The sequence below is a fragment of the Chiloscyllium punctatum genome, chromosome X (genome assembly GCF_047496795.1).
Source record: "Chiloscyllium punctatum isolate Juve2018m chromosome X, sChiPun1.3, whole genome shotgun sequence".
Classification (NCBI taxonomy): domain Eukaryota; kingdom Metazoa; phylum Chordata; class Chondrichthyes; order Orectolobiformes; family Hemiscylliidae; genus Chiloscyllium; species Chiloscyllium punctatum.
Window position 1 is genome coordinate 25,600,237 of NC_092791.1, and position 144,179 is coordinate 25,744,415.

The 144,179-nt window shown below is 43.6% G+C and overlaps 4 protein-coding genes and 2 long non-coding RNA genes across 6 annotated transcripts; 2 read left to right on the plus strand and 4 right to left on the minus strand.

Annotated features, from left to right (window-relative positions):
- Positions 1-363: 363 nt before the first annotated feature.
- Positions 364-3,710, minus strand: LOC140471292 (tubulin alpha chain). Its single transcript, XM_072567282.1, has 4 exons — positions 3,541-3,710; positions 2,056-2,278; positions 1,790-1,938; positions 364-1,549 (listed from the first exon to the last, which is right to left on the minus strand). The coding sequence occupies exons 1-4, from the start codon at positions 3,541-3,543 to the stop codon at positions 569-571; spliced, it is 1,356 nt and encodes a 451-aa protein (XP_072423383.1). The 5' UTR covers positions 3,544-3,710; the 3' UTR covers positions 364-568.
- Positions 3,711-18,310: 14,600 nt separating this feature from the next.
- LOC140471211 (tubulin alpha chain) lies at positions 18,311-22,028 on the minus strand. Its single transcript, XM_072567134.1, has 4 exons — positions 21,859-22,028; positions 20,375-20,597; positions 20,109-20,257; positions 18,311-19,868 (listed from the first exon to the last, which is right to left on the minus strand). The coding sequence occupies exons 1-4, from the start codon at positions 21,859-21,861 to the stop codon at positions 18,888-18,890; spliced, it is 1,356 nt and encodes a 451-aa protein (XP_072423235.1). The 5' UTR covers positions 21,862-22,028; the 3' UTR covers positions 18,311-18,887.
- On the plus strand, positions 20,934-62,143 carry LOC140471213 (uncharacterized). The gene is made up of 3 exons (XR_011956893.1): positions 20,934-21,106; positions 38,222-38,428; positions 61,870-62,143. It is a non-coding gene; the product is annotated as an uncharacterized lncRNA (long non-coding RNA).
- On the minus strand, positions 32,500-37,152 carry LOC140471212 (tubulin alpha-1A chain). Its single transcript, XM_072567135.1, has 4 exons — positions 36,977-37,152; positions 34,358-34,580; positions 34,090-34,238; positions 32,500-33,985 (listed from the first exon to the last, which is right to left on the minus strand). Exons 1-4 carry the CDS (start codon positions 36,977-36,979, stop codon positions 33,005-33,007), a joined length of 1,356 nt encoding a protein of 451 aa, XP_072423236.1. The 5' UTR covers positions 36,980-37,152; the 3' UTR covers positions 32,500-33,004.
- Positions 62,144-93,628: 31,485 nt separating the features above from the next.
- Positions 93,629-141,063, minus strand: LOC140471317 (uncharacterized). Its single transcript, XR_011956965.1, has 2 exons — positions 140,848-141,063; positions 93,629-93,870 (listed from the first exon to the last, which is right to left on the minus strand). It is a non-coding gene; the product is annotated as an uncharacterized lncRNA (long non-coding RNA).
- On the plus strand, positions 112,385-115,620 carry LOC140471116 (tubulin alpha-1C chain). Its single transcript, XM_072567003.1, has 4 exons — positions 112,385-112,546; positions 113,817-114,039; positions 114,159-114,307; positions 114,545-115,620. The coding sequence occupies exons 1-4, from the start codon at positions 112,544-112,546 to the stop codon at positions 115,517-115,519; spliced, it is 1,350 nt and encodes a 449-aa protein (XP_072423104.1). The 5' UTR covers positions 112,385-112,543; the 3' UTR covers positions 115,520-115,620.
- Positions 141,064-144,179: the final 3,116 nt, after the last annotated feature.

Sequence of the window (144,179 nt, forward strand, 5' to 3'; positions counted from 1 at the left end):
ATTGCTTGCTGCACCTGCATTTTTGCATTATATTTCAAAAAGCATAATATAGCCTGCACAGCAATTCAACTTCAGGTTTAATTAAGCCATGCATTAGCATTTTGGTGACAACTGCATAGCCAAGCTTGCTGCCAATACCAAGTTACACATCATAGCAAAATGCTGCAGGTGACAGCACTGAAATTAGATTAATGCAGAGATATCAACCACAGGTTTTAAAAAAAAGTCCTCAAATAAGGATGCTCGTAAGAGTACAACTTGTGCCCAACCGCTCAATTGAATGTTCCAAGTGAGACTTTTAAGGCAAGGGTAACAGGAATCAAGAAAGTGATTTAAATGAATGCAACTATTGACAAAAAGGAACAAAGTGAGACCAATAAGCTCCTTTATTGCATCAGACAAAGATTATGCATAGACATAAACAGACATGATCAGACCAGAATTCACTGTAAAGACAGCTACATATGCTACAATGTACTAAAAAAGGTACCCTTTAAAAACACCAATATTAACAGAGGCTGGAGCTCACAACACAATATGCATTTGTAAATGGGATAGCAATTCAAGCTTAATATTCTTCCCCTTCCTCCTCTCCTTCCCCTTCGATAGAGTCAACACCAACTTCCTCGTAATCCTTCTCTAAGGCAGCCATATCCTCACGGGCTTCCGAGAACTCTCCTTCCTCCATACCCTCACCAACATACCAGTGAACAAAGGCACGTTTGGCATACATCAGGTCAAACTTGTGGTCCAGGCGAGCCCAAGCTTCAGCAATGGCTGTGGTGTTGCTCAACATACATACAGCCCGCTGAACCTTGGCCAAGTCACCTCCAGGAACCACAGTAGGAGGCTGGTAGTTAATACCAACCTTAAAACCAGTGGGACACCAATCCACAAACTGGATGCTACGCTTGGTTTTAATAGTAGCAATAGCAGCATTGACATCTTTTGGCACTACGTCACCACGGTAAAGGAGACAGCAGGCCATGTACTTGCCATGGCGAGGGTCACATTTGACCATCTGGTTGGCTGGCTCAAAACATGCATTGGTTATCTCAGACACTGAAAGCTGCTCATGGTATGCCTTCTCAGCAGAGATAACTGGTGCATAAGTGGCCAAGGGGAAATGGATACGGGGATATGGCACCAAGTTGGTCTGGAACTCGGTCAGATCAACATTCAGGGCACCATCAAAGCGAAGGGAGGCAGTGATAGAGGATACTATCTGACTGATGAGGCGGTTCAGGTTGGTGTAAGTTGGCCTTTCAATATCTAAGTTTCTTCGGCAGATGTCATAGATGGCTTCATTGTCAACCATGAAAGCACAATCAGAGTGCTCCAGGGTAGTGTGGGTTGTCAGGATGGAATTGTAAGGCTCCACCACTGCAGTGGACACTTGGGGAGCTGGGTAGATGGAGAATTCAAGCTTGGATTTCTTGCCATAGTCAACGGAGAGACGTTCCATCAGAAGAGATGTAAACCCAGAGCCAGTGCCACCACCAAAACTGTGGAAGACCAGGAAACCTTGCAGACCTGTGCATTGGTCAGCCTGTTTTAAAATAAGCAGATACCACAAGCATATTAAGTACACAGTGTATTTGTTACTCAGTAACTATTATTTTTTATTGAATGTGGTTAATTATAAGCCTAGAACAAAAGATTTATTTGAAGACTACAAGAAGAAATTTTCTATATACAGAGTGGGCAAACAGCTCCTACACAGATTGAACAGTGAGTTTTAGCAAGGTTTAAATCAAAACCTAAAAATGGGATTTAACAGCCAGCTCACCAGTTTACGGATGCGGTCCAGAACCAAGTCAATGATCTCCTTGCCAATTGTGTAGTGACCACGGGCATAGTTATTGGCTGCATCTTCCTTCCCAGTGATCAGCTGCTCAGGGTGGAATAGCTGGCGGTATGTACCAGTACGAACCTCATCTAGGATGGGGAGACAAAATTCAGCAATTTATTAACGTGCAATCGTGGGATGAAATTAGGCTCAAGCATAACCAGAGAAGAGATCTGAAGGCAACTGTCACCCATGCTATCACCTACCTATTACAGTTGGCTCCAAGTCCACAAACACAGCTCGTGGAACATGTTTGCCTGCTCCAGTCTCACTGAAGAACGTGTTGAAGGAATCATCTCCACCTCCGATGGTCTTGTCACTGGGCATCTGCCCATCAGGCTGGATGCCATGTTCCAAGCAGTAAAGCTCCCAACAGGCATTTCCAATCTGGACTCCAGCCTGGCCAACATGGATACTGATGCACTCACGCTGTAGAAAAGAGAACGAGAAAAAAAAACACAATACAATCAGTTCAGGATATTTGTCCTGCAGCTTAGCTCAAGCATCGCTCGCTAAGATCACGTCAACCACTAAACTGTAGTCAAGAACAGCGATGTTAAAAACATCCTCGGCTGATGCACTAGCGATAATGGTCAAGGTCTATGATCTTGACTTCAGTTTGCTTTGAACTCTTCGGCTCCTCGAGATGATACTTGGCGCCTGAGCTTGGAAATCAGCACATGCGCATTGAGCGGGTCCAGGCTCCGACAAATAATATGGGGGGGGGGGGGGTAGTTTTCCGCTGCGTCTCTGTGCGCGCGGGAACCAGTGACAGAACTACAATATCCAGGATGTAGTGCGCACTGCGGCACCTACAGGCCACAGCGGCTCCGCCATGTTAGTACCCGAACTGCGCGATAAAGCCTTTCCATCCATCGCCAGGTTTTCCCTGTGGGATCTATAGAGTGCTGAACGGGACATAGGAGTAGATGTAAAAAGGTACGTGTCAAGCGTAGAACTTTATTTACTAAATAACCACATTTACACACGGCTCGACAGCCATTGTTAGGGTCAGACTTTTAGTCTTTTATAAACTCGAGCAATTTAAGTTGCAAAATGAGAATTATTGCTTTGTCTAACCGTCTCCACCCTCAAATCTCCCTCTAGATTTTAAACTGCGCACCGAGAGCGTTCCCCAACTCCCGCGCTTTTCATTCAGGCTGTTCAGAAGAGCTGGCGCGCTTTAAAGCCAGGCGGATGAAAGAGAAACCTCTTGATTCCCGCGGGTAAACTTCACGTTCAAAAAGAGCAGAGCGACGCCTTTTCTCTCTCCCACCTCCCCTCCCCAAACCAATGCAGCGCATTACACACATGGATGCTACACCAGGATCACTTTCTGCCTCACTCAAGCGAAATAATCGATTAATGACTTCTCCCAGACAAAGAATATTTTACACACTGGGAAATTATGTTTTGGGGGAGGGGTAGAAGAAATGCTACTGCCATCGAGCTTTAGCATTGATGTATTAAAAGACAAATGAGCTTCAATTTTAAACAACGTTGCCAAGCTTGTTACTTCAAAGCAACATTATAGTCGACTACAAACGCTACTGCACTTCAAAAGGAAAGTACACCACGACGGCGATAAAATAAAGGTTGCTGATTAATTTCGGCGCAATTGTGCACCATCGATATGACAGGCGGCACGAATATAAATTAGTTTTGGATGGAAAATAATATTGTATACTTACCATTTTTATTCAAGTCAGAGAATGATATGGATGAACTTACAAAGAATGGGACTGTTACTTCGCTCGACAATAACGAGTCGGTGTAAGTAACCGAATGGGAAATATTAGCGGATGGCGCCTTTTTATATGAATGGAGGCCGTCCTTAGTCCTATCTTTCATCGCCATTGGCTCAGAGGAAGAAAGGAGGTGGCGGGAGAAGATGTCAATTAGAGTGGATTGGGCAAATGTTGGCATTTTAAAACACGTCAGCTTTAACGTTACAAGTTCTGTTTCAGGGACTGCGCAAAATAAATCACCGCAGAATGTACTAGAAAAGGGGCGAGTACCTTTCGCTTGAGCAAGTGTTGAGATTTGAAATTGGAATATCTTTGCTATGCAGCCCTAGTCTTCAAACCACGCCCTTCATCTTTCACAGATCAAATCTTGGAAAAGGGTGACTTTAAAATAAAATGAGTTCCCTCTGTTTAGCATCTTTTAATATTTGTACAAGGATGACTAAACAAGAAAGCACAAGGGCCACTGAAAGCTTCAACAGATTAAGAGTATTGCAGTAATGAAATGTGTGTTATGTAGACATCTGCAGTGAGGGCGGGGATGATCCGAGATTGCAGAATGCGGACTATGAGGAAAGCAATTTGACCGACTCCGCAGTTGCTGCAGAATTTATATCACAATTCCATCATGTACCCTTGACTTTGGAATGTTGAAAAGTCTGGGGCTACACATGATATTGTGCTAATATTACTGCCTGATGTGACCTTTGTGTAGAAAACGTTCAAATTAGGTATATATCTGTCATTGAGGATATTGTGTACTTGTTTAAATGTGTGATTTAAGGATGGATATCATTAAAGGGGGAATGGAACGCAAAGCCGATGTCCTTTTTTTTTAACGAAAAAATAATCTTTTGTGGATAGATAGTGGCAAAAAAAATCAAGTATCACCTTTCTCTGTCAGTAATAACATTTTCACTTCTGTATTAGAGATTGTGGATCAAAGCCCCAGTCCAGCAAATTCAGTACGTCACCTCAGGTGCCCGAAGATCAATAAAATAACATAGATATGATGCCAAGAAACTGAACTCCAGAGAAAGAATATTTATGTACACATTACACAAAACATTGCTTGTATATGTATGCGTTTGATAAACCTGCAGGTCACATTCCTCAAGTATACAATAAATTACTATTTTTCTGGGAGTTTTATGTGTAATAGACACCTATTCCTAATACTACTTCTTTGATTACCAGGAAAGGTTTCATTTGAAATTCACAACATGGCTTCTGTAAAAATAGACTCTTATACATATTGGTAAAAACAATAACTGCAGATGCTGGAAACCAAATTCTGGATTAGTGGTGCTGGAAGAGCACAGCAGTTCAGGCAGCATCCGACGAGGAGCGAAATCGACGTTTCGGCCAAAAGCCCTTCATCAGCAATAAAGGCAGTGAGCCTGAAGCGTGGAGAGATAAGCTAGAGGAGGGTGGGGGTGGGGAGAGAGTAGCATATTGGACAACTGTTCTTTGAAGGAGTTACTAGCATAGTGGGTGGAGGAATTCTAGTAAGTATTCCAAAATCTTTGGTTAGGTACCTCATACTAGGTTATTTAGTAGGATTGTACCAGCAGGAATTTCAAACACTGGATTAGGAATTGGCTCCACTTCCACAGCAAAAATGTAGTGTCTCATGGATGTACCTCAACCTAAACCCACATTACTTATGACATTCTTCAGGAACTGATCATCAGTTCCCTACTCTTTATTGCACTTACGAATGTTCCGGACAGTGATGTTGGCAGTGTCGTTGGTAAATTTGCAGATTATACCTGAATCTGTGCACTGGTTAAGACAGTTGAGGGATGTAGTCTATAAAGAAATATAGATATGCTTGGGCAGTAGTTCTCAAACTTTATTTCTTAAAGGAAATAGGTTAATAATTATCGATCCCTCCACAATCAAAATTAGAACACTGTACAATATTCATAATGTGATAGTATTGCATATAAGGAGTGTTTTCATAATACTTTTAAGTATACAAGAGTATGCTATCCTTAGAACAATGTTTATTGCATTCTACTTCCACCTCCTCTCCTCCAGCCCTCACTCATTCTTTTTCACTTAATCACAGTGCCCAGGGTAGTTGGCCACATCACCTATCCTGCTTGGTAAGCCCTTTCACATCATTTTGCAGATCCCCAGGAATATCTCAGCAGACAACAGCTGGAGAATCCCTGTGCTGGGTATTACAATGTAAATTGCTTGAACATAGATAAATGTAAGTTCTTACATATTAGATTAGATTACTTACAGTGTGGAAACAGGCCCTTCGGCCCAACAAGCCCACACCGACCCTCCGAAGAGCAACCCACCCAGACCCATTCCCCTACATTTACCCCTTCACCGAACACTACGGGCAATTTAGCATGGCCAATTCACCTAACCTGCACATTTTTGGACTGTGGGAGGAAACCAGAGCACCCGGAGGAAACTCACGCAGTCACGGGGAGAATGTGCAAACTCCACACAGACAGTTGCCTGATGCGGGAATTGAACCCGGCGCTGTGAGGCAGCAGTGTTAACCACTGTGCCGCCGTGCCACTCACTAGTCAGGCATGCAAAATAGATATATCACTTACAGGGAGTGTTACTGAAGACTCAGTGTTATTTGCATTGATGAGCTTGATCAATGTACAAAAAGGTGTAAATAAAGCTCTCAGCATATTGGGTTATTTTGATAGAGCCGTTTGGTATAAATGAAAGTTCATACTTCAGCCCCTCTCAAATAGATTAGCAAGCCACTTGGTTACCAAGATAGCTGCAAACAAAACTGTAATAAGCATAAAATTGAACAGACCACCTGGCATGGGCCAAGGTACCTAATTAATCTATTGGTGCTTGTGTCAAAATTAAGAGAGCTGTCCAATGGACTAGTTAAGCAATAGCCTTGCATAGTTATGCTCACAAAATTATCCCTTTCGGGTCACATCTCCATCACCATCCTGCACAGGTTCGATCCCACCTGTGGGACTCATTCACCATAAGTAGTGGCACAATGGTATATATCTAGGAGGGAGCGGATTTGAGACCTCAAGTTGACTCCAAGCTCTATGAAATCTCATGGCACCAGGTTAAGTATGCGCAAGGATGTATACTAATTACCACTTACCACCTACCTTCACCAGATCAATCAGTACTTAGTGTTGAACACTACCTGGAGAAAACACTGAGGATGACAAAAGCATGGAATGTGCTCTTAGAGTCAAAGAGTCAGAGATGTACAGCACGGAAACAGACCCTTCGGTCCAACTTGTCCATGCCAACCAGACTGCTCCTCGGATGCTTCCTGAACTGGTGTGCTCTTCCAGCATCACTAATCCAGAATCTGGTTTCCAGCATCTGCAGTCATTGTTTTTACCAACGAGATATCCCAACCCAATCTAGTCCCACCTGCCAGCACCTGGCCCATATCCCTCCAAACCCTTCCTATTCATATACCCATCCGATTGCCTTTTAAATGTTGCAATTGTACCAGGCGCCACCACTTCCTCTGGCAGCTCATTCCATACACGTACTAGCCTCTGTGTGAAAAAGTTGCCCCTGAGGTTTCTTTTATATCTTTCCCCTCTCACCCTAAACCTACAGCCTCTAGTTCTGGACTCCCCCCAACCCAGGGAAAATACTTTGTCTATTTATCCTATCCATGCCCCACATTATAAACCTCTATAAGGTTTATGTTTACCCCTCCACCTCTGATGCTCCAGGGAAAACAGCCCTAACCTACTCAACCTCTCCCTATAGCTCAAATCCTCCAATCCTGGCAACATCCTTGTAAACCTTTTCTGAACCCTTTCAAGTTTTTGATAGAATGGAGACCAGAATTGCATGCCATATTCCAACAGCGGTCTAACCAATGTCCTGCACAGCCGCAACATGACCTCCCAACTCCTGTACTCAATACTCTGACCAATAAAGGAAAGCATACCAAACACCTTCTTCACTATCCTATCTACCTGCGACTCCACTTTCAAGGAGCTATGAACCTGCACTCCAATGCCTCTTTGTTCAGCAACACTCCCCAAGACCTTACCATTAAGTGTAAAAGTGCTGCTAAGATTTGCTTTCCCAAAATGCAGCACCTTGCATATATCTGAATTAAACTCCATCTGCCACTTCTCAGCCCATTGGCCATCTGATCAAGATCCCATTGTAATCTGAGGTAACCCTCTTCGCTGTCCACTACACCTCCAATTTTGATGTCATCTGCAAACTTACTAACTGTACCTCTTTTGCGTGCATCCAAATCATTTATGTAAATGATGAAAAGTAGTGGACCCAACGCCGATCCTTGTGGCACTTCACTGGCCACAGGCCTCCAGTCTGAAAAACAACCCTTCACCACCACCCTCAGTCTTCTACCTTTGAGCCAGTTCTGTATCCAAATGGCTAGTTCTCCCTGTATTCCATGCGATCCAACCTTGCTAACCAGTCTCCCATGGGGAACCTTGTCGCACACCTTACTCAAGTCCATATAGATCACATCTACTACTCTGCCCTCATCAATCCTCTTTGTTACTTCTTCAAAATACTCAATCAAGTTCATGAGACATGATTTCCCATGCACAAAACCATGTTGACTATCAATAATCAGTCCTTGCCTTTCCAAATACGTGTACATCCTGTCCCTCAGGATTCCCTCCAACAACTTGCCCACCACTGACGTCAGGCTCACTGGTCTATAGTTCCCTGGCTTGTCCTTACCACCTTTCTGAAACAGTAGCACCACGTTAGCCAACTTCCAGTCTTCGGCACCTCACCTGTGACTATCAATGATATAAATATCTTAGCAAGAGGCCCAGCAATCACTTCCCTAGCTTCCCACAGAGTTCTAGGATACACCTGATCAGGTCCTGGGGATTTATCCACTTTCATGCGTTTCAAAACATCCAGTACTTCCTCCTCTGTAATATGGACATTTTGCAAGATGTCACCATCTATTTCCCTACATTCTATAGCTTCACCAGAGTTCCTGGTGTGAGGCAGCAGTGCTAACCACTGAGCCACCGTGCTGCCCTAAACGTTTACACTCAGCCCAGATAGGGGTTCAACCTATAATCCTCTCTTTCAGAATCAAACGCGTTATGCATTGTGCCACTGGACCCATTTTGGATGTTATACAAAATGTCAATCATTTGTGTGTTCTTAGGCACAAATTTCAGATAAAGGAGGAATCAAAATGCTAGATGCTGGCTTCTCAACACTTGAGGCTCACACAAGGGCAGTGTTGGGACAAGATTATCAAGCTATGACCTAAATCCCCACTTGAGATAAAAGAATCTCCTTTAACCTTGCATTGAAACATTAAAATATATTCAACAAAGACAGAGAACCCTGAAGAAACTCAGCGGATCTGGCAGCATCTCTGGAGAGAAAACAGAGTTAAAAATTGGTTTAATTGCTGAAATCACTTTAAAACAGTCAAATGTGGAATGTTTTATATGCCTGTTTTGTTTTCCTTGCCATTTTGTTTCCTGGACCGTGGTTGTTCTCATGTACTTTGACAAAGTGAATCAGAAAAGCTGTGCTTTTCTATGAGGTCACACTTTATTTGTTGTCAGTTAGTTGATCAACTGTGCATGACAGCTCCCTAAGTGCTAAGTTGCTTGGTATGGAAAATTTAGGAAAAAGAACTGGGGATCATTGGGACTTTGGAAATCACTGCCCAAATGTTCTGCTCTCATGATAAAGTGAAACGGGTCCATGTGTATCAGTGAATAACTCCGTAAAGTCATTCAAGGGCTGGTTCTCTCCACGTGTCATATTTTTCTCAAGGGCCAACTCATAAAATATTGCTTAACCCATTCAGAAACCCAGGGGAGCTGTTAACTTTTCATATTTAAGCCAAGTGGCCACTTTTCATGTGCCAGATGGATTATTTGATTGTCAGTGAAATGGGGGTATGTTTGTCCTCAGGAAGCTAAATCCTGCCTTCCACCTGAGAACACTTTCCAGTAAACAAGAGCAGTCAGATTTCTCTCCTCTATAACCACATTTTTTTCTTTCTTCATGGGCTGTGGGCCTCACTGGCTAGGCCAGTATTTGTTGCCAGTCCCTAACTGCTTGGAGAAGTTGCTGGTGAATTGCTTTCTTAAACTTATGCAATTCTTGGGTTCTGGGGACATCCATGGTGCTGTTACAGAGGGAGTTCGAGGATTTTGGCCCAGCAATAATTAAGTAATGGCCAATTAGTTTCAAATCAGACTGTGTGGCTTGGAGGGGAACTTGCATGTGATGCTGTTCTTATTCATCTGCTGCCCTTGTTCTTCTAGGTTCTAGAGTTTGTAAGTTTGGAAGATATCCTCGGAGGAGTGGTGAGATGTTGCAGTGCTTTTTTTTAAAAATCAATTCATGGAATGTGGGCTTCACTGGCTGAGTGAATCCTAATGGGCTCAATGCCCATCTCCAGGTGTCCTTAAGAAAGTGGTGTTGAGCTGCCTTCTTGAACTGCTGCAATTTATTTGGTTTAGGTACACCCATAATGCTGTTAGGGAAGTAATTCCAGGATTTTGATCCAGCGATGATGAAGGAACAGCAATGTATTTCCAAATCAGGATGATGATTGGGTTGGAGGAGAACTTGCAGATGGTGGTGTTTCTGTGTACCTATCTTCAAATGGTAGTGGCCGTGGGTTTGGAATGTACTGTCTATGAAGTTTTGGTGAATTTCTGATGTCCATCTTGTAGATCATACACACTGCTGTACTCTGTATCAGTAGTAGAGAGAGTGGATGATTGTGGATGTAGTGCCAAACAACTGTGCAGCTTTGACCTGAATGGTGTCAAGCTTCTTAAGTGTTGTTGGAGCTGCACCCATCCAGGCAAGTGGGGATTATTCCATCATACTCCTGACTTCTGCCTTGTAAACAGTGGACAACTTTTAGGGAGTCATGCGGTGAGTTACTTGCTGCAGTATTCCTAGCCTCTGACCTGCTGTTGGAGCCACTATATTTACAGAGGAACCTCTATTATCCGGCATTCGATAATCCGAATATCAGATTATCCAGCAAGATCATAAGGTCCTGATGCTTGGCTAAACTATGTTATCCGGCATTTGATTATCCTGAATTCAATTAACTGAACAAAATACTCCCCACCTGTGTCCTTCATATAATCAAGGTTCCTTTGTATTTAGTTAGTCCAGATTAGTTTCTGGCCAATGGTAACTCCCAGAATGTTGATATTGGGGACTGAGTGTTGGTAATACTATTGCATGTCAAATGGGTGATCGTTAGATTCTTTTTTGTTGGAAATGGACATTGCCTGGTGCCTATAGAATCATACAGCACAGAAACACACCTTTCGATCCAACCCATCCATTCCGAACATAATCCCAAACTAAACTAGTCCCACCTGCCTGCTCCTGACCCATATTCCTCCAAACATTTGTTATTCATGTAGATATCTAAGTGTCTTTTAAATGTTGTAATTGTACTACATCCACCACTTCCTCAGAAAGTTTATTCCACTGTAATGGACCAGACCAGACCCCTTCAAAATATTGTAAGAAATTACCCAGACCCTGATTTTGCTAGTTGTTTTAAGCAGGTGTAACGTGGATATTCCAGGAGTGATGCAGCTGGCCAAACCATTTACTTTTAAACAAAACAGAATTTATTTGCAAGATTACCAAATGAAACACAAACGAAAGAGAACAGAATATAGAAGAACTTAACCTTTCTTAAAAACCAACAAATTATCCCAGCTTAATGATGCTGTTCCAAATTCCTTGAATAATCCCCATAAACACCCCGGCAAAAAAAAGGTAAAATCAAACACAACGTCTTACACGAAAGATGTCAGAGAGAGTGAGGATCAGCATGGACCTGCTTCTTTGCAGCAAACAATTGACTGACTGCTTTCAGTGAACAGCCAGACCAAACCAAACCAGAGGAAAGCTGAGCTGGGAGAAATGGCCAATTCACTTTCATTGTACAAGTGTTTTTTTTAACTTGAAAGCATTCTCAAGTAGTTAAACTCAGAGTTTTTGGAATCACTGCTTTAATGACCTCACTAAAAAAAGCCAAGGATAGCATGACCTTGTTAAAGGAGCAGCATTGTCACACCACACGTGAATCTTGCCACTTTCCAACACAAGTCTGAAACATTATACAGATCTTGCTGCATTTATAATGGACTGTGTTGGTATCTAAAAAAATGCGAATGGTTCTGAACATTGCAAACATCAGTGAACATCCCCATTTCTGACCTTATGATGATGGCAAGGTCATTGATGAAGTAGGTGAAGATGGTTGGGCGTAGGACATTACCCTGAGGAACTTCTATAGTGAGGCCCTGGACCTGAGATGACTGATCTCCAACAACCTTGTAGATGCTGAACAGGCATTGTGGAGACAAGAGTTACTCACTGCAGAATTCCAGGAATGAAAGGCTTAACATATGAGGAACTGTTGAGGACTCGGCCTACACTTGATTAAGTTTAGAAGGATGTTGGGGGGGGGGGAGGGGTTGTTGGTGGTGGAGGGATCTGATTCAAACATACAGAATACTGAATGGCCTGGACAGAGTGGAGGATGTTGGGAAGATGTTTCCATTGGCAAGAGAGACCAGGACCTGAGGGCACAGCCTTAGAACAGAGATAAGGAAAAGCTTGTTCAGCCAGAGAGTGGTGAATCTGTGAAATTCATTGCCACAGAAGGCTGTGGAGGTCAGGCCATTGAGTATATTTAAAACAGAGATAGATAAGTACTTGATTGCCAAGGGGATCAAAGATTACTGGGAGAAAGCGGGAAAGTGGGGTTAAAAAACCTGATCGGATGGCGGAGCAGACTCGATTGGCCGAATGGCCTAGTTTCTGCTTCTCGTGGTCTAATTCCTGACCTCTGACCATTTATATGGAGTCAAGAAGTGTGGTGCCCGAAAAGCAGTCAGTCAAGCAGCATCGGAAGAGCAGGAGAGTCGACCTTTCCAGCATATAAGCCCTTCATCAGGAATGTGGAGATCATTTATTGGGAGGTCCAGTTCAATTTTATATTGCTACTCTGCTGAGATTAGCTAACCCCAGTCCTGTACTGACATTCGTGGACTGGATTTACTTAATGATCACTTTAGACTTCGATTTATTTAATATTATCACTTGTACCTCGGTCCAGTGAAAGTGTATAATGCCGCCGCCACGTTTCAGCACCGTCTTGGATTCCAGAATAAATTACTGAATAAATTGTACAAACGGTAAAATATTGAATAAATTAATATTCAATTGATATGACAAAAACTGAAATAGCTTAAAAAGTTCATCTTCACCCCCTCCCCGCCCTCCATAGAGTTCACACTCTCTGCCCATCCAGTTTGACATCGTCCCTGGAGTCCTGGCAGTGTGCTCCTTTCCCATCACCACCAGTGCCGTCGCTTCTGCATCAGCCGCTTCCGAGCTGGAGACCGTCACACTGCGGGGATCCCGCACCTCCTCCAATGCGGACTGATGGGTCCTTGCTCTGAGTCAACTGACAGATTCCATCTCGTTTTCTGATGCCGCCACCCATGATTGAGCGGGGATGAAGATACACAGGGCTCCGGCCTCCCACAGGAGGACGCCCCAGAGCAACCAAACCAAAGTGAAATGACCGAGTTGGAAAGACGACAATGAAGCTGGTGTGGATGTGGCCGGACCTGCTACTTGAACCCATGAGTGGCCGAACCCCACACTCAGGAACCGAGTACTATTGCCGCCGAGGTCATAGAGTCATAGAGATGTACAGCATGGAAACAGACCCTTCGGTCCAACCCGTCCATAGTGCACAGAAACATCTGCTTAACTCTCCCAAATGTTGCATTCATTTATACTGTATTTATATCTGACCCACCATCCCCCTTAAACCTGAGGTAATCCAAAACACAACTGCCCCGTCTTAATTTGCAGTAAATTGCATTAATCTATCACCCCTGTTCTCGCTGATAACTGCTCCTAGCGAAGCAGTGTCTTGGCTTTAAAATTCTCAACCTTGTTTTCAAATCCATGCATAGCCTCACCCCTTCCCATCCCTGTAATTTACAAATGTACAACACTTTGGGATATCTGTACTGCTCTAAACATGGCCTGTTGAGTATTCCCAATATTTATAGACCTACCATTCGTGTTTGTGACATCAGTTGCCTGGACCACAAGCTCTGGAATTCCGCGTTCTCTCTTTCCCTTAAGAGATATCTTAAAACCTACCATTTAAACCAGGCTTTCAGTCATCTGTCCTAATACCACTTTCTGAAGCATGTGTCATACTTTGTTCTATAATGTTCCTATGAACTCTACACTAAAGGAGCTATATAAATTGCTATTGTTTAGATGTCTTGTGTGCTGTCAATGCAGATCAATCAGTGTATGCTTTTATCATTTTGAGTCCAGTCCTGAAGAAGTTATACCCGAACCCAACTTCTCCACCTCCTGATGCTGCCTGGCTTGCTGTGTTCTTCCAGCCTCCTGCTTGTCTACATTGGATTCCAGCATCTGCAATTTTTTAGTCTCTTTATTATTTTCAAAGCAAAGTTGGAGCCACCACAAAGGAGGATTTTGTCAGAAAGAAAATTCATACTGATTTGTATATTTTGATTACATAAGAATATTTAAAGTCAGATTCAAATAATCAAATGGATTATGATGGCGAATAATGTCACAAACATTTCACAAACATTAATTTTTTCCTCATTAATTATGCATCCTCAGATGTTTTTAGTCACTAATTCTAAGTTCAGTCATTATGGATTCAGAGATGTTTTAACTAGCTGTTAGTATGCTTTGATATAGTACGGATAGAAAATGGTCATGTTAATAAGCTACCTCACCATCTCTACTCCCTCCGCTCCAACCTCAACCTTCACCATCAAACCAGCACACAAGGGGGCGCAGTGGCAGTTTGGTGCACTGACCTCTACACCGCTGAAGCCAGGCGCCAACTTGAAGACACCTCCTCCTACTGCCCTCTCGACCACGACCTCATCTCATATCACCAAAACATCATTTTCCAGACCATTCACAACCTCATCACCTAAGGGGATTTCCCACCCACAGCTTCCAACTTGTGAATCTTGGGGAGGAGGTAGAACCCCACACCGTCCGGTTCTACCTCCTCCCCAAGATTCACAAGTCTGACTACCCCGGCCTACCCATTGTCTCGGCCTGCTCCTGCCCCACCGAATTCATCTCCACATACCTTGATACTGTCCTATTCCCCCGGTCCAGGAGCTCCCCACATATTTGGGGCACCACCTATGCCCTCCACATCTTCCAAGACTTTTGTTCCCCAGGCCCCCAATACCTCATCTTCACCATGGACATCCAGTCCCTATACACCTCCATCTGCCATGACGAGGGCTTCCATTTCTTCCTCTCCCGACGTCCCCATAAGTACTCTTCCACTGATAATCTCATTCATTTGGCTGAACTGGTCCTCACCCTCAAAAATTTCTCCTTTGAATCCTTCCATTTCCTCCAGACAAAAGGGATAGCCATGGGCACCCACATGGGCCCAACTATGCCTGTCAATTAGTTGGGTACATGGAACAGTCATCTTCCGCAGTTACACCGGCACCATTCTCCACCCTTTCTTCCATGACATTGATGACTGTATCGGCGCCACCTTGTGCTCCCACGAGGAGGTTGAACAGTTCATCAATTCACCAACACATTCCACCATGACCTTAAGTTCACCTGGACCATCTCAAACACCTCCCTCCCCTTCCTGGATCTCTCCATCTCCATCAATGATGACCGACTCAACACTGACATCTTCTACAAACCCACCGACATCCATGGCTACCTGGACTACACCTCCTCCTACCCTGCCTCCTATAAAAATGCTATCTCTTATTCCCAATTTCTGTCTCTACTGCATCTGCTCTCAGGAGGATCAGGTCAAATACAGAACACACCAGATTATGTCTTTCATTAAAGACAATTTTTCCTCCCACGTGTTTGATGATGCCCTCCAGTGCATCTCATCCACATCCCGCACCTCCGCCCTTGAACCCCACCCCTCCAACTGCAACAAGGACAGAACCCCCCTGGTCCTCACCTTCCACCCCACCAAACTCTGTATACATCGCGCCATTACCACCATCTATAAATGGACCCCACCACCAGAGATATATTTCCCTCCCCACCCCTATCTGCCTTCCATAAAGACCATTCCCTCCACGACTCCCTTGTCAGTTCCACGCCCCCTACCAACTCACCCTCCTCTCCCGGCACCTTCCCCTGCCATGGCAGGAATTGCAAAACCTGCACCCATACCTCCCCCATCATCTCTGTCCAAGGTCCCAAAGGAGCATTCCACATCCATCAGTTTTACCTGCACTTCCACACGTCATTTACTGTATCCATTGCTCCCGATGCGGTCTCCTCTACACTGGGAAGACAGGACACCTGCTTGCAGATTGCTTCCGAGAACATCGCTGGGACACCCGCACCAAGCAACTAACCCCACTGCCCTGTGGCCTAACACTTCAACACCCCCTCCCACTCTGCCGAGGACATGCAGAGCCTGGTGCTCCTCCATCACCACTCCCTAACCACCCGATGCCTGGAAGAAGAATGCCTCATCTTCTGCCTTGGGACCCTCCAACCCCACAGCATCAATGTGAGTTTCACCAGTTTCCTCATTTCCCCTCCCCCCACCTTACCCCGTTCCAACTCAGCACCACCCTCCTTTTCGACCTATCACCATTACCCTCACCTCCATCCACCTAATGCATTCTCAGCTAATCTCCCCCAGCCCTACCCCCCCCCCTCCCATTTATCTCACCATTCCTTGGCTCACAGCCTCATTCTTGATGAAGGGGTTTGCCCAAAATATCGACTCTCCTGCTCCTCAGATGCTGCCTGACCAGCTGTGCTTTTCCAGCACCACACTCTTGACTCTAATCTCCAGTCCTCTCTTTTGCCTAGTAGTCTAGACAACCAGGCTGATGCTCTGGGGGAAGAAGTTTATTCCAATCCCACTACAGAAGCTAATAGATTTGTGTTTTATTGATTTAAAATCTGGAATTGAAATTTAGTAATAGTGACCATGGAACTACTATTGATTGTTGAAAATGCCCAGCCAATTAACTATTGTCCTTTGGGGACGGATACATTTGTCTCCAGACCAATAAACTACCCTGATTCAAATGTTCTCTGAATTGATGGAGCAAGCCACTTAGTTCAAGGGCAACAAATGCTACACTCACATCCTGTTTTTGTTTTAAATTAAAAACCCAAGGTTCGTCTCAAGGAACTTCTCTTTGCTGTCTAAAGTTCAGCACTTGCCATAGAATAGCTATTCAAGGTATTTAAAATTTAAAGGTGATTGGATCAATGGGAGCATTTTTACAACCACAAGTTAAGGTAACCCTTAGTAAAAGTTCCTTCCTGAAAATACTTTCTGCTAAGGTTGGTTTGTGATGGTATTCCAAGTTATACCAATCTTCCTACTTTAACTCCATGTTGTCTCTTTTTTCCAAAAAAAACGGTATACAATTCCAGAGATTCTTAAAACATTTGACAGAAATGGCCAACCTCTTAATTCAAGGACTGTGACCCTCAATGTTGAAAATTTACGTTTCCTCAATAACTAGCAAGTCAGGCTCCTTAAGATTTTTCCATATTGCAATTTTAACCACCTTACTCTTCATAGAACCAGGAGCCTGGTCCACTTAACCTTTTTGAATAGGGGTCAGAAAGTGTGGTGCTGGAAAAGCACAACCAATCAGGCTGCATCCAAGGAGAACTGATGTTTTGAGCATAAGCTCTTTGTTAGGAATTGGGGTGGGGTGAGGGTATCTTAGAACACAATAAGTAGATGAAGGTGGGTGTGATGGACAGTTCAAGAGGGCAGTGCTGATTTGGAAGGTTGAATCTGAGATAAGATCAGGGGAGGAGAGATGAAGAAACTGGTGAAATTGGCATTGAACCATGTGGTTGGAGGGTCCAAAGGCGGAAAACGAGACATTCTTCCACCAGACATCAGGTGATTAGAACTTGACAGTGGAGGCAACCTAGGACTTGCATGTCTGTGAAGGGGGAATGTTGAAATGCTCAGCCATGGAGTGGTGGGGCTGTGTAGTGCGCATCCAAAGATGCTCTCTGGGACGTTCCACATGTTGGCATCCTATCTCTCCCATGTAGCAGACCACAGAGTGTGACACAGATGTATGTGGAGGTGCACAGAAAAAAAAACATCACATCCCCATCCTTCTTCTCGCCCATTTATCTCTCAGCCCCGCCCCCACATTGCTGATGAGGAACTTGTTCCTAATGTCAACGCTCCTGCTCCTAAGATGCTGCCTGACCAGCAGTGCTTTTCCACAACCACACATTTTTACTGACCGCCAATCTTCACTCTCTCCTTGTTGCATAGTACATCACCCCAGGAAGCACTTTGATAAAACTATTGTATAATCTGTAAAGTAACTTTTTCCATCCTATATAGAGTGGAAATCAAAACTGTTTTCCTCATTCATCCCTCTTTGGCCCTGTCTCCCTGGTGATAATTAGGCCAACTTGATCCATTGCCTAAATAGCCCAGTCCTGGAGTGTCAGGTATTACAGCATCTACTAGAAAAAAAAATGAATTTATCACTAATTATTTTGTTCCCAGCATGCTGAACATCAATTATTGAGACTTAACCTCCTGTCCAACTCAACTGTTGGCAAGGTTAAGGTTAAAAATATAATATATATATTAGGTAATTTCAAGTGCCCAGGACCAATGCATCAAGACAAGACATGACAGGGATCATTTATTGATAATGCCATAAAGACAGAACAAGAGTTACATCTGTGACAAATTTACTTTGTGCTGCATAGCAATCTCAATTCAGATGTATATTGCTACAGATATTACAAGAGTTATGTCTCATTACATTTAGCACACATTGCAACTTAAACATTAGCTGTTCACTGAACTGAAGCCATGATATTACTTCCAAGAGTTACAAGTAGAGTATGGTGGAGGCTCAACATTGGACAGACTGTGCCCCTCATTCCAGATGAAGGGCTTATGCCTAAAACATTGATTCTCCTGCTCAGATGCTGTCTGACCAGCTGTACTTTTCCAGCACCACACAACTGATCTCAAGCATCTGCAGTCCTCACTTTCTCCCAGACAAAGCACAGCAGAACATTTGCTTAAAATGATGGAATGCAAACACATTGACATAACCATGCAGCAATGCCCAATAGGAAAAGGGAGATCCAATTCAATTTGGTCAATCTTCAATCGACAGTTGTTTAACACTCAATGTTTTGCATTTTAATCTTAGCTCCCTGTTACAGCAGCACCATATTGTGATGTCAAAATCATGTTAATATTCTTCCCCTTCCTCCTCTCCTTCCCCTTCGATAGAGTCAACACCAACTTCCTCGTAATCCTTCTCTAAGGCAGCCATATCCTCACGGGCTTCCGAGAACTCTCCTTCCTCCATACCCTCACCAACATACCAGTGAACAAAGGCACGTTTGGCATACATCAGGTCAAACTTGTGGTCCAGGCGAGCCCAAGCTTCAGCAATGGCTGTGGTGTTGCTCAACATACATACAGCCCGCTGAACCTTGGCCAAGTCACCTCCAGGAACCACAGTAGGAGGCTGGTAGTTAATACCAACCTTAAAACCAGTGGGACACCAATCCACAAACTGGATGCTACGCTTGGTTTTAATAGTAGCAATAGCAGCATTGACATCTTTTGGCACTACGTCACCACGGTAAAGGAGACAGCAGGCCATGTACTTGCCATGGCGAGGGTCACATTTGACCATCTGGTTGGCTGGCTCAAAACATGCATTGGTTATCTCAGACACTGAAAGCTGCTCATGGTATGCCTTCTCAGCAGAGATAACTGGTGCATAAGTGGCCAAGGGGAAATGGATACGGGGATATGGCACCAAGTTGGTCTGGAACTCGGTCAGATCAACATTCAGGGCACCATCAAAGCGAAGGGAGGCAGTGATAGAGGATACTATCTGACTGATGAGGCGGTTCAGGTTGGTGTAAGTTGGCCTTTCAATATCTAAGTTTCTTCGGCAGATGTCATAGATGGCTTCATTGTCAACCATGAAAGCACAATCAGAGTGCTCCAGGGTAGTGTGGGTTGTCAGGATGGAATTGTAAGGCTCCACCACTGCAGTGGACACTTGGGGAGCTGGGTAGATGGAGAATTCAAGCTTGGATTTCTTGCCATAGTCAACGGAGAGACGTTCCATCAGAAGAGATGTAAACCCAGAGCCAGTGCCACCACCAAAACTGTGGAAGACCAGGAAACCTTGCAGACCTGTGCATTGGTCAGCCTGTTTTAAAATAAGCAGATACCACAAGCATATTAAGTACACAGTGTATTTGTTACTCAGTAACTATTATTTTTTATTGAATGTGGTTAATTATAAGCCTAGAACAAAAGATTTATTTGAAGACTACAAGAAGAAATTTTCTATATACAGAGTGGGCAAACAGCTCCTACACAGATTGAACAGTGAGTTTTAGCAAGGTTTAAATCAAAACCTAAAAATGGGATTTAACAGCCAGCTCACCAGTTTACGGATGCGGTCCAGAACCAAGTCAATGATCTCCTTGCCAATTGTGTAGTGACCACGGGCATAGTTATTGGCTGCATCTTCCTTCCCAGTGATCAGCTGCTCAGGGTGGAATAGCTGGCGGTATGTACCAGTACGAACCTCATCTAGGATGGGGAGACAAAATTCAGCAATTTATTAACGTGCAATCGTGGGATGAAATTAGGCTCAAGCATAACCAGAGAAGAGATCTGAAGGCAACTGTCACCCATGCTATCACCTACCTATTACAGTTGGCTCCAAGTCCACAAACACAGCTCGTGGAACATGTTTGCCTGCTCCAGTCTCACTGAAGAACGTGTTGAAGGAATCATCTCCACCTCCGATGGTCTTGTCACTGGGCATCTGCCCATCAGGCTGGATGCCATGTTCCAAGCAGTAAAGCTCCCAACAGGCATTTCCAATCTGGACTCCAGCCTGGCCAACATGGATACTGATGCACTCACGCTGTAGAAAAGAGAACGAGAAAAAAAAACACAATACAATCAGTTCAGGATATTTGTCCTGCAGCTTAGCTCAAGCATCGCTCGCTAAGATCACGTCAACCACTAAACTGTAGTCAAGAACAGCGATGTTAAAAACATCCTCGGCTGATGCACTAGCGATAATGGTCAAGGTCTATGATCTTGACTTCAGTTTGCTTTGAACTCTTCGGCTCCTCGAGATGATACTTGGCGCCTGAGCTTGGAAATCAGCACATGCGCATTGAGCGGGTCCAGGCTCCGACAAATAATATGGGGGGGGGGGGGTAGTTTTCCGCTGCGTCTCTGTGCGCGCGGGAACCAGTGACAGAACTACAATATCCAGGATGTAGTGCGCACTGCGGCACCTACAGGCCACAGCGGCTCCGCCATGTTAGTACCCGAACTGCGCGATAAAGCCTTTCCATCCATCGCCAGGTTTTCCCTGTGGGATCTATAGAGTGCTGAACGGGACATAGGAGTAGATGTAAAAAGGTACGTGTCAAGCGTAGAACTTTATTTACTAAATAACCACATTTACACACGGCTCGACAGCCATTGTTAGGGTCAGACTTTTAGTCTTTTATAAACTCGAGCAATTTAAGTTGCAAAATGAGAATTATTGCTTTGTCTAACCGTCTCCACCCTCAAATCTCCCTCTAGATTTTAAACTGCGCACCGAGAGCGTTCCCCAACTCCCGCGCTTTTCATTCAGGCTGTTCAGAAGAGCTGGCGCGCTTTAAAGCCAGGCGGATGAAAGAGAAACCTCTTGATTCCCGCGGGTAAACTTCACGTTCAAAAAGAGCAGAGCGACGCCTTTTCTCTCTCCCACCTCCCCTCCCCAAACCAATGCAGCGCATTACACACATGGATGCTACACCAGGATCACTTTCTGCCTCACTCAAGCGAAATAATCGATTAATGACTTCTCCCAGACAAAGAATATTTTACACACTGGGAAATTATGTTTTGGGGGAGGGGTAGAAGAAATGCTACTGCCATCGAGCTTTAGCATTGATGTATTAAAAGACAAATGAGCTTCAATTTTAAACAACGTTGCCAAGCTTGTTACTTCAAAGCAACATTATAGTCGACTACAAACGCTACTGCACTTCAAAAGGAAAGTACACCACGACGGCGATAAAATAAAGGTTGCTGATTAATTTCGGCGCAATTGTGCACCATCGATATGACAGGCGGCACGAATATAAATTAGTTTTGGATGGAAAATAATATTGTATACTTACCATTTTTATTCAAGTCAGAGAATGATATGGATGAACTTACAAAGAATGGGACTGTTACTTCGCTCGACAATAACGAGTCGGTGTAAGTAACCGAATGGGAAATATTAGCGGATGGCGCCTTTTTATATGAATGGAGGCCGTCCTTAGTCCTATCTTTCATCGCCATTGGCTCAGAGGAAGAAAGGAGGTGGCGGGAGAAGATGTCAATTAGAGTGGATTGGGCAAATGTTGGCATTTTAAAACACGTCAGCTTTAACGTTACAAGTTCTGTTTCAGGGACTGCGCAAAATAAATCACCGCAGAATGTACTAGAAAAGGGGCGAGTACCTTTCGCTTGAGCAAGTGTTGAGATTTGAAATTGGAATATCTTTGCTATGCAGCCCTAGTCTTCAAACCACGCCCTTCATCTTTCACAGATCAAATCTTGGAAAAGGGTGACTTTAAAATAAAATGAGTTCCCTCTGTTTAGCATCTTTTAATATTTGTACAAGGATGACTAAACAAGAAAGCACAAGGGCCACTGAAAGCTTCAACAGATTAAGAGTATTGCAGTAATGAAATGTGTGTTATGTAGACATCTGCAGTGAGGGCGGGGATGATCCGAGATTGCAGAATGCGGACTATGAGGAAAGCAATTTGACCGACTCCGCAGTTGCTGCAGAATTTATATCACAATTCCATCATGTACCCTTGACTTTGGAATGTTGAAAAGTCTGGGGCTACACATGATATTGTGCTAATATTACTGCCTGATGTGACCTTTGTGTAGAAAACGTTCAAATTAGGTATATATCTGTCATTGAGGATATTGTGTACTTGTTTAAATGTGTGATTTAAGGATGGATATCATTAAAGGGGGAATGGAACGCAAAGCCGATGTCCTTTTTTTTTAACGAAAAAATAATCTTTTGTGGATAGATAGTGGCAAAAAAAATCAAGTATCACCTTTCTCTGTCAGTAATAACATTTTCACTTCTGTATTAGAGATTGTGGATCAAAGCCCCAGTCCAGCAAATTCAGTACGTCACCTCAGGTGCCCGAAGATCAATAAAATAACATAGATATGATGCCAAGAAACTGAACTCCAGAGAAAGAATATTTATGTACACATTACACAAAACATTGCTTGTATATGTATGCGTTTGATAAACCTGCAGGTCACATTCCTCAAGTATACAATAAATTACTATTTTTCTGGGAGTTTTATGTGTAATAGACACCTATTCCTAATACTACTTCTTTGATTACCAGGAAAGGTTTCATTTGAAATTCACAACATGGCTTCTGTAAAAATAGACTCTTATACATATTGGTAAAAACAATAACTGCAGATGCTGGAAACCAAATTCTGGATTAGTGGTGCTGGAAGAGCACAGCAGTTCAGGCAGCATCCGACGAGGAGCGAAATCGACGTTTCGGCCAAAAGCCCTTCATCAGCAATAAAGGCAGTGAGCCTGAAGCGTGGAGAGATAAGCTAGAGGAGGGTGGGGGTGGGGAGAGAGTAGCATATTGGACAACTGTTCTTTGAAGGAGTTACTAGCATAGTGGGTGGAGGAATTCTAGTAAGTATTCCAAAATCTTTGGTTAGGTACCTCATACTAGGTTATTTAGTAGGATTGTACCAGCAGGAATTTCAAACACTGGATTAGGAATTGGCTCCACTTCCACAGCAAAAATGTAGTGTCTCATGGATGTACCTCAACCTAAACCCACATTACTTATGACATTCTTCAGGAACTGATCATCAGTTCCCTACTCTTTATTGCACTTACGAATGTTCCGGACAGTGATGTTGGCAGTGTCGTTGGTAAATTTGCAGATTATACCTGAATCTGTGCACTGGTTAAGACAGTTGAGGGATGTAGTCTATAAAGAAATATAGATATGCTTGGGCAGTAGTTCTCAAACTTTATTTCTTAAAGGAAATAGGTTAATAATTATCGATCCCTCCACAATCAAAATTAGAACACTGTACAATATTCATAATGTGATAGTATTGCATATAAGGAGTGTTTTCATAATACTTTTAAGTATACAAGAGTATGCTATCCTTAGAACAATGTTTATTGCATTCTACTTCCACCTCCTCTCCTCCAGCCCTCACTCATTCTTTTTCACTTAATCACAGTGCCCAGGGTAGTTGGCCACATCACCTATCCTGCTTGGTAAGCCCTTTCACATCATTTTGCAGATCCCCAGGAATATCTCAGCAGACAACAGCTGGAGAATCCCTGTGCTGGGTATTACAATGTAAATTGCTTGAACATAGATAAATGTAAGTTCTTACATATTAGATTAGATTACTTACAGTGTGGAAACAGGCCCTTCGGCCCAACAAGCCCACACCGACCCTCCGAAGAGCAACCCACCCAGACCCATTCCCCTACATTTACCCCTTCACCGAACACTACGGGCAATTTAGCATGGCCAATTCACCTAACCTGCACATTTTTGGACTGTGGGAGGAAACCAGAGCACCCGGAGGAAACTCACGCAGTCACGGGGAGAATGTGCAAACTCCACACAGACAGTTGCCTGATGCGGGAATTGAACCCGGCGCTGTGAGGCAGCAGTGCTAACCACTGTGCCGCCGTGCCACTCACTAGTCAGGCATGCAAAATAGATATATCACTTACAGGGAGTGTTACTGAAGACTCAGTGTTATTTGCATTGATGAGCTTGATCAATGTACAAAAAGGTGTAAATAAAGCTCTCAGCATATTGGGTTATTTTGATAGAGCCGTTTGGTATAAATGAAAGTTCATACTTCAGCCCCTCTCAAATAGATTAGCAAGCCACTTAGTTACCAAGATAGCTGCAAACAAAACTGTAATAAGCATAAAATTGAATAGACCACCTGGCATGGGCCAAGGTACCTAATTAATCTATTGGTGCTTGTGTCAAAATTAAGAGAGCTGTCCAATGGACTAGTTAAGCAATAGCCTTGCATAGTTATGCTCACAAAATTATCCCTTTCGGGTCACATCTCCATCACCATCCTGCACAGGTTCGATCCCACCTGTGGGACTCATTCACCATAAGTAGTGGCACAATGGTATATATCTAGGAGGGAGCGGATTTGAGACCTCAAGTTGACTCCAAGCTCTATGAAATCTCATGGCACCAGGTTAAGTATGCGCAAGGATGTATACTAATTACCACTTACCACCTACCTTCACCAGATCAATCAGTACTTAGTGTTGAACACTACCTGGAGAAAACACTGAGGATGACAAAAGCATGGAATGTGCTCTTAGAGTCAAAGAGTCAGAGATGTACAGCACGGAAACAGACCCTTCGGTCCAACTTGTCCATGCCAACCAGACTGCTCCTCGGATGCTTCCTGAACTGGTGTGCTCTTCCAGCATCACTAATCCAGAATCTGGTTTCCAGCATCTGCAGTCATTGTTTTTACCAACGAGATATCCCAACCCAATCTAGTCCCACCTGCCAGCACCTGGCCCATATCCCTCCAAACCCTTCCTATTCATATACCCATCCGATTGCCTTTTAAATGTTGTAATTGTACCAGGCGCCACCACTTCCTCTGGCAGCTCATTCCATACACGTACTAGCCTCTGTGTGAAAAAGTTGCCCCTGAGGTTTCTTTTATATCTTTCCCCTCTCACCCTAAACCTACAGCCTCTAGTTCTGGACTCCCCCCAACCCAGGGAAAATACTTTGTCTATTTATCCTATCCATGCCCCACATTATAAACCTCTATAAGGTTTATGTTTACCCCTCCACCTCTGATGCTCCAGGGAAAACAGCCCTAACCTACTCAACCTCTCCCTATAGCTCAAATCCTCCAATCCTGGCAACATCCTTGTAAACCTTTTCTGAACCCTTTCAAGTTTTTGATAGAATGGAGACCAGAATTGCATGCCATATTCCAACAGCGGTCTAACCAATGTCCTGCACAGCCGCAACATGACCTCCCAACTCCTGTACTCAATACTCTGACCAATAAAGGAAAGCATACCAAATGCCTTCTTCACTATCCTATCTACCTGCGACTCCACTTTCAAGGAGCTATGAACCTGCACTCCAATGCCTCTTTGTTCAGCAACACTCCCCAAGACCTTACCATTAAGTGTAAAAGTGCTGCTAAGATTTGCTTTCCCAAAATGCAGCACCTTGCATATATCTGAATTAAACTCCATCTGCCACTTCTCAGCCCATTGGCCATCTGATCAAGATCCCATTGTAATCTGAGGTAACCCTCTTCGCTGTCCACTACACCTCCAATTTTGATGTCATCTGCAAACTTACTAACTGTACCTCTTTTGCGTGCATCCAAATCATTTATGTAAATGATGAAAAGTAGTGGACCCAACGCCGATCCTTGTGGCACTTCACTGGCCACAGGCCTCCAGTCTGAAAAACAACCCTTCACCACCACCCTCAGTCTTCTACCTTTGAGCCAGTTCTGTATCCAAATGGCTAGTTCTCCCTGTATTCCATGCGATCCAACCTTGCTAACCAGTCTCCCATGGGGAACCTTGTCGCACACCTTACTCAAGTCCATATAGATCACATCTACTACTCTGCCCTCATCAATCCTCTTTGTTACTTCTTCAAAATACTCAATCAAGTTCATGAGACATGATTTCCCATGCACAAAACCATGTTGACTATCAATAATCAGTCCTTGCCTTTCCAAATACGTGTACATCCTGTCCCTCAGGATTCCCTCCAACAACTTGCCCACCACTGACGTCAGGCTCACTGGTCTATAGTTCCCTGGCTTGTCCTTACCACCTTTCTGAAACAGTAGCACCACGTTAGCCAACTTCCAGTCTTCGGCACCTCACCTGTGACTATCAATGATATAAATATCTTAGCAAGAGGCCCAGCAATCACTTCCCTAGCTTCCCACAGAGTTCTAGGATACACCTGATCAGGTCCTGGGGATTTATCCACTTTCATGCGTTTCAAAACATCCAGTACTTCCTCCTCTGTAATATGGACATTTTGCAAGATGTCACCATCTATTTCCCTACATTCTATAGCTTCTATGTCCTTTTCCACAATAACTACTGATGCAAAATAATCATTTAGTATCTGCCCCTTCGCCTGCAGCTCCACACAAAGGCCATTTTGCTGTTCTTTGAGGGGCCCTATTGTCTCCCTAGTTACTATTTTGTCCTTAATATATTTGTAAAAACCCATTGGATTCTCCTTACTTCTAATTGCCAAAGTTCTCTCATGTCCCCTTTTTACCCTCCTGATTTCTCTCTTAAGTATTCTCCTACTGCCTTTATACTCTTCTAAGGATTCACTCGATCTATCTTGTCTATACCTGACATACGCTTCCTTCTTTTTCTTAACCAAACCCTCAATTTCTTTAGTCATCCAGCATTCCCTATATCTACCAACCTTCCCTTTCACCCTGACAGGAATATACTTTCTCTGGTTTCTTGTTATCTCATTTCTGAAGACTTCCCATTTTCTAGCTGTCCCTTTACCTGCGAACATCTGCCCCCAATCAGCTTTTGAAAGTTCTGCCTAATACCGTCAAAATTGGCCTTTCTCCAATTTAGAACTTCAACTTTTAGATCTGGCCTATCCTTTTCCATCACTATTTTAAATCTAATAGAATTATGGCCGCTGGCCCCAAAGTGCTCCCCCACTGACACCTCAGTCACCTGCCCTGCCTTATTTCCCAAGAGTAGGTCAAGTTTTGCATCTTCTCTCATAGGTACATCCACATACTGAATCAGAAAATTGTCTTGTACTCCCTTAACAAATTCCTCTCCATCTAAACCCTTAACACTATGGCAGTCCCAGTCTATGTTTGGAAAGTTAAAATCCCCTACAATAACCACCCTATTATTCTTACAAATAACTGAGATCTCCTTACAAATTTGTTTCTCAATTTCCCTCTGACTATTAGGGGGTCTATAAAACAATCTCAATAAGGTGATCATCCCTTTCTTATTTCTCAGTTCCACCCAAATAACTTCCCTGGATGTATTTCCAGGAATATCTTCCCTCAGTACAGCTGTAATGCTATCTCTTATCAAAAACACTTCTCCCCCTCCTCTCTTGCCTCCCTTTCTATCCTTCCTGTAGCATTTATATCCTCAAACATTAAGCTGCCAGTCCTGTCCATCCCTAAGCCACATTTCTGTAATTACTATGATACCCCTCAGTCCCATGTTCCTAACCATGCCCAGAGTTCATCTGCCTTCCCTGTTAGGCCCCTTGCATTGAAATAATCCGTCCTTCTTGTACAGGTCACTTATACCCCAAAAGAGCTTCCAATGATCCAAAAATGTGAATCCCCCAGCTCCTCAGCCATGCATTCATCTGCTCTATCTTCCTATTCCTGCCCTCACTAACTTGTAACACCAGGAGAAATCCAGATATTACTACTCTTGAGGACCTCCTTTTTAAATTCCTGCCTAACCCTCTGTAATCTCCCTTCAGAGTCTCAACCTTTTCCCTTCCTATGTTGTTGGTTCTAATGTGTACAATGACATCCTGCTGGGCACTCTCCCCCTTGAGAACATTCTACACCCTCTCTGAGACATCCTTGATCCTGGCACCAAGGAAGCAACACACCATTCTGATTTTTCGCTGCTGGTCACAGAAACGTCTGTCTGTGCTTCGGACTAGAGAGTCCCCTAACACAATTGATCTCTTGGAAGCCGACGTACCCCTCATTGCATTAGAGCCAGTCTCAATACCAGAAACTTGGCTGTTTGTGCTACATGCCCCTGAGAATCCATCACTCCCTAGGTTTTCAAAACTAGCATACTTGTTTGAAATGGGGATAGCCACAGAAGACTCCTGCATGAACTGCTTATCTCTCTTACCTTACCTGGAGCTAACCAATCTATGTGACTATATCTGAGACTCCCCCACCCCCCCCCTTCCTATAACTGCCATCCAGCAAATCCCCTTGCTCTTGTAAATTCCTCATTGCCTCTAAGTGTCTCTCCAACCGTTCCATTCGATCTGATAGGATTCGCAACTGACATTTATTGCAGATGTAATCCTCTGTAACCCATAAATTCTCCCTAAACTCCCACAAGAAGAGCATATCACTCTAATAAAGGCCATTTTTGCTTCTTTCAATCTATAGACCCAGAAAATAGCACTGTCTTATTCCTCTACAAACACTGTTCCAGGTTAAATGAATACTTATGGCTTATATTTTAAGTTTAATCAAGAGACATATCTCAATAAAACATATAATCAAGAAATAACCCACTCTGCAGATGTACTGTAAGGCCATGCTTAAAATATTCACTTACTTGTTCCTGTGCTCTGACCTCTCCCAAACAGGCTCCTCCAAGATTAGTTATGAATTTCACTGTTTGTTAATTTTCCCAGATGCACTCTGATGTCCAGCGATACATGAATTCAAACAGCAAAGGCAGTAACTGTGCAGGTTCACTGCTGTGTCAGTTAGCAATGTGGGTTTCTTTCTCTCTCTCTCTCTCCTGACCTCAGCATGTGCTTCCTTTGTCTGATCCTCTCCCTTTTGAAAGTGCTGTTGTTTTGACTTTTTTTTTCTCCAAAGTTCCAAAACAATGCAACAGCATATAAAACAGTAATTGCTGTTCCTGGAATTTGAGGAAATCACCTCCAACAGCTAAAATACCTCAAAAAAGGAGCAGCTATTACAGCCAGAAATTTTTCCCATTCTCCATCTTGGATTACCCAGAATCCTTTTATTGTTGGGGATGTCAATGTCCATCACCATGATTGGATTGGTAGCATCACTACTGACCGAGTTGGCCAAGTCCTGAAGGATGCAGTTGCCAAATTGGGCTTGTGACAAGTGATGAGAGAACCAACAAGAGGGAAAAACCTACTTTACCTCTCCAACCTATCTGTTGAAGATAAATCTGTCCATTACAGTGTTGGTAGGAGGCCTTGTTTCATCTTTGAGGAAAACTGGCAAAGCATTTGTTGCCCATCCTTAATTGCTCGAAGACTGAGTGGATTACTAGACTATTTCGGAGGCAGTTGAGAATCAAGCACGTTGCTCTGGGTCTGGAGTCAAATGTATGCCAAATCATATAAGATGCCATAAAGATATAGAAAGGCTGTTTCCTCATGTGGGACAATTAGAGTGAGAGCCCATAGTCTTAGGATAAAGAGGACCAGATTTGAAAAGTGACGTGGAGAAATTACTTTTCTCAAAAGGTAGTGAATCTGTGGTATTCTCTACCTCAGAGTATGATGGAAGCTGGGAAATTAAGTAAATTTACAGAGGAGAGATTTTTTTAACTAGTTATGGGTTGAAGGGTTTTGGAGAGCAGGCAGGAAAGTGGATTTGAAGCTAATATTAGATCAGCCATCATCTTATCAGACTTGAGGGGCTGAATTGCCTACTCATGCTCCTAGTTCTTCTGTTCCTTTCCCAAAAGGATGTCAGTGAACCAAATGGTTTCTTTGATAACCAATGGTAGTTTCATGCTACTTTTGCTGAGACTACCTTTTAATTCCAGCTGTTTTTTAATTCACTGATTTTACGTTCCACCAGCTGCCATGGTGGATTTGAGATCACAACCCCAAAGTATTAGCCTGGCTATTTGGATTATTGGTGAAAGTGAGGGCTGCAGATGCTGGATTAGAGTCGAGAGTGTGGTGCTGGAAAAGCACAGCAGGTCAGGTAGCATCTGAGGAGCAGGATAGTCGATGTTTTGGGCAAAAGCCCTTCAACAGGAATGAGGCTAAGAGCCTCAGGGTGAAGAAATGTAGGAGTGGGACTGGGGGGGGGGGGGGGGGGAAGGTAGCTGAGAGTACAATAAGTGGATGGAAGTGGGGGTAAAGGTGATAGGTCAGAGGGGAGGGTAGAGCTGATAGGTGGAAAGGAAGATGGAAAGATAGGACAGGTCATGAGGGCAGTGTTGAGCTGGAAAGTTGGAACTAGGAGGGGGGGGGGGGGGGAGGAAAGAGAAGAAGAGGGAGGGAAAGAGAAAGGGGGAAAATGAGGAAACTGGTGAAATCCACATTGAGGCCATGGGGTTGTTGGGTCCAGAGGCAGAATATGAGGTATTCTTTCTCTGGGTGTCAGGTGGTTAGGGAGTGGCGATAGGAGGCCTAGGACCTGCATGTCCTCAGCAAAGTGGGAGGGGGAGTTGAAGTGTTCAGTCACAGGGCGGTGGGGTTGGTTAGTGCAGATGTCCCAGAGATGTTCTCTGAAGTGCTCCGAGTAGGCATCCTGTCTCCCCAGTGTAGAGGAGACCACATTGGGAACAACAGATACAGTGAATGACATGTGGACGTGCAGGTAAAATTTTGATGGCTGTGTAAGGCTCCTTTGGGGCCTTGGACAGAGGTGATGGAGGGAGGGGGAAAAGGAAAAAAAAAAAAGAAAGAAGGTGTGAGCTCAGATTTTACAATTCCTGCTGTGGGGGTGGAAGGTGAGTAATGGGAGTGGGGGCTGGGTTCTGTCCTTATTGCAGTTGGAGGAGTGGGGTTTTTGGGGGGGGGGGGGGGCACAGAGGTGCAGGAAATGCATTGGAGAGCATCAACTATATGGGGGGGGGGGGGGAAAGAAAAAAAAAGGGGAAATCTCAGCTACCTCCCTCCCCTTCCCAGACTTCTGTCTCCATCAAGTGACTGCCTCAGCACTAACATTTTCTACAAACCCACTGACTCCCACAGCTACCTGAATTACCCCTCCTGTGAAAATGCTATCCCTTATTCCCAATTCCTCCACATCAGCTCCCAGGCAGACCAGTTTCACCACAGAACACACCAGATGACCGCCCTCTTTTTTTAAAAAAAGGACAATTTTCCCTCCCAGCTTATTGGCTGAAGTTCTTGAATTCTGTTCCTAATCATTTCTCTCCCTTTCCTTCAAGTTTATGGCTAAATTGTTAAAAATCTACTTTAACCAAGGTTTTGGTCACCTATCCTTTTATCCCCTTAGGTGGTTTGATGTTAAAATTTGATAATTGCTCTGTAGTGCCATGGTTATACCATGTTAAAGATTATTATAAATGCAAGTCTTGGTTGTTGAAATATGCAACAGAGAATTATCCAGTCAAAAAAAAACAATCATATGTTCCTAGGGAGTGCAGTACAGATAAAAAGGGAAGATAAAAACATAACCAGGAGCTACAAGTTTGTGAAAAAAGGTTATTAGGGCTCCCATGGAATAGATGGTGAAGATAAGAACAAAGTCCTAGCCCGGGGAGGGGGGGGGGAAGAAGAGGAGGAAGAGAAATAAGGGGAAAAACAAAACAAAAAAAAAAGGGTCAAAGTATTTCTTTTCGTTGTATGCCTTATTCAAAAACACTAACATAAGCATCCTTTTCCAAGGGCTGCAATCTAGTCTGGTGTTGGGAATATGGCAATATTTACATAAATTGTAACAATCTTGTTTTAATTCCATTGGGATATTTTAATCTAAAACAGATAGAAGTATTCTGCATTCAAATACAATTCTCCCTCTCTAGAATAGAAGGACTGCATTTGAGTCACTTTTTAAAACCTCAAAACAGAAGAATTTGGGAACTTTTACATATTTAAAGTAAAAATCTTGACAGCTTCACTGAAGTCCTATTTAGTACTGAAAATTCCAGTGTTTGCTATCCATATTACCAATGAGCGTCAATGGAAAAAGGAAAGCAGCATGTTTAATTCATTTAACAGTATTAAAATACAGTGAGGCAGTTGACAACAGGGATTTTTATTGATAAATCAAGAGACAGAACACTAGTTACATTTGTAAAGGGATTCGCTGCACTGCAATCTTGATTTAAAGTGTACATGGTGATAGAATATAATCAAGAGAAGAGTTGAAACACAAGTCACACTTAAAAAAAACAAGAGCCAAATTATCCACTGACCTAAAACCAGTTGAGGTCAATTGCAAAGGCTTGGCATTATGATGTGGAATACAATACAACAAGATGGAACATTGTGTAGAAGAAGCGTTCTTAAAAAACAATAGAATATAGGATTTAAAATAAATATGGAATGCAAAGATCATTAAAACGGTGATTAAACATTAATGGTCATGACTTATGCAAGTGTGTAACCGAATTACCAAATTGAAGGACTACACCCCCTCAAATTGGTTAACCTACAGTTACAATTCACCATGTTTAATGCAATGTTTTATACTGAAATCTGGAATCCCTGTACAGCAGCACCATATTGTGATGTCAAAATCATGTTAATATTCTTCCCCTTCCTCCTCTCCTTCCCCTTCGACAGAGTCAACACCAACTTCCTCGTAATCCTTCTCTAAGGCAGCCATATCCTCACGGGCTTCCGAGAACTCTCCTTCCTCCATACCCTCACCAACATACCAGTGAACAAAGGCACGTTTGGCATACATCAGGTCAAACTTGTGGTCCAGGCGAGCCCAAGCTTCAGCAATGGCTGTGGTGTTGCTCAACATACATACAGCCCGCTGAACCTTGGCCAAGTCACCTCCAGGAACCACAGTAGGAGGCTGGTAGTTAATACCAACCTTAAAACCAGTGGGACACCAATCCACAAACTGGATGGTACGTTTAGTTTTAATAGTAGCAATAGCAGCATTGACATCTTTTGGCACTACGTCACCACGGTAAAGGAGACAGCAGGCCATGTACTTGCCATGGCGAGGGTCACATTTGACCATCTGGTTGGCTGGCTCAAAACATGCATTGGTTATCTCAGACACTGAAAGCTGCTCATGGTATGCCTTCTCAGCAGAGATAACTGGTGCATAAGTGGCCAAGGGGAAATGGATACGGGGATATGGCACCAAGTTGGTCTGGAACTCGGTCAGATCAACATTCAGGGCACCATCAAAGCGAAGGGAGGCAGTGATAGAGGACACTATCTGGCCTATTAATCGGTTCAGGTTGGTGTAAGTTGGCCGGTCAATATCTAAGTTTCTTCGGCAGATGTCATAGATGGCCTCATTGTCAACCATGAAAGCACAATCAGAGTGCTCCAGGGTAGTGTGGGTTGTCAGGATGGAATTGTAAGGCTCCACCACTGCAGTGGACACTTGGGGAGCTGGGTAGATGGAGAATTCAAGCTTGGATTTCTTGCCATAGTCAACGGAGAGACGTTCCATCAGAAGAGATGTAAACCCAGAGCCAGTGCCACCGCCAAAACTGTGGAAGACCAGGAAACCTTGCAGACCTGTGCATTGGTCAGCCTGCAGAAAACAAATGCAAATTTCTGTTACCTGGTATTTAAATGACTAGTTGCAACATCTACATTCCACATTGGGAATCTGTCTGGGACAGAGACCAAACTCACCAGTTTACGGACTCTGTCTAGAACCAAGTCAATGATCTCCTTGCCAATTGTGTAGTGACCACGGGCATAGTTATTGGCTGCATCTTCCTTCCCAGTGATCAGCTGCTCAGGGTGGAACAGCTGGCGGTATGTACCAGTACGAACCTCATCTAGGATGGGGAGACAAAATTCAGCAATTTATTAACATGTGCAATCGTGGGATGAAATTAGGCTCAAGCATAACCAGAGAAGAGATCTGAAGGCAACTGTCACCCATGCTATCACCTACCTATTACAGTTGGCTCCAAGTCCACAAACACAGCTCGTGGAACATGTTTGCCTGCTCCAGTCTCACTGAAGAACGTGTTGAAGGAATCATCTCCACCTCCAATGGTCTTGTCACTGGGCATCTGCCCATCAGGCTGGATGCCATGTTCCAAGCAGTAAAGCTCCCAACAGGCATTTCCAATCTGGACTCCAGCCTGGCCAACATGGATACTGATGCACTCACGCTGCAAACAAACAAAGTTGTGATCAACTACTTGGACATCTCATCTGAAAACTTATTCCATCCAAGTTTATTCCTACATTAGTGCTTATCCTAAGCATTAGCTTTAGGGGAAGTCAACTGCTGTCTGATGTGCAGGCAAACATGCTCCCTCTGATGACTGCCTCAGACCTCTTACTGAAAAAAGTGACAGTCATGAATCATGTAGAGGGGCAACTACATAGCAATTTGGAGTAGCTGTAAGGTGTATGTACAGTTACTTCACAAACAACATGACTGGATTCACTGTAGGCCACTGTATTGGAAAGTGATTGGAGGCAGTATTACCACCATTGTAGTCATGTTCAGATGTGTTGGAATTGCCATCAGTACATCTGGTCAATCTGTGCACGTGGTGAAAGGTATCATTTATCTGACAGGAGTGCAACTCATGCTTGAGGGGCATGAAAAAAGGCAGGCAGACAACTCAAGAGAAGTCAAGCACGGACAAAAATAGGGCTGAATTTAGTAATTCAGGTTTGCAGGTGATATGCAAACTAAACACCACCCAGCCTTTCAGCAAGTTGTATATCTTCAAAATTGCATCAAGTGTTTACATCAGTATGAATGGTGACAAAATTAGATTACTTTCCAAATACATTGTATTTTACAATCTTAACATACATTAATTTCTTTCAGCAATGGTTGACATTTCACAACACAATTCAATATTATTTTAAAATCCAGTGACTCTGCCTGATATATTAAAGGGGATAATTGATTAACATTTTCCTTAAAAAGTAGAGCACAATTCATGTTTTTACAACACGTTTGGGAGGTGCTAGTTGAAAAAGCTTTCAGTCCCATCTGTGAAGTGTAGTTAGAATGGGATCGCTGTATAAATCAAAAGGCTGTTGTTTTTTTTTAAAGAGACAACAGCATGTATTAAGGAGAATCAGAATCCCTACAATAGAGGGGTCATTTAGCCCATCGAGTCTGCACCAACTCTCCGAAAATCATCCCATTCAGATCCTTCCCCCTCTGTCGCCATGGGAAATGCAGAGCTAATCTACCTAGCCTACACATCCCGGAATATTATGGGATATTTAGTATGGCTATTCCACCTAAATTGTACATTTTTAGACTGGAGGAGGAAAAGAATCGAAACTAGGTCTGGCATGGGGGAAAAAAGCACATCCGTGCAATTCTTGTGTTTAAGCATTGTAATATTCATAAGCTAGTCAGTCACTGGTTCGGATGCTGAATTTGGGTGGGGTTAAACTGCATTGCAGATCGTCTCCAACTACTGCCAACTCTCTCCCCCCCAACCAGACGCTAAACAGATATTGCGATCTGTTCTCCCCCGCCGCCATTTTTAAAAATTTTAACCCAGGAATTTATACTGATTCCATTGTCTGTATTTTGAATCTTAACGCTACAGATTTTGCAAAGCTGTCCATTTCACGATGACCTCGTGTTGACGTTGGCTTTGTGTCCCACGCATTACCGTCACTGACGTATGCTGTTACTATAGACAGGCAGGAGGCTGGAAGAATACAGCAAGACAGGCAGCACCAGGAGGTAAAAAGTCGACATTTCGGGTGTAACCCTTCTTCATGCTACTACTGGGCAGCCCCTTCCCTCATTTCATCAGGGAATGGCTATGAAAGCCTTCAATTTACAGCTATGGTCGACAAGCCATTGAATAAGAAAATGTGGAAACGTCAGTGTCCCGACAAAACAAAGCAATTTGAAGGGAGAAGACTTGTCAAATTCAGCTCACGCCCTCTGCACATTGCTTACAGTCGCTGCCCATTATGTTCCAACATTAATTTCACGTTTCAACTAATTGTTCCCCCACCCATTGTATTAGGTATGCAACGATTAGTTGCGAAAAGCTCAAAACGTTCTTATTAAGTTATATTAATTCGAGTGATTCTTCCCTAGAAAGGGTTACTTGCAGAAGTCAATCGAAGAGTGGTTTTATACCATGCCTTTAAGGTTTTAAATATGAAATTGACTGTTATTGACGGAAGATTTCGCGTGAATAGCGTACATATATACTCTTTGATAGTAATACATATTCCCCATTGTATCTAAATTATTCAGACAACGTAAGTTTTTTTGCGTTATATTTGCAATACAGACAGATCATTTGGCTCGGTGTTTATGCTCCACACAAGCCACCTCCCTCCCTAGCAGGATATTGTTCATTTCTCGCCTCGTACGTATTTAGCTATCCCGTGATATTTATTTATGTTCGACAGATAATTGCGTAGTGGAATTCAGAAATTAAGTCAAACAAGTGTACTTAAAAACCAAGATGCCTAAAAACGAAGACACAAGTCTTACAATAAAAAAAACTTCAATGTGTAGCTTGCTGGGGAGAAAAGACTCTTTTTGTATTAAACAGCATCTTACCATGATGCCTGGTCCTTGGTAGTAGACAAAACAAATGGAATAAAGAGAAGGCTTGAGCGACTTCTTCCTACAGCGCGACTTTTACGGGTCGTCGTAAGAAAAAACCTACAATTCAGATGGGAGAGACATGTTCTTATAGTTGGGCCAGACTGTGGAGCCTGGGCAGTGGTGCCATTCTCATTGGAGGAGGTCAGTTTGAGTGACGAGGAACCATCACAATGCCGACGCTCTGATAGGAGGAGACATGCGCCGTTAACTGCTTCGGGCGTTCTGATTGGACAGACGCTCCTGGCCAAACTAATTGACTTGACCATGGGTGGTTTGGAACAAAGGCTGACATTTGATAAAACAGCATAGAACAGGCAGACGAAATAATAAGATTCCGGTTTTTGGAGCAGAAAATACCTCAGCAATTATTCAAACCACTTCTTCTGAAATAACAAAATAGCCTTGCCTTATAAAGAGAAGTTCAATGGAAATATTCTTTCACTGATAACATCATACTGGAGTACATTGTTCATTTGATGAAGGAAATTATTAAATATCTTATAAATGCCAATTTACAAATAAACAATTTGCTGATTATTCTGTTTAAAAAGTTTCTCAGAATTAACGAAGCCACGTTTTCATCTATTTCACAAAAGTAATTTTCCGCTCCCAATGAATTCTTTTACACAACATAACCCACGTTCAATCACAGCCAAATTACACGACTCGATCCTGAATGTAAAAAGTGGTATTTTATTTACCGGTAACATTAATATAATAATTTGTGAGGTTTGCTACATTGGCTGTTTGTAACGATGTGAGACTGAATTGCTGTTTCTCTCAATGTAACAGAAAATGTTCTACATGTTGCAATTCGTCCAGCGCGCTCTTATGTTAACGGAGGCTTCTCAATTCCAAATTGTCACACCCGACAATCTTCGCAGCAAATATTGCCATCCATTGGGTTGGGTGGGGAGAGGAGACAAAATAAAACGGATTCCTTAGTATAGCAACTTTGTCTCTTATTGCTATTGTTTCATGGAACGAAACAGGCTGTGGAATGGGACAGGGTGGGGCGGGGATTTTTCAGTCTTTTGTGCTGGACGCACGTCAATACAGAGTAACTATTTTCAATGGAAGCGACTTCAGAGAAACAGTCCAATTTTGATTTTGTCGAATTATATATTAAAAAACAAACTTTTGTGCCGGGGTAATGGGAAATTGTACTATTATTATTTTTATTCTATTCTATTTCAGGCGATATTGACTGTCCGAAGTAAGATATTTCAGCGAAGAGACAAAAAAACTCATCGACACCGGATATGCGGACGTAGTTTTAGGGCATAAAGCTGATTACAAGCTTCAATCATGTCCATCAGCTGATGGAAGGAGTGTATGAATCGAGATGGAGGGGTCCAGACTCGACGGTATTGTATTGTAAACGTCTCCAGAGAAGGAAGATAGGTTTGTTAATTCTATCTGAATATAGAAATGTGCCATATATAGATATGGCAGTGTAACTTCCCCGAGTTATATTGTACGGGCAAACAGCCATATCTGGATATTTTCTAAAAGTGGGAACAATTATTCTTCGCCCCCATTAGCAATTATGCATCACCCGTGTACAATGTGACTCACACTGCAGCTATAGTGTTCTATGTGATTCATACTGCGGTGACTGCTTTCTCCCTTTATTCCCCCCTCTTCTCAGATGAGAGCTCCAGGCAGTCACAATGAGCGCTTGGCTACCTCACTCAAGAACCATTCTTCACACGGTTCATCCAGAAGGTCATTTTTCGCTTGTCATAGTTAGGACAGTAAAGGTACAACTGTGCTGTCTCGCCATTCACATCTTAACCTACAGGAAGAGTTGCTACAAAGCATTATGTAGAGCCACACAGAATAAGAGAGCACAGAAACAAGTCATTCTCCCTAACCAGTCTGTGCTGACTTACTTGGAATACTGCGTGCATTTCTGGTTCAGAAAAGATTTACAGGGATGTCGCCAGGGTTGGAGGATTTGAGCTACAGGAATAGGCTGGGGCTGTTTACCCTGGAGCATCAGAGGCTGAGGGGTGACCTTATCAAGGTTTATAAAACCAAGAGGGGCATGGATAGGATAAATAGACAAAGTCTCCTCCCAGGGGTGGAGGAGTCCAGAACTAGAGGGCATAGGTTTAGGGTGAGAGGGGAAATATTTAAAGGGACCTAAGGGGCAACATTTTCACGCAGAGGGTGGTACGTGTATGGAATGAGCTGCCAGAGGAAGTGGTGAAGGCTGATACAATTGCAACATATAAAAGGCATCTGGATGGGTAAACAAATAGGAAGGGTTTAGAGGGCTATGGGCCGGGTGCTGGCAAATGGGACTAGATTAGGTTTAGATATCTGGTCGGCATGGACAAGTGTACCAAAAGGTCTGTTTCTGTGCTGTATGTCTCTATGACTCAATGACACTATGACATGTGACACGGGAGCCTTTTCCCATCCTTCCCAAATTAATTCCATTAAAAAATCCTCTATTCCCTCTGCCTCAGATTCCCATCCAGGTTCAACCTGAATTAATCTATACTATTTCCCTACAGCCGCTTCCTGATCCTAAATTCCACGTTTTCACCATTCTTTCGGAAGTTTATTCTGAATTCCCCATTGGATTTAGAACATAGAACATTACAGTGCAGTACAGGCCTTTTGGCCCTCAATGTCGCGCCGGCCTGTGGAATTAATCTGATGACTATCTAACCTACACCGTTCCATGATTACCCACATGTATGTCCACTGCCCATTTAAATGCCCTTAACGTCGGTGAGTCTACTACTGTTGCAGGCAGGCCGTTCCATGCCCCTACTACTCTCTGAGTGAAGAAACTACCCCTGATATCTGTCCTAAATCTATCACCCCTCAATTTAAAGCTATGTCCCCTCGTGTTAGTCTTCACCTTCCGAGGAATAAGGCTCTCACTGTCCACTCTATTTAACCCTCTGACTATCTTATATGTCTCAATTAAATCACCTCTCAATCTTCTTCTTTCCAACAAAAACAGCCTCAGTTCCCTCAGCCTTTCCTCATAAGACCTTCCTTCCATACCAGGCAACATCCTAGTAAATCACCTCTGAACCCTTTCCAAAGCTTCCACAAACTTTCTATAATGCGGTGACCAGAACTGCAATCAATACTCCAGGTGCGGCCTTACCAGTGTCTTGTACAGCTGAAGCATTACCTCGTAACTTCAAAACTCAATCCTCCTATCAATAAATGCCAACACACCATATGCCTCCTTAACAACCCTATCAACCTGGGTGGCAACTTTCAGGGGTTTATGCACCCGGACACCGAGATCTCTCTGTTCATCGACACTGCCAAGAATCTTACCATTAGCCCAGTACTCTGCATTCCTGTTATTTCTTCCACTGTGAACTACCTCACACTTTTCTGCATTAAACTCCATTTGCCACTTCTCAGCCCAGCTCTGCATATTATCTATGTCCCTCTGTAACCCACAACATCCTTCAGCACTATCCACAACTCTGCCTACCTTAGTGTCATCTGCAAATTTACTAACCCATCCATCTACACCCACTTCCAGATAATTTATAAAAATGACAAACAGCAGTGGCCCCAAAACAGATCCTTGCAGCACACAACTTGTAACTGAGCTCCAGGATGAACATTTCCCATCAACCACCATCCTCTGTCTTCTTTCAGCTAGCCAATTTCTGATCCAATTCGCTAAATCACCTTTAATCCTGAAATTCCATACTTTGTGCAATACCCTACCATGTGGAACCTTATCAAAAGCCTTACTGAAGTCCAAGTAAACCACATCAGCTGCTTTACCTTCATCCAGCTGTTTTGTCACCTTCTTGAAGAACTCAATAAGGCTAGTGAGGCACGACCTACCCTTCACAAAACTGTGTTGACTATCTCAAATCGAATTATTCCTTTCCAGGTGATTATAAATCCTACCTCTTATAACCTTTTCCAGCACCTTACCCACAACTAAAGTAAGGCTCACTGCGCTATAATTAGCAGGTTGTCTCGACTCCCCTTCTTAAACAAGGGAACAACATTTGCTATCCCCCAGTCTTCTGGCACAACTCCCGTCGACAATGGTGACATAAAGATCAAAGCCCAAGGCTCTACAATCTCCTCCCTGGCTTCCCAGAGAATCCGAGGATAAATCCCGTCTGGCCCAGGGATCTTATCTATTTTCAGATCTTCCAAAATTGCTGAAACCTCGTCGTTATCAACCTCAATCCCACCTAATCTAATAGCCTGTATCTCCGTATTCTCACTAACATTGCCTTTTTCCAATGTGAATACTGATAAAAAGTATTCATTAAGTGCTTCCCCTACATACTCAGATTCCACACACAACTTCCCACTACTATCTTTGATTGGCCCTAATCTTACTCTAGTCATTCTTTTATTCCTGATATACCAATAGAAGGCCTAAGGGTTTTCCTTGATCCTATCTACCAACAAATTCTCATGTCCCCTCCTGGCTCTTCTCAGCCCTCTCTTTAGATCTTTTCTGGCTAACTAATAACACTCAAGCCTCCGAACTGAGCCTTCACACCTCATCCTTACATAAGCCTCCTTCTTTCTCTTGACAAGAGCTTCGACTTCTTTAGTAAACTATGGCTCCCTCTCTCGACAACTACGTTCCTACCTGATAGGTATATACTTATCAAGGACCCGTAGTAGCTGTTCCTTGAATAAGCTTCACATTTCAAGAGTGTCCACCTCTGCAGTTTCCTTCCCCATCCTATGCATCCTAAATCTTGCCTAATTGCCTTTCCCCCAGTTATACCACTTTTCCTGCAGTATATACCTATCCCTGGATTAGTGGTGCTGGAAGAGCACAGCAGTTCAGGCAGCATCCAACGAGCAGCGAAATCAACGTTTCGGGCAAAAGCCTTTCATCAGGAATAAAGGCAGTGAGCCTGAAGCGTGGAGAGATAAGCTAGAGGCGGGTGGGGGTGGGGAGAAAGTAGCATAGAGTACAATGGGTGAGTGGGGGAGGAGATGAAGGTGATAGGTCAAGGAGGAGAGGGTGGAGTGGATAGGTGGAAAGGAAGATAGGCAGGTCGGACAAGTCCGGACAAGTCAAGGAGACAGTTACTGAGCTGGAAGTTTGAAACTAGGATGAGGTGGGGGAAGGGGAAATGAGGAAGCTGTTGAAGTCCACATTGATGCCCTGGAGTTGAAGTGTTCCGAGGCGGAAGATGAGGCGTTCTTCCTCCAGGCGTCTGGTGGTGAGGGAGCAGCGGTGAAGGAGGCCCAGGACCTCCATGTCCTCGGCAGAGTGGGAGGGGGAGTTGAAATGTTGGGCCACGGGGCGGTTTGGTTGATTGGTGCGGGTGTCTCGGAGATGTTCCCTAAAGCGCTCTGCTAGGAGGCGCCCAGTCTCCCCAATGTAGAGGAGACCACATCGGGAGCAACGGATACAATAAATGATATTAGTGGATGTGCAGGTGAAACTTTGATGGATGTGGAAGGCTCCTTTAGGGCCTTGGATAGAGGTGAGGGAGGAGGTGTGGGCACAGGTTTTACAGTTCCTGCGGTGGCAGGGGAAAGTGCCAGAATGGGAGGGTGGGTCGTAGGGGGGGTGTGGACCTGACCAGGTAGTCACGGAGGGAACGGTCTTTGCGGAAGGCGGAAAGGGGTGGGGAGGGAAATATATCCCTGGTGGTGGGGTCTTTTTGGAGGTGGCGGAAATGTCGGCGGGTGATTTGGTTGATGCGAAGGTTTGTAGGGTGGAAGGTGAGCACCAGGGGCGTTCTGTCCTTGTTACGGTTGGAGGGGTGGGGTCTGAGGGCGGAGGTGCGGGATGTGGACGAGGTGCGTTGGAGGGCATCTTTAACCACGTGGGAAGAGAAATTGCGGTCTCTAAAGAAGGAGGCCATCTGGTGTGTCCTATGGTGGAACTGGTCCTCCTGGGAGCAGATATGGCGGAGGCGGAGAAATTGGGAATACGGGATGGCATTTTTGCAAGAGATAGGGTGGGAAGAGGTGTAATCCAGGTAGCTATGGGAGTCAGTGGGTTTGTAAAAAATGTCAGTGTCAAGTCGGTCGTCACTAATGGAGATGGAGAGGTCCAGGAAGGGGAGCGAGGTGTCAGAGATAGTCCGGGTAAATTTAAGGTCAGGGTGGAATGTGTTGGTGAAGTTGATGAATTGCTCAACCTCCTCGCGGGAGCACGAGGTGGCGCCAATGCAGTCATCAATGTAGCGGAGGAAGAGGTGGGGAGTGGTGCCGGTGTAATTACGGAAGATCAACTGTTCTACATAGCCAACAAAGAGACAGGCATAGCTGGGGCCCATACATGTGCCCATGGCTACGCCTTTGGTCTGGAGGAAGTGGGAGGATTCAAAAGAGAAATTGTTAAGGGTGAGGACCAGTTCGGCCAAACGAATGAGAGTGTCAGTGGAAGGGTACTGTTGGGGACGTCTGGAGAGGAAAAAAAGGAGGGCTTGGAGGCCCTGGTCATGGCGAATGGAGGTGTAGAGGGATTGGATATCCATGGTGAAGATAAGGCATTGGGGGCCGGGGAAACGGAAGTCTTGGAGGAGGTGGAGGGCGTGGGTGGTGTCTCGAACGTATGTGGGGAGTTCCTGGACTAGGGGGGATAGGACAGTGTCAAGGTAGGTAGAGATGAGTTCAGTGGGGCAGGAGCATGCTGAGACAATGGGTCGGCCAGGGTGGTCAGGCTTGTGGATCTTGGGAAGGAGGTAGAACCGGGCAGTGCGGGGTTCCCGGACTATGAGGTTGGAAGCTGTGGGTGGGAGATCTCCTGAGGTGATGAGGTTCTGTATGGTCTGGGAGATGATGGTTTGGTGATGGGGGGTGGGGTCATGGTCGAGGGAGCAGTAGGAAGAGGTGTCCTCGAGTTGGCGTTTGGCTTCAGCGGTGTAGAGGTCAGTGCGCCAGACTACCACTGCGCCCCCTTTATCCGCTGGCTTAATGGTGAGGTTGGGATTGGAGCAGAGGGATTGGAGGGCTGCGCGTTGTGAGGGTGAGAGGTTGGAGTGGGGGAGGGGGGACGACAGGTTGAGGCAGTTAATGTCCCGGCGGCAGTTGGAAATGTCCCTGCCCATTGCTATTGTAAACATAACCGAATTGTGGGCACTATTGCCAAAGTGCTCACCTACCTCCAAATCTAACAGCTGGCTGGGTTCATTCCCCAGACCCAAATCCATTATGGCCATTGCCCCTTGTTGGCCTGTCTACATACTGTGTCAGAAAACCCTCCTGCACACATTGAACAAAAACTGATCCATCTAAACTACTTGAACTATAGTATTCCCAGTCAATGTTGGGGAAGTTAAAGGCCCCATAACAGTTACCCTGTTACTCTCGCTCCTATTGAGAATCATCTTTGCTATCCTTTCCTCTACATCCCTGGAACAATTCGGAGGTCTATGGAAAACTCCCAACCGGGTGACATCTCCTTTCCTGTTTCTAACCTCAGCCCAAACTACCTCAGTGGATGGGTCCTCAAATGTTCTCTCTGCTGTTGTAATACTATCTTTGATTATCAATGCCACCCCCCCCAACCTTTTACCATCTTCTCTGTTCTTATTGAAACATCTAAATCCCTTGGGGACCGTCATATTGATAACCTTATATTCTTCCCCACAAGAGGAAACATTCCTTCCATATCTATTAAAAAGAACTTCACCATTTCAAAGACTACTTCATTTGCTCACCCCTCAACCATTTTCAAGAGAAAACAGATGCAGCCTGTTCATCCTTTCCTGACAGGTATAGCCTCACGTTTCTGGTATCATGATTTTCACATGTAGAGTGGGAAACATAGTTGATTTCACCGTGCCTGGCTCTTGGTCCTGAAGTCAATTTTAGCACTTATACCTCCAAGATCAGCTAATTCACTACAAATAGCTTCATTTCAACAAATGTCAGGTGTGTCAGATTCAATCCATAATTTGGTTTGACTGAATCTTCTAGATAAATACTCCAAGTATGTCATGCTGGAATAATGATCTAATGAAGGGGAAACATTTGGTGTACAATGATACCTGTGCAATATAGGTTTAAAACAATATAGAGAACAATACTTATTCGGGTGAATTATGAGACTATGGTAGGTCGCGAGCAAGTACTGAGGAACAAAGAGACCTTGGTGCAGAAGTCCATAGATCGGTGTCAGCACAGGTGGACATGGTGGTGAAGATATGGATGAGATGCTTGCCTTCATTAGCCAGGGTATGGAATATAGGAGCAAAGAAGTCTTGTTAAAACTTTATAAAGCATTGGTTAGTCTACAGATGGAATACCGTATGCCGTTCTGGTCGCCACATCCAAAGGACATCATTGCACTGGAGAGGATATAGAGGTGATTCACCAGGATGTTACCTGGGATGGAAAGTCTCAGTTATGAGGAGAGACTGGATAGACTGGGCTTGTTTTACCTGGAACAGAGGAGGCTGAGGGGGCTGATTGAGGAAAACAAAATTGAGAGGCATGGACAGGGTAGATCGCGAGAATCTTTTCCCCATGGCAGATATGTCTAAGACCAAAGGACATACATTTAAGCTGAGGAGTAAATGTTTAGAGGGAATCTGAGGAAAATGGTTTCATCTAGAGAGTGATAGAAATATGGAACGTGCTGCTTGAGAGGGTGCTGGAGGCAGGTACTCTCTCAATATTTAAGCAGCAGCTGGACTAGCACTTAAAATGCCAGGGCATAGTAGGCGATAGACCAAGTTTGGTATTTGTTGGTCAGCACAGACATGGTGGGCCAAAGGGCCTGTTTCTATGCTGCACGAATCTATGGTGGCTGAAGACACGGTCGATAGTGGTGGTGTTAAAGGAGGTGGAGATTTGGTGGAACATGGAATTCTTATAGGGCTGGAGTAGAGTACAGAGATATGGTGGAATGAGGCTATGGAAGAGATGAATAGATTTGAATATAAGAATGACCATTTTAAAAGTTGAGATTTTAGTGAACTGGGGACCAACGTAGAATAACATACATACAATCCAGATGAGAACATACAACCTGTTTTCTGATCCCTGAAATCAGATTATACTTCACCCCTAGGCATCCAAACTCTGTTGCCCATTTCATAATTGGGGCGTCACAGTGGCTCAGTGGTTATAACTGCTGTCTCACAGCACCAGGGTCCCAGGTTCGATTCCAGCCTCGGGTGACTGTCTGTGTGGAGTTTACATGTTCTCCCTGTGTCTGCGTGGGTTGCCTCTGGGTGCTCTGGTTTCCTCCCACAGTCCAAAGATGTGCTAAAAATTACCCATAGTCTTAGGTTCATGAGTCAGAGGGAATGGGTCTGGGTGGGTTAGTCTTTGGAGGGTCAGCGTGGACATGTTGGGCCGAAGGGCTTGTTTCCACACTGTTGGGAATCTAATCTAATGTATGTCAAGTTTCATTCACTTGTCATCCCATGTTTGCTGTTCCTTGTGCTATTCTAGATGGTGACTGTTGATATGCGGTTCAGTGGTAGGTTAAATCACAGGCAGGTCTGATGATATGCTAATCTGATACCTTTGTGTACTCTCCAGCAAAAATCACTGAAGAAAGCTGAAAGTATGATTATACTCTGTAGTTTGGAGACACTGAAGTATCCCTCTTACTCCCCAGACAATTCAGAATGACCTTTCTGGTTTAATTTTCTGGCTGCATTGAATGCTGTATTTATCCACTTGCCTACTGGCAGAACCACAGCCATCTTCAAAGGTACACATGTTAATCCAGAGATCTGTCTAACGATGCCATTGATTCTGCCTGAGACAGCGATCATTGGTTGTTGATCCTGAGTTTATTAAATTGACAGATAGATAATTAGAAGTGTGAATCATGTTGGGCCAATTTTTTGGCTTGTCAATAACTTTTGATGAATAGTAGAAAGAACATTTTTGAAATAACATATTTCTGCTACAATGAAACAAAAGGACAAGCAATTAAATTATTTTCACAGTTCTTTTGTTCACTGGTTCAAGAGCATGTCAGACTTGCCACTGTCAGTAATCCCAACACAGCCTGCCTCTCCCAGATTGCACGTTGAAAAGCTAATTAGAATGGACAGTCAATTTTTCAATCCTGTTGCTAGGAGATGAATAGCTCTGTTACCATAGAGACTGTCTTGGCACCCTGGTGGGTTGTAAGCCTCTTTTATCACATTGGAGCTTGTGACTGCTGTCACAACCATAAAACTGCAACAGCATTTGCAATTCACTTTTTAGGATATTGCAGCCACTTCCACAATTCAATTCCCCTATATAATTGTGCAGTGTCTTCCAGCTTTCAGAGAGAATTAAAAGAAAAAAAACCTTGGCATCTGATTGAGTTAGCTTAATTTATAAGAAACAAAAAAGAATTTGCATTTCATAATCTTCCAAACACTTTACAGCCAATGCAGAACTCGAGTTCTCTTCATTGTACTGTAGAAAACACAGTGATCAGTTTGCATACACCACTCAACGTGATGATAACTGGATAACATTGTTTTTGGTGATATTGGTTGAGCGATAAACATTAGTGAGGGCGCCAGGGGATTTGCCCTGCTGTTCTTTGAATAGTGATCTTGGGATCTTTACATCCACCTTGGAGGTCAGGTGAGGTCTCAGTTTAATGGCTCGTCTAAAAGATGGTGTTTCTGTGAAGGCAGCATTGCTCACCATAAATTTGGCTTCAAGGCTTTGGAATCGGACTTGAATCTTTGATCTTCAGACTCAATGCCGAAAGTGATGTTGGCTGTGACTCAGCAGGTAGTAGTCTCACTGCAGTTTGCATCTACTGCACTCATATGAATAATATGCCTGAGAGTAATTTCTCACATTTATGGAAACTTACTAGCCTGTGGAGTTGTCTTCAAGTAGACACTCCAGTTCGAAGATAATGTGGCTGGAGGCTAGTGGAGGGAGTTGGGTGTTGCTGAAATAATAGAACCCCTACAGCAATGAAAGAGACCATTCAGCCCATCAAGTCTGCACCTTTCCTCCAAGTGCGTCCCATTCAGACCTAGCCCTGACCCTATCCCCATAACTCCACATTTCCCATGGCTACCTGGACACTATTGGGTAATTTAGCATAGCCAGCCTTACACATTTGGACTGCAGGGGGAAACCGCACAGACACAGGCAGAATGTGCAAGCTCCACACAATTGCCCAAGGCTGGAATTGAAGCCAGGTCCCCAGCACTGTGAGGCAACAGTGCTAACCACTGAGCGACCATAACGAAATCAATGAGATGAAAACTGAGCAAGCTCTATATCATGTTACTGCCCGAAAAGATAGTGAAGTTTATCCCCAGGTTGATAAACAGATAACAACTTCACAAAAAAACTGGAGCCAAATTAAATAAACACCTTTTCCTTAAAAAGATACTTTATTCATAAAATTTGTAAAGGTGATTTACCTGACACATTAAATTTGACATGACCGTGTCAATGTCAAATTTCTTCAAGAAATTCCAATTAGTTCAATTTTCTTCAAGGCAGTGAGTAATACTCTGAAATGTTCACTTCATTTACAATTAGAGGATATTTATGATATACATTTCATATCAATATGCTCTGGTGTATACAGGTGGAGGGGTTTTACAGTTTACAACCTCTTGATGTACTATGGTGGGAGGATCTTAGACTGTAGCCTTTCCCCATCCAGCCTTCGCAGTGGCAAAAAAGATATTTGTATTTGAATTAAATGGATAAACCCTCCTTCAGACAGCTGCCTCCAGTTAAAGGGATGATATGGTTTCTCAAAGTACCACAACAGAGTTTAGTTTTAAAAGCCAACAGCACATGAAATTTTAGATGAAAATGCTTCATTTTTGAGACAGGATGGTAATAATAGTTAAAGCTCCCAGATGGCCTCCTTAATAAATGTATCGCCTAGAGTAGTGCTATGTCATATGGGCTGCAAAGGGCACAGGATCATAGCATGGCTGCAATAGAGGTGCAATCGATCGGGAAAAACAGCCCCAGCCTGTTCAGCCTCTCCCTGTAGCTCAGATCCTCCAACCCTGGCAACATCCTTGTAAATCTTTTCTGAACCCTTTCAAGTTTCACAACATCTTTCCGATAGGAAGGATACCAGAAGGGAGACCTTATAGAGGTTTACAAAATTATGAGGGGCATGGATAGGATAAATAGGCAAAGTCTTTTCCCTGGGGTCGGGGAGTCCAGAACTAGAGGGCATAGGATTAGGGTGAGAGGGGAAAGATATAAAAGAGACCTAAGGGGCAACTTTTTCACGCAGAGGGTAGGACGTGTATGGAATGAGCTGCCAGAGGATGTGGTGGAGGCTGGTACAATTGCAACATTTAAGAGGCATTTGGATGGGTATATGAATAGGAAGGGTTTGGAGGGATATGGGCCGGGTGCTGGCAGGTGGGACTAGATTGGGTTGGGATATCTGGTCGGCATGGGCGGGTTGGACCGAAGGGTCTGTTTCCATGCTGTACATCTCTATGACTCTATCTTTTGGAGGGAATAGAACAGAACCCAATTGCAGGAAACTACGTGAACTGATAGAATCAGGCTCTGTTGTGAAGCCTAAAAGCTGCAAATTGAGATTTGGCTGACGCAACAGTAAGTGAATATAATAGATAGAACCAAGTGTGCTATGGATTAACAGAACAGTAAAAACATCTTTTACATTTTTGTTTCTTAAACATGAATACAAGGACTTGGGAAAACACCAAGGAAGAGACAATCAAAAAGCAGTAACTATATATGGGTTTAATCAGGCATAAATCAGGACACCTTTTTTAAAATCTATAAACCTTGAAGAAACTCCGGGCGGCACAGTGGTTCAGTGGTTAGCACTGCTGCCTCACAGCACCAGGGACCCGGGTCCGATCCCTGCCTCAGGCGACTGTCTGTGTGGCGTTTGCACTTTCTCCCAGTGTCTGCGTGGGTTTCCTCCGGGTGCCCCGGTTTCCTCCCAAAGTCCAAAGATGTGCTGGTTTGGTGAATTGGCCATGCTAAATTGCCCCATAGTGTTAGGTGCATCATTCAGAGGGAAATGGGTCTCTTCAGTGGGTTGGTTGTTCAGCCAAAGGGCCCGTTTCCACACTGTAGGGAATCTAATCCAACAGGGTGGCACTGTGGCTCAGTGGTTAGCACTGCTGCCTCACAGCGCCAGGGACCTGGGTTCAATTCCAGCCTTGGTGACTGTCTATGTGGATTTGCACATTCTCGCTGTGTCTGCGTGGGTTTCCTCCGGGTGCTCCGGTTTCCTCCCACATTCCAAAGATGTGCAGGTTTGGTGAATTGGCCGTGCTAAATTGCCCATAGTGTTCGAGGTAAATGTAGGGGAATGTGTCTGGGTGGGTTGCTCTTCGGAAGGTCACCGTGAACTTGTTGGGCCAAAGGGCCTGTTTCCACACTGTAGGGAATCTAATCTAATTGATGGGAGGGTGATTAAAAAGGCCGACATATGCAAACATTATCTTTACTCCTAGATCCTGGCATCCATTCCAAACAAAAATCAATTGCCTTAAAATCCTCCCCTTCCAGTTTTCTACCTCTTCTCTCAAAGATACTGACTTGTGTTGGGGTATAGGTTCACCTGTGCTCACTACCTTTGGTGCCTAATTAACTTTTCATTCATAAATGAGCTGCAGCACTGAGCATCAGAGGGTACCAGAAGGAACTTCACAGCTGAGCCCATTTCTCTCCTCAGCTAACATCTATACATGTATATGTTTCACCAGGAATTTTGATTGATTTCTTTCCTTCCCTGGTCAAGGGTACTGTAATCATCTGCAGCATCCAAAACCTCCCCTCTGGCAAGAGAGCTAATTCAGCACCAACTGGGATCAGACCAGTTCTTCCTAGTCTGGTATTGACTAATAACATTATGACATCGGGGAAACATAATATTCATTTTAAGAAAAGAAAAACGACAAAAATATATGGTTTCCAGGTAGATTTTTAATCTTAAATGAATGCCGTATCAGCAAAGGCTGTCACATTTTTGCAAACAGAATTGAAGTTCAAAAAATCAATGCTTGAATGTGGTCGGGGTTACAGTGATGTGATTATCAGTGACAGCCCTGCCATTGATTTCACATGGATCTGCTGAGGAACAAAAGATGTTCGCTCCTTAGAATGCTGACTTCACAAAATTGTTTTACCTGCCAACCAAACATCAGCCATTTCAGTCTCTTGCAAAACTAAAACATTCATACCTCCCATCCTGAAAATAGGCATATTATATCCCTGAAATATTCATGAAAAAAATAGTAGTTGTAAGTTCAATATGGTGGTGTATTATCGCAGGACTGTTTTGTGCAGTGCCTGCAAATGTTCTGTAAGCTGCACTGGCTTTTTCAACCCAGAGGCCCTGTGTTTCATTTGTGTCATTTGCAAAGCAATTGTGTGTGATTGTAATGTCCCATAAAATGTTAAGATTATTAAATAAGTGGATGTGCATTATGGTCAGTCACAGATTATTCAGTTATCATAGAATTAAAATCTAAACCAAATAAATCAACTCTACCAAAGACTCTTGTTGTCTTGTGCACGCTCAGATTCCTGTTTTTAACAATTAATCAAATCTGATCATGTATCCACAGATGTCAGTCTCATTTCAGTTAGCACCAGTTGTCTTATAGAAGCCTTCCTCAGGGTATTATTGTTCTTATACTGCTGGGGAAGGGACCGGCAGAGATAGAAGTGGAATGTACTAAGACAACATCAAATAGTAGAGAAATAAAGCTGGACGATTATTCTGGTCAATTACTTTCAGGGAAATGGGAATGTTTGTGTAGAATCTATGTTTGTGTAGACTTCACATCAGGAAGACAAAAGGCCAGGGTGATTCTTAGAGGAATGAAAACCCTCTACCGTCATAGTGATTTTTTTATAGGTAGGTGAACCCGTGCCTTCTCCCTTGTACTCGTAATTTTAAGGTTCCATCTGGTAAACAAAATGATCAAAGATTACAACTCTTTTTAACAGTTTATTGTAACATCAACAAATTTACAAAGATCAGTGTTCCTTAAGCTAGGTAAGTATTTTACCTTGTTACATATTTTAATAATCTCATTCCCTGGGTTCATGAAGAGTCCGTGAATTTATCAGCTTTGCTTTAATCAAAATGTTTTTTTGGGATTAACATTTCCAGGAAATTTGGGACACACGGTTGTTTATAGCTCGTTAGCCTAGAAGTATTATTTACATTTCTATAGCAGTTCACAGCAATCTGATGGTTGAGACAATATTTTTATGTATTGGATCAATGCATATCATTGTGTGCCATAATTGCCTCTGCTATCTATTGATTAGCATCCTAGGTTTTTATAGTTTTGAGCTTCCTTGGAAAACTAGAGGCAGAGTTTCGCCAGTTCCTATTCCTGAAAATTGTCCATTACAGAAAGCCATTTTTGCACTCCCCTCTTTGCCTTTCAAATATTGACTTCTTTTGAGTTGAATGCTTTCTTGCTGAAGGACTGGCTATAGTTTCCTCAGTCACACCAGCCAAGGACTGGCATTAACAACACTAGGGTCAAGATTAGAGTGGTGCTGGAAAAGCACAGCAGGTCAGGCAGCATCCGAGGAGCAGGAGAATCAACATTTTGGGCAAAAGCCCTTCAAGAATGAGGCTGGGAGCCTTGGGGGTGGAGAGATAAATGGGAGGGGGTGTGGGGCTGGGGGAAGGTAGCTGAGAGTGCAATAGGTGGATGGAGGTGGGGGTAAAGGTGATAGGTCAGAGAGGAGGGTGGAGCGCATAGGTGGGAAGGAAGATGGACAAATGGGACAGGTCATGAAGAGGGTGCTGAGCTGGAAGGTTGGAACTGGGATAAGGTGGGGGGAGGGGAAATGTATAAAGAAAGTAGGAGTACACTTAAGAGGGAAATCAGGAGGGCAAAATGGGGACATGAGATAGCTTTGGCAAATAGAATTAATGAGAATCCAAAGGGGTTTTACAAATATATTAAGAAGAAAAGGGTAACTAGGGAGAGAATAGGGCCCCTCAAAGATCAGCAAGGCGGCCTTTGTGTGGAGCTGCAGAAAATGGGGGAGATACTAAATGAGTATTTTGCATCAGTATTTACTGTGGAAAAGGATATGGAAGATATAGCCTGTAGGGAAATAGATGGTGACATCTTGCAAAATGTCCAGCTTACAGAGGAGGAAGTGCTGGATGTCTTGAAACGGTTAAAGGTGGATAAATCCCCAGGACCTGATCAAGTGTACCCGAGAACTCTGTGGGAAGCTAGAGAAGTGATTGCTGGGCCTCTTGCTGAGATATTTGTATCATCAATAGTCACAGGTGAGGTGCCGGAAGACTGGAGGTTGGCTAACATGGTGCCACTATTTAAGAAGGGTGGTAAGGACAAGCCAGGGAACTATAGACCAGTGAACCTGACGACGGTGGTGGGCAAGTTATTGGAGAGAATCCTGAGGGACAGGATGTACATGTATTTGGAAAGGCAAGGACTGATTTGGGATAGTCAACATGGCTTTGTGTGTGTGAAATCATGTCTCATAAACTTGATTGAGCTTTTTGAAGAAGTAACAAAGAAGTTTGATGAGGGCAGAGCAGTAGATGTGATGTATATAGACTTCAGTAAGGCGTTCGTCAAGGTTCCCCATGGGAGACTGATTAGCAAGATTAGATCTCATGGAATACAGGGAGAACTAGCCATTTGGATACAGAACTGGTTCAAAGGTAGAAGACAGAGGGTGGTGGTGGAGGGTTGTTTTTCAGACTGGAGGCCTGTGACCAGTGGAGTGCCACAAGGATCGGTGCTGGGTCCTCTACTTTTTGTCATTTACATAAATGATTTGGATGTGAGCATAAGAGATATAGTTAGTAAGTTTGCAGAAGACACCAAAATTGGAGGTGTAGTGGACAGCGAAGAGGGTTACCTCAGATTACAACAGGATCTTGGCCAGATGGGCCAATGGCCTAAGAGGTGGCAGATGGATTTTAATTCAGATAAATGAGAGGTGCTGCATTTTGGGAAAGCAAATCTTAGCAGGACTTATACACTTAATGGTAAGGTCCTAGAGAGTGTTGCTGAACAAAGAGACCTTGGAGTGCAGGTTCATAGCTCCTTGAAAGTGGAGTCGCAGGTAGTTAGGATGGTGAAGAAGGCATTTGGTATGCTTTCCTTTATTGGTCAGAGTACTGAGTACAGGAGTTAGAAGGTCATGTTGCAGATGTACAGGACATTGGTTAGACCACTGTTGGAATATTGCGTGCAATCCTGGTCTCCTTCCTATCAGAGAGATGTTGTGAAACTTGAAAGGGTTCAGAAAAGATTTACAAGGATGTTGCCAGGGTTGGAGGATCTGAGCTACAGGGAGAGGCTGAACAGGCTGGGGCTGTTTTCCCTGGAGCGTCGGAGGCTGAGGGGTGACCTTATAGAAGTTTACAAAATTATGAGGGGCATGGATAGGATAAATAGGCAAAGCCTTTTCCCTGGGGTTGGGGAGTCCAGAACTAGAGGGCATAGGATTAGGGTGAGAGGGGAAAGATATAAAAGAGACCTAAGGGGCAACTTTTTCACGCAGAGGGTGGTACGTGTATGGAATGAGCTGCCAGAGGATGTGGTGGAGGCTGGTACAATTGCAACATTTAAGAGGCATTTGAATGGGTATATGAATAGGAAGGGTTTGGAGGGATATGGGCTGGGTGCTGGCAGGTGGGACAAGATTGGGTTGGGATATCTGGTCGGCATGGATGGGTTGGACCGAAGGGTCTGTTTTCATGCTGTACATCTCTGACTCTATGGTGAAGTCCACATTGATGTCCTGGGATTGAAGGGTTCCAAAACAGAAGATGAGGCCTTCATCCTCCAGGCGTCGGGTGGTGAGGGGGTGACGATGGATGAGGCCCAGGACCTGCATGTCCTTGGCGGAGTGAGAGGGGGAGTTGAAGTGTTCAGCCACGGGACGGTGGGGTTGATTGGTGCGGGTGTCCCAGAGATGTTCTGTGAAGGGCTCTACGAGTAGGCAGCCGGTCTCCCTAATATAAAGGAGACCGCATCGGGCACAACGGATGCAATGAATGACATTTGTGGAAGTGCAGGCGAAACTTTGATGGATGTGGATGGCTTTTTGGGACCTTGGATGGAGGTGAGGCGGGGGGAGATGTGGGTGCAGGTTTTGCAATTCCTGCAGTGGCAGGGAAAGGTGCCAGGAGGGGAGGGTGGGCTGTAAGGGGGCGTGGACTCAACTAGGTCATTGTGGAGGGAACGGTCTTTACAGAAAGCGGGTAGGGTGGGGAGGGAAAGATATCTCTGGTGGTGGGGTCCATTTGTAGGTGGCGGAAATGGCGGAGGATGATGAAATGTATATGGAGGTTGGTGGGGAACACTAGGGACATGCCCTCAATAAGTTGAGGGGAGGTAGTGGCATAGTGGTGCTATTGCTCAACTATTAATTCTTAGACTCAAGGGACACAGGTTCAAATCCTACCATAACAGCTGTTGGAATTTAAATTAAATTAATAAATCTGAAATCTAAAGCTAGGCTCAGTAATTGTGCCATAAAATTACCAACAAATGTCCCAAAATTCCATTTGGATTACTAATATCCTTAAGGGTTTGTGTCCATATGTTTAAGTCTGATACATTTGTACTTATTGAAATGTAAACAAAAGTTTTCCTCCACACAGCATTGTGATTTGATTTATGTGAAACTGACCTCATAAGAGTTCTCTCACAATGGCACAGTGCATTTTTATTTAAATTGCAGAAAGCAGGAAGTAAATGAAGTAGCTTGATTTGACTCCTACTCAATCACTTCCCTCCTCCCTACCACCATCACTGTCTCACACATTGTCATGGGAACAGAAGGATGATAGAGCCAGATGCTGTTAAAGGAAAAACCATAACCGCCAATAAATTGGCAAGGAGAAAAGACAAAACGTCAGCCATTGAACAATATTCAACAGCTGCAGATTTGGGCTGTAGCTGTCTGAGAATTAAAGACTGTCCTGCAACAAAATAAAGAAAACAAAGAGATCTATAATGAATAACTATTTGCATTTATATACCTTATCAAAATATCTCAAAATTTCATCAGTTAATTTATGTTCAGAATTTAGACCACATGAACAGTTTGAATTAAGAAGAAAGCACAGGAATGCTCTCTGTCGCACAAGATCTAGAGTCACAAGCATGTCTTCAAATAAGGAGTTACTGAACAAGTACAGAATCACAGGGATTGATCTTTGTCTTCACTACCTGCGTGCTAAGCTTTGTCTGGCTGGAGGTTAGAATGGAAAATCTGACAAGGAGGATTCCACGCCTGTTACATTATCCATGGATTTTCCTTTCACTCATTTGCAATCCTCCCCAGACTTTCCTTTTAGCCCTCTGCTCGGGTGATGCTTAACAGCCGGGTGATAAAGACCCAAATCTATCCCAAAGAATCTTACAGCTTTGGAAGGAGGCCATTTGGCACATCAGTCATGCTGGCACTCTGTAAGAGTTAGCTATTTAATCCCACTCCCTGACTCTTTCTCCATCATCTTTAGGATATTTGTATTTAAAATACTTGTCCATTCTCTTTTAAACACTATTTTGGATTCTGGCTCCACCATTATTTCTGGTAGAGAAACCAGAAACTGCTGCATCCATATCCGAAAAAAACTGACCTTGCCCTTTGTTCATTGATGACCCCAAAACGATGTCCTCTAGTTTGCCACAGTGCAAGCAAAAGCAGCAAAAACATAAAACAGAAATAATTTTGTGTGCTTGATATTGAGGGAATAAGCTTGCAAACAATCTGCAGCCTCAGAACCCCGGGAGTAAATACTGGATTCTAGATTGTGTGGAAATTTCAACGATGTTCTAGTGAAAGATGAGAACAAAAGATTTGTTATGTGATTAATTATTTGTTATTTGCAAAATCCAAGAAAGGAGCAGAAAGACTTGAGAAATGACCGATTTCCTTCCTTCTGTTTCTGAATATAAAGTCTATTGGTAGCACCTCCAGCCTTTCTTTTTGTGTACTTTATTCATTTAAAAAAATCTTTACATACATACATGGTCATAAACGCAGTTCAGTTCTATACAGTAGTGTATCAAGGAAACAAACAAACACTGGAGTTTGTATCCAAACAAACCAAAGGCATTTCTTATTTGAACCAGACTATATTGGTAGCTCCTCCAGTCACTCAGTTGTGCAGTATGAAGTGAGAGTGCTCAGAAAGGCGCAATCCCTCCACCAACTTAAATGATCTCAGCGCAGGGTATCTGTGGGGGTGATGTAATTGGATCATAAATCAGCATCCTTGGATGAGAGAAGGAGGAAATGCAGCCAAGATTCCCACTCTTAACAAACTACACTGGCTGGAAATGTGTGGTGTGCATGAAGTTCAGGGAAAATTGCTTGACCGGCAGTTGCTCTTGGAAGAAAGCAGTTGGGCAGAAAGCAACAGTTAGAAAGGGAGGAGGATCGAAGTGGTTGAATTGGAGTCATTAATATTTATGTCTTGTAGCAGTTAGAGGATTACAGCAGCTGGCAGGGTGCCAGAAAATCACAACAATTTGCAGCTTTTTACTATCATGCCCATTCCAAATGCAGCAGGCCAGAGATCAGCAGGAACAAGCACATTCCGAGAAGTGTGTAAATTGTACTATTAAATATGTATTTGTGAAATGAGCTATTTCAGCTTGACAAATGTCTAAAACACAATGCCAGTTTATTAAAATGTCTCTTCCTGAAGGACCCCATGGATGGAGTCCAGTTCCCAAGAGGATTCATTCAACAGCTGTGATGCCATCAATAACTCAGCAGCTGTCAGTGTGTGTTGAAAATGCACCGGAGAGGCAGGGAGGGACTAGAACCAAGACCAGACTCTGTTTTAGTGGAATCATTTGCTATGTGCTGTATAGCTAAATAAATCTGAACTGATAGAATGTGGTGCTGTTCAAAAGTGAATTGTAATGAAAAAGAAATGCACATTGTTCCTGAATTGTTCTTAGAACAAAGTATGCACACTGCGACCATATGATGGGTGATTTCATTGACCCTGACTGAAACCTCATGGTTGCTAATGTCCCCAATCTTCCCAGCCTACCTCATCCAAACCACAATATCAACACAGGGGCAAATAACTACCAATGCTGGAATCTGTGCTGAAAACAACAAATGCTGGAGATCACATCAGATCAGGCAGCATGCGTGGAGAGAGCGCAAGTTTTGTATCCAGATGACGCTTTGTCAGAGCTGATAGCATAGAATGAACAACATAGCAGTTCAGAGAAGATTTCCTTGACTAATAACTGGAACAAGCAGATTGCTTTATACGGAAAGGCTAGACAGGCTAGGCCTGTGTCCTCTGGAGTTTAGAAGCATCAGAAGTGTCTTAATTGAAACATATAAAATCCTGAGGGGACTTGACTGGGTGGATGTGGAAAGGTTGTTTCCTCTTGTGGGTGAATCTCGGAGTCATTGTTTAAAAATAAGGGGCAGAGACTTGAGTCTGTTTGGAATTCCCTTCCTCAAAAGGCATTGGATTCAGAATCTTTCAATATTTTTAAGGCAGAGGGAGATGGATTCTTGGTCACCAAGGGGATGAAAAATGATCAGGGATACACAGGAATGTAGAATTAAGGTCAAAATCAGATCAGCCGTGATCTTATTGAAAGAGCGAGTGGCCTACTCTTGTTCCTTGTTCGTATATTTGTAACATATTCATATAGCGTCCTTAACATAGTGTAACATTCCAAGATGCTTCAGAGCAGCATTAAAAAAACAAATTATGGCACTGAGCCACATACAGAGACATCTTTAAAAATGACCAGATGTTTGCTCAGAGATATATTTCAAGGTGTGTCTTAAGGGAGAAAAGTGAAGTCGAGAGGCAGAGAGATGTAGGGAAGAAATTCCACAATTGGGGCCGAGGCAACTGCTATGGATCAGACCAAACACCCTGCCAATATATGGAGGAGATAGCCTGGACCCTAACTTTTATATTATTGAAAGGAAAGTGTAAGACGCTGTGTTTTAGATATAATTGAATTGGTTACACTACTCAGCTTTCAGCAAAACACACTTTATTCTTTCCCTACAGTTAAAATACAAACAAAAGAAAAAAGAATTGGTATAACTTTATTGGAAAACTTAACAGAATAATAGATTATTTAACTACTAATCAGTAACTGTTCCAAAATAATAAGATCCCATAAACACACCCTTGGCAAAGACAAATACAGTAAAATAGATTGCTGCCAGAATTGCATGTGAAACAGACCTCCAGCATTTTGCTGTGTCTGACAGAGGTGTATAACAGCTTCCACTGCCAACTTCAAACCCCAACAATTGCTGAAAGCTAAACTAAAACCCTGGTTCTGTGGGAACCTGATTTCACCCATTCAGGCTGCTTCTATTGTTCCAACTATAAAAACAAATCAAAGCCTCACAAGCTGTTTACTCTATTGGCTTGGACCAGATTGCTCAGAGCCTCTGTCTCAAAATCTTCTATTCAAAAACAAAGGACAAAATACACCTCTTAAAACCATAGTATTGTCACACAACTGAGGGTGCAGTCTTCAATGGTGGAGCTGTTATAACTGTGAATACACTAGAGGTCAGAATGAGATGAACAGCAAGATCCTGAGGATTGCAGGATGGAAGCAAATAAAGAGACGGGGAGTTTTTTTGACCATGGAGGAATTTGAAAGCAAAACTGTGAATTTTAAAATCGGGGCATGGCTTGACTGGGACCAAACATAGGGCACGATATAAGAGAACAGCAGGACCTGGTGTGAGTTAGGACACAGGCAGCAGAGCTTTGAATGATCTTTTGTTGACAGAAGGTGGGAACATTTAGGAACATACAAAGAAGCAGGAATACTACATTTGGACACTTAGGCCTGGTCCACCATTCAATAAGGTAAACTTTACCTTCCTGTCTGCATTCCCCAAAAATCTACCGAACTCAGCCTTGAACAAATTCAATGACCCAGCCACCACTGCTTTTAAGGGAAGAGAATTCTGCAGACAAACAACACCCAGATAAAAAATTCTTCACATCTCAGTCTTAAAAGGGTGACCTCTTAGTTTTAAACTGTTGCCTAGTTCCTGGTTCTTCTCAGTATCTACTTTGGCAAACCCCATCACATACATATAAAACAAAACACATGAGGAGTAGGTTGAGCCCACTCTGCCTCTTGAGCCCACCCTGTCATTCAATAAGTTCATACCTGATCTGATTACTCAAAGTTCTCACCGACTCCAATAACCTTTCGCCCTCTTGCTGATCAAGAATCTAGGTAGAATGTGCAACACCATTCAGGAGTATATTCTAAGAGTTGAGCCTGGACAAAACAAATGTATGGTTAAGGGTTTCAGCTGCAGATAAGCTGGGATATTTGTGAGGGTGGGCAAAGTTGGTTGATGTCACAGAAATGAAAATAGGTGATCTTAGTGATGGCACAAATAGGAAATCACTGCAGTAGTGGGAGGCCCTTATACCAAACCACACCTTGATTTCTCCCTTTGTCCTTCTAGTAACTTCTCACCTTACAAGTGCCTTATAATGTTCCAGCTTTCTGACCGAGAGTCATAGAGATGTACAGCATGGAAACAGACCCTTTGGTCCAACTCACCCATGCCGACCAGATATCCTAACCTAATCTAGTCCCATTTGCCAGCATTTGGCCTATAGACCTCTAAGCCCTTCCTATTCATACACCCATCCAGATGCCGTTTAAATGTTGTATTGTACCAGCCTCCACCATTTCTTCTGGCAGTTCATTCCATACACATACCACCCTACCACACGTACTGCCCTGATTTGTTTTACCAAAATTCAGCACCTCACATTTATCTAAATTAAACTCCATCTGCCATTCCTCAGCCCATTGGCCCATCTGATCAAAATCCCATTGTACTCTGAGGCACCAATTTTGGTGTCAAATGCAAACTTACTAATTATAGTATGTGAACTATGCTCACCTCCAGATCATTTATATAAATGACAAAAAAAACAGTGGATCCAGCTCTGATCCTTGTGGCACACCGCTGGTCACAGGCCTCCAGTCTGAAAAGCAACCCTCCACCACCACCCTCTGTCTCCCACCTTCGAGCCAGTTCTGTATCCAAGTGGCTAGTTCTCCCTGTATTCCATGTGATCTAACCTTGCCAACCATTCTACCATGAGGAACCTTGTTGCATGCCTTGCTGATGTCCATAGACAACATCCGCCACTCTGCCTTCATCAATCCACTTCATTGCTTCTTCAAAAAACTCAACCTCCTTTAAAATCCTCATCTGCTGTCCCCTAAAACCAATCCTAAGCTCCTTCTTGAGATATCCGCTTTCCTTCTTCCCTTTAGCTTCTTCACTGATCATTTGGTAATTTCAATCTTCAGCTGTCCTTGTCCTTCATTCTCTGAATTCACAGACCTTGTTTTGCCTCAAAATTTTTCCTTTCATATAATCTCTGTTATCTGAGGTGAGGTCCTGTCCCCAGGTCCTCTCCAACACAGTTTCCACTTTCATAACATCACCTGTTTTACCACCTATCTTAACCTATCTTCATTTAAAAGAGCAATTTGCACATATAATTTAACAACTCAGTGGTTAGCACTGCTGCCTCAGAGCGCCAGGGACTCTGGTTTATTCCAACCTCGGGTGACTGTCTGTGTGGAGTTTGGACATTCTCCCCGTGTCTGCGTGGGTTTTCTCCCATAATCCAAAGATGTGCAGGTTGGGTGAATTGGCCATGCTAAATTGCCCATAGTGTTCAGGGATGGGTAGGGGAATGGGTCTGGGTGGGTTGTTCCTTGGAGGGTCGGCATGGACTTGTTGGGCCAAAGGGCCTATTTCCACACTGTAGGGATTCTATTATATGATGATTTCCAAGATGGTGGTGGAGTAGATCTCCTGAGCCAGAGCCTGTCAATTCTGACCCTTTTTCTATCTTCTTTTCTTGTTTTTTTTTCCTTTAGTTTTTGTTTCCGTTTTTTTTCCCTCTTCACTCTGGATGGAGCTCAGTCACAGAGTCAGCAACTGGAGACCCAGAGTGGGAACTTTGCTGGTCGGCCATGAGGCGTTGGTGTGGCTCAGTCACAGCTCTAGCAGTTGATGGCAATGTGGAAGCAGCTGGAGGCCCCGAGCGGAACTCTGGCAGCCTGTGGTGAGGTAGCCGGTGAGCCCAGATGGCAGTTGGCGGCAAGAAGGCAAGAATGCAGAGACATGGGGATCATGAGGTCAAAATGTGTTGCTGGAAAAGCGCAGCAGGTCAGGCAGCATCCAAGGAACAGGAGAATCGACGTTTCGGGCATAAGCCTGAAGAAGGGTTTATGCCCGAAACGTCGATTCTCCTGTTCCTTGGATGCTGCCTGACCTGCTGCGCTTTTCCATCAACACATTTTCAGCTCTGATCTCCAGCATCTGCAGTCCTCACTTTCTCCTCGATCATGAGGTCAAGCCCAGTGTTGGGGGGAGGTTGAGCCCCGTGCAAGAGAGAGGGAGATCGAGCCCTCTTGGTGAAAGCCCAGCATGGAGCAACTGCAGGCTTATGGCTAAAGAAGTGCTGTAATTTAGAATGTTTAACTTTATTTCTTGTTTACTATATACTGACAAGAACCTTAATGTTGAACTTTAACTTGTTTCTTTATTTTTTTATCTTTACCTAAGATTTTGTCCCTTTGTACCTGAGATGCCACCATGAATGGTGACATTATACACTTTTCCCTGTACTCCTGTATCCCTGTACTTGAGTATACACGACAATTAAAAACTAATTCTCATTCTAATTCTCATTCTTCATGAACACTGGATGTCTCAAGAGAGACTGAAGTCAATTAAGTACTTTTGAAATGGTTACTGTTGAAATGTAGGAAGCATCGTAACCAATTTTCATGTAAGATTCCACAACCATGAATCAAGACAAGATCATCTGTTTTTGTGATGTCGATTGAGAGATAAATATTGGCCAGGACGTGGTAAAGAAGATCCCTTTCATTCCTTAAAATAATGCCATGGAATCTTTTATATCCATCCAAAAGAGCCTCAATTTTAACAATTCAACTAAGAGTTGCCACCTTCAACAGAGCTGTATTGGAATCTCAGCCTTGATATACGCTGAAGTCCTGCAATGGGATTTGAACCCACAATCTTGGGAGTGAAAGGTATCAATGCCACCAAATAAGCCACAATTGACGCATGTAAAGCTATTGAACCCTCAGAGTCATAGAGTCCTACAGCATGGAAACAGACCCTTTGGTCCAAATCACCACACCAAATCCCAATCTGACCTAGTCCAATTTGTCAACATTTGGCCCATATCTCTCTGAACCTTTGTAGGAGCAAATTACTGCAGATGCTAGAATCTGAACTGAAAATAACAAATGCTGGAGATCACAGCGGGTCAGGCAGCATCCATGGGGAGAGAACAAGCTAACATTTCAAGTTTAGATGATCCTTTATCAGAGCTGAAGCAGAACTAAACCCTTCCTATCCATGTCCCTATCCAGATGCCTTTTAAATGCTGTAATTGTACCAGTCTCCACCACTTCCTCTGGCAGTTCATTCCATACATGCACCACCCATGTGAGAAAGTTACCCCTCAGGTCCTTTTTAAATCCTTCTCCTCTCAATGTAAACCTATGCCCTCTAGTTTTGGACTCCCCCACCCTCGGAAAAAGACTTTTTCCCCTTTCACCTGCAGCTACAACTGCTCTACCAACAAGCCTCCTGTCCTCCATCCTTTGTAAATGTCCAAGGCAAATATTTGCTCAGCTCCGTCATGCCTCCTGTTCTTTTGGATCGATGTTTCTCCCAATTCTCCAGTTCAAATCTTTCATCTCTGTGTTCACATTCCTGCAGAGCCTTGCCCACCTATTTGTAGTAATCTCCTCCAGTCCCACAACACCACCCATTCAATCTGCCAGATCTTTCCATTCTTCTGCTTCTACCCTGTTGTGTATCTCTTTGCCTTACCATTCACGGCTATGCCTTCCATGATTATTCAGTGATGGTAACGCCATTGAATGCCAAGTGACTGTGTCATGGAGTCATAGAGATGTACAGCACGGAAACAGACCCTTCGGTCCAACCCGTCCATGCCAACCAGATATCCCAACCCAATCTAGTCCCACCTGCCAGCACCCGGCCCTTATCCCTCCAATCCCTTCCTATTCATATGCCCGTTCAAATGCCTCTTAAATGTTGCAATTGTACCAGCCTCCACGTCCTCTGGCAGCTCATTCCATACGTACCACCCTCTGCGTGAAAAAGTTGCCCCTTAGGTCTCTTTTATATCTTTCCCCTCTCACCCTAATCCTATGCCCTCTAGTTCTGGACTCCCCGACCCCAGGGAAAAGACTTTGTATATTTATCCTATTCATGCCCCTTATAATTTTGTAAACCTCTATAAGGTCACCCCTCAGCCTCTGACGCTCCAAGGAAAACAGCCCCAGCCTGTTCAGCCTCTCCCTATAGCTCAAATCCCCCAACCCTGGCAACATCCTTGTAAATCTTTTCTGAACCCTTTCAAGTTTCACAACATCTTTCCGATAGGAAGGAGACCAGAATTGCATGCAATATTCCAACAGTGGCCTAACCAATGTCCTGTACAGCCGTTTCATGACCTTCCAACTCCTGTACTCAATACTCTGACCAATAAAGGAAAGCATACCAAACGCCTTCTTCACTATCCTATCTACCTGCGACTCCACTTTCAAGGAGCTATGAACCTGCACTCCAAAGTCTCTTTGTTCAGCAACACTCCCTTACCATTAAGTGTGGTTAGATTCTCTCTTATTAGAGAGGGTCCTTAGATTAGATTACTTACAGTGTGGAAACAGGCCCTTCGGCCCAACAAGTCCACACCGACCCTCCGAAGAGCAACCCACCCAGACCCATTCCCCTACATTTACCCCTTCACCTAACATTACGGGCAATTTAGCATGGCCAATTCACTTAATCTGCAAACCGGAGCACCCGGAGGAAACCCACACAGACACGGGGAGAATGTGCAAACTCCACACAGGCAGTTGCCTGAGGTGGGAATTGAACCCAGGTCTCTGGCGCTGTGAGGCAGCAGTGCTAACCACTGTGCCACCTTGCCTGGCATTTGTGTGGCGCAAGTGTTATTTGCCACTTGTCAGCCCAAGCATGGATATTTTCTAAAACTTACTACATTTGAACACAGACTGCTTCAGTCTCTGAGGGCTTGCAAATAGTGCTGAACATTGCACAATCATCAGAAAACATCCTCATTTCTGACCTTATGATGGAGAGGTCATTGACAAAGCAACTGAAGATTGTTGCCCCTAGGACACAACCCTGAGGGACTCTTGCAGAGATGTCCTGCAGCTGAGCTGACTAACCTCCAACAACTGTGACCATCTTCCTATCTGCCAGGTATGATCCAACCAGTGGAGTGTTCGCCCCGATTCCTGTTGATTCCCGTTTTGCCAGGGCTCCTTGATGCTACACTTGGTTAAATGTAGCCTTGATGTGAAGGGCTTCACTCTCACCTCATCTCTGGAGTTCAGCTCTTTTGTCCATGTTTGAACCGATGAGGTCAGGAACTGAGTGACCCTGGTGGAACCCAAACTGGGCGTCACTGAGTAGGTTATTGCTGAGCAGGTGCTGCTTGATAGCACTGTTGATGACACCTTCCATCAGTTTACTGATGATCGACAGTAGACTGATGAGGCGGTAATTGGCCGGGTAAGACTTGTCCTGTTTTGTGTGTACAGGACATACCTGGGCAACTTTTCACATTGTCAATGTTGTAGCTGTACTGCAACCACTTGGCTGGGGATACAACTAGTTCTGGAGCTCAAGTCTTCAGTATTATTGCCAAAATGTTGTCAGGGCCCATAGCCTTTGCAGTATCCAGTGTCTCCAATCATTGTTTGATATCACATGGAATCAAATTGGCTGAGGACTTATATCTGTGATGCTGGGGACTTTGGAAAAGGCCAAGATGAACTATCCACTCTGCACTTCTGAAGGAAGATGGTTGCAAATGATTCAGCCTTATCTATTGCACTGATGTACTGGGCTCTTCAATCATTGAGGATGGGGATATTTGTGGAGCCTCCTCATCCAGTGAGTTGTTGAATTGTCCACCACCATTCACAACTGGATATGGCAAGACTGCAGAGCTTAGATCCGATCTGTTGGTTGTGAGATCACTTAGCTCTGTCTATGACTTGCTGCTTATGCTGTTTGGCACACAAGTAATCTTCTGCTGAGTCTGTCCTGTCAGTGGGACAGGACATATCTAGGGATGATGATGGTGGTGTCTGGGGTATAGTCTGTGGGGTACGATTCCATGAGTAGAACAATGTCAGAATGCTGCTTAATTAGACTGTGAGAAAGCTCTCCCAGTTTTGGCACTCGGAGAACTTTGCAGGGCCGATAAGGCATTTTTGCCATTGCCTTTTCCAGTGTCAAAGTTGATGCCAGGTGAACTGTCCATTTTCATTCCTGTTGTCCTTTCTTATGATTTATACAATGGCCATTTCAGAGGGCTATTAAGAGTCAACCCCATCGCTGTGGGTCTGGAGTCACATGTAGGCCAGACCAAGTAAGGATAGCAGTTTCCTTCCCTAAAAGATGAGATTAGTGAACCAGATGGGTTTTTCCGACAACTGAAATGGATTTCAGGGTTCATCATTAAAACTCAGTTCTAGATTTTTATTGGATTCAACTTGCACCATCTACCATGGTGGGATTCAAATGTGGGTCTCTGGATGAATAGTCCAGCAATAATACCATGAGGTCATCACTTCCCTATGGTGTCTCAAGTACTTATTTAAATACTTAGAGTCAAAGAGTCAGAGAGATGTACGGAAACAGACCCTTCAGTCCAACCCGTCCATGCTGACCAGATATCCCAACCCAATCTAGTCCCATTTGCCAGCACTTGGCCCATATCTCTGTAAACCCTTCCTATTCATATACCCATCTAGATGCCTTTTAAATGTTGCAATTGTACCAGCCTCCACCACTTCCTCTGGCAGCTCATTCCATACACCCACCACCCTCTGCATGAAAAGGTTGCCCCTTAGATCCCTTTTATATCTTTCCCCTCTCACCTTAAACCTGTGCCCTCTAGTTCTGGCTAGCCTATTCATGCCCCTTAAGATTTTATAAACCTCTATAAGGTCACCCCTCAGCCTCCGACACTCCAGGGAAAACAGCCCCAGTAAATTCAGCCTCTCCCTATAGCTCAAATCCTCTAACCCTGGCAACATCCTTTTTTGCACCCTTCCATGTTTCACGACATCCTTTCGATAGGAGGGAGACCAGAATCGCACCCAATATTCCAAAAGTGGCCTAACCAACATCCTATACAGCCGCAACATGACTTCCCAACTCCTATACTCAATGCTCTGACCAATAAAGGTTTTTAACTAATTGCTTCCTGGAGCACTAATGCCTCTTTTTCTCCTCATTTCAACCTCACCTGTTTGACTAAACATTTATCATGGCTTTTTCACAACATTCTTCTTGTTTGTCTCAAGGTCCATCTGTATCTAATTATGCCTGTTTGAATGCCATCTGCTATAATCCCTGTATTGTGAGGATTACAGTACGTGTTGGACGATAGGAACTAGAAATAGAGCGATGGGACCTTGATCCTACTCTCAGTCAATATGATCGTAGCTGATCGTCTGCCTGGACTTCACTTTCCTGCCTACTCCACATATTCCTCAATATCTTGAGAGATCAAAATTCTAAAATATATCATAGCCTTAAATATACATGGTGTTGGAGCATTCACAGCAACCCCTGGGGTAGAGAATTCGAAGATTCACAGCCCTTTGAGTGAAGAAATGTCTTCTCATCTTGATCCTAAATAATCACCACCTTAGCATGAGACTGTGGCCCCCATGTTCTACATTCCCCAGCCTGGGGTAAACAGTCTCTCAGTATTCACTCTGTAAAGCCTCTTTAGAATTTTATGTTTCATTGAGGTTATCGCTCATTCTTATAAATATCGGTCCACTTTAATCAATCATAGAGTCATAGAGATGTACAGCATGGAAACAGACCCTTCGGTCCAACTCTCCATGCCAACCAGATATCCTAACCTAATCTAGTCCCATTTGCCAGCACTTGGCCCATATCCCTCCAAACTCTTCCTATTCATATACCCATCCAGATACCTTTTCAATGTTGTAATTCACAGGACAACTGTCTCAGCCCAGGAACTAATCCAATGTTAATTGGACTAAACCAATGCCATCTGTGTCTCTTTAACCTCCGTAAGGAATAACACACCACAGTGGTACAGGGATACATCCTTCTATGTCTGTACATGGATCATAAAAGTGAAAATAAACTAACGCAGTACTTCATATCATTTAACCATTTATGTACGTCTGGAAATTTCACAGAATTAGATATGAATATGCCAGGAAATATTAATGGCGTTTCTCAGTAGATTGACAATTCCTTATCCTTTTATCTTCTACCCTAGACTCTCCAAGATCTTTGCATTTCTCCCACATTCCCCAAATTGTCTGCCACCTGGGTCTTGGAATTCCCTTCCTGAATTGTTTTACCTTTGCCTCTCTCTCTCTCTTGCCTTAAGACATTCCTTAAAACCCACCTCCTTGATTCAGCTTTTGCTCACCTTTCCCAAATATTTCCCATGTCGACCTGATGTGTGTTTCACAATGCTCCTGTACAGAACCACCTTAGGATTTTTACGAGATTAAAGATGTTTTGTAATGACAGGTTGTTGTTGCTCTCATTGTTTTAGTTACTCAGAATTGCCCTAGTCACCGAAGGAAACAAAACAGCCAGACCTCACCAACTGCTACTCAACTCCATTTGGCAGCAACCTCAGTGAGAAGGTAAATAGAAAAATCAAAAAAGGACCATTCCATCAAACCAAGCCCTAGGTTAAATTGTAAACGGTATCTTTGTTCAAAGGAGTTGGCTGTTAAATTCTATACAAATGGAGTTTGATTTAACATTAAACTGTTGATGAGATTAGGTCATTCATCTGACATTAAAATACAAAACAAACAAGACTGACAGGATAATGTACTTTTCCCCTCTTTCATACATTCTTGTGTTCATTGCACCAGAATGATTTATAATTGTTATGTTACGACTACATGAAAAGGAAACAGAGTTTTTAATTATAAAGATTAGTATCTGACAAGGGTTTAATTGCAATCTGGACAAATCTAAGGTCTCATTCCCCTTGCCTCTTGTTGCATGACATCGTTGACATTTAGTTTCTCCTATCTTTTACCCAGTTCCAGACTTTCCCTTTTATTCTTCCTTCCTCTCCCTGTATTTGGCACATGTAACCCAACACATTTCCACCCTCCTTCCGTTCCAAAGAAGGGGAGCATTCAACTCAACGTGGTGGAATCTTGTTGAGGTCTCAGTAGCTGACTGGAGGAGAGTTAAAACAGGTGCCCTATGTTCCAGAAGGTGGTTGTACCAGGACAAGTCTGAGCTGAGAAACTTCTTCATCTTGATCAGAAGATCTTGAGATCATCTCTGGATTGTGATTGCGAGCAGAACTTGGAAGATTATTGGTTGAGTTGAACTGGAATTGGTGGATCTTTATACTGGCTTTGGTGTAATGCCAATTCAGTGACCTGCCAAACAGAACTATGGCCTCTGCTAGAGCCCGTGCCCTAGGCCAGGGGGTCTGCAATACAGTCAGTGTGAAGAAGGTGGAGGAAAGATCAACCAGACCTCCTTCATGAAGAGTTTTTCTGGATTGCTGTGGTTTCCAAGCAGCAGATGTTTTCTTTATGCAGGAATTCCTCAGCAGTGGCTACTTCGACGTGACATTCAGGAGTATGAAGCAATGACGAGCCCAGACGTCACCAGCAGCAACGGGAACTGTTGCAGGACAATCAGCAGCTTACTCTTTACCATTGGGGCGTACAAGTTAATTAGTCTCGGGGAGTGTTTCTGTACATAACATTTGCTAGCCCACACACCATCTCCTTAACTCTAAAGATGGTGAAGTTGCCTCCTCACAGAATACCCAGGCCAGAGGAATTGCAATAGTTTCCTGCTCTGCCCCTGACCAAATCGAAGGTCAGTGAGCCCATTAGCATGACAATAAGAATGACCTCCTGTAGCTGCTGAGGTGTGGGATGCTGCACTCCTGCAAAAACAGGAGGCCCGCTTTGATGTTAGCCAGGTAGCCAACATGGAAACATATTGTAATGTAGATTTAACGCTACTTACATTAATAATGGCAAATTTAAAACCCATTTTAAAGGTTTATAGAACTACCTATAGACCCAATATCCATTCACCTTCAGACTTGTCACCGAGGTCTCCCTGCACCCCCAATGAGGTAGCTGCCTTGTTCCTGCCTGGGAGATTTCCCTGAACCAGTGCCATCGGGGCAAGTACAAAGACAGGGAGGTAAAAACAATGACTGCAGATGCTGGAAACCAGATTCTGGAGTAGAGTGGTGCTGGAAAAGCGCAGCAGTTCAGGCAGCATCCGAGGAGCAGGAAAATCTGACATTTCGGGCAAAAGCCCTTCATCAGGAAGGGTCTAATTCTGAGTCCAACTAAGGGACTGTCGTGCTCTGCTCCTGACTTGGAGTGTCACCGCTCCTGGTTGCCTGGATCTGTGATGTGGTGGGTACCCCTTGGTTCCCTGGATGACAAGAGATATTGAGGCTTTGACCAGAAAAAAGAGGGAGGTATCGTTCAGGTACAGGCAGCTGAGATCAAGGGAATCCCTGGAGCTATACAGGGAATACAGGAGTTTACTGAAGAAGGAAATCAGTAGGGTGAAAATAGAGCACGAGATAGCCTTGGCTGAGAAAATTTGGGTGAACCCAAAGAGGTACTTTATGTATATTAAAGGAAAACGAATAACTAGGGAGAGAATAGGATCCCTCAAGGACCAAAGTGGACATGTATGTGTAGAACCACAGGAGACGGACGAGGACTTCCATGAATATTTCTCCTTTGTGTTTAACATGGAGAAAGACATGAAGACTTGGGAACTTGGGGAAGTTAGTGGTGATACCTTGGGGGCTGTCCATATCACAGTCAAGAAGCTGTTGGATGTATTAGAATGTATTAAGGTGGATAAGTCTCCTGGTCCTGAACCAGATATATTCAAGAACACTGCAAGAGGTGAGAGAAGAAATTGTGGGGACCCTGGCTGATAGTTTTGCATCATCATTAGCCACGGGTGAGGTTCTGGAAAACTGGAGGGTAGCCAATGTTCTGCCATTATTCAAGAAGGTCCGCAAAGAAAAGCCTGGGAATTATAGACCAGTAAGCTTAACATCTGTGGTTGGTATGTTACTTGAGAAGATTCTGAGAGAAAAGATACCATTATTTAAGAAATGTGGTAAGGGAACCAAACACCGGTGAGCCTTACATCAGTGGTGGGCAAGTTATAAAGTCATAGAGATGTACAACACGGAAACAGACCCTTCAGTCCAACCCATCCATGCCGACCAGATATCCCAACCCAATCTAGTCCCACTTGCCAGCACCCGGCCCATATCCCTCCAAACCCTTTCTATTCATATACCCATCCAAATGCCTCTTAAATGTTGCAATTGTGCCAGCCTGCACCACTTCCTCTGGCAGTTCATTCCATACACGCACCACCCTCTGTGTGGAAAAGTTGCCCCTTAGGTCTCTTTTATATCTTTCCCCTCTCACCCTAAACCTATGCCCTCTAGTTCTGGATTTCCCGACCCCAGGAAAAAGACTTTGCCTATTTACCCGATCTATGGCCCTCATAATTTTGTAAACCTCTATAAGGTCACCCCTCAGCCTCCGACGCTCCAGGGAAAACAGCCCCAGCCTATTCAGCCTCTCCCTGTAGCTCAAATCCTCCAACCCTGAAACATCCTTGTAAATCTTTTCTGAACCCTGTCAAGTTTCACAACATCCTTCCGATAAGAAGGAGACGAGAATTGCATGCAATATTCCAACAGTGGCCTAACCAATGTCCTGTACAGCTGCAATATGACATCCCAACTCCTGTACTCAGTACTCTGACCAATAAAGGAAAGCATACCAAATGCCTTCTTCACTATCCTATCTACCTGTGACTCCACTTTCAAGGAGCTATGAACCTGCACTCCAAGGTCTCTTTGTTCAGCAACACTCTCCAGGACCTTACCATGAAGTGTATAAGTCCTGCTAAGATTTGCTTTCCCAAAGTGCAGCACCTCTCATTTATCTGAATTAAAATCCATCTGCCACTTCTCAGGCCATTGGCCCATCTGGTCAAGATCCTGTTGTAATCTGAGGTAACCCTCTTCGCTGTCCACTACACCTCCAACTTTGGTGTCATCTGCAAACTTACTAACTGTACCTCTTATGCTTGCATCCAAATCATTTATGTAAATGACAAAAAGTAGAGGACCCAGCACTGGTCCTTGTGGCACTCCACTGGTCACAGGCCTCCAGTCTGAAAAATAACCCTCCACCACCACCCTCTGTCTTCTACCTTTGAGCCAGTTCTATGTCCAAATGGCTAGTTCTCCCTGTGTTCCATGAGATCTAACCTTGCTAATCAGTCTCCCATGGGGAACCTTGACGAACGCCTTACTGAAGTCCATATAGATCACATCTACTGCTCTGCCCTCATCAATCCACTTTGTTACTTCCTCAAAAAACTCAATCAGATTTGTGAGACATGATTTCCCACACACAAAGCCATGATGACTATCCCTAATCAGTCCTTGCCTTACCAAGTACATGGACATCCTGTCCCTCAGGATTCCCTCCAACAACTTGCCCACCACCGACGTCAGGCTCACTGGTCCATAGTTCCCTGGCTTGTCCTTACCACCCATCTTAAACAGTGGCACCACGTTAGCCAACCTCCAATCTTCTGGCACCTCACCTGTGACTATTGATGATACAAGTATCTCAGTAAGATGCCCAGCAATCACTTCTCTAGCTTCCCACAGAGTTTTATGGTACACCTGATCAGATCCTGGGGATTTATCCACTTTTTACCGTTTCAAGACATCCAGCACTTCCTCCTCTGTAATCTGGACATTTTGCAAGATATCACCATCTATTTCCCTACATTCTATATCTTCCATATCCTTTTCCACAGTAAATACTGATGCAAAATACTCATTTAGTATCTCCCCCATTTTCTGCGGCTCCACACAAAGGTCACCTTGCTGATCTTTGAGGTGCCCTATTCTCTCCCTAGTTACCCTTTTGTCCTTAATGTATTTGTAAAAACTCTTTGGCTTCTCCTGAATTCTATTTGCCAAAGCTATCTCATGTCCCCGTTTTGCCCTCCTGATGTCCCTTTTAAGTGTACTCCTACTTCCTTTATACTCTTCTCAGGATTCACTCGATCTATTCTGTCTATACCTTACAAATGCTTCCTTCTTTTTCTTAACCAAACCCTCAATTTCTTTAGTCATCCAGCATTCTCTATACCTACCAGTCTTCCCTTTCACCCTGACAGGAATATACTTTCTCTGGATTCTTGTTATCTCATTTCTGAAGGCTTCCCATTTTCCAGCCATCCGTTTACCTCGAAAATCTGCCCCCAATCAGCTTTTGAAAGTTCTTGCCTAATACCGTCAAAATTGGCCTTTCTCCAAGTTAGAACTTCAACTTTTAGATCTGGTCTATCCTTTTCCATCACTGTTTTAAATCTAATAGAATTATGGCCGCTGGCCCCAAAGTGCTCCCCCACTGACACCTCAGTCATCTGCCCTGCCTTATTCCCCAAGAGTAGGTCAAGTTTTGCACCTTCTCCAGTAGATACATCCACATACTGAATCAGAAAATTGTCTTGTACTCCCTTAACAAATTCCTCTCCATCTAAACCCTTAACACTATGGCAGTCCCAGTCTATGTTTGGAAAGTTAAAAACCCCGACCATAACCACCCTATTATTCTTACAAATAGCTGAGATCTCCTTACAAGTTCGTTTCTCAATTTCCCTGTGACTATTAGGGAGACTATAATACAATCCCAATAAGGTGTTCATCCCTTTCTTATTTCTCAGTTCCACCCAAATAACTTCCCTGGATGTATTTCCAGGAATGTCCTCCCTCAGCAGGGCTGTAATACTATCCCTTATCAAAAACGCCACCCCCTGCTCTTGTCTTGCCTCCCTTGCTATCCTTCCTGGAGCATTTGTATCCTGGAACATTAAGCTGCCTGTCCTGCCCATCCCTGAGCCATGTTTCCGTAATTGCTATGATATCCCAGTCCCATGTTCCTAACCATACCCTGAGTTCATCTGCCTTCCCTGTTAGGCCCCTTGCTTTGAAATAAATGCAGTTTCATTTATTAGTCCAACCTTGTCCCTGCCTGCCCTGACTGTTTGACTCGCTTCTGTTCTCAACTGTACCAGTCTCAGATTGATTTCTTTCCTCACTATCTCCCTGGGTCCCATCCCCCCACCTTACTAGTTTAAAACCTCCTGAGCAGTTCGAGCAAATCTCCCTGCCAGTATATTAGTCCCCTTCCAATTTAGGTGCAATCTGTCCTTCTAGTACAGGTCACTTCTACCCCAAAAGAGATTCCAATGATCCAAAAATGTGAATCCTTCTCCCATACACCAGCTCCTCAGCCATGCATTCATCTGCTCTATTCTCCTATTCCTGCCCTCACTAGCTCGTAGCACTGGGAGCAATCCAGCTATTACTACACTCAAGGACCTCCTTTTAAAATTTCTGCCTAGCTCTCTGTAATCTCCCTTCAGAATCGCAACCTTTTCCCTTCCTATGTCATTGATTCTTGTTGGAGGGATTCCTGAGGGACAGGATGTACATGTATTTGGAAAGGCAAGGACTGATTAGGGATAGTCAATATGGCTTTGTGCGTGGGAAATCATATCTCACAAACTTGATTGAGTTTTTTGAAAAAGTAACAAAGAGGATTGATGAGGGCAGAGCGGTAGATGTGATCTGTATGGACTTCAGTAAGGCGTTCGACAAGGTTCTCCATGGGAGACTGGTTAGCAAGGTTAGATCTCATGGAACACGGGCAGAACTAGCCACTCGGATACAGAACTGGCTCAAATGTAGAAGACAGAGGGTGGTGATGGAGGGTTGTTTTTCAGACTGGAGGCCTGTGACCAGTGGAGTGCCACAAGGATTGGTGCTGGGCCCTTTACTTTGGATATAAACATAGGAGGTATGGTTGTCAGTTTGCAGATGACACCAAAATTGGAAGTGTAGTGGACGGCAGAAAACATTACCTCCGATTACAACAGGATCTTGATCGGAGGAGTGAGGAGTGGCAGATGGAGTTTAATTTAGATAAATGTGAGGTGCTGCATTTTTGGGAAAGCAAATCTCAGCAGGACTTATACACTTAATAGTAAGGTCCTCGGGAGTGTTGCTGAACAAAGAGACCTTGGAGTGCAAGTTCATAGCTTCTTGAAAATTGAGTCGCAGATGGATAGGATAGTGAAGAAGGCATTTGGTATGCTTTCCTTTATAGGTCAGAGCATTGAGTATAGGAGTTGAGAGGTCATGTTGCGGCTGTACAGGACATTGGTTAGGCCACTTTTGGAATATTGAGTGCAATTCTGGTCTCCTTCCTATCGGAAAGATGTGAAACTTGACAGGGTTCAGAAAAGATTTACAAGGATGTTGCCAGGGTTGGAGGATTTGAGCTATAGGGAGAGGCTGAACAGGCTGGGGCTGTTTTCCCTGGAGTATTGGAGGCTAAGGGGTGACCTTATAGAGGTTTATAAAATTATGAGGGGCATGTATAGAGTAAACAGACAAGGTTTCTTTCCCTGGGGTGGGGGAGTCCAGAACTAGAGGGCATAGGTTTAGGGTGAGAGGGGAAAGATATAAAAGAGACCTAAGGGACAACTTTTTCACACAGAAGGTGGTGTGTGCATGGAATGCGATGCCAGAGGAAGTGGTTGAGAGTTGTACAATTACAGCATTTAAAACACATCTGGATGGGTATCTAAAAATGAAGGGCTTGGAGAGATATGGGCCAAGGGCTGGCAAATGGGACTAGATTAGGTTGGGATATCTGGTCAGCATGGACCGAAGGGTCTGTTTCCATGCAGTACATCTCTATGACTCCATATACATGCATTTGGAAAGAGAAAGTTTGATTAGGAATCGTCGGCATGGCTTTGTGGATGGGAGATCATACCTCACAAATATGTTTGAGTTCTTTGATGAAGTGATCAGGAAGGTTGATGAAGGCAGGATAGTAGACGTACTCTCTCTAGATTTCAGTAAGGCCTTTCATAAGGTTCCACATGGTCGGCTGCTCTGGAATCCAGGGGGAGCTAACAAATTGGATACACTATTGTCTTGATGGTAGGAAGCAGAGGGTAATAGTGAAAGGATGCTTGTCGGACTGGAGACCTGTGACTAGTGGAGTGCCTCAGGGGTCGGTGCTGGGCCCATTACTGTTTGTTATCGATATCAATGATTTGGATGAGAATGTACAAGGAAGGCATGATTAGTAAGTTTGTTAATGACACTAAAATAAGCGGTATCATGGACAGTGAGGAAGGTTATCAAAAATTGCAGCAGGTCCTTGATCAGCTGGGAAAGTGGGCTGAGAAATGGCAAATGGAGTTTAATATAGACAAGGGTGAGGTCTTGCATTTTGGAAAGTCAGATCAAGGTAGGAGTGTCGTGGTGAATGGTAGGGCCTTAAGGAATGTAGAGGAACACAGGGACCTTGGAGTTCAGGTGCACAGTTCTCTGAAAGTAGAGTCACAGGTAGATAGGGCAGTGAAGGAGGCTTTTGGCACACTGGCCTTCATCAGTCAGGGCATTGAGTATAGAAGTTGGGAAATTATGTTGCAGTTGTACAGGATGTTGGTGAGGCTGCACTTGGAGTATTGTGTTCAGTTTTGGTCACCTTGCTACAGGAAGGATGTTATGAAAGTGGAAAGAGTGCAGAAGGAATTTACAAGGATGTTGCCTGGACTCAACAGAGTGAGTTATAGGGAGAGGTTGGACGAGCTAGGACTTTTTTCTTTAGAGTGTAGGAGACTGAGGGGGGACCTGATAGAGGTGTATAAGATCATGAGAGGCACGGATAGGGTGAATGCACTCAGTCTGTTTCCCAGGGTTGGGGAGTCGAGGATTAGAGGGCATTAGTTTAAGGTTAGAGGGGAAAGAATAATAGTGAACCCGAGGGATAACCTTTTTACACAGAGGGTGGTATGCACATGGAATGAGCTGCCTGCAGAAATGGTTGAGGTGGATACATTGACAACATTTAAAAGGCATTTGGACAAATACGTGGAAAGGAAAGGTTTGGAAGGATATGGGCCAGGTACAGGGAAGTGGGGTTAGAGTGGATGGACATTTTGGTCGGCATGGACCAATTTGGCCCAAAGGGCTTGACTCTGTGCTGCAGGACTCTATGGCTCTATGGCCCAAGCCATCTTCCACTTCATCCTGAGGTCTAAGCTGGATTGCATCTGCAGGCACACCATGTACAAATGTCTGGATAAGGGGGTGAGGGGTGGGCAAAAACGTACCCAACTCCACCTTCATTCTGATGGCCACCTTTATGTGCATTTGCATCAAGTTATGCAGAGACCCTCGGCAGGGAAACAATAAGTGTCACTCTGTACAGAAATTCTCCTTGCTCCAGTGATGTGAAAGGTGGGACTGGCCTTGTTGCTGTGGAAAGCTCCAAGTAGTTGGACCCTTCCACATCACCTGTCCTTTGTGGAGAAATTTGTAAAGAAAAGCAATTTGACCACAACTCCATCAGGAATTGGTCAGCCTGTGGCATCCTCGAGACCCTGCAGGAAAAGGAGAGCGTAGATCCTGTCATATGGTTCCCTGAGCAGACTGTCAATGTCATTTGTCAGAATGCCTCATCACCAGGACTTTCCAACAAGCACTAAGACATCGCTTGGTTGGTGGTGATAAGGGCACTACCTGTCAGATCCTTCCTGAATGCCTGGTCTGGCTGCACCACTGCACTCTGTCCTTGAAGCAGGGTAGAGACTGTCACACATCTCCTGCTGGAATGTGCCTTCACAAAGGAAGATGCAGTGGGTTCTGTCGAGGTTTGTCCTGAGCCGCCCCGTGACTCAGGACTCTGTGCTCTACGGGCTGTTCCCCAGGAAGCACACCGAGAAAACCAACAACTATGCCTGGAGGGCCATCAAGTCAGTGAAAGACTCTCTTTGATCTGCCTGAAACTTGTTGGCCTTCCAGAACAAGGAGTTGACCCTAGACCGGGTGTTGCAGTCTGGCACATTCCAAGGTCCAGGCCTACGTGCTGAGGGACACACTAAAGCCTGGGCCAGCTACCGCCAAGGCGCAGTGGGGAAAGACCACTGTCTGAAGGCTTTCTGCTGAAGACAAATGGGGGTCTGTTCAGTTATCGGACTCTCCCAGTGCCTCAGATGCATGTAAATATAATCTTATTCAAGTAAGAAATACCTTTGGTTTGTTTGTGGACAGAATCAAACTCCAATGTTTGTTTGTTGCTCCACATGCTACTGTATAGAACCGAATTGCCTTAGCAACTATGTGTGTATATAAAGGTATTTTTATGAGTAAAGTATATTTTTGAAATTAAAAAAAAGGGAAGTCCCCTTGACCACATGGCAGTCAGTGAGTGGTAGTATTGTGGGGAAAATCACCAGCCTTGGATTCAGAGTCGGGGTTCAATGACAGAGTTTATTGTACAAGGAAATACTGGAGCTCCGGGGGGAGAGAAAGACACCAACAGCACAGTGATCAGCTGTGAGTCTTCTCTCTACCCGGAGCACATGTCAAGAAACTTTTATCCCTCTTGTGATACAATAGGTCAGTGATGAGGTTATTGTCTTCGTAACATGGTTTGTTTATGGCAATCATTACAGAATCGTTGATAGTTTCAATACAGTCTTTGTCAGTTCCAGCACAATCTTTGTTAATTTCCATGTGGTCGTTGTCAGTTTCAGTGTCGGCATTGTCAGTTTCAATGTCTGAGCGGATGTCCATTGCTGTAGTAATGAGCATTAATCGCTCTTCCTGAGGAGGAGGATTACTGCAGCCCTGGCTATGAGCACTTTGTATTGAGTCTGTATCAAGCTGTTAGCATTTCTATGAGAGGTGTTGGCTGGACCTGTTACTCATGTGTATGCTCTCCCCCACCTTCCTTAAACTAATCAACTGGGTTGTGATTGCATTGTGCTGGCATTCTGGTGGCCCCAGGCAGTGTCTGTATCTGCTCTGCTGTCTCTCTCCATATTGTGATGCAGCGGCCATCTTGTGTGTCAAGTTGGCCAACTGATGGCTCAGCAGCCATCTTGTGTGTCCGTGTGCCAAGTGTCACCCTCCCCCATGCCATCTCCCTCTGCAGTAGGGCCTTTTCCTGGCATCAGCTTCCAGGTTTGGTAGTTCCTACCCAGCCGGTCAGAGGCCTGTATTTCTCAATGTATTCGACAATGCCATGGAGGTGGCCATGGCTGCTGGCAGAAGAGCCAAGTGCCAGGCTTGTGGAGGACCCAGGACAATAGGAAGTGATGTTATGGAGGGGGGCATTCATGGTGAAGGGACGTCAGAGGGGGTGTTCAAAGCAAGGGCAGGAGTGGCTGCCAACAGGTATGCCCCACCTGATGTCCAATCCTTCAATCAGGCACTGGATGCCATTGATGGAGGGACTCACCCCGCAGCTGGCAAGTTGCCCACAAGGACCAATCTGTCGGGCACATTGCATTGCAAAGGCCCACAGCAGATGATGCCCTTAAGTGGTAATTAATCAGGCAGGAAGGTCAGCCAGGGGACTTTGGCTGTACCAGAACAGCCAACAAAGCAGTGAGGTTTGGGTACAACCCCACCCTGGCCTGATAAAGTGCTCTTTCTGCCTCCAGACTCATCACCTCCGAAGCAGAAAGTTCTGTCCATGGACCATGTTCCTCTCTCCACAGATGCTCCCGAACCTGCTGTCTCACCTGCCTTTTCTGTTTCTATATCGGATTTCATAGAACTTTGATTTTATTAATTGCACTCTCCTCCCCTTCTATGTTAGAACAATGTTTAATGTGGGTCAATGCTATTTCTGAGTCTATTGTGCATAAAGCAAATGGCTGCGACTCAGAAGGTAACACTTTCACCTCAGTTAGAAGATCCTAGGTTTAAACTTCAGTCTAGAGGCTTGAGTACACAATTAACTGAGGGAACTGCTATCTTTCAAATGAGATGTTAGATTTAGCCTAATCTCTCAGGTGGGCACGAAAGATCATTGTAATTTTCGATCCCCTCATTGCTAGTGCATAAGTACTACAAAGGAGGCTCACCATACTAAGTTCACACAACAGTACCAGCTTTACAATGAATGGAGCCGTATCCTGGGTTCAGATTCAGCTTTGTTTCAGTTACAACATGCGAGAGTGAGAGATTCAGCAGGTTCTTGGAGCAGCTGATTGTACAGTTGCCCTGTACTCAGTGCACTGACGCGACTTGAGAATTAGAATTTTGATTCAATTCCCAGTCAGCAGACCACATGCCAACTGCACAAGCAGCGGTTACAGTAACCGGCTGGGTCCTTTTATCATCTTTTGACAGGTTGTGAGAGGCCTAAAGCCAGCAAGCTAAAGTATGCTGCGGTTAAAATTCATGTTTGGTTGTGTATTGCCACGGTTACTTGAAAACAACAACTGGAATACATTAGTCTCTATGCAACTCCAGCATTCATGCTACCAAACGTATCCTCCTTTCTCGTGATAGCAGACTTGCAAATCTGTCGCGATAAGGAAATTGGAGGAAGCGGTGTGGTAATCCGTGCACCAATGCCGAACAGCAGCAGTAAAAGCCGCTAGCTCAGTTTCCCTTAATACCTGAAACTCTCAGTTCCGCTGCTGAACCAGAATGCAGCAAGTCAGCCGCAGGGGTTTTATTGTTACTTTATGAAGTCATTTTCAGAGCTCGCAAGTCAGTCTCTGAATTTACTAAGGAACTGGGCGAAACACGTGTGTGTGTGTGTGGGGAGGTGTGTGTGGGGGGGGGGGGGGCGGGGAGGTTTGTGTGCATAAGTGACATTTGGTGTTCTTGCATTCAAAGTGTAATCGCTACTTTTAGACACAGAATGTTGGTGGCTATGGGGTTATTTCAGTTGACAAATCCGTCTGGGCAACTAGGATGAATTAACATTGGAAGCCTGTCGTCTCGCAAGCCTCGTGCACTGCTGTAGGCAGTATAAAAATTAAATTCCAGCTGCCACGACTGGGGAGGCGAGTGGAGAATCTTACTGTTTTCACGTCGTTACACAATTGCATGTGTAGGTTGCATTTTTGTTGAGCAATGACGCGCCGTATTCAGCCTCCCTCAGATGTGTGGGATGGTTTAGATGGCGCAAGGACAATACAGCATCTTGGGGATCAACCTCACTAACATTCAGAGACTCAGACTGACATTGTGGACCTTTACATTGTGGAAGGATTCATCTCCCACATGCGGTGACAGGCGCCAAGCAATTGAATTGTAAGAAATCTGATGTATTTCAGTAGTCATCTGGGGACAGGGACAGGTCTGCCCAGAACACATTTGATCTCAAAATATACTTTAGGTGTCGTTTATGATGAATTGTTAATAATTATCCGGAAACTGAGCTCCCATTTATTTCAGAAATATTTCATTTTAAATCTGTGATCTACACTGGACATCTTAACTTTACTCTTCACTCAAAAGTATAGAAGTGTGTAGTAGGAAATCTTTACATGGACACCATTCTGCAGTGTACCACAGCCTGTGATAATACCTCCAGCTGGATAAAAAAAATCATTCATGAGCGTTGCTGGCTAGACAGCATTTATTGCCTATCCTTAAAAGTTAAGAGTCTAGATTAGAGTGGTGCTAGAAAAGCACAACAGGTCAGGCAGCATCCGAGGAGCAGGAAACGTTATGCCCGAAACGTCAATTCTCCTGCTCCTTAAATGCTGCCTGACCTGCTGCGCTTTTCCAGCAACACATTTTTAAGGTCTGACCTCCAGCATCTGCAGTTCTCACTTTCTCCTTTCTGGATTAGTAGTCCAGCAACAATACCACTAAGCCATCAACCTTCCTCTATGAAATGTAGCAATATATATTGGCAACACCTTGAAACATAGGAACAGGAATAGGCCATTCAGTGAGATAATGACTAGTCTGTGGCCCATACCCTCTAATTCCAGCATTGAGACCAGGATTCAGGTTTAAGTTTCAAAATGAAGGTCATATCAAGATCATTAAAATGAAATCACATGAAAAAATTAGGCTAAGGATCATTGGTTATAACCAGCGAGTTTCCTTGTTTTTATTTTAAATTGCCCTGTTCTCCTAATTGGTTCTTGAAGGCACTGTCTCATTCTGAAATACATCCCAAGATGGTGGTCCTTCTGTCCCTCTCACACAAAAGATAGTGGCAATCTGAACTCGTTCCCATTCTATAAAGGTGTCAAGACTGAGAAACAACTGAAAAGTGATACACATTGTGGTAAGGTTTAGTTATCTTAACCTGTTCACATGTGTTGGAACACACCTCAGGAGCAGCTAGGACTCAAACCCAGATGCTACCATCGTACCACAAGAGCTCCCTGGTGGGTTTGGGTCTAGATATTTTATCATAACCTGTTCAGATATGTTATAACACCCCTCTAGAGCAGATGGAACTTGAATCTGGGCTTTCTGGGTCAGAATTAGGGACACTACCACCACACCAAAATAGTCACTGGATCTTAGAATTTTTGTACCTTAGAAAATCACAGACCAATTGGAGGTAAATGAAGGGCATTGATTCCACACAGATATCAATTTAACACATCAAGCAACATGAGTTCAAATGTAGCAAGAAATTGGATACCTGGGTGCCTTTGTGGTGCAGACTTTGATTGACTGATTGTGTTCAATGTTTTGGAACCAAGATGGGTATTTGCAATTAAAGGATGAATCGGTCTTGATTATAATTAAATGCTGGAACAGCCTTGAGGGGTTGAATGGCTTCCTCTGGTGAAAATAAGTCTAGCTTGTGTCAGTATCTTAAAGAGGAGAAAGGGAAAAGATTAGGGCTGGAAAGCGGGAGTACGAGTTTTGTTTTGGGCGTGTGAAGTCTTGTCAAGCGATTTGGGAAGCAAATTTTCAGCAAGGACTTAAGAGTTATTATGTACGCTTAGCTGTGCGGAATGTTTTGAATGGTAAGGATTTTATTTAAAGTGAAGAATCTATTGTTAAAACTCAATCAGGAAGTACTGATGACATGACATCTTTCGGGTTTTAGAAGCTTCTAAATGGTAGGCGAGGAACAAAGATATATGGGTGGGGTGGATTCCACCATTTTGAGGTTAGAATAAGAGTTGCTCATGCTGTGCTTGCCTCTGTTTATGATGTTGATGTTTGTCCACAGGCAATTATAACAGGCTTTTTAAGGTATGTAAATATCGTACTTCGGTTACTTATTAAACAAAAAGGGTTTGGGATTCAAATCTCCTGCATCTTTCCCTGATAGAGCCCGCATCACAAAATGTCTGGTGCCAACGTTTGGGTGTGAGTCGATGAGAGCTGACTGTCCCCTACTGGCCTAATGCAGATATACAACTGAGCAATTTCACTTCAAACAATACTTTATCCAAAATAAATATCTCCCGTGTCCTCCCTTCGTCACTTAAGTGCTGTTGTGGATTATCTTCCAGAAAGAAAGAGTGCAAAGTCTTTCATTCCGATCAACTGCAGCCCAGAGATGTCAATCCTGGCTAACTGGGTGATCGTCTTATCGCTTTGTTACAAGGGTGCCGTTTAGACACAAGCTTGCGATCCACGGTGACACTGCAGTGCAGCACTGAGGGAGCACTGCGCTGTTGGAGGGGCTATCTTTTAATTAAGACGTTGATTCAAAATCCTGTTTGCATCTGAGGATGAAGATCCCATTTTGAAGAGTTCTGTCTGGTTACCTGGCAAATAAACATAACTTTTTTTAAAAAAATCTCATCATTATATCATTGAGATGGGAGCTTGTTAGTTGCAGATTGGCCATGTTCCCTACATTTCAACAGTGACTAAAAGTACCTAATTGGCCTTGAAGCACTCTAGAATATCCCGAAGTTATGAGAAGTGCCTTTTGAAATACCCCTATCCTTGACATTGCTGTAGGCTTTTTAAATCATACCGCAGTAATTCCCACCTTCCGAAGTGGGAAACAAAACCTCCTTGGAGCTGATCAGGCATCAGAATAAGGCTGACCCCCCAGATTTATGGTAAACCCAATCCAACTAATCTCCACTCCCTCTTCCCTAATCTGATTAATCCACATATGCCAAAGTTAACTCCCAAGTTTGACGGTTCAGTGATTAATTTCATAATATTATCTAACACTGTCTCAGAGCCTAGTAAATAGTAGGTTTGAGTCTTACTGTGCACCACTCAGCTAGAGTAGGGAGTTGACCTTCATGTATAATGGGTAGGAGTGGAAACAGCTAGTGTAATGATTTCTGATGATAATGGAGTCTGCATGTGTGTGTGTATGAGCCACAGAGAAGACCAGACTTGGCTCTGATTCAATAGACAATAGGTGCAGGAGTAGGCCATTCAGCCCTTCGAGCCTGCACCGCCATTCAATATGATCATGGCTGATCATTCCTAATCAGTATCCTCTTCCTGCTTTATCTCCATAACCCTTGATTCCACTATCCTTGAGAGCTCTATCCAACTCTTAAATGAATCCAGAGACTGGGCCTTCAGTCTTTCAGTGTAAGGTAATCCCGCCATTCCAGGAATTGACCTCGTGAACCTACGCTGCACTCCCTCAATAGCCAGAATGTCTTTCCTCAAATTTGGAGACCAGAACTGCACACAGTACTCCAGGTGTGGTCTCACCAGGGCCCTGTGCAGCTGCAGAAGCACCTCTTTGCTTCTATACTCCATTCCTCTTGTTATGAAGGCCAGCATGCTATTAGCCTTCTTCACTACCTGCTGTACCTGCATGCTTGCCTTCATTGACTGGTGTACAAGAACACCCAGATCTCTCTGTATTGCCCCTTTACCTAAATGGATTCCGTTGAGGTAGTAATCTGCCTTCATGTTCTTGCCACCAAAGTGGATAACCATACATTTATCCACATTAAACTGCATCTGCCCACTCACCTAACTTGTCCAGGTCACCCTGTAATCTCCTAACATCCTCATCATATTTCACCCTGCCACCCAGCTTTGTATCATCAGCAAATTTGCTAATGTTATTGCTGATACCATCTTCTATATCATTAACATATATTGTAAAAAGCTGTGGTCCCAGCACGGATCCCTGCGGTACCCCACTGGTCACCGCCTGCCATTCCGAAATGGAGCCATTTATTTCCTGTCAAACCCTTTGTTTCCTGTCAGCCAACCAATTTTCAATCCAATCTAGTACTTTGCCCCCAATACCATGCGCCCTAATTTTACTCACTAACCTCCTGTGTGGGACTTTATCAAAAGCTTTCTGAAAGTCCAGGTACACTACATCTACTGGATCTCCTCCCATATATGTATCATTTGGTGGCTCACGAATAAAGAATATCTACTTGAGTGAGGTGGCAGCCATGAGGGACTGCCTAGTCACCTTCAAGAGTAGCAGGGGGAAGACAAAAATACTGGAAAAATAATATATTGATGATAGCTTAAAAAAATTCAATTAAAATCCACTCTTTGCTTCCTTGAAAAAGAGGAAAGGTTTTCATTTAGGAAGCATCTGATTGCATTATGTCAAAGTGCTGCACCAAATAAAGATATGAAATCAAAAGAAAAGAAATAGAATTGATACATAGCAGGTATGTCTCAGACTGGACTTCCTAGTCTACACTATGTCAGTCAGTCACAACTGAAATCCCAGAAGAGGAATGTAATTGATTTTGAAGCTAGAGAAGGAAGTTAGCCATAGTCGCTGTTCCTGATCACAAGGCAAATGTAAGTCGATGTTAAAGGAGGGGAGCTCCAGCCCCGACTGATTAAATCGCTTGCCTTTGCTGTTTACGATGAGATCCTGGGAAGGGAAGCCTTGTAATCCAACAACACTCCTGGGAGGAGAGAAATGGGATTGGCAAAACAGTCTGCTTGAAAACTGCACAAATGGCTGTATAAGATTGTATCACACAGCGATCTGATTATCATGTTGCAGTTGACTTTATCCCATTGAGCAGACCTCTTTCAAATAAAGGTCTTGACAGCATCATTTTCCTTCACTTTCCTAATTTCTCTGCTATAATGTTGATGCTCCTTTAGTAATTATCTTCATCTGATTGCTGTAACAAATGTGTGTGAGTGCTTACACAATAAAATTAACTATAAAACCGTCTCATTCCATTGAAGGTGAAATAACTCTAGTTAAAATCATCTCTGTCTGGCCAGACCACTAAATACATTATCGTGTCCCACTTGTATCTGCGAAAGCTGCTCAATATCACAGCATCATCTTAAAATGCAAAGATAACCCTAACTTCTTTCCTCCACTGCAAACTGTCATCTTAAATCCCTCTTCCTGTCTCCTCCATTTAACCTCCAATAACGTGTGGAGCTCATAATCATCCATTCCATCTTTTCTCGAGCTCCATGTTTGAATCCCTCCAAATTGTGATTATGACCCTGCCATAATACTGAAGCAGCTCTCATCAAAATGAGCATTGACGTCCTGTGTGACTGGGACAAAGGGAAACTGTCCCCCCTCGATCTATGTGCAACTGTTGTCATGGTGACCATACCAGCCTCCTCCAACACCTCTCCACTGTTGTCCAGCTAATTGGGGGGGGGGGGGGGGGAGGGAGGAATGGGGGATCTGCTCTCTCCTGGTTCCATTCTTATCTCTCTCATCTTAGCCAAAGAATCACTCAATGCCTACTCTCCTGCTCCTGATCCCACTCCCATTCCCTCTGGTGTTCCCCTGTGAATCTCTCCTGATGTATCTCCTATTTCTCATCTACACCCTGTCCCCTTAGTGACAACATAGCTTTCTCGCTCTCTCCCCTCGATTATCAGACCTCATATCCAACATCCAGGATTGCAGGAGCAGAAATTTCTTCCAACTAAATGTTGGGAAGATCGAAGCCATTGTTTTTCATCTCCTGCGTCAAACTCTATTCCTTGCTACTGACTCCACCCATCTCCCAGGCAATAGCTGTTCACAACTTCAGTGTCATATTTGATACTGAGATCAGCTTCCAAACAAACACTCGCACCAACACTGAGATATCCTATTTTTGCCTCTGAGACATTACCTGACCTCACCCCGGTCTTGACTTATCTACTGTTGAAATCTTCATTCATACCCTAACTACATTGAAACTTGTATATTTCAGTTCACACTAGTCTCTCTGATTCTACCTTCCATAAACCTGAGAGTGTCCAAAACTCTGCTTCTGTGTCTTAACTCACACCAAATCCCATTCCTCTATCACCTCTGCACTCACTGATCTGCATTGGCTCCTGGTCAAGCAAAGTCTTCTTTTTAAAATTCTCATCTTTGGTTTCAAATCCCATCTCTAAAATCTCCTCCAACCTCATTACCCACCAAGATCTCAGAGTTCCTACAATTCTGACCTCTTCAGCTCCCTAACCTTAATCGCTCCAACATTGGCGTATCTACCTTCAGCTGCCCAGGCCTCAAGCTCTGCAACTCCCTCCCTACACCTCTTTGTCCCTACACCTTCCTTTCCTCACTTAGTCAAGCTTTCGGTTATCTAACCTAACCTAATATCTCCTTGCGTGGCCCAGTGTCATATTTTGCTTTATATTGCTCCTGTGAAACATAATGACACATTCAAATATGTTAAAGGTGAGACATAAGTACAAGGTTGTGTTAGACCTCCTGCAGGGCAAGAGCTCAACACAGGATTTATCTGAATGTGCAAGTGCCAGTCCAACATTAAATGAAAGTTTTATTGTTTCAAAATATCATTTATTTCATGTAGAGTAGAATGGTGTATTTGGAATTTAGAAGAATAAGAGGGAACTTTATTGAACATACAAACTGGACTGGGTCGATGATGAAAGATTGTTTTCCCCTTGTGAGAGAGTATATAGGACCAGAGGGTATAACCTCAGAATCAAGGATTACTCATTTAAGACAGAGGAGAAGACATTTTTGCTCAGAAGGGAACCTGTGGCAGTTTTTACCACAAGGGTCTGCTGAGGCTGGAACATTCAGTATATTCAAGGCTGAGATGGACATATTTTTAATCTGTAAGGGAATCAAGGGTAAAAGTAGACCAGCAGGAGGCTGGAAGAATACAGCAAGCCAGGCAGCACCAGGAGGTGGAGAAGTTGACGTTTTGGATGTAACCCTTCTTCAGGACTCAGGGTGAGTGTATGGGGAGCTGCAGATAAAGGGGTAGGCAGGGGCAGGGTGGTGAGGTGGGGATAGGTGAAGACAGGTAGAGGGTATGACCTGGTTGGTCAATGGGAGGAATGAATCCGGTTGATGGAAGGGAGCAGTGGGAATGAGGAGGAGGGGCTGGGAAGGGAGTCGGGGCATGGGGAGGGAGGTTATTTGAAACTGGGATACTCAATGTTGAGTCCTCCAGGCTGTAGGCCGCCCAGGCGGAAGATGAGGTGTTATTCCTCCAAAAGACGCTGTGGTTTGTTTTGGCAATGGAGGAGGTCAAAGATGGTCATGTCGGAAAGGGAGTGGGAAGGGGGAATTAAAATGGGTGGTGACTGGGAGGTCCAGTTGGCCCCTGTGGGCCTGGCTGAGATGTTCAGTGAGCCGTTCCCTCAGTTTATGTTTGGGCTCCCCGATGTAGAGAAGACCACATCAGGAACATCAGATACAGTAAACTGTGCTGGAAGAGAGGCAGGTGAACCTCTCTCTCACCTAGAAGAACTGCTTGGGGCCCTGAATGGAGATGAAGGGAGAGGGGTGATGTACCAGCAAGTTTTGCATCTTTTCTGGTTGCAGGGGAAGGTACCTGGGGGTTCAGTGGTGGGGTGGCATGAACCAAGGAAACAGTCCTTGTGGAAAGCAGACAGGGGTGGGGAGGGAAAGATGTTCTTGGTGGTGTGGTCTAGTTGGAGTTGGCAGAAGTGTTTAAGAATGATGCATTGGATGCAGAGACTGGTGGGATGGTAGGTGAGGAGAAGGGGGACCCTGTCGTTATTGTGTGAGGGGCAGTTTAGAGCAGTGGGTGGGGAATGGAGGTGGTGCAGTGAAGGGCTGTCTGGATGACAAAGGGAGGAAAAGCACGTTGTTTGAAATAGGTGGACATCTGGGATGCTCGCGAGTGGAATGTCTTAGCAGATGTGGCAGAGGCGGAGGAATTGGGAGAGTGGGATGGTGTTCTTGCAGGATACTAGGTGGGAGGAGATGTAGTCCAGGTAGTTATGGGAGTCTATAGGTTTGTAGCTCCCCCACACCTACCCCCAGTCCTGAAGAAGGGTTATATCTGATATATCGACTTCTCCACCTCCCGATGCTGTCTGGCTTGCTGTGTTCTTCTAGCCTCCTGCCTGTCTACTTTGGATTCCAACATCTGTACTTTTTTGTCTCTAATCAAAGATAAAAGGCAAAAAAGTGGAGTTGAGATCTATCATACTAGACATGATCTCATCGAATGGCAAGCCAGACTCATGGGCTCAGTGGCCTACATCTGTTCCGACATCTTCTAGTCTTTGTGGTCTGCTATGGGGAGAGCCCATTGAGTCCAGTTTGTTCCTTGTGTTTCTGTCAGGCTTGGCAGTTCTATTAATCACCCAGTAGATGGCACCATTCCTTATCCATTGTGGTTTGCTGATTCATACATGGGTGTTGCAAGAAACTGCACATATTGTGTCGGATTTCTTTGTCTTGTTGCTCTAACTGAAAACAGTGTAAACTGAAAAGAAAATTCAGTACTGCATCAGTCACAGAAAAATAGAGTTTGGAACGCCCTGGTGTAAGACCCTTGCATTTCTTATTTAAAACTGCTGCAGAAAACCCATTAATCAAGGGATCAAACACAAAGACTGGGCTCCCAGACAATGCACATTCTTTGTACAGAAGCCATTGACAACATCATTTATAGGCGCTTCATAAAATATTTACCCTCGTCTCGAGACAAAGAGGCTGATTAAATGACATCAAATCTGGTGATGTCTATTGTGATTTTTGACAATGCATGTTACTTCAGAACATTCTACTGCAGAAACATAACCTTTGCAACTAAGGGCTGGATACATTTTGAAACCAGTGAGTGAACAACATATTATTAAAATGAAGCACATAAAAGAATGAGTTCCTCACATGTGGAAATCTTAATTCCCTCACCATGTAATATCAAATTCTTACATTCACATAAAATCCTGAGTCTCTGCCAGCTAAAAATGTGAATCCTCATGTACAATAAAATAAGATCTCATCATATATTTTTAAAAGTACATGATTCTCCCACAAGACTCCCTTAAATCAAATAAACCAGCCTGCAAATCATTTGTCATTCTCAACTATTTCCCTTCCCCCCACCCTCCCATCTGCTGTCTTTCTCTTCGGGGTAAATAATCAAAGAACCTTTTATTTAAGTGAAAGACACACCATCAATCCTCGATAATAGACCTGGGCTATTATTACCTCAGGCATTGGATACTATGAGAGATGACTCAAACTGTAAAATACTCTCAGTCTCTATGATTGCATGTGTATTACCGAGAATAAACATTTCTGTATCTTTCTATAATAGCTTCTTATATAGTCTTATGTCATAGAGTCATAGAGCTGTACAGCACACAAACAGACCCTTTGGTCCAACTCATCCATGCGACCAGATATCCCAACCCAATCTAGTCCCACCTGCCAGCACCTGGCCCATATCCCTCCAAACTCTTCCTGTTCTATACCCATCCAAATGCCTTTTAAATGCTGTAATTGTACCAGCCTCCACCACTTCCTCTGGCAGCTCATTCCACACACGCACCACCCTCTGCATGAAAAATGTTGCCCCTTAGGTCTCTGTTATGTCTTTCCCCTCTCACCCTAAACCTATGCCCTCTAGTTCTGGACTCCCCTACTCAAGGGAAAAGGCTTTGTCTATTTATTCTATCCATGCCCCTCATGATTTTATAAACCTCTATGAGGTCACCCCTCAGCCTCCACTCCAGGGAAAACAGCCCTAGGCGAAAGTGAGGACTGCAGATGTTGGAGATCATAGTCAAGATTAGAGTGGTGCTGAAAAAGCAGAGCAGGTCAGGCAGCATCGGAGGAGCAGGAAAATCGATGTTTTGGGCAGGAACCTGATGAAGTGCTCCTGCCCGAAACATCAATTTTCCTGCTCCTCTGAAAACAGCCCCAGCCAGTTCAGCTTCTCCCTATAGCTCAAATTCTCCAACCCTGGCAACATCCTTGTAAATCTTTTCTGAACCCTTTCAAATTTCACAACATCCTTCTGAAAGGAAGGAGACCAGAATTGCACATAATATTCCAAATGTCCTGTTCAGATGCAACATGACCTCCCAACTCCTGTACTCAATACTCTGACCAATAAAGGAAAGCATACCAAACACCTTCTTCACTATCCTATCTACCTGTGACTCCACTTTCAAGGAGCTATGAACCTGCACTCCAAGGTCTCTTTGTTCAGCAACACTCCCTAGGACCTTACCATGAAGTGTATAAGTCCTGCTAAGATTTGCTTTCCCAAAATGCAGCACCTCGCATTTATCTGAATTAAACTCCATCTTCCACTCCTCAGCCCATTGGCCCCTCTGGTCAAGATTCTGTTGTAATCTGAGGTAACCTTCTTTGCTGTCCACTACACCTCCAACTTTGGTGTCATCTGCAAACTTACTAACGGTACCTCTTAAGCTCACATCTAAATCACTTATGTAAATTACAAAATGTAGAGGGTCCAGCACCGATCCTTGTGGCACTCCACTGGTCACAGGCCTCCAGTCTGAAAAACAATCCTCCACTACCACCCTCTGTCTTTTACCTTTGAGCTAGTTCTGTATCCAAATGGCTAGTTCTCCCTGTATTCCATGAGATCTAACCTTGCTAATCAGTCTCCCACGGGGAACCTTTCCATCCCTTCTATTTAGCTGTCTGTCTGACAGCACTTCAATGTAGCTGCTAAGCTGTCCAAATAGTTGCCTGGAGATATCTGATTTTGGCAGTTTTTCTATATTTTTGTCTTTGTTGGACTTGGAGCAGACTAGCTGCAAGGTTCTGGTGTTCCACCCTCTCCCAGCAGGTTCAGCCAGAGTCTGAAAGTGGCTCCAGGAAGCAAATGGTGTATGCAAATCTCATCTAAGGCTCTGTAAATGATTCAGTCCTCCTGTAAAAGGGAGGCAAGTACAATTTTGTCAATTAAGAAGCTTTTAGACAGGTAGATGGATGAGATAGGTATGGAAGGATATAGACCAAACGTAGGCAAATGGGATTGGTTTAAATTGTGAAAACTGGGTGACATGGCCAAGTTGGACCAAAGGGCCCATTTTCATGCTGTAGACCTCTGTGACTCTATAAATAATTACTCTTTGGATAATTTGGGTGTCCCCTTAACTGGCACAGAAATGCATTCTCCAGGCGCTGTTTAACTTGTGAGGAACAGCAATAATGGATGGTTATAAGGTCACTTCATGAGGGTGCCCTCTCCCATTTCTTCATGCCTCTGTAATACTGCAGCCAGGCCACCATTCTGCATGGCAGCCTTTGGCTGCACCCACACCCAGGCAGGGGAGGGCTGTAGGCCAACCTGGTGCATTGGACTCCTAACCACCTCCCATTATGGCAGGAAACTCGCCCAGTTGATCAACTTAAACAAGGCTCTCAATGGAACTGAATTGGCTGCCTAAAATGGTCAGGAATGGGTCCAGTATTTGCAGCGCCCTCCACCTCCAGTACCAACTTTGGGTTCCCGAGACATGTGTGTCCCTTTTCTGATATGTTGTTGACACACACGGATGAGGAACGTGAGCTAAATCAGCACTGGCAGTGTCACTACTTCAGTGTACCTCAGCTAGGGATGAGAAAGCTCAGCCAGGAATTTTGTCCCTAATTGCCATGTAATGGACCCCTGTGAAATGAAAGGGGCTGTGATTGGATGTTGGATCTGGGTCAGTTGGGATGATTGAAAATCGTTTGTACACGTGAAGTTCAGTCATTTGGCAGATATACAGTTCTGGATTGCTGTTGAAATCTGATATTATCTGGGCAGAATTGGAAGGGGATATTAAAAAAAATTGAAAAGGGAACAAACCACATTTCTCTAACTGGAGTCACACTATTCACAGAGAAAATCCTGCATTGCGGTCAATCTTTCAGATGTAAACATTAAGTGAAATTTAAAGTCTGGACATAATCTTAAGCAAAAGCTTACTTCTGTCAGAGGTTCAATCGAGTAAATCTAAAATCAGAGAAATGTCATCCTGGAGTCTTCCAGACTTCCTGCAGACTGTGTTTTGGATTTAACTCTGTGTGTCCAAACAACAGGAAATGTCAGTGTTGCAAAATAGAGACAGGAGTCGAAATGCACAAGTAGGATTTATAAGAGGTCCAATTCAAACAAGACTGAACTTGGTTTAAAAATGGGGAAGTGAATTCTGACAGTCAGTCCAATTTCCCATTGTAAACGTCACTGTTTCAGAAGTGAAGTGATAAACAATTCAGTGAACAGAGAGGATGCCAGAAGATCACCTCAGCAAAAATGAATTTTGAAGGATACAAATTGATAACTGTGTGTTTGAAATTGTTTCAGATCTATCTGAATTCATAGACTCTCTGCTGGATTGAATTGGATGGTTCACTGAGCCATACAGACCAATCATTGGCCTCCATACCACTGGTTTCACGAGGGACGATATGCAAAGACAATGAAATTTATTTAAGATAAGACAAATTTGTTTGCTCTGACTTTTATTAATTTCGTAGAATTACACAGTATTTACAGCACAGAAACCGGTTATTCAGCCCATCTGGTTTTTGTTAGCATTTCTGCTGCACTGAAGTCTTCTTCTATCCATCTTCATCGCACTTCTATTGTTTCCTTCCATGTGTGGTTTATTCAATGGCTGGGTTTGCTGGGATGGGTGTACTCATCATTCCTGTAGCTGCAGTGCCAATGACACTACAGTGAGGTGCCTGCATCAAAGAAGCAATACAGTGAGTGTCTTTCAGACATCTTAAATGAATTCAAATCCTGGAGTAACAATTTGCCCACTGCCCCACTCCAAACACTTGTCCACAATGCTTGTGACCCCTCATGCCTCCCTCCCACTCACAGGAAGCAGGAACACCAAATATTGTGTGGAATAAGAGTGGTTTCCATGGATCAGTGACATCAAATACACCATGGGGATGGAGTTGGTGCCAGCTCTGGATGCTCATTGATGCAGACTTCCTCTGCCACTGCAATGACAGAAGATATTCCATTATCTAGCTTCCTCATGAGTGCATTGGACTACAATTGCAAATAGGCTGCTTGTGGAGAGTTCCAAGCAGCATGACACTGCAGTATGACAGTAATAGACCCTGCTGAGGCCTGCTATATGGCTGAAGGCTGATTGTCTGCAGTGAACAATATAACCTATTTACACTGGCCCTCATTGATTATTTTTTCCCTTGGATTTTTGAAGTTTGAACATCACTTTGTTTGTGGAGTCAAAATAATTTGCCTGCGAGAAAGCCAGCACTCTGTTTGCAGCCCTGCTGATTGTGATTGAGGGAATAAAACTCTCCTTTTGTCGGGACCTGGTTTCTATATTGTTTATTAGCCTGAGTGTAATGTGCATTGTGAATTCTAGAAGCTACACGTGTTCACACACAGATCCTGGTTGATGTCGGCAAAAGGAATTTGTCATATAGATTGCCCTTTTCTAATTCAGAACGGTGTAATTGAGATTGGTCAGGTGTTGCTGTGGGGAATGCAAAGATTAACAATCAGTATACCCATCTGGTCTGAGAACAAAGATTGAATAGTTAAATGATCTTTCTGTATCTACATTACTAGCAATGGCCTAACCAATCGGTACCCTCTTCTCATGCTGTAGAAATCAATGTACCTTTTCCAACTTTGATTTCTTATGTCCCTGTCCTGATGACTGGAAAAAATTAAAAACTTTGACTTAATGTCTCCTTTCAGCTATGTTTGGATTCTTTCTACAGTATTTGGTGCTTTCTACAGTTCTTTAAAGTGGCTAAAGGAAGAGTCACTCAACCTGAAATGTTAACTTTGATTCTCCACAGATACTGCCAGACCTGCCAAGCTTTTCCAGCAATTTTGAGTTTTTGTCTCTTAACATTTACAAGGCACTTGGTCCTGACTACAGGCCTCTGTACAAACAAGAGTGCTTCCAGATATTAGTACGCAAGCAGACATTTGACTTCCAAAAAAGCATAACTTGGAAAATGAACAGGGGACACACAAAGCAGGAAAAACTGCTCGAAAAGATAGGAGCCCATATGCACTCTTGTTTCAAGGAGGAACTCTCTTACCTGAACCTCAGCGAGTAACAACATTCAAGATGCCTGGGTTTCAGTAAAAATTTCCTCATTGAAATCTGCTTCTCTCTGTATGGCTGCTGCCACAATCTCAGAGCAAAGCAAGGACTGTGTTGCCTGTCATCATAGTAATGGTTCTGATGTGCCTGGCTGGAGGTCTTTGCACCATTCAGCAGCCTGCTATCCACTATCATGCAAGGCAAGTCATGGAGGCTTGACTTTCAAAGAAAGCTGATCATGTTTCATCCTCCCTTGCCAGGAAGCAGCAGGTGAATAGGACATAAGGCTTTCCCTTTGGCTTTCCTATTCATATACCCATCCAAATGCCTTTTAAATGCTGTAATTGTACCAGCCTCTACCACTTCCTCTGCCAGCTTATTCCATACACGTACCACTTAATACACCTATTGCTTTGTGGGTACACCCTGCCAACTTTGAGATCTACCACAACAATAGGGTTTCCCCCATCAAACGTCGAGCTGTTGTGTGACCCTAGACAGATCAACACCTGCTATGCTGACAGCAAGTCACAATGCCTTCATTCTGCAGCAGGTTACTTTGTCTGCTTCAGCTAAGCCATCATGGTCATCCAAAGGTTGTTACTGGGTAACAAGAACTGTCTGCTGACTGAGGTGAAAATGCTGGTTAGACAGAGTCCAGTCATTTACCTTTGTTCGTCACTCCTTGCCTCACAAACTTCAACCATACTGATCACTCACTCCCCAGATTTGTTTATTCATTCATTGGATGTCTGTGTCACTGGCTCGGCCACATTTATTGCCCGGGGGCAGTTAAGAATCAACCCCATTGCTGTGGGTCTGGAGTGACATGTAGGCCAGACCAGGTAAGGATGACAGTTTCCTTCCCTAAAGGAATTTAGTGCACGAGATAGATTTTTCACAACAACTGACAATTATTGTGGCCATCGTTAGTTTCTCAATTCCAGATTTTTATTGAATTCGAATTCCACCCTCTGCCATGGAAGGATTCGAACCCAGGTCAGAGAGTCATAGAGATATACAGCACAGAAACAGACCCTTCGGTTCAACTCATTCATGCCGACTTGATATCCCAACCCAATCTAGTCCCATTGCCAGCACCCGGCCTATGTCCCCCTATTCATATACCCATCCAAATGCCTTTTAAATGCTGTAATTGTACCAGCCTCTACCACTTCCTCTGGCAGCTCATTCCATACACATACCACCCTCTGTGTGAAAAAGTTGCCCCGTAGGTCTCTTTTAAATCTTTCCCCTCACCCTCTAGTTCTGGACTCCCCCACCCCAGGGAAAAGACCTTGTCTATTTATCCTATCCATGTAACAGTCCAGCAATAATACCATGAGGCCATCGCCTCCCTGTCCAGTGCATCTATGTCTCATTCAATTAACCCTTAATTAATATAGAACTACAAACTATTCTCTAGTTCCATTAGATATCCCTCCCTGCCAGACCCTACTAGATGATAACACTAACCTTGAGACTGACGACTCTTGTGTGAAACCAATATACACTTGTGACAGATCACTCCTGTTCAGAAACAAGTCTCCAGCTGCCTGTTCACTCTGGAGGAGCTCTGTTGTACTCAGCAGAGTATGTATCATGATTTGTCATTTGCTATCTAACCTGCCATCACGCACACATAGTTGGTCTGTTTGTGAACAACTCACTGGAATATAGTACTAGTGAACGCAATTCCAATTCCCCATTCACCAATACATCCATATCTTCGCTGCCCTCTGTCACTGACTGTCACTATGTATGCTTTCTTATTTTTGCTTAATAACTACCACAAAATAAACAGTAATTTTAAAATCAAATCATACTATATTGTATACGAACAATTCACTCTTGTACATTCACCTAGTGTCTGTTCTTGAACATAGCACCACAGAAAATAGCCTTTCAGCTCATTGAGCCATTCCACTGTTTAACATGATTATAGTGATCCCTTAGATTGCTGGAGGCTATTTATTTATTTCTTAAACATATTCAGTGTTTTGGCCTCCACAGCCTTCCACAGGTTTACCACCTTTTTTTTTGAGCGAAGAAATTTCTCCTCATCAGAGGATTCATGGTAGGGCCATTTTGGACTGCAACTGTAATCCCTTGCTCTGAACCCCTGTGGTCAGGGGAAACATTACCCCTGTGTCCAGTCTGTCAGAATTTAAGATTTTTCAATGAGGTACAATCTTATTATTCTAAACTCCAGTAAACACAGGCCCAATCGCTCCTCATATGTCAATCCCACCATCCTGATCCCTGCAGTACCTTCCACTCCAAAGGAGATCCAATTATTCTTTCTGTTTCCTATCTGCTAATCAATTCTCAATCTATGCCAGTATATTTGTACCAATCCCATATCTTTTGATTTTGCACACCAACCTCTAAGAACCTGTCTGAAAATTGAAAAACATTACATCCACTGATTCTCCCTCATCTATTCTATTAGTTCCATCCTCAAAACAAAGCCTACCAGTAGGGTTGTCAAGCCAGTATATTTGTGCAATCCCATTGTATTTTCAAAGTTCTGTGATCACATCTTTGTTATAATAGTCCCTAGCACATTCCCTACTACTGATGTTACACAAATTGGTCAGTAATTCCTGGTTTTCTCCCTTTTTTTTTAAACAGTGGAGTTACATTTGCTGTGCTCCCATCTGCTTGTGCTGTACCAGAATCCACACAATCTTGGAAGCTGACAATTAACTTGTTTATTATTTCCATGGCCACCTCCTTTAATATCTGGGACATCGATTATCAGGCTCTGTGGATTAATCAGTTTTCAGTCTCATTAATTTCACATGACCTTTTATTACTAATACTAATCTCCTTCAATTCTTCCTTCCTTGAACCTTGTGGTGTAGAAGATATTGGTGTTGTCTTCTATGGAGACTGATCTAAAGTAGTTGTTTAATAGCTCTGTCGTTTCCTTGTTTTCCATTATTAATTCTCCTGTTTCAGACTGTAAGGAGCCAACATTTGCCTGCACTAATTTCTTTTTACATTCTGTCATAGAGTGGTTTAGCCATACCATTAACTGCACTCACCAAGTTCTAAAGCATGGGGTTACTAGAGTGGGGGAGGGAACCATCAAGAGGGAAACATTTACTTAACCTCATGCTCACCAATCGACCTGTTGCCTTTGTCCATGACAGCATTGGTAAGAGTGACCACTGCAACAGTTAAAGTCCTGCCTTCACACTGAAAATACAATCCATTGTATTTTGTAGCATTATCACTGTGCTAAATGGGACAAACTTGAACCTAGCAACTGGGAATCCATGAGGCGTTATGGGCCACCAACAGCAGCAGAATTGTATTCAGCCACTATCTGTAACCCCATGGCTTGGCATATCCTTGCTCCACCATTACTATGGGATCAAGCTTGGTTCAATGAAGCATGCAGGAGGAGAAAGTGAGGACTGCAGATGCTGGAGATCAGAGATGAAAATGTGTTGCTGGAAAAGCACAGCAGGTCAGGCAGCATCCAAGGAGCAGGAGAATCGACGTTTCGGGCATAAGCCCTTCTTCAGGAAGGTTTCCTGAAGAAGGGCTTATACCCGAAATGTCGATTCTCCTGTTCCTTGGATGCTGCCTGACCTGCTGCGCTTTTCCAGCAACACATTTTCATCAATGAAGCATGCAGGATGACAGGGCCAGGGAGAGGCACAGCAAAAATGAAGGGTCAATTTGGGGAAAGCTAGATGACCAGACTACTTTCATACCAAACAGTGGAAGTAGCATGCTATACATGGGGCTAAGCAATCCCACAACCAATCGATCAGCTGTAAGCTCTCCAGTCCTGCCACATCCAGTCATGTCCAGTGGTGAACAATCAACAACTTGCTCCATGTGGAGGTTCTACAAATACCCCCATCATCAGTGATAGAGGTAGGGAGCAGGGGAGCGCATCACATCACTGCAAAAGACAATCTCAAAATATGTTCCGATACCTTTGCCAGAAGTGTTGAGCAGATGCTCCATCCTGGCCACCTCCAGAAGCCCCCAGCATCCCATCTCCCCAGTGCCTGTCCATCATCGAAAAGACACGCGGCAGAAGTATGATGGGATATTCTCCCCTTTGTCTTGATTCGTGCACCTCTAAAGCTTGACACAATCCAGGACAGAGCTGCCCACTTGATTGGCCCTACATTTATGGGCGGCATGGTGTGGTTAGCACTGCTGCCTCACACAGCACCAGAGACCCAGGTTCGACTCCAGCCTCTGGCGACTGCCTGTGAGGAGTTTGCACATTCTCCCTGTGTATGCGTGGGGTTCCTCTGGGTGCTCTGGTTTCCTCCTACAATCCAAAGATGTGCAAGTCAGGTGAATTGGCTTTGCTAAATTGCTCACAATGTTCAGGGATGTGTAGGTTAGGTGCATTAGTCAAGGGTAAATATAGGATGGTAGGGGAATGGGTCTGTGTGGGTTACTCTTCAGAGGGTTGGTATAGACTTGTTGGGCTGAAGGGCCTGCTTCCACACTGTAGGGATTTTATTCCATTCTATCCATCACCTTCAACATTCACTCCCTTCATCACCAACGCACAGTAGCAGCAGTATGTACCAGCTACATGAAGCACTACTTATTTTGACAACACTTTCTAAACCTGTGACCTCTATCACTCAGAAGTTGCAGAACAGCAGATGCTTGGGAACACATGCTCCAAGGCAACTATGATAGCAATAAATGTTGGCACAGCCAGTGATGCCCACATCGTACGAATAAATAAAAATAACGTGATTGCATAGTTCACAGCCACCAGTCTTCTATTCTTTTAAAAAGAAAATTGCATCAGGTTAGATCTGGTGGGGCTCTGTAGGACAAAATCTCCATTAGAAATTTACTGACTTAGAACAGGAACTTATCAAAAAAATCCTCCTTGTCTACTCTTTTGAAGTGAAATCATTTACAAGTAGTTAAACAGCCCCTGGCACTATGCCAAAAACACAACCAAATGGTTAACAGAAACTTGTAAAACATGAACAGAAACTTTCTAATTCAAAATAACATTGTCTGTGGTGACGATGCACCCCAGCCTCTACAGTGCCCACCAGATCCTCTTCTTTTTTTTCACTCTTTTCAAATGAAACCATAATTGGGTTAATCAGTGAAGCACTGGAACTAAATTACAAACCAAATGGTCAACATAATCTAAATATGGTAAATGGAAATTTAACAAATCAAAATAGCATACTCTCCAGAGTGATGATGCACCCCAGCCTCTATGGTGCTCAGCACACCCTCTTTTTAAACTGAAAGTAAAACTGCCTCTACACTGTCCCCAGCAAACACTCTCAGGACAGGTTGTGGAGGAGCCGGTGTTGGACTGGGGTGGACAAAGTTTAAACATTACACAACACCAGGTTATAGTCAAACAGGTTTATTTGGAAGCACTAGCTTTCAGAGCGCTGCTCCTTCATCAGGTAGCCTTGCAGCAGGATCATAAGACACAATTTATAGCAAAAGATTACAGTGCCATGCAGGTGAAATGATATATTGAACAAACAGCTACCTGGCGTTGTGTGATTTTTAACTTTGTCTCAAAACAGGGACAGCATGGGGTTAGATACAGAGTAAAGCTCCCTCTATACTGTCTCCATCAAACACTCCCAGGACAGGGACAGCACAGGGTTAGATACAGAGTAAAGCTCCCTCTACATTGTCCCCCATCAAATACTCCCAGGACAGGGACAGCACAGGGTTAGATACAGAGTAAAGCTACCTCTGCACTGTCCCCATCAAACACTCCCAGGACAGGGACAGCATGGGATTAGATACAGAAAAACTTCCTCTACACTATCCCCATCAAATACTCTCAGCACAGGGATGGCAAGCAGTTAGATAGAGTAAAGTTCTCTACTCTCTTAAAATGGAAGTAAGGCTTTCTCAACGTGGTCTCTATTAAATACTCCCAGGACAGCATGGGATTAGGAACAGATTAGTGTTCTGTCTTCTCTTTTATACTGAAAATGAAGCTACCTCAACATTGTCCTTATCTGAGACAGATACAGCATGCAGCTAGATACAGAATAAAGTTCCCTCTACCCTTCCAGTCCGAAATACCAACAATGGCAGATAGCCCCTACTGGGGCACTGTAACAAAAATGTAAATTAATGGTTAACAGTAACTTACGTAAGAAAATGGAAACTTCCTAAATCAGAATACCCAAGGTAATGCATTCCAATCCTCGCTGTACCCACCAGACCCTCCTTCACTATGCAGTGTCAAATTGCCTATCTAATGATCAGTGGCAGAGGATAAATCATTGAGTCTTTAACAAGAAGAGCCATTTGATTTGCATAACAATGTGTAGTTTATTGCATGATACCAATAGGTGCAAATAACATTAACTAGATCAGCAGAATTAGAACTATTGGGAACCAGAGGTGATACATCTGTCTCCAATGAGATCTCATGAGAGACTGTCTGAGTCTGTCCCCGAAGACATTATCAGATTGGGTGGAGCTAATGCAACTTCAACATTGACTCTTTCAGAACCATTGACAGTACCTTGTACAAGAGGAACCCCCCCATTATCTTACCAGTTCTCAGCCCTGCTGCTCACCATAACTTCAGAAATGGCTGCTCTAATGACAGTAAGCCCTGACCCTCCGTGGTAATCAGGTTATGAAAGCATGGTATTCCCCTTTCTGTTAGTTCCTGCTGTCTCCAGTTATGTGCAACCATTTCCTGCAAGAGATGGGTGAATTACTGGCAGTGCCTGTGAGCTGTGGGTTTGAGGCTTGCTATGTGTGGGGGGAGGGGGAGGTGTAGCATATGAATGTTAGGTATGAGTCTTGATTGATAAAGATTGTTAGGAGGTGGGCGATAGGGATGTGACGAACTGAGCAGTGCCTGAGGCCCAAATCCATTCACTTTGATCAATTGTGTGAGGTAATAGAACTTCTTGTGGCATTGCATTCTGGGTCATAAGAGTTAGATTCCTGGCGTTCATCACTGCAACTATTTGACCATTTTGGCTGCAAGCCTTCATCACCTCTTGCATCTACTTCTCTTATTCTTTGCATCTCCTCTGCCAAAGCCTCTATTGCAACATCCAAGCACCTTAAAAATCTTCTTTCTCATGTTATGACTTTTGCCACATCAGATGGAGGTGTAGAGGGACTTCACTTACTTGAGCCACAATGAATCTCCCTTTTAAGAAAATGCATTATGCAGTGCAGGCTGGTTTCAATGGTGCTACCACCTCTCTATTTTTGGACCCCCAGCTTGAGGCTGACAACAACTCAACAGCATGTTTGAAAACAAGATATGCTGGAGATCACAGCGGGTCAGGACAGAAAGCAAGCTAATGTTTCAAGTCGAAATGTTAACTTGCTCTCTCCATGGATGCTGCCTGACCCACTGTGATCGCTGGCATTTCTTGTTTTCAGTACAGATTCCAGCATCTGCAGTAATTTGCTCCTCAACAGTATGTTTAATGCATGCTGAATGCAGCAATTGTGGTAATACACAGGCAGCACATTGTGATGCCTACAATTCCTGAATTGTGTGCAGGGTGATCGTGCATGCTGAACCCTATGTTCTTCAGGGCTATCCAATTTAACTCCCCTTTTCTTTTTAAGTTGTCCTCTCACTATACCACGATCCTGGAGGTGCTCCTTGTACGTGCTGTCTGTCTAATGACAGCTCCATATATAATCTCTACATGTTTGCTGGTTACCTAAAGTGATCTGGAGAATTCAGATAAGCAGGCTTTCATTGGTGCCAAGATTGCTCAAGATTACATGCCTGACAATTCTCAAGTATCAGTTTTTTAAAAGCCACACCCTCTTTGTTTTAACAAAAAAATCAACCATTTTCCTCCCAACTGAAGATACTGACTCTTACTGGAATATAGTTAGTCCCTTAATGTAATTCATGGGATGTGGGTATACAGTGGTTAGCACTGCTGCTAGGGACCCCAGTTCAATTCCAACCTCAGGTGAGAGTCTGTGTGGAGCTTGCACATTCTCCCTGTGTCTGTATGGGTGTCCTCTGGGTGCTCTGGTTTCCTCCCACAGTCCAAAGATGTGCAGGTTAGATGAATGGGCCATGCTAAACTGCCCATGGTGTCCAAGGAAGTGAAGGTTAGGTGGATTGGCCGTGGGAAGTGCAGAGTTACAGGGATAGCGGGGTGGGATCCTCTTCTTCAAAGGATAGATATGGACTCAATGGACCGAATGGCCTGCTTTCACACTGCAGGGATTCCATGACTGGCATTTGTTGATGATTCATAACTGTCCTTGTGAAGTGATAGGGAATCATCTTCTTGTACCCACTGCAGGCTGCATGTGAAGCTCTTCCACAGTGTTGTTAATGAAGGAGTTCCAAAGTCTTGCGGCGATGAAAGAACAGTGAAATATTTCCAAGACAGGATGTTGGTTGCCATCGTGATCCTATGTTCTTATGGCTCTGCCTTCCTTATCCTTCAAAAGGGTAGAGGTCACAGGCTTTGCAAGTTGCTGCAGTATATCCTGTACAAACTGCTGCCACTGTGGTTGAAGTGAATATTTTTAAGATAGGTGTTGGGGCGCCAATCAAGCGGCCACATTTGCCACTCATATTTGCCTACTTTCCAACAGAATGAATGCATAATGGTAGAGAGCAGCTGATTTTACCCTACTCATAAACAAAGTCAATGATTGCAGCTCTGAAGTTACAATTTGGCTGATGCTGGGTAACTCTGCACAGATGAGGGATCGCACTTGGGATCTTCCTACTCTCATTGCTTGCCAGCCTTGGGTGGCACATTTACCCATTGAGCCATTAGACACCCAAAATAATTGTTTTATGTCACCTTTGCCAAGTCCTTCACAAAAGGGTTAATGTAGTGTCCGTGAAATTATTCTGTTCCTTTGTAACATTGTACTGCATTGCTGAACTCTGCAGGAACCAATAACTGGTGATATCTAACATTCCACACATTGCTGACTCAGTGACAGTCTGCCCACACACAGAGATAGCTGCATGCTTAACTTTGTGAACGAGCAGACACAATGTTCTCATAGTGTGATCATATCACTATAAACTGCTTTAAACTTTTGAATTTGATAACTTCATAACTTCCATGAATTGTATTATCCTTAAAACCTGCTTTCAATATGTTGCCTGGAATTGTGTACATTGTAGTTCTGCCTTAACATGACACAAATGTTTCAGAGAATGATTACAGCATAGAAAAAGCTCATTTGGCCTGTACTAAGGTAGTCCTGTACTAAGCTAGTCCTTCTCCCATAACTTTTCCATGTAGTGCTGTAGTTCTTATCCATTATAACAATCCAGAACTTTCATGGTCGCCATTGTGGATACTTCTTTTTTTTCTGAAGTTCAGTTATCTAATTAAATTAAGTTCTACAGCTTAGAGTGGCAATTTGTCAGATTTCATACTACACCATGTAGTTTTTTTTTTATTCGGTCTATGCACTGTCCAGTTGCAGATGTCTTTACATGCAGTAAACTAGGGTGAGGGCAGACAGATCATTTTAAGAGGTATGCACCAAAACTAATCTTGTAAAATACAAGAAACTAAAAGATTATGAAGGGAGGCCTTTGGCTAGTCTTCCTGCCTCTGAGACAGAAAATCCGGGCTCGAGGCTCACCTCTAGGATTTGACGGCCAAGGAAGGTGTGTTTATAACAGGTTGTGTATCAACCTGCAAATGTTTCCAGTGGCAGGTGGTAAGAGTAGGAGGAATTCCTGGTCAGCCATGCAATGGAAAGAACGTTGAAGCCTCTATCGTCACTATTCATAGCTCTGGGCTACAACATCCCACAGGAACTTAAACTATAGTTCTGCCTGTGACCAGCTAAGAATATAATGGAATTCCGTTCGTTGTCCTCATCAATGTTTTCCCCTTTTAAACACAAATGATTCTGATGGATATTTTACTTGTGGATTTGTAATAGCATTATCTTCATGCATGGCGACCTCTTACTCCCGATGTCCACCATTCTTGGCTCCTAGCTACTACAGTTGGTGCAGAACTGGTGTCTCTTGACCATTAATTCAATTCTCTGTGTTAGAAAAAAACAGAACCATGATACTCTTAGGGGTTTCTGAAAAGAAATAAAAAGTCACATTCAAAATGGAGAGATCATCCTGGTCAGGGACATGGTTAATATACGACTTCCCGACCTTGAATATAAACCTTGTCTCTGTTACTTATTCCTCTTTCCCAGTACAAATGGCATTATAAATGATTTCAAGACTCTGTACTTCTTGTTGAAATTTAAATTGGGCAATTTTCATTATGTAACTCCTTTAACATTGACAATACTTAACAGGTGCAATGGAGAGGATTTTAGGTGTAGGGGTGGAGAAGGACCCTATTTCTCTTCTTTTGGGCTTACCCATTGTATTTCCTGCAGACGCGCATAAGAAAAAACTTTTCAATATTCTTACATTCTGTGTAAGGAAGAATATCTTGCTAGGTTGAATATCCGAAAAACCCCCAGGCCTGTCGGGTTAGCGGAAGATTGTTATGGAGTATATTCCCTTGGATTTTCTCACAAATATGGTACACCACAAAACTGAGAATTTTTACAAGACATGGCAACCCTTTTTGAAATACCTGGACACAGATTTATCTGCCACACTAACAAGGGCTTTTATATAACCGTAACGATTGTGTTTCATGAGTCCAATATCCAGGGAGGGGGAACTGTGAATGTATGAGTGTTTTGTATGGCTGGGCTGAGTTATTACTATTTATTTGTTTGTTGTTAGGTATTCATTTATTTAGTTAAATAGCTAGTTTAGGTGTTTTCAAAATTTTATACTTCTCTATATATGTTTATACATTCGTATAGGAGGGTGGGTTGGGGAATTTGTTTTTATTATTTGGATTTAGTTTTGTACTGTTTTTGTACTGTTTTGAATTGCATTGTTTTGTATTTGTTGTAATATTTAAAAATCTATTTTTTCTTAATAAAAATATATTATAAAAAAAGACTATAGTTAACAAATAGAGTTGGAGAAAAAACATGAAGGTGACCAGGGATTCCCAGACCATGATTTGTAAATATGCTGGCACTCCAGTTTGTTTTTATTTTGCTTTCCACAGTATTTTTGCCCCAATTATTTTTTTTCACATCCACAAGGTGATAGGTATAACAACTGGCATAGCCTGGATGAAATAGTGAGTAACTTCATAGAATCCCTACAGTGTGGAAGCTGGCCATTTAGCCCATCCAATCCACACTGACCCTCCGAACACCATCCCACCCAGACCCACTCCACCCTGTCCCTGTAACTCTACATTTCCCATAACTAACCCACCTAGCCTGCATATCCCTGAACATTATGGGCAATTTAACATGGCCAATCCACCTAACCTGTGCATCTTTGGACTGTGGCAGGAATCCCACACAGACAAGGGAGAAATGCAACCTCCACACAGACAGTCACCCAAGGGTGAAATCAAACCCCGTCCCTGGTACTGTGAGGCAGCAGTGCTAACCACTGAGGCACTGTGCTAGCCCAGCTTGAATGTAGGATATTCTATAAATCAACTCACTGCTACTTCCATCATCTTCACCAATGTTATTCCACAATCAATAGAAGAAACTTCTGCAATGAGGAAAATCAATTATGCCTATTGTCTTTGCCTTCTCTAGGAGATCAAGTGTTACTATTGAGCAAGATAATGAATAACTGATCAGTAGTAGCATAACAAGCAGCTAGAGTGATTCACCCTTCTCCAACTATAGCTTATTTTCAGCTGGAAGTGAATTGGGTTAAAGCATAATCCATCTTTCAGTTGTTATGATTACTTGGAACAGAACTGACTTGACATGTCAAATCATACAATGATACGGCACAGAAGGAGGCCATTTGGCCTTTCAAAGTTGGTCCCACTTTCCTGCTCTTTCCCCATATCCCTATATTTCTTTTCTTTTTCAAGTATTTATGCTATTCCTCTTGGAATCTACAATTGAAATCGTATCAATCACTGTGTATTCCAAATCCTAACCACTGACTGCAGTTTTAAAAAAAGCTTTTTACTTCATGTGACCTCAGGTACATTTACTAAGCTCCTTAAATTATTTGTTGTCTGGTTGTCAAACCTTCAGCCATGGCAAACAGTTTCTATTTTCTTAATTTATCTAAACTCTTGATGATTTAAAACAACTTGATGAAATCTCTTTTTAGCCTTTACAGCTCTAAGGAAATCAACTGCAGTCTCTCCATGTAGATACCAGGGGTAATTGTGGAAGTTGGATGGAGGAGGCAGATGTAGCAAACAATTAAGTGTGGGGGCGCTTAGTGATTGTGTCTGTGCTCTACAGATTACACCAGTTATTTATTCCATGGGTGTAGCAGAGGCAAACCTTTGTGAGCTTCAGAAATTGTGACATTTCAAGTGATTGCATAGGCTGACAAAGTTATCAATTTAAAGACAAACATTATTTTTTTTCAAATAAAACATAGTAATGCAAGTGAGGTTTAAAAAATAGATCAGTCAAAATTTGAAAACAAGGGATTATGACTGGCAAATAAGATTATTCTAATTTTATCCCTTTGAACTTATAAACATACAATAGATTGATTAATCTGCTATCTTTGAAAGAGCTGCATGTGACATTGCAGATTAAACTTTGGCCTTTTACCTTTGTAACTAGGGCATAAATCCAGCCAGAACCGATGGTTGAAAGTCTCCTTAGTCTGCCCAGAATACAAGAGCACCTCTCATGCGTCCTCTCTTGAGGCGTTTTTCCAATTGAAACTTTATTTAAGTCATGTTGTCTAACTCCCCACAATTTCACAGAGCTAAAATAATTCTTCCATTGGGGTGAGGGATCAACACAAATATGGGAAACCATTGCATCGTGTCAAACCCCCACAATCCAAAATATAGGAGCATCAAAGTGAAAAGATTTCCTGCATACTGAGCTGGTATAAAGAAGGGCAACACCAGTCCTTTTTTTAAAGGGTACAGCAGCTTACTCTCAGCTGCACTGACCTGGAAGACCTGCAGTTACTGAGTGCTGAACTGAAAGTTTTGCCAACACTAAACTCTCAGGCACAAAAATTACACAACATATTGGTCAACAAAATGTATGTAATTCCCACAGCAGTTAGTGTGTTCCATATTTACAGCATGTGGTGGTGGGCCTTGATGAGAGTCACTCCGTCCTTGGCCAGCAGTGGGCCATGGCTTACAGAGCTGTGGTGGGTCTCACCCTTCTATATGGCTCAGAGACTTGGACTGTCTACAGCAAAGACCTCAAGGTGCTGAAGCAGTTACACCAACACAGATGCACCAACACCAGCGTCCTCAACCATCCCCAGCATCGAGGCACTGACCACCCACCCCCCGCCACCTTGATCGAATACGAAGGGCTGGGTACGGTGTCTCCATGACCGACATGAGACTCCCCGAGCAGGTGCTCTCCTCCCAGCTCTGAAATGACAGGCAAGCCCCAAGTGGACAGAGGAGGTGCTTCAGGGATATCCTCAAGGTCTCACTGGCGAGGTGCAGCATTCCCATTGACTCCTGGGAATCACTAGCCCAAGACCATCCAAAGTGGATGGACAGCATCCAGTAAGGCATCGAACACCTTGAGACTTGCTGTTGAGAAAAAACAGATGTCCAGAGAAAACAGAGAAAGGAACTTGCTGCCACACCGCCCACCCACTCCTTCCCACAACCACCACCTGCCCCAAGTGTACCAGAGCTTGTGGTAGCCACATCACTGTACAGTCACTTACGGACTCACCCTGAGAGTGGAAGAGTCATCCTGGTCTGCGAGGGACTGCTTGTGATGATGATGGCAGTAGGTGGGGGCAGTAGAGGAGTTGGGTTATGTGAGGGTTGTTTACAGGGTTACCAAGGTTTTTGAGAAGTCCTACTATTTATTCATTGAAGTGGGTGTGTTGCTGGCAGGGCCAGCATACATTGTCTCTCATGATATGTGGCCAGCATTAAAAGCAATGCTCGAATTGCTTGATAGTGAATTGGATTTGCATGTGCACATCTGGGTTGATAATGCTGAAATACATACTGAGATATACTGATTATTGCCCCGCTAGTACTCTAAAAGGAAATTGGGGCGGTGAGCAGAAACCTCAATCACTTTGATAAAAGCGCAATATTGAAGCCAACAGCAATTCAGGTAGCTCTTTGTATAATGAGTGGATTTGAATGGATCCAGTATTTCCTCATTCAGACATTTGCCTTCATCAAAGCTGCATTTGTGTTTCCCAAATAAAGTGACAGACGGTCCTTAACACTATTTTAAAATAGGTCTCAAAATGTTACTTCAATCATTTTAAGACTTGAAGGAAAGTATCAATTTAGTTGATATTTTTAGGAATTGTGGTGTCATCTCCGTTGTGGATTTGCTGGGCTCTGAAATCCAATTAAATATATTTCTGTTCGATCACAGGACAGAGCTTGCAGCAAATGCAAATGATCTTGTTACATTCCAGACACATCCTGACTCATGCGGACTAAGGTTTGGTTCAATGGTTGCTGGCTACTCTCCAGCATCTCCTGTAAGTGCTCATTAACCAGGGTGTATAGGAAGGCTTTTTAACCACAAAGGGTACTCATCTTCCAGCTGGGCAGGATGGAGTCACTGGATAGTAATCAAGAGAGAATTCTGACTTGTTTCTCCCCAGCTCAGTGACATTGAAGATAGTTGTAAAAGTGAAATAACACATTCTGGAGATCTGAAATAAAAACAGAAAATGTGGAAATGATAAGCAGGCCAAGCACTGCTTGTGAAGGCAGAAACAGGGTTAATGCTTCAAATCAGTGTTTTTATGATTCAAGTCAACGCTACAACGTGGTCCATTTGTCCGCTCAGCCATTAGAAAAATTGGAACGTAAGCAGCAAACCCTGGAAATACACTGCAAATCTGGCAGCATCTACAGAGCGAGAAACACAGTTAATATGTCAGGTCAATTTTCCTCAGAATCTGTAATGTTGGGCTGAAACAACTGTGTCTTCATATTGTCTCCCCCTTCCCCAACTTGGGCTTATAGTTTTCTAGTGGGTTTTATCAGAGAAGGGATATGCATACAGGACATGCATACAGTTCTATCTGATGCTGTACTGTACACTGAGAAAAGTACATGCAATTGAAAGGAGGAATTTGCCTTACAAATAATAGACAGACAGTTTAAGTAAGATATGCAGTATTTCTGCATTTTTCATCTGGACTCTTAATCTGCTAATATCTGTTCTGAGGTCTTTGCTTTTAAAGGCAACCGTGGGTGGCACGGTGGCACAGTGGTTAGCACTGCTGCCTCACAGCGCCAGAGATCCGGGTTCAATTCCCGCCTCAGGCGACTCTCTGTGTGGAGTTTGCACGTTCTCCCCGTGTCTGCGTGGATTTCCTCCGGGTGATCCGGTTTCCTCCCACACCCCAAAGATGTGCAGGTCAGGTGAATTGGCCATGCTAAATTGCCCGTAGTGTTAGGTAAGGTGTAGATGTAGGGGTATGGGTGGGTTGCGCTTTGGCGGGTGCGGTGTGGACTTGTTGGGCTGAAGGGCCTGTTTCCACACTGTAAGTAATCTAATCAAACGCTTGCAGTTGGGCAAGGACCTGGGAAATAAACAATAATGTGAATAAGTGTCAAGCTGTCCACTTAAAAAACAGATATTTAAAAATATGGTGAGAAGCTGGGAAATGTTTGTTGTCAGGAGCAACTGCGTATTGTCATCACAGAAGCTGATGTGCTGGTACAGCAAACAATTAGGAAAGTAAATTCTGCATTAGTCTTTATTATAATGGGATTGGAGTATTAGATTAAAGACCTTTTGCGGCAATTATACTAAACCTGGATACTGTGTCTTCACTTAAGGACGATATATTTACTTTAGAGAAAGTACAACATAGACTTCTTTTCATTCCTGGGATTATCTGGAGTTCTGGATGCTCGGGTTATTGATTCTATTTAAGATAGTTGATTAGTTTTTGCTTTGGAAAGAAGAACAAAGAATATTTACAACCCAGGAACAGGCCCTTCGGCCTCCAAGCCTGAGCCGATCCAAATCCACTGTCTAAACCTGTCGCCCAATTCCTAAGCATCTGTATCCCTCTGCTCCCCACCTACTCATGCACCTGTCCAGATGTATCTTAAATGAATCTACTGTGCCTGCCTCTACTACCTCTGGTGGCAACACGTTCCAGGCACCTACCACCCTCTGTGTAAAGTACTTGTCGCGTGTATCCCCCTTAAACTTTTCACCTCTCACCTTGAAAGCGTGACCTCTCATTATTGAATCCTTCACCCTGGGAAAAAGCTTATCTCTATACCCTGTCTATACCCTTCATGATTTTGTAAACGTCAATCAGGTCCCCTCTCAATCTCCTTTTTTTCTAATGAAAACAATCCGAACCTACTCAACCACTCTTCATAGCTAGCGCCTTCCATACCAGGCAACATCCTCGTAAACTTTCTCTGCACCCTCTCCAAAGCGTCCACATCCTTTTGGTAATGTGGCGACCAGAACTATATACAGTATTCTAAATGCGGCGGAACCAATGTCTTGTACAATTTTAACATGACATTAACATGGACTCTAAGAAAATCAAGGAATACTGGAATTAATTGGGAGTGGAGTTGAAGTTAGATCAGTGATGAATTAACTGAATGGGAGCAGCTAAATAAACTAAATGGCCAACTCCTGTTACGTTCTTAATAAAATCGTAACTATTTAATGCCAAGCCAAATAAAACCCTTGCAAATGTTTCGGATGTTGCAAGTCCGAAACAAAAACAGAAATTGGTGGAGAACCGTCACTGGACCAGAAACGTTAGCTGTTTTCTCTACAAAGATGCTGCTGAGTTTCTCAAGAAATGACTGTTTTTGTTCCTAATTATTCAATTGTGAACGGCGTAAAAGATATTAAGAGTTGTGTTAGAAATTTTTGGCTAGAAAGTTCCCCCTCCCCAAAAAATACTTTTTGGCTCTCAATCATTTGTCAAAACAACGCTAACAATACCCTTGAAACGGAAACGGAACTGCGCCCTCCCAAAGTTGGCCCGCGCCTGCTGCCACATTTCCTTTTTCAGGCATTTTTGTTTGAATTGTGTGCAATGGACCAATCACGCATCTCGGCCTGCCGCCAGCCATGCAGTCACCCCTCCCCACAGCGCAGACGTCACCGCGTCACCGACGTGGCCCGCCCCATTATGACGCCAGCGCGACTATTAAAGCAGCCGCGCCCGCAGAGAGGTGCTAGAGATCTCTTGCAGCGACTCCTTGTTGTCAGCTTGTAAGAGCTTAAGCGTTGACGAGTCGAGATCGTTTTTCTCACCCAGAGAAAAGTTTGAAACCACAAAACTTAAAAAAATGGTAAGCTCCCCGTCGTCGGTCGCAAATGTGTAGTGTTAATGGAAAGAAAAATTTATTGATTTGCATCTTAATTTTATTTTTCGTTTGTTTCCTTTCTTAAACTGAAACGTCAAAGTTGTCCGTGTTTCGGGTTTTTTCAACTCTGCCTGTGATGTAGGGAAAAGTCCGTTACCGGCGTTTGGTCTTTTCCCGCCTTTTGCGTAGTTAACGGTGCCTTGGGCCGGACATTTCATTCCGGGGAAATAAATTAAATTCTAACATTTCTACGTGGCCCGCCGGTATGTCTTTTTTAGGGGCGATTTTTTTTTTTAAAAAAACGAATTTACGAGAGTGTTGGGCGACGAGAATTTGAAATGAGGAAGTCTGCCCCTCTCTAAGGAAGTTTAAAATGGTGGCAGTTTGTTGAGCACGAGGCGCCCAGAAGGCGGTTTAACGGCATTCACTCGCTCATTGTCCCGCCGAACGCTGCAAATATTTCGAAAGTATATACGGCGGTTAGGATAACTCCTCCCCCTTCCAATCTTCGAGCCACAGCCCCTTTCAAACTTTTTGAAAAAATCTCGCTGGGAGCGCTTTTTTTATATCAAGAAACATTCGGTTGCAGTCCGCCTTATCGACCTAACCAGAAGTCGACGCAGCTTCAGATGTAACTTTTTTTTTCAGTTTTATGTTGCGGAGATTTATTTCTTTTCTCGAGGAACTGCTGGATGATCTCCGTGTGGAAAGATGATGTAATTAGTAATCGGTCACATGGCTGATTGCTCATTCATGAGATCGGGCTGACCTCAACGGCACAAAAAAGCTCTTTGGTACATTTTCCCCTTCCTCAACCATAGACAACTAATTCAATGGCACTCTCTGCCCTGCATTGCTGGCTTTAAAATATTGAAGTTTTTGTTTGTTGTCTGTTTCCACTCCGGGTTTTCAGTGCTTTTTTTCTTGTAAAGTCTTTAACTTCCAAACTCTTTTTGGGTTTGGGCTCTGGTATGTTCCGCACCCATGCATCGATGTACTGCAACTTCTAATTTGAAATAGATCCAAATGACTTATCCCCTGACTCAGCAAAATGCTGTACAATAAAGACCTACTGTGCACACTTGAACTGGTGACTGCACAGATTATGATTTAAGCTTGGTATTTTCCAAGATGAGATTGTTGCTGGAGTTCATTTTGATCATCGATCTGTTTTCCAACAGATGTTGGCTTGCACTAACTCAGTGTGGAATGCTTAGATTAAATTTATTACATTATTTTCTTTTCTCTCCTAAAGCGTGAGTGCATCAGTATTCATGTTGGCCAGGCTGGAGTCCAGATTGGAAATGCCTGTTGGGAGCTTTACTGCTTGGAACACGGCATCCAGCCTGATGGGCAGATGCCCAGTGACAAGACCATTGGAGGTGGAGATGATTCCTTCAACACGTTCTTCAGTGAGACTGGAGCAGGCAAACATGTTCCACGAGCAGTGTTTGTGGACTTGGAGCCAACTGTAATAGGTAGGTGATAGCATGGGTGACAGTTGCCTTCAGATCTCTTCTCTAGTTATGCTTGAGCCTAATTTCATCCCACGATTGCACATGTTAATAAATTGCTGAATTTTGTCTCACCATCCTAGATGAGGTTCGTACTGGTACATACCGCCAGCTGTTCCACCCTGAGCAGCTGATCACTGGGAAGGAAGATGCAGCCAATAACTATGCCCGTGGTCACTACACAATTGGCAAGGAGATCATTGACTTGGTTCTGGACCGCATCCGTAAATTGGTGAGCTGGCTGTTAAATCCCATTTTTAGGTTTTGATTTAATCCTTGCTAAAACTCACTGTTCAATCTGTGTAGGAGCTGTTTGCCCACTCTGTATATAGAAAATTTCTTCTTGTAGTCTTCAAATAAGTCTTTTGTTCTAGGCTTATAATTAACCACATTCAATAAAAATAATAGTTACTGAGTAACAAATACACTGTACTTAATATGCTTGTGGTATCTGTTTATTTTAAAACAGGCTGACCAATGCACAGGTCTGCAAGGTTTCCTGGTCTTCCACAGTTTTGGTGGTGGCACTGGCTCTGGGTTTACATCTCTTCTGATGGAACGTCTCTCCGTTGACTATGGCAAGAAATCCAAGCTTGAATTCTCCATCTACCCAGCTCCCCAAGTGTCCACTGCAGTGGTGGAGCCTTACAATTCCATCCTGACAACCCACACTACCCTGGAGCACTCTGATTGTGCTTTCATGGTTGACAATGAAGCCATCTATGACATCTGCCGAAGAAACTTAGATATTGAAAGGCCAACTTACACCAACCTGAACCGCCTCATCAGTCAGATAGTATCCTCTATCACTGCCTCCCTTCGCTTTGATGGTGCCCTGAATGTTGATCTGACCGAGTTCCAGACCAACTTGGTGCCATATCCCCGTATCCATTTCCCCTTGGCCACTTATGCACCAGTTATCTCTGCTGAGAAGGCATACCATGAGCAGCTTACAGTAGCAGAAATAACCAATGCATGTTTTGAGCCAGCCAACCAGATGGTCAAATGTGACCCTCGCCATGGCAAGTACATGGCCTGCTGTCTCCTTTACCGTGGTGACGTAGTGCCGAAAGATGTCAATGCTGCTATTGCTACTATTAAAACTAAACGTACCATCCAGTTTGTGGATTGGTGTCCCACTGGTTTTAAGGTTGGTATTAACTACCAGCCTCCTACTGTGGTTCCTGGAGGTGACTTGGCCAAGGTTCAGCGGGCTGTATGTATGTTGAGCAACACCACAGCTGTTGCTGAAGCTTGGGCTCGCCTGGACCACAAGTTTGACCTGATGTATGCCAAACGTGCCTTTGTTCACTGGTATGTTGGTGAGGGTATGGAGGAAGGAGAGTTCTCGGAAGCCCGTGAGGATATGGCTGCCTTAGAGAAGGATTATGAGGAAGTTGGTGCTGATAGTGCTGAGGGTGAAGAAGAAGGAGAGGAGTATTGAGTTCAGACTTAAATGTTGTCTTGTTCTGCTTTTATTTGTATTCTGATTCTGTGCCTTACTTTTCTCCTGTGAAACCTGTTAATAAAACTTTCCTGAAGTGATTACTGTATGTGACTGTCTTAATGTCTCCTGACAGTGGTGGGGTTCATCTGAAATGGATGAAGTGCAATATATCTTGACTAGCTGAAAGTAGGCTTTACTACCTATCCTTACACTATAACTACACTTTCTTATATTGGGTGGCTTAGTGGTTAGCACTGATGCCTTGCAGCACCAGGGTTTTGGTTCAATTTCAGCCTCTGGCAGCTGCCAGTGTGCAGTTTGCACATTCTATCCATGTGTGTAGGTTTCCTGAGTGCTCGGGTGAATTGGCTATGCTAAAATTCTCAGGGGGGAGAGGGATTGGTTACTCTCCAGAGGGTTGGTGTGGCCTTGTTGGGCTGAAAGGCCTGTTTACACACTTAGGAATCTAATCTAAACTCTTGTAGGGAGTTGGTGGAAGTGTAAAACATATTTTTGTTTGCAGGACAATTTGGTCAATAGCCAATACTGCATTTACTACTGCGGTAGATGTAAAAGGTTTTAAGGTCAAAGTGTCTCTTGAGCCTTTCCTTCAAACTGTTTTCTATTAGTTGACCCTTGTGACAAAAGGTGGTGACAAAAGGGTTCCTTAATCAATTGACTGGGGCCTGGCTGGTATCTTAGCATCACCTCATCACCCATACTAGTGTGCTTCCAATTAAACCTGTTAGACTATAATCTGGTGTTGTGATTTTTTTTTTGTTTTAAACTCCTTGCCCAAGTATTTGAATAAAAGATCAAGGCTTTTTAAAAAAAAACCCACAGCTCAGAAGGGGTGTCATACAACAGCAAGGTTGTTGTAACAGCTTGATTACTTTCTCTTAAAGCAGTTTAATGTCTACCATGAGTTGGTGGTTTTTATTTAATCAACTTGGCATGAATGGGACTCAAACCCAGAGGTTGGGGCAATTGCTACTACATCACCCAGAATCCCTAGTGCCTTGTGTAACTTGTTTGGAAGTACCTCCTTTCCAATATTCTTCAGTTTCAGAAGCGTGAGATGGTAGGTAAATGATACCTATTGCAGTCACATTTCCATGTGCACCAGATGTGGAAGAGCTGGTATTGGATTCAGGTGGACAAAGATTTTTTTTTAAAAAAAACAACCAGGTTATAGACCAACTGGTTTATTTAGAAGTTTTTTTTGAGCACTTTTTTTAAGCAGCTAGCTGTGGAGAAGATCATTAAGATACAACATATAGCTTAATATTGTACCATAGCTACTCAAAGGTTCAGCATTCTGAAAGCTTGTGCTTCCAAACAAATCTGTTGGCCTATACTTGGTGTGGTTTTTTTTTAAAAACCTTGAACATGCAGCCACTTGTGATGTGAGTAGGGACAATATATAGGGGTTAATTTGAGATAAAGCACCTGGCCCTGTAGGATCAGCCTTGTTTCAGTATTTTGTGCTAGCTGAGGTTCTTATCAGTTCCAGGCTTGTTGGGAGCAGACAGCTGCTTGTTTCCTTGCAAACTCATTTCCACTTATGACCTGATTGAACTTTGTAACCATGAACTTTGGGAATCATTTTGGCATGCATTGGTAACCAATGCGTTCATGATTTCTACAGCCACCTCCAATACTCTGGGATGCAGACCATCAGGTCCTGGGGATTTATCAACCTTCACACCTAACAGTCTGTCCAACACAATTTCCTGCTGAATATAAATTCCCTTCAGTTCATCCATTACCCTAGGTCCTTCAGCCCCTATTACAGCTGGGAGATTGCTTGTATCTTCTCCAGTGAAGACAGATCCAAAGTACCTATTCAATTCTTCTGCCATTTCCTTGTTCCCCATAATAAATTCACCCGTTTCTGTCTTCAAGGGCCCAATTTTAGTCTTTCTTTTCCCATGCCTAAAAAAGCTTTTACTATCCTTCATCTTTTTGGCCAATTTGCCTTCGTACCTCATTTGTTCTCCACGTATTGCCTTTTTAGTTATCCTCTGTTGCTCTTTAAAAGTTTCCCAGTCCTTTGGCTTCCCGCTCATCTTTTCTATGTTATACTTCTCTTTTATCTTTATACAGTCCTTAACATCTCATCAGCCACGGCTGCCCCTGCCTCCCCTCAGGATCTTCCTTCCTCTTTGGAATGAACTGATCCTGCACCTTCTGCATTATATCCAGAAATACCTGCCATTGTTGTTCCACTGCCATCCCTGCTAGAGTATTGAACCTTGAACTTTGGCCAGCTCCTCCCTCATAGCTCTATAGTTCCCTTTGTTCAACTGCAATACTGACACTTCCAATTTTCCCTCTCCAATTGCAGATTAAAACTTATCATATAATGGTCACTACCTCCTAATGGCTCCTTTACTTTGAGGTCCCTGATCAAATCTGGTTTGTTGCGCAACACCAGATCCAGAATTGCCTTCTCCCAGGTAGGCTCCAGTATAAGCTGTTCTAAGGATCCATCTCAGAGGCATTCCACAAACTCTCTTTCTTGGGGTCCAGTACCATCCTGATTCTCCCAGTCTACCTGCATGTTGAAATCCACCATAACAACTGTAGTAATACCTTTTGCGACAGGCCAATTTCAACTTACACCCTACATCCAGACTACTGTTTGGGGGCCTGTAGATAACTCCCATTAGGGTCTTTCTACCCTTAGAATTTCTCAGCTCTATCCATACTGACTCTACATCTCGTGATTCTATGTTCCCCCCTCGCAAGGGACTGAATATCATTCCTTACCAAAAGGGCCACTCCACCCCCTCTGCCTGTCAGTCTGTCCTTTCGATAGTACATATAGCCTTGAATATTCATTTCCCAGGCCCTGTCCACTTGAAGCCATGTCTCAGTTAACCCCATAATATTGTACCTGCCAATTTCCAACTGAGCCTTGAGCTTATCCACCTTATTTCTTATGCTTCGTGCATTCATATCAAATATTTTTGATTTGTTACTCTCCTCACCCTTCCTATCAATCCCTATTTCACTTGACCATACTGTATGATCCCTTCTGGAATTCTCTGCTCTGTTGATTCTGTTGTCTTTCTTAAATTCTCTTTCCCTTTAACTTCCTTCTTGAATTTCCAGTTTGTCCCCTCCCTCCCACTACTTCATTTAAACACACCTGTGTTGCAGTGGCAAACCTGCCTGCCAGAATGCTGGTTCCCCCACCTATTAAGGTCCAACCCGTCCCTCTTGTATAATTTATCCTTACCGTAAAACATACCCCAGTGATCCAAGAATTTAAATCCTTGCTTCCTGCACCAGTTCCTCAACCACATATTCAAGTCCATTATCTCCCTGCTCCTGCCTTCTCCAGCCTGAGAAACTGGAAGCAAACCGGAGATAACCACCCTGGAAGTCCTTGTATTCAGCTTTCTTCCGTGTTCTCTGAAGTCCCGCTGTAGTATGTCCCTCCTCTTCCTGATGTAATTTGTGCCGACATGAACCACCACCTCTGGCTCTTCACCTTCACCCTTGAGGATTCCCTGCCCTCTGTTGGTGATGTCCTGGATCCTGGCACCAGGAAGGCAACACGCCATCCTCAAATCCCGCCTGTTGCTGCAGAAACCCCTTTTAGTCCCTCTCACTATTAACACGGCTTTGCATGATGTCTGACTCCTCGGCTCTGCCTTCACGCCTATTTTCGATTGGCAGACCTGTCCGCCTCTCAGACTGGCAGTGTCATCTGTCTCGACAGTTTCCAAGAGAGTCAACCTGTTCACGTGAGGTACGTCCCCTGGGATCTCTTGTACTTGAATCATCTCTTCCTTCCTCATTGTCATCTCCCTTCTCTCTTCTGATATGCTCGGTGTAATGACCTCGCTGAAGGTTCTGTCCAGAAAATTCTCATTCTCTTGGAGGAGCCTGAGGTCATCTAGTTCTTTCTTCAGCTGCAACATGCTCCTTCAGAAGCTGAATGTGTACATACTTTCCACAGCTATGAGAGCCAGAGACATCATCAGTGTCCCTGACCTCCCACATCATGCACACAGTACACTGAATCAGGTTGGCAGTCATGTCTTCACCCTCTTCAAACTGTGGTGTAATCTTATGAGTCTGTGGCATAACCACAGACTCTCACTTTTCTCACCAGACACTTCCCTCGACCCCTTTTTTATTTGCTGAGAGTCTGTGGACTCTTAAGGGTCTTAGAACAGACCTACTTAAATAGCACTCACTAACCTTCCCAACAGCCTCTGTGCACTGACCTCACTTCAACCCAGCTCCCGCCCCTCTCTGCTGCAAAAAGGACCACTGGCTTCGAGGTAAGTACTTAAATAGCACTCACTAACCTCCCCAACGGCCTCTGTGGTCCGACCTCACTTCCGCCCAGCCCCCACCACTCTCTGCTGCAAAAGAGGCTTGGTTTCAGAGACAAGCTGAATTGTGGAACATGATCCCAAAATACTAATAAGCAATTGAGATAGCCAAAGGAAATAGGAGCAATAATTGATTGTGGGCTTCCTTTGAGAGATGCAGTTCCATCACTTCTGAGTTCTGGTCTAAATATTCTCTAGCTTTCCTGTCACTGGCACATGATCTAAGTGGCAGGAGTTGTAATAAATCTGCCAGGTGAAATCACTCTGCCTGTCATGACTCCTGCCTTTTCTTAGATCATTATGGTGAGAGCAGAATGTCTGTTGTTGCAGCAGGAAGTCTCTTGTGCCAGTTTTCAGGAAAAGACTTAACATTTTTGGATCCACCCAATTTCTCATTTCCCTCCACTATTCTCGTTTGCATTTTACACAGGAACTGTGTGCACCTTCCCTGAGGAAGTTCAGGACCATGATCTTTTGCAACATGCCTTAATGTATTCCAGAAATGTCCAGAGCACTTCATGTATAATGAACTGTTTTGAAGGGCAGCATTTATGATGTCAGCAGGGGATTTTCTGCATTACACATTTTTGGGTTAGATGAAACATGGGCTAGGGCTTTCTGCTTCTACGCTCACCAATCATGGTTTTTCTACCCATTTATTTTAATGGCATATCACAAGTTTACAGACCGGTCAAAGTTATACCTTGGCTTCTCCACTCTATTCTCCCCCTACAAGAGAAACCTATCTGCATGAGTACACTCACCTTTGTGATGGTTTTAGTAAGGAAGTTTTGTATTCTTTGACAGAACCTTGGATGATCTGCACCAAGGTCTATTTATATTGCATTGATTATCCCTTGTTCCTCACTGATGGTGCAGGTTGGGTGAGACATGGACTTCTGGAGAGAGACACAACCGCTGGTGATCACTTTTGTGACTATGCAACTGACAAACATAAGCTGCAAATCACAAAAATGACAGCAGCAGCTGTGAGATAATGCAAGCTCTTCTCAAACTGACAGAAGAGCAGGCCTGCAGAATCTGGAAATCTGACACAGAGGTCAAACATCTCTTGACAAAAATTGTGATGCAAAGGAGATGATGGCACTTAGATATAAGATGTAGGAGCAGAATTAGGCCCTTCATCCCATCGAGTCTGCTCCACCGTTCAATTATGGCAGATCTGTTTCTCAACCCCATTCTCCTGCCTTCTTAAACACCTTGATCCCCATACCCATCAAGAACCTATCTGTCTCAAATGCACTCAATGACTTGGTCTCCACAGCCATCTGTGGCAATGAGTTCCACAGATTAACCACTCTGAAGCTGTGCCCTCGGGTCCTAGTGTCCTACTAGTACAAACATCCACTTTCACTCTATCCAGGCCTCTCAACTGCCCACAGTATTCCCAATGAAGTCTGACCAGAACCTTAAATAGCCTCAGCAGTGCAGCTCTGCTTTTGTATTCTAGCCCTCTTGAAAATGAATGCTAACATTGCATTTGCCTTCCAAACTGCCAACTGAACTTGCATGTTAATTTTAAGAGAATCCTGAGCTAGGACTCCCAAGTCCCTTTGTGCTTCAGATTTCCAAAGCCTTGCACTTTTCAGAAAATAGTCTAAACCTCTTCTTTCTACCCAAGTGAATAACCTCACACTTTCCCACATTGTATTCCATCTTCCCACTTCTTTGCCCATTCTTCTAGCCTGTCCAAGGCCTTCCATAGCCTCCCCTCTTACTCAACACTTCCTGTCTCTCCACCTATCTTTGTGTCAGCTACAAACTTAGTAACGATGCCCTCAGTTCCTTTGTCCAGATTGTTAATATAGAACATGAATAGTTGTGGTCCCATATGGACCCCTGTGGAACTAGCTGCAATCCTGAAAAAGACCCCTTTATCCCTACTGTCTGCCTTCTACCAGTCTGTCAGTCCTCTATCCATGCCAGTACCTTACCCCTAACACTGTGGGCTCTTATTTTATGTTGAACTTGCTCTTTACTTCTTCAGAGAATGACCTCCTCTCAATGAAGCCATGCTGACTCAGTCCTATTTTACCATGCAGTTATATTAGAAATGCAAGTTCAGAAAAGATAAAACTCTGCACAAAGACAAAGCAGAAACAGCCGCTATCTCAAAATGTCTGGGAGGTTATTGATTTATCCCATTCTTAAACATATGGAAATTTTCAATTGGAAGAAAACCAAATATGGGCCTTTCCATCCACAAACATGCTTATTCCTAGCAATCTCCTTTAAAGTGTACTTTGGCCCATCTAAGATATATCAGATCTTGACAGGAAGAAATTACTGCATTGTCCAAAGAAGAGACTGAATTCAGGATCTTGATTTGAAGGAGAAGCCAGCAGTCTCTGGTGTCTAAGTCAAACAACTTGCTGACACTTAATGGCTCATTGGAATTAGCTACTTGAGGTGGGTGACACACAAGGATCTATAAGCCAAGTGTACAGGGAGAAAGTTCCAAAATTGCCATTAGTGCTGTAATGGACCAGACCAAACCCCCTTCAAATTATATTCAGAAGATGTCTGGACTTTAAAGCTTGCTTATTTTAGGGAAAGTGTAAAATGTTGCGTTCCACGTGCACTTTGATTGGTCAAACTACTTGACATTAAGGAAAACACACTTTATTTTTACTCTACAGTTAAGATACAGACAAAATAAAGAATTGGCTTCACTGTAACTCTATCAAAATGCTTAGTGAATACTAGATATATTAGCCACGACTAATAATTGACTGTATGAATATAGTAGCATCCCAGAAACACGCCGTTGGCAAAGGCAAGTTCAGTAAAACAGATTCACCCGCATGCATTTCTCGCAGCAGAAAGAGAACTCCAGCCTTTAACTGTAACGGAGAGAGGAATAAGAGCTTCCACATTCAGCTTCAAGACTCTAGCATCTACAGAAAACTAAAAATTGTGGTTCTGTGGGAGCTTGACCCCACCCATTCAAGCTGCTTCCATTGTTCCAAGTTAATAAAAACCTCCAAGACCTCACAAGCTGCTTACTGTATTGGCATTGAGCAGACTGCTCGCTACCTCTGTCTCAACCTTTCTTCATAAAAAAAGGAACAAAATGCATCTCTTAAAGCCATAGTGTCATCACAGTACCAAGGAAGCCTTAGCCAAGCACTTTATCAGAGTGATCAAAATATACATTTCAATAACAATTCAAGTTGAGAAAAAAATAGTGAGTTTTAAGAGTAATACCCTCTCAAGACTTGGTTTAATCAGATGCAGTTTCCCGTACACTTCCCTTCAACTCCAATTTCTGAAGAGAATTGGGATAATAGGAGTAATTTTAAGCTGACATGCTCATTGGGAAACTGACTGGATCATAGAATCATACAGTCATAGAGATGTACAGCATAGAAATAGATCCTTCGATCCAACTCCTCCATGCTGACCAGCTATCCTAAACTAATCTAGTCCCATTTGCCAGCACTTAGCCGAAATCCCTCTAAACCCTTTCTATTCATAAACCCAACCAGACTCCTTTTAAATGTTGCAATTGTACCAGCCTCCATACATGCACCACCCTTTGCGTGAAAAGGTTGCCCCTTAGGTCTCATTTAAATCTTTCCCCTCTCACCTTAAACCTATGCCTCCTAGTTCAGGACTTCTCCACCGCAGGGAAAAGACTTTGCCTATTTACCCTATCCGTGCCACTCATGATTTTATAAACCTCTACAAGGTCACCCCTTGGCCTCTGATGGTCCAGGGAAAACAGCTCCAGCCTATTTAACCTCTCCCGATAGCTCAAATCCTCCAACCCTGGCAACGTCCTTGTAAATCTTTTCTGAACCCTTTCAAGTTTCACAACATCTTTCCTGTGGCAAGGAGACCAGGATTGCATGCAATATTCCAACAGTGGCCTAACCAATGTCTTGTACAGCCGCAACATGACCTACCAAACCTTCTATTCAATGCACTAACCAATGAAGGCCAAACACCTCCTTCCCCAACCTGTCTACCTGCGACTCCACTTTCAAGGAACTATGAACATGCACCCCCAGGTCTCTTTGTTCAGCAACTCCCCAGGGCCTTAACATTAACATTTAAGAGGTAAAAACAATAACTGCAGATGCTGGAAACCAAATTCTGGATTAGTGGTGCTGGAAGAGCACAGCAGTTCAGACAGCATCCAACGAGCATCAAAATCGACGTTTTGGGCAAGAGCCATTCATCAGGATGAAGGGCTCTTGCCCGAAACGTCGATTTTGCTGCTCGTTGGTTGCTGCCTGAACTGCTGTGCTCTTCCAGCACCACTAATCCATTAACATTTAAGTCCTACCCTGGTTTGCCTTCTCAAAATGCAACACCTCATATTTATCCAAATTAAACTCCATCTGCATCTTCTCAGCCCATTGGCCCATCTGGTCAATCTGAGGTAACCTTCTTCGCTGTCCACTACACCTCCAATTTTGATGTAATCTACAAACTTACTAACTATACCTCCTCTGTTCACATCCAAGTCATTTATATAAATGATGAAAAGTAGCGGACCCAGCACTGATCCTTGTGGCACTCCACTGGTCACAGGCCTCCAGTCTGAAAAGCAACCCTCCACCATCACCCTCTGTCTTCTACCTTTGAACCAGTTCTGTATCCAAATGGCTAGTTCTTCCTGTATTCCATGAGATCTAACCTTGGTAACCAGTCTCCCATGGGGAACCTTGTTGAATGCTTTACTGAGGTTCATATAGATCATGTCCCCCGCTCGGCCCTCATCAATCCTCTTTGTTACTTCTTCAAAAAACTCAATCAAGTTTGTGAGACATGATTTCCCACGCACAAAGCCATCAGTTGAAATGCTGGTTTTATAACTGGTCCAATTTGACCGTCCACTTGAAGATACTGCGTGAAGTGTGAAACCAAGGTTCCAACTGCTCCTGTGGATTTCATATTACTGAGTTGTGTTAAAATTGCCTCCAATATTTTCATATCTTAGATCAATGAATCAGCAAGATTTCGTGAATAGTTCTGCACAGTGGCAGTTTGGATTATGATTTTCTTTTGTTCACAAAGATCTGACTGAAGACTGCATAAATTGATTAATTTAGGAGGCCCTAGCAGTGATCAAGGAGATGAGACCTGAGCTTGTGCATGGCTGCACCAGAACAATGCATACAAAAGTGACTAAGGCTATTAAACAATGAATCGTCATTTTTGAATGGTAATCATTTTTAACAGGCAGCTCCTGTACCTGCAACCCCCACCTCCCCTTCATGATCCTGGGAAACCCCAAAACATTTTACAGCCAATTAAGTATTTTTGAAGTGTGACTACTGTAGTTGTGTAGGAATATACAGATGAAGGTGCCAAATTTATTTACTTTCTGATCTTTAATATGTCAGCTATACATAGCCACGCAGCAGTTCAAGTACTCAATTGGCCTAAACTGTCTGACCGAAAAATCAATCGTAGGTCTTCCTCTTGATTGCTATTGTGACCCCTATTGGAAAGAATATAAATGAGAACAGAATCAACCCTAATACCTTCTACTATCCCAATGACGCATGCAAATCGGGGCATGGAGATTGTCTGCACTGGATGTCAGTGAAAAGGCACTGTTTTTTTGAATAAACAATAGTTGGTGACTGGTGGACGACAAAATGAAAATGAATGGAATCTCATTCCGCTGATTAGAAATCTGACTATTTATTACCACTTCCACTCTGACAATGCAAAATAAGTTGTCGTGATCAAGCGTGTAGTTTTATTTGAGGGTTAGTTCTTTTAGTTTAGCAAGTCAGACTTGTTCAATAATTAACGAGCAATGTTAATGTTTGCTGTGCAGCTAATTATCCTGAATGCATTTCTTGGCTGATGTACACTGAGTCAAATAATCTCCTCACAGTGACTGATTATGATGTGAGCACAATAGCAGCCAATCCTTTTTATGAGGGGGTTAAAAGGGCGAAGGAGCTGTAACTGTGTTCAGCCTGTAATCAAGGGCTTTTCTTCCTAAATCTCTGCCGAAGGAGTCACTGTGATTACTGAAGGAAGGCTGTGCTTAGCAGGGTGTGGAACTCCATGCTGAAAACTGATGATTTCCAATAGAAAATTAATTGAATGACTCAGTTCTTTTGCTGACTATTACATTACTTACAACCACAGGTTTGCTGGAGAAATGACACTATTTGTGCTTGACTTTGTAGTCACAGTTTGTATAGAGCAGCAGCTCTAATCATGCTGTTTTTGTATTCTTGGGTAACCTAACCTTGTGAAGGACCCGCAATTGGTAGCAAGCTATTAATTTAAGGCCTTGACACTATGAAGCTCAGGTTTTTGCACATGGAGATAATCAATCACTGAGTGAGCAGTTCCAGCATCATTCCTCTTGACTTTGCATATAAACAATGACTGATTTGGTAACTGAAGTTAAGTGCCTTTATCGCCCTGGAAACGATGCTGTCTGATGAGGCGAATGTGTAATGGAGGACTGTCTTAAGTGGCACCTTCAACAAATTATTAATGGACTGTGTTTGCTGTATTTCACAGACACAATGCTAGTGCTTCTCATGAACTAGGAGATAGTGAGGACTGCAGATGCTGGAGAAGTCAAAGCCAATAAAGTGTGGCGCTGGAAAAAACACAGCAGGTCAGTCAGCATCTGAGGAGCAAGAGACTTGATGTTTCGGGCCTAACCCTTCATCAGGTCTGGGGAGAAGGAAGGGTGGTTGGGATGGCAATAGGTGGGCAAAGGTAGGAGGTGGGAAGGAAGATAGATAGATAGGTCAGGTCAAAAGGGCAGAGACAAGTCAGAGGGTTGCATCTGACTTGGAAAGATTTGGAAACTGGTGAATTCAATGTTGAAGCCATATGCTCTTGTCAAGAGGAAGAGGAAGTCTTATGTGAGGGTGAGGCGTGAAGGGTCAATTAGGGGCCTTAAGAGTTATTAGTTAGCCAGAAAAGAACAAAAGAGAGGGCTGAGAAGAGCCAGGAGGGGACATGAGAAGTTGTTGGCGGATAGGATCAAGGAAAACCCTCAAGCCTGAAACGTCGATTTTGCTGCTCCTCAGATGCTGCCTGAACTGCTGTGCTCTTCCAGCACCACCAATCCAAAATCTGGTTTCCAGCATCTGCAGTCATTGTTTTTACCTTCTATAGGTATATCAGGAATAAAAGAATGACTAGAGTAAGATTAGGGCCAATCAAAGGTAGCAGTGGGAAGTTGTGTGTGGAATCTGAGGACATTGGGGAAGCACTTAATGAATCCTTTTTGTCAGTTGGAAAAGGGCAATGTTTGTGAGAATACGGAGATATAGGCTACAAGATTAGGTGGGATTGAGGTTGACAAAGAGGAGGTTTTAGCCATTTTGGAAGATCTGAAAATAGATAAGACCCCTGGGCCAGATGGGATTTATCCTCAGATTCTCTGGGAAGCCAGGGAAGAGATTGCAGAGCCTTTGGCTTCGATCTTTATGTCATCATCATCAACAGGAGAAGTGCCAGAAGACTGAAGGTAGCAAATGTTGTTCCCTTGTTTAAGAAGGGGAGTCAGGACAACCCGGGTAATTATAGACCAGTGAGCCTCACTTCAGTTGTGGGTAAGGTGTTGAAAAAGGTTATAAGATATAGGATTTATAAACATTTGGAAAGGAATAATTTGATTAGGGATAGTCAACATGTTTTTGTGAAGGGTAGGTTGTGCCTCACTAACCTTATTGAGTTATTTGAGAAGGTGACAAAACAGGTGGATGAAGGTAAGGTGGTTGATGTGGTGTATATGGACTTCAGTAAGGCGTTTGATAATGTTCCACACAGTAAGCTATTGCTCAAATACGGAATTTCAGGATTGAAGGTGATTTAGCGAATTGAATCAGAAATTGGCTAACTGAAAAAAGACAGACACCACATTATAGGAAGGATGTGGAAACATTGGAAAGGGTTCAGAGGAGATTTACTAGAATGTTGCCTGGCATGGAGGGAAGGTCTTACAAGGAAAGGCTGAGGGAACGGAGGCTGTTTTCATTGGCGAGAAGATTTTGAGAGGTGAGTTATTGAGATGTATAAGATAATCAGAGGATTAGATAAGGTGGACAGTGAAAGCCTTTTTCCTCAGATGGTGAAGCCTAACACGAGGGGACATAACTTTAAATTGAGGGGTGATAGATTTAGGACAGATATCAGGGGTAGTTTCTTCACTCAGAGAGTAGTAGGGGCATGGAACGGCCTGCCTGCAACAGTAGTAGACTCATCGACATTAAGGGCATTTAAATGGGCAGTGGACATACATGTGGGTAATCATGGAACGGTGTAGGTTAGATGGGCATCAGATTAATTCCACAGGTCGGCGCGACATTGAGGGCCAAAAGGCCTGTACTGCACTGTAATGTTCTATGTTCTATGGTTGTAGGCACCTGATGTGGAAGCTGAGGTGTTCCTTTTCCAGTTTGCAGGTGGCCTTATTTAGGTGGTCGAGTAGGCCCAGAATGGACATGTCATAGGGGGTAGTAGGAAAGGGAGTTGAAATGGATGGCTACAGGAAGGTGGGGTTGGATGGTGCATACGGACCAGGGATGTTCCCTGAACTGTTCCACGAATTTGTGTTCGGTGTCTTCAATGTAGAGGAGACCACATCGAGAGCAATAGATGTAGTAAATGAGGTTCGAGGATGTGCAAGTAAATCTCTGCCAGATATGGAAGGATCCTTTGGGGCCTTGGATGGAGGTGAGGGGGGAGGTATGTGCACAGGATGTGCACTTCTTATGATGGCGGGGAAGGTGCCGGGTGTGGAGTGGGGAGCCTGGACCTAACAAGGGAATCATTGGGGGTATGGGAAGGCAGATAAGGGTGGAGAGGGAAGTACATATTTGGTGGTGGGGTCTGACTGTAGGCAGTGAAAATGGCAGTGAATGATACACTGGGTTTGAGGAATAGTGGGGTGGAATGTGAGGACCGGTGCATTCTGTACCTGTTGGGTTTAGGGAGGGGTGGGATTCAAGGGCAGGAGTGTGGGAAACGGAGGAAGTGCGATTGAGGACAACGCTGATAACAAGGGAGGGGAAATTATGGTACTGGAAGTAGGAGGACATCTGGGATGTCCGGGAGTGGAATTGCTCATGTGGGAGCAGATATGTTGGAGGAATTGGGAGTAAGGGATCACGTCTTTACAGGAGGTGAGGTTGGGAGCAGGTGTAGTCAAGGTAACTGTGGGAGTCGGTAGGTTTGAAGTAGATGTCAGGGTTATGTCAGTTGCTGGAGACGGAGAGGTCCAGGAAGGGGAGGGGGGTGTCGGAGATGGTCCCAGTGAACTTGAGGTCAGGGTGGAAGGTGTGGGTGTGATGAATGAACTGTTCAAGTTCCTCGTGGGAGCACGAGGCAGCGCTGATACAGTCATCGATGTAGCAGAGGAAAAGGTGGAGAATGGTGCTGGTGTAGCCGTGGAAGAGGAGTGTTCCACTGTTCTGTTCTGTTCTGTTCTTTCTCATGGACTCATTATCATGTCCAACTTCTTAAACATAGGTGTCCACCCAGTTCACTTGGGTAATAGGAAATGATGTGACTTCTCTCCTTGAACGAGTCCACTCCTGCCTCACATCCCTATCCCACTTTCCCAACAATCAACATAATGGTGGGACTGGAAGGATACTAGGCAATTACAATGATGTGTATTCTGGGTAGGACTGAAGAAGGAAAGATGGAATAAGAAGGAAATCCCTGAATGTTCTAAATCCTAAAATAAATCTAAAATGCTTCTTTGAAATAGATTTAATGTTGTACATTAAAAAATAATGCTTTAGCTTTTGACCTGAGTTGTCTCTCTCTGTCTCACTTCTTCTCTTTCTGTCCTTCTTCCTTCACTCTGCTCCTCTGAGACTCTGACCATGGTAAATTATCTCTCTGTGTCCTTGTGGAGATTTGTGCAGGCTTGATTACATCATCCTCCTTCAACATTTGCCTCGGTCATGCAGAATGAACATGTCTGGCTCCTTTCCTAATGCTTCATAGCCAGAAACTTGCCTGTAATGGCTGTCCTTCTCATTCTTTCTTACTTCTGGAGGGCCCAAGGACTGGGAAGACTGAAGCCATTCTTAAACTTCGGTCTTTATCACAACTTCTATTCCCTAACCACCTACTTTATCCCCCTCTCTGGTCTAAGGGTATTTCCACTTATTTAACCTATCCATATCCATTTGTAGTCTTCTTCCTGCATCCACTTCAGAACTCACTATCCTTTCTACCTTTGTGTCATCAAAAAATTTATCAATTACATATTTGGTTTCATCATCCAGGTCATTTATACAGATTGTAAATAAATCAAGTTTGAACACCAATACCTGTGGCACTTCCCTCATGGCAATGTTCCAATGTGCAAATTACCTACTTACGTCCACTCTTTGTTTCCTGTTAGTTAATCAATCCTTGCCCATGTCACCATGTTACCCTATTCAATATGAGTTTTTATTTTCCATAATAACCTTTCACATGGCAGCTTGTCATGTTAAAAGATTAAATGGTAATATCTCTCTGGACATTAATGTAATATTAAAGGGTTAAACTGCACTGCCTTTGGGTGTGGACGACAGCCATGAAAGAATGCGGATGACCATCCATTGTAATTTACACTTCATCTAGACAGTCATTCGCTATTACTCTCCTGCTATTGTCAAGTTAAACTATCATTCAAACTCTTCCATTCAGGAATGCTTTCTGGCCAGAGTTATGTCACACCTACATTGTCTTGGGGAATCACTGAGTCAGGAAATCATCTGCATAACGATTCCCCAGGGTTAGTGCATTAGCATTTGCATTATCTCCGAGGATGATCTCATCCTACCATTGTACCTGGGGTAACAAATGACTGTGAGTATCTGGGGATTGTCTTGAATGGCATGTGACTATGGGGGAGTGGCCAAAGTATCTGTAAGCATTACCAACTGACCTGTATAAAGGGGATGTGGTTTCTTTGTTCCGGGCCTCATTTTGACCCAACTTCGTATGCCTGCAAAGAGAGTCAAAGGGGGTCACCTAGCTAGTACAAGCTTTAATAAACTTTAACTGTTTGCAGAAGTTGGTGTGTGCAAATTGCATCTCATGTGTGAAATCTTGGGAAAAGAACCTAAAGGTCTCTGAAAATCCAAGTACACCACATCCACGGGTTTCGCTTTATCAACGTTGTTACTTCCTCAAAAAATTGTAATAAGTAGTCAAATATGATTTCCCTTTCACAAAACCATGATGATTCTGCCTGAATGCAGTGAGATTTTTATAGTGATGCCCTTCATAAAACATTGCAGCATTTTCCATGTGACAGATGTTAAGCTAACTGGCCTGTAGTTACCTGGTTTTTGTCTTTGTATTCTCTTGAATAGAGGAGTTATATTCACTATTTTCTAATCTGATGGAACATTTCCATAATCTTGGAAAATTAAAGCCAATGCATCCTCTATCTATCACAACCTTTTTTTATATATTTGCTTGAGATTGGGCCAGCGTCTTGTTGCTCGTCCCTAGTTGTCCTTGAGAAGGTGATGGTGAGCTGCTTTCTTGAACTGCTGCAGTCCAGTTAGTATAGAAGATCCACAATGCCCTAGGGGAGGGAATTCAAGGATTTTAACCTAATTCACAATTATTTCTGGGCTGTTGTTTGTATCCTCAATACTGAAGATAAATGTGAAATATTTGTTAAATTCATCCACCATTTCCTTACTTTCCATTATTAATTCCCGAGCCTCTCTCTCTCTCTCTCTCTCTTCCCCCCATAAGGCTTTACTTATTCTTTTCATTTTTAAATATCTGTAGGAATTCTTATTATTTGTTTTTCTACCTCTAGCTAGCTTTCTCTCATACTCAAATTTCTCTCTCCATTTTTACTAAATTTTGTGCGTTTCTGATATTCTATCCAATCTTTTGACCTGTCACTATTCTTTGCAGACTTGTACCTTCGCTTTTTCAATTGGATACTCTTTTGAATTTCCCTAGTTAGCCACAAATGGTGCATCTTTTCCTTAGAGACTTTGTTTCCCACTGGAATGTATCTTACCTGAGTGTCACGAACTATCTCCCTCACTATCTCTAATCTGCTATCCGTACGGTATCTCTACTGACCTATTCCTTAACCGAATTTCGGAATTCACTTTAACCAGCCCTGTCTTCATACTCTCTTAATTGCTCGACTGTAACTTCAAAACATAAGTTTTGGACCCACTCTTTTCCATCCCAAACAGAATGCAAAACTCAATCAATTTAATGCATCCAGAACACTGTAAGCCAATACTAATACTCAATGATTCTTATTTTGTCTTCTTGAAATAAGAATTCTTTCAAGTTTGTACTTGACTTTTTGAATTACTTAAATGTCATGATTGGAAGTGATGTAGGTTTATTATTAATTAAATTACATACACACACACAGGCACAGCCCACACACATACAGACATAACACATACACACTGATACACATGCACACTGATACACCATACCGATACACATACACACAGATACACGACACTGATACACATGCACACTGATACACCATACAGATACAAATACACACTGATACACCATACCGATACACATACACACTGATACACTATACCGATATACGTACAGACTGATACACTATACTGATACACATACACACAGATACACTATACCGATACACATACACACTGATATACCATACTGATACACATGCACACTGATACACCATACCGATACACATACACACTGATACACTATACCGATATACGTGCAGACTGATACACCACACCGATACATGTACACACAGATACACTATACTGATACACATATACACTGATACACCATACCGATACACATACACACTGATGCACCATACCGATACACGGACACACAGATACACGATACCGATACACGGACACACTATACCGATACACATATACACTGATACACGTACACACTGATACACTATACTGATACACGTACACACTGATACACCATACCAATACACATACACACTGATACACTATACTGATACACATGCACACTGATACACCATACCGATACATGTGTACACAGATACACTGTACAGATACACGTACACACTGATACACCATACCGATACACGTACACACTGATACAGCATACAGATACATGTACACACTGATACACCACACTGATACACGTACACACTGATACACCATACCGATATACATGCAGACTGATACACCACACCGATACATGTACACACAGATACACTATACTGATACACATATACACTGATACACCATACCGATACACATACACACTGATGCACCATACCGATACACGGACACACTATACCGATACACATATACACTGATACACCATACAAATACACATACACACTGGTACACCATACCGATACACATACACACTGATACACCATACAGATACACGGACACACAGATACATGATACCGATACATGGACACACTGTACCGATACACATACACACTGATACACCATACCGATACACGGACGCACTGATACACGATACCGATACACATACACACTGATACACCATACTAATACACATACACACTGATACACCATGCTGATACATGTACACACTGATACTCCATACCGATACACGTATGCACTGATACACATACACACTGATACACGTACACACTGATACACCATACTAATACACATACACACTGATACACCATACCGACACATGTACACACTGATACACATACACACTGATATACCATACTGATACACGTACACACTGATACACCATACTAATACTCATACACACTGATACACCATACCGATACACGTAAACACTGATACACCACACCGATACACGTAAACACTGATACACCATACCAATACACGTACACACAGATACACTATACCAATACACGTACACACAGATACACTATACCAATACACATGCACACTGATACACCATACAGATACAAGTACACACTGATACACTATACTGATACACGCACACACTGATACACTGTACTGATACATGTGCACACTGATACACCATACCGATACACATGCACACTGATACACCATACAGATACAAGTACACACTGATACACTATACTGATGCACGCACACACTGATACACTGTACTGATACGCGTACACACTGATACACCATACCTATACATGTGCACACTGATACACCATACCGATACACATGCACACTGATACACCATACAGATACAAGTACACACTGATACACTATACTGATGCACGCACACACTGATACACTGTACTGATACGTGTACACACTGATACACCATACCTATACATGTGCACACTGATACACCATACCGATACACATACACACTGATACACTATACAGATGCACATACACACTGATACAGTATACACACATACACAGAGACACTGTATAGTTTTGCCTCCTTCATCTTTATTCCGGGCCCAGGAGGGAGAGAGAATGATTGCCCATGTGCACAGGGACATGAGATCATGGTCTTCTCTGGAATATCGGTTTCTTAATGATTTATGTAAGCATTTTACAGGGAGGAGCATCCAGATAAGGCAGCATACAGATTGGTTGGGTGACCATTACAATCAGCAAGTGTCAATGGTAGAGATTAAGCCATCTGGCGTTATAGAATGAATAACTTGCTTCACAAAATGAAAACTTTTCACTTTGTTAACTGATGTTTCATACTGAATGCTCCTGAAGAAGGGCTCATGCCCGAAACGTCAATTCTCCTGCTCCCTGGATGCTGCCTGACCTGCTGTGCTTTTCCAACAACACATTTTCAGCTCTACAATAATGACTCTGATTCAAAAATACTTAATTGGCTGGGAGTATTTTGGAACATCTTGAGTTGTTGCAAGTTGCTACAGAAATCCAAGTTCGCAGTGCTTCATCAGATTAGTAGCATTATCTATAATCAATAAATCATTACAGTGGTCAGACTCTTTATAGACGTACCAATCGGCAATTGCAACTGCAACATGACTGACTGTGTGGAGTTTGCACATTCTCCCCGTGTCTGTGTGGGTTTCCTCCGGGTGCTCCGGTTTCCTCCCACAGTCCAAAAATGTGCATGTTAGGTGAATTGGCCACACTAAATTGCCCGTAGTGTTAGGTGAAGGGGTAAATGTAGGGGAATGGGTCTGGGTGGGTGTGCTTCGGCGGGTCGGTGTGGACTTGTTGGGCCGAAGGGCCTGTTTCCACACTGTAAGTAAACTAATCTAATCTAATCTAAATGACAATGACACTTCTATTGCAACTACCATCAGTTGCATCGTTGAGTTCTCCCTTCTTAATAAGTCACTGCGCTTCCAGCCGACACCTCACCCACCCACCCCACCTCTCCCCGCAAACCCCTTCCTCTGTCTGCACTGATCTCATCCAGGGCAGTGTGACTATTCACCTTCTGCACTCCTGGAGAAGATCAGACAGGCTTCTGTTTCTGATTGCTATCCACTATCCCTTTGGTGCTTCAGGCAAGCAGCTGGTCTCATGGTTGAGCCGAGACAGAGTTAGTGTGCTACTCGACAGTGTGAGGCTTCACCATAATCTTTAAACAAAGCAAATGGGAGAGAAACCAGGAACAGGACCTGGCTGTTTGTAACCACTTTCACAGCCAAAGTGTACTGAGGCCAGTTTTACTACTTATCCACTAATTACAATAGCTGAGAACAACAGGGATCAAATCTAGGGTCACCTAGTCTATTTAAACGTAGTTACTCACTGCACACACTCTTGAGTCATCGTGAGAGAATTTAAGAATTCAGCTTTAAACTATTTTATATTAGATGATGGCTAGTGTACAGTATCTACATGAAATATGCATTTTATGGCACCTTTCACGATCACAACATCTCCCACGGCACAACAGTGGGACAGTGACCAGGTAATCTGTCTTAGTGCAACTGCTTGGAGGATAAATGCTTTGTGTCTGCTCACCTGCTCAAACTATTTAATAACATTTCGAAACACTGTGCTAAATGAATCAGCATTTAGATTTAGTGCAAATTCCCAGATCTATCCAGTGCTGGATAAGTGTTCCTTCTTTTTAATTCTTTATAGTCTCCCTCTTCTCTTGATGATATGTATGCTGTGTGATCCTGATAGGAGAGAAGAAAAACTGGAAGGGAGCCTAGAGATTAATTTTAAAGTCAATTCACTAACAGCAGGCTCCCATCAGGGAGATTCACAGTGCTGCAACACCACGGTCCTCTGTCTCTGAGCCATGCTCCTCTTGAGCACAGATAGTCGCAGCTAATCCAGGAGCCATGAATTTACTCTGCCATGTTAAAAAAAACTACAAGTATACCGAAAAATTAAGTTGTTTTTATCAGAACTCTTACTGTTTAGCAATCCCTGAGACCTTGCCTCTTCTATTAGTGTGGTCAATAAAAAAGTACATTGTAACGTTTCATCCTACCAGGGTGCGGTGTGCCATTTGGGAGCTCATTATTCACATCCTGTTTAAAAATTGGAGGCATGGATAACCCAATTTGCCTTCACATTCTCTTCAAAAGGCTTTAAGTGTAACAGCTGTGGTTTAGTCTCTGAATCACACTGTTTGAAAATCGAACCCCTACAGTGTGGAAGGAGACTATTCGGGCCAGCGTGTCTGCACCGACCCTCCAAAGAGTATCCTACCCAGACCCAGCCCCCAACCATATTCCATAACAACACATTTCCCATGGCTCACCCACCTAGTTCGCACATCCCTGAATACTATGGACACTTTAGCATGGCCAATCTACCTGGCCTGCACATCTTTGAACTGTGGGAGGAAACCAGAGCACCCAGAGGAAAGCCCCCAAACCCCCATGCAGACATTTGCCCAAGGCTGGAATTGAGCACGGGTCCCTGATGCTGGGAGGCAACAGTGCTGAGCCACCATTCCACCCACCGTTCTAAGTTCAGACCTCACAGCGCAAAAGTCAATGCTGGAAAATATTCCAGTGCAATACTGCATTGTTGGAGGTGCTGTTTTTTCAATGAGACCCCATTAAGTCAAGATCCCATGAATCTGCTCAGGTGGATGCAAAAGATCTATTTGAAGACCAGAACGAGAGTTATCCCAGGTACCCTGGCCAGTTGGTTAGCCTTCAGTCAATGAGATTATCCAATATTATTACAATGGTGTTGCAGGAGCTTATATTAGAACAGTGACTACAATTCAAAATTACTTAATTGGCCTCGAAGTGGTTTGAGTCATCCAGTGATGTGCGATATAAAAGCATGGCGTCCCAAAGGCATGAGCGACAGAACCAACATGGGACTTTTTCTTTTTCTCTATTAAGCCAAAATGGATTTCTGAAGGACAAATGGTGTCGTAGTAATTTGCCTGAGTTTCCTTGCTGAGGTAGGTAACAGTAGATTGATGAGGAGACAGTGGCTTGTTTGCTCTGTGTCTCCTCACATTCTTTTTAGCCCTTGGAAAATGGCGTGGATTGTGGCAAGGATCAGCGGCCAGATTGACAAGCTGTTCGACTGTGTTAGAAACACCCCTTCTATTGACCATTTCGCACTGGAGAGTTTAGATTAGATTAGCTTACTTACAGTGTGGAAACAGGCCCTTCGGCCCAACAAGTCCACACCGCCCCGCCGAAGCGCAACCCACCCATACCCCTACATCTACCCCTTACCTAACACTACGGGCAATTTAGCATGGCCAATTCACCTGGCCTGCACATCTTTGGAGTGTGGGAGGAAACCGGAGCACCCAGAGGAAACCCACGCAGACACGGGGAGAATGTGCAAACTCCACACAGAGAGTCGCCTGAGGCGGGAATTGAACCCGGGTCTCTGGCGCTGTGAGGCAGCAGTGCTAACCACTGTGCCACCGTGACGCCCACTAAGTTGCTGCGGACTGGCAAGCACTCAGGGCATGGTTAGGAACATGGGACTGGGATATCATAACAAGTACAGAAACATGGCTCAGGGATGGACAGGTCTGGCAGCTTCATGTTCAAGGATACAAGTGCTACAGGAAGGACAGAAAGGGAGGGGAGAGAGGAGGGGGAGTGGCGTTTTTGATAAGGGATAGCATTACAGCTGTGCTGAGGGAGGATATTCCCACAAATACATCCAGGGAAGTTATTTGGGTGGAACTGAGAAATAAGAAAGGGATGATCACCTTATTGGGATTTTATTATAGACCCCTTAATAGTCAGAGGGAAACTGAGAAACAAACTTGTAAGGAGATCTCAGCTATCTGTAAGAATAATAGGGTGGTTATGGTCGTGGATTTTAACTTTCCAAACATAGACTGGGACTGCCATAGTGTTAAGGGTTTAGATGGAGAGGAATTTGTTAAGTGTGTACAAGACAATTTTCTAATTCAGTATGTGGATGTACCTACTAGAGAAGGTGCAAAACCTGACCTACTCTTGGGAAATAAGGCAGGGCAGGTGACTGAGGTGTCAGTGGGGGAGCACTTTGGGGCCAGCGATCATAATTCTATTAGTTTCAAAAGAGTGATGGAAAAGAATAGATCAGATCTAAAAGTTGAAGTTCTAAATTGGAGGAAAGCCAATTTTGACGGTATTAGGCAAGAACTTTCAAAAGCTGATTGGGGGCAGATGTTCACAGGTAAAGGGACGGCTGGAAAATGGGAAGTCTTCAGAGTGGGATAACGAGAGTCCAGACACAGTATGTTCCTGTCAGGGTGAAAGGGAAGGCTGGTAGGTTTGGGGAATGCTGGGTGACTAAAGAAATTGAGGGTTTGGTTAAGAAAAAGAAGGAAGCATATGTAAGGTATAGACAGGATAGATCGAGTGAATCCTCAGAAAAGTATAAAGGAAGTAGGAGTATACTTAAGAGGGAAATATGGAGGGCAAAAAAGGGACATGAGATAGCTTTGGCAAATAGAATTAAGGAGAATCCAAAGAGCTTTTACAAATACATTAAGGACAAAAGGGTAACAAGGGAGAGAATAGGGCCCCTCAAAGATCAGCAAGGCAGCTTTTGTATGGAGCCGCAGAAAATGGGGGAGAATCTAAATGAGTATTTTACATCAATATTTACTGTGGAAAAGGATATGGAAGATATAGAATGTAGGGAAATAGATGGTGGCATCTTGCAAAATGTCCATATTACAGAGGAGGAAGTGCAGGACATCTTGAAACGCATAAAAGTGGATAAATCCCCAGGACCTGATCAGGTGTACCCTAGAACTCTGTGGGAAGCCAGGGAAGTGATTGCTGGGCCTCTTGCTGAGATATTTGTAACACCAATAATCACAGGTGAGGTGCAGGAAGACTGGAGGTTGGCAAACGTGGTGCCACTGTTTAAGAAAGGCGGGAAAGACAAGCCAGGGAACTATAGACCAGTGAGCCTGACCTCAGTGGTTGGCAAGTTGTTGGAGGGAATCCTGAGGGACAGGATGTACATGTATTTAGAAAGGCAAGGACTGATTAGGGATAGTCAACATGGTTTTGGGCGTGGGGAATCATGTCTCACAAACTTGATTGAGTTTTTTGAGGAAGTAACAAAGAAGATTGATGAGGGCAGAGTGGTAGATGTGATCTATATGGACTTCAGTCAGGTGTTTGACAAGGTTCCCCATGGGAGGCTGATTAGCAAGGTTAGATCTCATGGAATACAGGGAGAACTAACCATTTGGATGCAGAACTGGCTCAAAGATAGAAGACAGAGGGTGGTGGTGGAGGGTTATTTTTCAGACTGGAGGCCTGTGACCAGTGGAGTGCCACAAGGATCAGTGCTGGGCCCTCTACTTTTTGTCATTTACATAAATGATTTGGATGCGAGCATAAGAGGTACAGTTGGTAAATTTGCGGACGACACCAAAATTGGAGGTGTAGTGGACAGCGAAGAGGGTTACCTCAGATTACAACAGGATCTTGAACAGATGGGCCAGTGGGCTGAGAAGTGGCAGATGGAATTTAATTCAGATAAATGCGAAGTGCTGCATTTTGGGAAAGCAAATCTGAGCAGGACTTATACACTTAATGGTAAGGTCCTAGGGAGTGTTGCTGAACAAAGAGACTTTGGAGTGCAGGTTCATAGCTCCTTGAAAGTGGAGTTGCAGGTAGATAAAACAGTGAAGGCGTTTGGTATGTTTTCGTTTATTGGTCAGAGTATTGAGTACAGGAGTTGTGAGGTCATGTTGCGGCTGTACAGGACATTGGTTCGGCCACTGTTGGAATATTGCGTGCAATTCTGGTCTCCTTCCTATTGGAAAGATGTTGTGAAACTTGAAAGGGTTCAGAAAAGATTTACAAGGATGTTGCAGGGTTGGAGGATTTGAGCTATTGGGAGATGCTGAACAGACTGGGGCTGCTTTCCCTGGAGTGTCAGAGGCTGAGGGGTGACCTTATAGAGGTTTACAAAATTATGAGGGGCATGGATAGGATAAATAGAGAAAGTCTTTTCCCTGGGGTTGGGGAGTCCAGAACTAGAGGGCATAGGTTTAGGGTGAGAGGGGAAAGATATAAAAGAAACCTCGGGGCAACCTTTTCACACAGAGGTGGTAGGTATATGGAATAAGCTGCTAGAGGAAGTGGTGGAGCCTGGTACAACTGCAACATTTAAGAGGCATTTGGATGGGTATATGAATAGGAAGGGTTTGGAGGGATATGGGCCGGGTGCTGGCTGGTGGGACTAGATTGGGTTGGGATATCTGGTCGGCATGGACGGGTTGGACTGAAGGGTCTGTTTCCATGCTGTACATCTCTATGACTCTATGACATTAGGAAAATATTAAGACCATTGTTGCAAAAGCTGACACTAAATATCTAATCGTGACATTTGAATAATATTAAGTAGAATGTAGGAAAATCTATAGGGGCACAATTAAAGAGATAGTGGGAACTAACATCACTGGTTTATTGTTTAGCTAGTGTGAGGTACTTTGAATAATATAGTTGGATATGCTGATAAGCTAACAGAAACATGATAAAAAAAGATATTAAAAGTCACAGACCCTGAGGTTTGGGAGCATTCAAGAATCTGCTTTCTGAGTGTTACGGTTTTTTGTTGCAAATAAAAGACCTACTTCTTGAAGAACCCTCTGCATCTCCTGGTGATTCTCCACATTTTCTCCACGACACTGACAGCAAGTCTCTTCACCCACCTTGCTTCCAAACTAAAATGAAGATTGTCCACAGGAGTAGTGTCACCCTTGTGGGGGTAAGGAAGCTGTTCACAGAACGGGTGCAACCTCAATAGCTCCACAATTGCTGGGCCATATCGAACTTGCTGATGAAAGGCCCCAGACACAACAAGCAGGCCAAAGCTAGGCCTGAACATTGAGGAAAATACACCAGATGGGGAGTAGGGGGGAGCAAAAATAAGTTACACACTTACCTCATCCTGAACTGCAGAGTTTCTGAATTTGTGGTTGATTGGAGGGAAAGTGTCTCTGATTTTAATAAAGTGTTATTAGCTTTTACATATCAATTCCCCTCTTGTCAACTTTTTCTTTCATGTTGTCGATCTTCCCCACCCCCGCCCAGTAAGCGGGTGGTCTGACTGATTGGGAGACCAAGTTGAAATATTACACTCCACTGGCCTTGTTCCTCCCTGATCGCTCTCCCCTTCACTATTTATCATTCCCAGTCCGTGTCACATTAAAGTGGTTACCATGACAACCCCCCTCAACATGTCGCAGAGGACCAGAAGCTCCCCTAACTCTCCCTGTTCTTCCCCCCCACCACCACACTCCACCCCTTTATTTTCTTCATGTTGTTAAATCTTTGCTCTCTGCCCTTTTTTGCTGCATCTCTTGCCGAATTGTTTGAAGTTGTTTGCGAGAGGGGCAAGGGGAGACATTTGTGTGGACAGGATCTCCCATGTGCTCTGCAGCACCACAGCTAAATTCACCCTCTGATAGAAGCGCCTTTTGTGACCCCCAGGTGACCCCTCCCTGCTACTGATGCACTCTGCCCAGGTCCTTTCGTGCTGAACACTTGGCCTTTTTTGTGAAGCAGCTGCAGGTCAGAGCATGAGATGACAAGTTGAGGGTTATTTCCGCTCTGTTGCAGACCGCATGGAGGTGCCCAGCCTTGCGGAATTCAGTTCAATCCAGTTCTTTTCAATTCTCGCCACTCAGCTGAACGCAGACAAAGGCGGCCATTGGAATAGTGGCTGACCTTTCAACTCCTCCACAATATAGGGAGACTGGATCTATCCTTGGAAGGGTGAATGCAGAAATAAATGACCTGGTTATGCAGCACCAGCAGAATAAGGAGACGCCCCACTGCTGGGAATCGTCATTTAAAAGGACAGTCCAATTAATTTGACCAGGGCTGCAAAGAACGTCAAGCCTTCCAATGATAAAAATTTCCATTTCCGGGATACACTGTCAGGTTATTCAGGATTAGTGGTGCTGGAAGAGCACAGCAGTTCAGGCAGCATCCGAGGAGCAGAGAAATCGAAACCGGCGGTCAGCAATTTGCAAGGAATGCCAGTGCTCGCCAGCATTGGCACTGTTTCTGCGGCATCAGCAGTCGACAACCTAATTTACACAGGTCGTCTATACCATGGCAAGTAGTCAGAATGGCAGTGAGTGCAATAGAGAGAATAGTTGAAGTTGGCAAAGTCTACATTTCCATGCAGTAGGATAAATGGTTGAAGTTGGCAGAGCCACAGGGTGATTGGTCTGAGCTGCCAATGATGTCGTGTGCACAGTTGAAGCTGGCAGTACCACAGGGAGAGCAGTTGAAACCGGCGGTACAGTAAGGCTGTATTATGGTTATTATGGTTGTTGCCTGCCAACTGTGAGCCAGTTGGTGTCAACATTCCTGAAGTGCTGTTGCAATTGTAAATATCTTTCAGAAGTCAAACACGGAAGTTTCAAGCACCATTTAATAAGAGGGCGAGGCATTCTATCCAGTTGCTGCTGGAATTCTGTTAACACTCCCTGTCTCACACTCCAGCTGAGAATGTGCAGCTTGAAACATTAGGCTCATGTTGCATTCCAATGTATGAATCAGACTCAATGGATTCCAGTTTATGAATGAAGAGAAAGCAAGGGGGCTTATATATGTCTAGCACTTCTTCCACTGCTAGTGAATTCCTTTTCTGAGGTGTACCTACTGTTCTCATGCATCAACCTGTGTATAGCAACCATCAATGAATGACTATGCTAATGACCAGATTTTGTTGGTTTAGATTAGATTCCCTACATTGTGGAAACAGGCCCTTTGGCCCAACAAGTCTACACCGACCCTCCGAGGAGTAACCCACCCAGACCCATTTCCCTCTGACTAATGCACCTACACAATGGACAATTTAGCATGGCCAATTCACCTGACCTACACATCTTTGAACTGTGGGAGGAAACCCATGCAGACATGGGGAGAATGTGCAAACTCCACACAGACAGTCGCCTGAGGCTGGTATTGAACCTGTGTCCCTGGTGCTGTGAGGCAGCAGTGCTGACCACTGAGCCACCGTGCCACCCATAATCCATCTGACTAATGCACCTAATACCGTGGGCGATTTAGCGTGGCCAATCCACCCTAACCGGCACATCTTTGGACTGTGAGAGGAAACTGGAGCACCTGGAGGAAACCCATGCAGACACGGGGGAGAATGTGCAAACTCCACACAGACAGTTGCCCGAGGCTGGAATCGAATCTGGGACCTTGGTGCTGTGAGGCAGTGGTGATAAATATCGGCCAGGGCACCAGAGAAAACTCCCTGACCTTTTAAAACAGCGGGAGTTTTTACAAGCTCACAAGCAGGCAATTGGGATCTTGATTTCATGTTTCATCCGAGAGATAGCACCTCTGACAGTGCAGCACCCCCTCAATACTGTGCCACTGAGTATCAGCTTGGATTTCTGCACCAAAGATCCCCACGTGGGTCTCAAACCTTCTGATTCAGAGGCAAGAGTAGCCAGGAACTGACACATGGCTGATACTATCATAGCAAGCCTGGCCACATTCTGATCCTCTCGATAACTCATACGAAAGCATTTGCCAAAGATAAATAGTGCTTCGGATTAGAAAGAGCGCTGCTGTGTTGTTCGAATTCTTTACTGCTTCATTTAACTTCATTGCTAAGTGCCCTAAGGTTTTGAGTTCTGCCAGCTGGTAGCAGTGCACTCCTGTATCAGCATCAGCTGCAGAGCCACAGAGGTGAGTGCATTTGCCCCTGGTCCTTCCCTCAGCAGAGATTCTGATGATTTATTGCAGCCCACTCTGAAGCCTGCTGAATATCCATGAGCCTTTCAATAAACATCAGCGTGACCTTGGCCCTCTCTCAGCGCCATCAATGGGACATCAGATGCATACTGGCACACCTCGAGGGAATACAACTGACAACCTGACGCTGGAGGAGAGAGCTCTTTTCAATGCGATCCCTTGTGAATGTTTCTCAACT

What these genes read in the sequence shown, in the direction of transcription:
- LOC140471292 (XM_072567282.1), bottom strand. An exon ending in CTTGGAGCCAACTGTAATAG is followed by an intron (nt 1,939 to 2,055) that starts GTAGGTGATAGC and finishes TCCCCATCCTAG; the next exon opens with ATGAGGTTCGTACTGGTACA. An exon ending in TGGACCGCATCCGTAAACTG is followed by an intron (nt 1,550 to 1,789) that starts GTGAGCTGGCTG and finishes ATTTTAAAACAG; the next exon opens with GCTGACCAATGCACAGGTCT.
- LOC140471211 (XM_072567134.1), bottom strand. An exon ending in CTTGGAGCCAACTGTAATAG is followed by an intron (nt 20,258 to 20,374) that starts GTAGGTGATAGC and finishes TCCCCATCCTAG; the next exon opens with ATGAGGTTCGTACTGGTACA. An exon ending in TGGACCGCATCCGTAAACTG is followed by an intron (nt 19,869 to 20,108) that starts GTGAGCTGGCTG and finishes ATTTTAAAACAG; the next exon opens with GCTGACCAATGCACAGGTCT.
- LOC140471212 (XM_072567135.1), bottom strand. An exon ending in CTTGGAGCCAACTGTAATAG is followed by an intron (nt 34,239 to 34,357) that starts GTAGGTGATAGC and finishes TCCCCATCCTAG; the next exon opens with ATGAGGTTCGTACTGGTACA. An exon ending in TAGACAGAGTCCGTAAACTG is followed by an intron (nt 33,986 to 34,089) that starts GTGAGTTTGGTC and finishes TGTTTTCTGCAG; the next exon opens with GCTGACCAATGCACAGGTCT.
- LOC140471116 (XM_072567003.1), top strand. An exon ending in CTTGGAGCCAACTGTAATAG is followed by an intron (nt 114,040 to 114,158) that starts GTAGGTGATAGC and finishes TCACCATCCTAG; the next exon opens with ATGAGGTTCGTACTGGTACA. An exon ending in TGGACCGCATCCGTAAATTG is followed by an intron (nt 114,308 to 114,544) that starts GTGAGCTGGCTG and finishes ATTTTAAAACAG; the next exon opens with GCTGACCAATGCACAGGTCT.